We start from the raw sequence: 144,179 nt of genomic DNA, 5'->3' as shown, positions 1-144,179 counted from the left end.
CAAAAACTGCATTTTTGATGTCTTTTCACACTGCAGTCTTTCAAACATAATCGTATACCAGTGGTAAGATTTGAACCCACGCCTCCGAAGAGACTGGTGGCTAACACCAGTGCCTTAGACCACTCGGCCAGGTTGCCTCTCATAATTTGGGTTTCAGCAGTAGCTAGCAACCTAGCAAGAGACGATCAGTCCAATGCTAAGAAATATAAAAAACCCAAAACTCCTAAAAATACAGTCAGATCAAAACAAAAGTACATCATTAGAACTACCTTGTCTGAAAACCTACTAGATAAATTAGAGCTATGACGTGATTAGAAATACACGAAATTATATTGTTGTTTCTGAAGACGTCATGAAATAATACCATTGCGCCATGACGTCATGAAATAAAATCATTACGCCGTGACGTCATAATTACTATATAAGAAGCGTCAGAACTGTAAATGTTCTCATTCATAATTAGATAATGGTTAGATCAAAGCAAGATATACACAAGTTAAAAAAACAGTACTACACAAACAACAGAGATAGTATCTCGAAAAGAAAAAAGCAAAGGTATTCAACCAACCAGGCATACCGAGAAGTAATAATTGAGAGAGCAAAACAAAACAACGAGATGTGTTATCACAATGATGAAGATTATAGACATGCAAAAATTGAGACAGCCAAAAAAAAGATCAAGGAACGGTATGGTAATGATGAAGATTACAGAGAAGCAACAATTGAGCAGGCTAGACAAAAGAGCAAGGAGCGTTATCACAATGATGAAGATTACAGAGAAGCAAGAATTGAGCAGGCTAGACAAAAGATCAAGGAGCGTTATCACAATGATGAAGATTACCGAAAAATATATAAGAAAAAAGTTGCTACAAGAATAATGGGTAGATACTGGGGTGACAAAAGCTATAATGAAAAAATTAAATTCTCTGCGAGGTTGTACCGAAGAACGCATAAGGACACAGGGAAAAATTACATTCAGAAATACAAGAAGATGGCAAAAATGCAGGCTGATCTTCGTAAATTGAGAAACATTTTACCCATGTTTTACCAGGATCACGAAAAGTATTCGAAATTACAGATTAAAATTCTCTTTGAAAGAGCGGATGCTGTTGAAAAGTCGGCTAGAAATGCTTTGGCAAAGCTTCATAGTAATATCCAAAAGAAATGTTGTCAGTTTAATGAAAATCTTCCAAGGTCTGGATTGGCAACTGCGGAACAGTTTATAGATGCAATGGAATTATAATAAAGAACGAATATTCTACCGATTGTCTACTAATAACCATATATGCCGTAATGAGTGACATGACGTAATATCTAACAAATATTGTGTACTAATGACCATATATGACGTAATGAGTAACGTGACGTAAAAATTGAAAAAACACTTTTTATTTTATTTTAGTTTTTCCGAGTTGCAGCGGTAGCTAGCAACCTAGTAAGAGACGATCACGTCCAGTGTTAAGAAATATCAAAACCCATAGTTCCTAAACAAGGAGTCAGATCAAAACAAAAAGTACACCATTAGAACCGCCTTGTCCGAAATCCCTGTATAGGAAACTTTGTGTCCCTTGGCTTGAACAGCAAGGGAAATATACTGGCTTGAAAATCAAGAAAGTGGCAGCTACTACAACATTCCGCCTAAACAGGATATTTTTTTCTTTTTTCTTGTTTTCCACAGATAGCTTGGCACTGCAACATCGTAGAGAGTTGTTCAATGGCTCATTTTAAAGGAATTTAATTGGGTTAAAAAAATGTTGTAACTAAAATAAATTATTTCTAAGAGAGAATAAATTTTTCAATTTTACAATAAAGAACGACACCTAGCCCATGTTAACTTTGATTATGTAATTTCCATAAGTATCATGGCTGCAGAGATGGCTGAAACCTAGTAAAGAACAGTACATAAAAGATCAATGTCAGTCAAGAGAATCTAATGTAGTGCTAATTAATATAAGTTTTATTTAGTTACAGTAATCCGGGTTGCAGCGGTAGCTTGTAACCTAGTAAGAAACGATCAAGTCCAATGTTAAGAAATATAAAAACACATAGCTCCAAAAATAGGAGTCAGATCAAAACAACAAGTACACCATTAGAGCCGCTATGTCCGAAACCACTGTATAGGAAACTTTCTGTCATTTGGCTTGAACAGCAATGTTAATCAAGGATCAGTATAGTTCAATGCATCAAACTATGGAAGCTTTTAATTTTTCAGTTCAAAACTCTCTATTTGCAGCTCTTGTAGAGAAAATTTTCCTTAAAGACCTTAGTCCAGTAATAACAGCTGACGAAGATATTTTATGTAGATCAACGAGGTGCGTCGGATCTTCAAGCAAAGCGGAACAATGCACTTGTGGAATCAGGGTCTTAGTAAAGAGCAATGAAAGTGGACCTGACCAACCTAACTCAGCTAATTTAAACACTGTTAGCTTATCAAACTATGCTGATCAGACAGTTCTGGCAAAAACTGCAGCCATCGCATCAACAGGTTCTCAAAAAAAGGAGGATTATGAAGCAGATATTAGAAAACGTATTGAAATGGTGTCGCCACCTTTGCAACATTCTAGTACTGTTTTGCCACATGTTAACGGGGAGACAAAAGAGGGCAGGATCAAGTGCGAAGTGGAACAAAAACCGAAACTGTTGAGTTTTAGGCGGCTAATAACCACTCAAAAATTAATAAGCAATGGCAGTGTACCTAACCGACCTAATTCAGCTAATTTAAACTGTGTGAGCTTATCAAACTATGCACATCAGACAGTTCTGGCAAAAACTACGGCTTTCACATCAAAACGTTCTCGAAAAGAGGAGGACTATGAAGAACCTTTTAGGAAACGTATTAAAAAAGTGTCGTCACGTTTGCAGTGTACTAGTGTTGTTTGGTCACGCGTTAGTGGGAAGTCAAAAGAGGCCAAAGTCAAGTACGAAGCGAAACGAAATCCAAAAATGTTGAGTTTTATCTGGTCCAAAGCCGCTCAACAATTAATAGACAGTAGTGGAAATGTACCTGACCGACCTAACTCAGTTAATTTAAATTCGGTGAGCTTATCAAACTATGCACATCAGACAGTTCTGGCAAAAACTACGGTCATCATATCAAAACGTTCTCGAAAAGAGACGGATTATGAAAAACCTTTTAGCAAACGTATTAAAATGGTGTCACCACGTTTGCAGTGTACTACTGCTGTTTTTCCACAAGTTAATAGAGACAAAAGAGGCCAAATTCAAGCACGAAGTGAAACGAAAACCAAAAATGTCAAGTTTTAGGCGGTTAAAAACCGCTCAACAATAGATAAAGAGCAGTGGAAATGGACCTGACCAACCGAACTCAGTTAATATAAATTCTGTGAGCTTATCACACTATGCACATCAGACAGATCTGGCCAAAACTACGGCTACCATATCAAAGGATTCTCAAAAAGAGGAGGATTATAAAGCGCCTTTTAGCAAACGTGTTATAGATTACTAGTATAGTTTATCTTTTTATTAATTTTTTTTATAAATAAGAAAACTATTAAAATTCTAGAAATGGCTAATACCCTATGAGCTAAATTGAATATTTGCATGCTAGTACTTTGAAATCCTCCTAAGTAGTCTCTATGATTAGAAAATATTAGGCTTTTTCCTATCATTATGAAAAAAAACCCACGAAGTTACCAACAAAAATTGGCACTTGTCAACGATACTAGAGTCTAGTAGAAGATGCTAAAGGACGTCACAATCTACTCCCGCAGTAATTGTTTAAACATCCACAAATCAGCTGTACCGCAAGACTCCATTTAAGAAAGCTTATTCATTACTCAGTTACAAAACAACCTTACTGCCAAAGCAACTCGTTAGTTTAAATTTGTGGGAATTGAACAGTGAAATGGCTAGTGCGCTTCAACTTGTTCAGAATTTCATCGAACGTTATAATACACGAGCATCAAATAGGTTGTTGAATTTAGTTTGAATATGACTTTGACATATATGCAGCCTGTGAAACTGAAGAGGGTGCTTTAAGAAGATGCGGCTATGAGTTTTCTTACTTTGAATACTCACATGATGAATGGTAAATGCCAATAGAAATTTCTGAATATGAGATAAAAGACAGGAAGAGGAGTCGGATTCTATTGGAAAAAGTGAAATTTCAATTGCGTCGGCCCATAGGTATCACACTGCGAAAAGGGGGAGAGCAGTACTGTGGCAAGAAATAGCCGAAGAGGAAAACCAGAGGACAATGACGGAAAAGCACCACGCATCAAAAGAAACCGTAGTATTTGCAGCAGTAGGGCTACTAAAGCTGGGCAGATTACCAAAAATTACAGAGAAAAAAAACAAGGTGCAAACGCTTAGAAATAGAATTGAAGCACTTGAAATAGAAAAACGAATGACTATGGAGGAGATAGTCCGCTTTAAATTCCTAATTCAAATTTGAATCAGCATATTGAGCATTTATTTGGAATTTCGTTGCCATGGTGGCCTTAGTTCCTTCAACTTCGAGGAAATTTACAATATTTCGGTTTGAAAAGGAGGAGCAAGATTTCACCCAGATATGAAAATTCAATTCTTTTGATGCATGTATTGGTATCAAAATTCCGTTTTTTTTAGTCTCGGTTACTATTGAGCCGGGTAAGATGTAAGTAATAACCCTGATTACAAACAGGAAAAACTATACGGCTTTTTCTTACTTGGAATAGTATGAGACGAACCTCAAAGAATCAGGCAGAAGAGTTGAATACTAAACTTGAGAGTTTAAAATTGGATAATGTGGAAGATGGTTGGAATAATTTTAGAAAAATAATATGTGAAGTTGCTGAAGGTGTCGTAGGGAAGAAATCTAGGACTGCAGCTAAGAATATTAGTGAAAAATCTTTATCCGGATTGCAGCGGTAGCTAGCAACCTAGTAAGAGACGATTACGTCCAATGTTAAGAAATATCAAAACCCATAACTCCTAAAAAAAGAGTCAGATCAAAACAAAAAGTACATCGTTAGAACCGCCTTGTCCGAAACCCTATAGGAAACTTTCTGTCCTCTAGGTTGAACAGCAAGGACAAATATATTGGCTTGGAAATCAAGAAAAGTGGCAGCTACTACAGCATTCTGCCTAAACGGCATCTTTTTTTTCTTTTTTTCTTCCACAGATAGTTTGGCACTGAAACATCGTAGAGAGTTAAAGGAAATTTTTGGGGTTAAAAACCTTTTTGTAATTAAAATAAATTATTTTTGAAATAGAATCAATGTTTGTACGAAAAACTGCATATTTCATGTTAAAGATTGATTAATGACGTCTAAATCGTAGGTTGTAGCCAGATCGTCTCTTATCCGGGTTGCAGCGGTAGCTAGAAACCTCCGGGTTGCAGCGGTAGCTAGCAACCTAGTAAGAGACGATCACGTCCAATGTTAAGAAATATAAAAACCCATAGCTCCTAAAAAAGGAGTCAGATCAAAACAAAAAGTACACCATTAGAACCGCCTTGTCCGAAACCCCTGTATAGTAAACTTTCTGTCCCTTGGCTTGAACAGCAAGGAAAATATATTGGCTTGAAAATCGAGAAAAGTGGCAGCTACTACAACATTCTGCCTAAACGGGATATTTTTTTTCATTTTCTTGTTTTCCAGAGATAGCTTGGCACTGGAACATCGCAGAAAGTTGTTCAATGGCTCATTTTAAAGGAAATTAATTGGGTTAAAAATCTTTTGTAACTAAAATAAATTATTTCTAAGAGAGAATAAACTTTTAATTAAAAACTGTATTTTTGATGTCTTTTCATACTGCAGTATTTCAAAGATATTTTATTTTTGTACATAAATCATAATCGTATACCAGCAGTAAGATTTGAACCCACGCATCCGAAGAGACTGGTGGCTAAAACCAGCGCCTTGGACCACTCGGCCAATCTGCCTCTCATAACTAAATATATGTGAATTTTTTTATAATTAAGTATACTAAATTTTATACGCCACTTAATTATAGTATAGGTTAGTAATTCAACAGATAGCATGGCACTGGAACATTGTAGAGAGTTGTTCAATGGCTCATTTTGAAGGAAATTAATGGAATTAAAAACCTTTTGTAATTAAAACAATTATTTTTATTACATTAAGAATTTTTATATGTTCCTTAAGAAATCATCATAAGTAAAAATTTCCCATACAGAAATTGAACTCAAGCCTACTGGGTGAGAGCTATCCCAACCTCTAGACCATATAGGATATATTAAAATATCCGATTAATGAAGTTTATGTTAAAGATTACATTAAAAGACGATCACTGAAATAACAAACCATTCCATATATTGGACTTAATTAGCTACTTGATTGTTTGAGTTTCGTCTCTTACTATCTAAACAAAGAAAAAGCCGTAGGCATTTTCCTGTTTGTATTTTTTATAGTAAAGAACGACCTCTTGCCTATACTAAATTTTTTACGCCGCTTTATTATAGTATAGGTTAGTAATTCCGTAAATAGCTTGGCACTGGAACATAGCAGAGAGTTGTTCAATGGCTCATTTTAAAGAAAATTAACGGGGTTAAAAATCCGGGTTGCAGCGGTAGCTAGCAACCTAGTAAGAGACGATCACGTCCAATGTTAAGAAATATAAAACCCCTAACTCCTAAAAAAAGAGTCAGGTCAAAACAAAAAGTACACCATTAGAACCGCCTTGTCCGAAACCCCTGTATAGGAAAATTCTGTCCCTTGGCTTGAACAGCAAGGGAAATATATTGGCTTGAAAATCAAGAAAAGTGGCAGCTACTACAACATTCTGCCTAAACGGTATATATTTTTTTCTTCTTCTTTTCCACAGATAGCTTGGCACTGGAACATCGTAGAAAGTTGTTCAATGGCTCATTTTAAAGGAAATTAATTGGGTTAAAATTCTTTTGTAACTAAAATAAGTTATTTCCAAGAGAGAATAAATTTTTCAATTAAAAACTGCATTTTTGATATCTTTTCATACTGCAGTCTTTTTAAAGATATTTTATTTTTGTACATAAATCTTAATCGTATACCAGCGGTAAGATTTGAACCCATGCCTCCGAAGAGACTGGTGGCTAACACCAGCGCCTTGGACCACTCGGCCAATCTTCCTCTCATAACTATATATGTGAATTTGGGTTGCAGCAGTAGCTAGCAACCTAGTAAGAGACGATCAGTCCACTGCTAAGAAATATAAAAACAATAAACTCCTAAAAATAGAGTCAGATCAAAACAAAAGTACATCATTAGAACTACCTTGTCTGAAACCCTACTAGATAAATAATGAATGTCGTCATAGTTTTATATTAGAGCTATGACGTGAATAGAAAACACGATATTATGTTGTGGTTTCTGAAGACGTCATGACATGACGTCATGAAATAAAATCATTACGCCGTGACGTCATAATTACTATATAAGAAACCTCAAAAGTGTAAATGGTCTCATTCATGATAACATAATGGTTAGATCAAAGCAAGCTACACGCAAGTTAAAAAAACAGTACTAATAAAAAAAAACAGAGATAGCATCTTGAAAAGAGAAAAGTAAAGGTATTCAACGGACCAGGCGTATCGAGATGTAAAAATTGATAGTGACAAACAGCGTTATTACATTGATTTAGATTATAGACATGCGAAAATTGAGACAGCCAAACAAAAGATCAAGGGGCGTTATCACAATGATGAAGATTATAGACATGCGAAAATTGAGACAGCCAAACAAAACATCAAGGAGCGCTATCACATACGGGTTGCAGCGGTAGCTAGCAACCTAGTAAAATACGATCACGTCCAATGTTAAGAAATATAAAAACCCATAGTTCCTAAAAAAAGGAGTCAGATCAAATTCAAAAGTAAACCATTAGAACCGCCTTGTCCGAAACCCCTGTATAGTAAACTTTTTGTCTCTTGGCTTGAATTATAATAAAGATTGAACTCTTCCCTATACTAACTTGCATAGGCAACTTCACTATAGTTAAGATTACAGTATTTATATTATGCATCATTATAAATTATAAAAGGTTCAAATGTTCGAAGATTATAGAGTTAAAAATTTTCCCACACCTGGACTCAAACCCGAGCCTGTTCAGTGAAAGTTAACTATCCTAGCCACTAGACCATATGGAACCATAAAGAAGTATGATTTAAGAGCCATTTGCATATTATTATTTCACCATATCAATTATAATAAGGCCAAAACAAAATCGTCGACTTTTACTACTTAAGAACGACAGAGATGTAAATGGTCTCATTCGTGAATTACATAATGGTTAGATCAAAGCAAGCTGCACGCAAGTTAAAAAAAACAGTACTACACAGACAACAGAGATAGTATCTTGAAAAGAGAAAAGCAAAGGTATTCAACCGACCAGGCGTATCGAGATACGAAAATTGATATTGACAAACAGCGTTATTATAATGATGTAGTTTATAGACATGCGAAAATTGAGACAGCCAAACAAAAGATCAAGGAGCGTTATCACAATGATGAAGATTACCGAATCAAATATAAGAAAAAAGAAAAGCAAAGGTATTCAACCGACCAGGTGTATCGAGAAGTAAAATTGAGACAGCCAAACAAAACATCAAGGAGCGTTACTGGGGTGACAAAAGCTATAATGAAAAAATTAAATTCTCTGCGAGGTTGTACCGAAGAACGCATAAGGACAAAGGGAAAAATTACATTCAGAAATACAAGAAGATGGCAAAAATGCAGGCTTATCTTTGTAAATTGAGAAACATTTTACGCATGTTTTATCGGGATCACGAAAAGTATTCAAAATTACATATTAAAATTCTCTTTGAAAGAGCGGATGCTGTTGAAAAATCGGCTAGAAATGCTTTGGCAAAGCTTCATAGTTTACATTAAAAGACGATCACTGAAATAACAAACCATTCCATACATTAGACTTAGTTAGCTACTTGATTGTTTGAGTTTCGTCTCTTACTATTTAAAAGAAGAAAAAGCCGTAGGCTTTTTCCTGTTTGTATTTATAGTTAAAAAACGAACTCAAGTCCAAAGAAACTGAACACTGTGGTTCATTCATATTATCTTCATTATTTTAGTTAGAATGTAAATTACATTTTAAAAGACGATCATTATCCGGGTTGCAGCGGTAGCTAGCAACCTAGTAAGAGACGATCACGTCCATCCGGGTTGCAGCGGTAGCTAGCAACCTAGTAAGAGACGATCACGTCCAATGTTAAGAAATATAAAAACCCCTAACTCCTAGAAAAATTATAATAAAGAACGAATATAAAGTTATTATAATCACATAGATAAGGTTACTGTTTATCCGGGTTGCAGCGGTAGCTAGCAACCAAGTAAGAGACGATCACGTCCAATGTTAAGAAATATAAAAACCCCTAACTCCTAAAAAAAGAGTCAGGTCAAAACAAAAAATACACCATTAGAACCGCCTTGTCCGAAACCCCAGTATAGGAACCTTTCTGTCCCTTGGCTTGATTATAATAAAGAACGACCTCTTGCCTATACTAAATTTTATACGCCACTTTCCGGGTTGCAGCGGTAGCTAGCAACCTAGTAAGAGACAATCACGTCCAATGTTAAGAAATATAAAAACCCATAGTTCCTAAAAAAGGAGTCAGATCAAAACAAAAAGTACACCAGTAGAACCGCCTTGTCCGAAACCCCTGTATAGTAAACTTTCTGTCCCTTGGCTTGAACAGTAAGGGAAATATATTGGCTTGAAAATCAAGAAAAGTGGCAGCTACTACAACATTCTGCCTAAACGGGATATTTTTTTTGTTTACATAAGGGATCAATAACGTTCATGATAAATGAGGCTTAAGTTACTTTCAGCAGATATAGCTGAAACCGAGTAAAGAACAAACCATGGCACATTGTAACTATAAGTTAAGATAGTAAAATTAACTTTTAAATGGATCACGTCCGATGTTAAGAAATATAAAACCCATAGCTCCTAAAAAAGGAGTCAGGTCAAAACACAAAAAGTACACCATTAGAACCACCTTGTCCGAAACCCCTGTACAGGAAACTTTCTGTCATTTGGCTTGAACAGCAAGGGAAAAATATTGACTTGAAAATCAAGAAAATTGACTTTAACCACGTTATTCTCCACTAACGGCATATTTTTTCTTTCTCTTTTTTTTCTTTTCCAAAGATAGCTTGGCACTGGAATATCGTAGAGATTTGTTCAATGGCTCATTTTAAAGGAAATTAATTGGTTTAAAAAATTTTTTAAACAAAAATAAATTATTTCTAAGATAGAATGAGGTCAAAGTTGACGTTCTGCTAACTTTTTTCTTATGCATTTTTAACTCTTAATTTGAGCCTCTATATTGAAAATTGGGGGGTGTCCTCAAAAAAAGTTGGAAAGGTGGGAAGGGGGTCTTTTGGGTTGGGAAGAGGTAGCCCCTGGAGGTTGAGGTCCTTTGTAGTTAGATTCATTGATGGTTCATGCTCATAATTATCTCACTAATCCAATATTGTGTACTTGTCTAATATAGTGACCACAGAGTTTAACCCCAAATCATCTTCTAAAATTTCTCAAACTGTTTCACCAAAAAAAAATCCCTAAAATGTTGATTAATTTGTTTCGCCAAAATAATACCCTAAAAGTAATTTCTGAGTGTTCCTTTGTTTCGGCATCCTTTTGCGATGTCACATTTAAAATTCCCAAGAGACAATTCCCGCGTTGAATACATTCATTCTGTCTTGTATCTCGTTTGAATTTCTGAAAATATCTAAGGTGTTCCTAGTTACACTATTAAGGCTTCGAAAGAATATTAAAATTTATCCCTCAGCCTAAAGACCAAAGAAGCCATATTATTTCTTAATTCCCCTCATGATACATTAGAATTCCCTGTCAGATAAACAAGTTGACCAAAAACAGAACTAAGTAACAACATCAAACCACGTAACCAACAATCAGGCCTAAAACGAGGCACTTTTAAAGTACTAAATAGTACCTTTCTTATCTGGCAATGATGTAAATTTCGTCCCGGAGTAATAGGCTTACAAACATCAAACAAGTTGACCAACAAACAGAACCATGAAACAAAATCAAACCATATAACCAACAAACAGGCCTAGAAAGAGGTACTTTTAAAGCACTAAATAGTACCTTTCTTATCTGGTAATGATGTAAATCTGGTCCAACGTCAATAGATGCATCGCTGCTATTATTGGGGATGTTAAACTAAATCAAAAGACTCTATGTCCATCGAAGTTTGTCATAAGGGCATATTACGACATCTTAGGAACAGATAAAGGTATTTAGTTGAAACTTTGGGACCTGTTGAGGGGATTTATAACTAAAAATATGGATGTTGAAATGGTCTATCTGCAATATATATATGATGGCTAAGCACATTAAGGCAAAACTATCAAGGGATATTGCAAAGTATATTGAACGAATCAATATGTACTCTATGCATGCAGGTCGTCAAAAGGGCATATGAACAATATCTGAAAAACAGCTGAAAGCAATAAATTGAACCTTTCAGGGCTGGTACAACTACTACTTATGCAGTTAGCTACTTTTATTGTGACTTTTTCAATATGTGGCTGCTTTCAACTGTTTGAACTTGTGGCTACTTGCAACTGCAAATGCGTGTCAATGTGACTGATTGCGACTGCGACCTCAACTAATTGTAACTACAATTGCCAGTGCATATGACTTTGACTGCATCAACTACTTTACTATAGCAAACAACAAGACAATCCCTCAGAACTGGAGCAATACCAGAAAGACATGGATAGACTGGCTGAAAGGTTTCGAGCTCAAAATCCACAAATATTACTACGCAAGCCTGAACCCACAAGCTCTGGTCATGCAAAGAGCCTTAACAGAGTAAACATTGAACAGTTTTTCTCAAACCCGAAATGAGTTCTAAAAAAGCTTTCTTTAAATGTAAGTGACATATACAGCTGTGACTAAAATTCTATGACCACAGTTCATGTTCGTCTTAAAGTGTATAGGGAGAGGGGTCAGATGATATTGTGCAAGGCAAAATTATCAGAGAGAGGCGTCCTTGTGACCTCGGTCGGGACTGTTTATGAAAGCTGTCAGTATTTACCACCCTAATTTATATTTCCAAGGAAAAATTTTCCGCCTCATCTACTAACTGGTGCTCCAACAAATTCAGCAGATGGAGTTTCATCATCCAGCTGGATCATTCAAGATCTATTTTTGAAATATATTCATCACCTCAAGGATATATTCACATCAACCATTTTCCAGATGGCAAGAAAGCAGTAGAAAAAGCTTGTATAAATTTTGTTTGGCAAAATACTAAAATTAAAAGTGCATTAATACACCATCAAACTGAGTTTGAACACCGGGTTCCTGATTTCACAAAGATCTCACGTAAGATGAATATTTTCTAAAACCCCTTCACAGTCGATATCAGTAATTTACCAAGTGATTTGCAAATCAAGGTGATAGATTTGCAAAATGATACCAAACTTAAGATAGCTTTTAAGGAAAAAAAATAACTTGGTGGATTTCTATGGAAGTTTGCCTTCTGAAATTTACAAGGAATTAAAAACGTTTGCTGAGCAATTAATTACTATGTTTGGTAGTACATATATTTGTGAGCAAACTTTTTCAATTCTGAATTATCGAAAAAACAAACACTGTTCTCGGTTATCGGACATACATTTAGACGCAATATTGCACGTCTCTACTACAAAAATGCAAGCTAATGTAAAAAAAAAAAATTTGCAAGTCAAATGTATCTACGAAAATCTTATTGATTGTATTAACTGCAATAAACGTATTGTATTTAATGCGCCCCTATTACCATTTGTTTCACGCTGTTATCTGTTTTAGGCTACTGAATATCCGTAAAGCTTTAGATTCGTTATCTCCAACAGTTCTTAGTGGAAGTTAACATTTACTTGTACAAGAGGGACAGTGGCGTCAATTTACGAAGATTCGAAGGTGGGAGGAATCTTTTTTTAAAGCGTAGAAGAAGGCCAAATTTGTCTCTTTTTTTTACAATTCTCCCAGTGGAAATTTCAAAACAGGAATTTGTCAATGGACCCCTCCCCCCCTAAAAAAAATAGAAAATGTAAGAGGGGCGACAAGAAAGTCTAGGGGGAAGCACGTGCCTCTTCCTTATTGAAAACAGTAAAGAGGGATTGTACCCTTTTGGTTGAATCTTAGTTCGTCAGGTAGGTTAATACCTGTTCATTCATTTTCTCATTTATCCTCGGATGTTGAATATGGTGTTGCTCAAGGCTCAATTCAAAGACTTGTGCACCTAAAAATTGTTATGCCTGTGACTTGGGATTTTTTTTTTTTTAAACTTATGTTTTGAAAACTGTTTTGTTAAAACTAAAAAATATACCAGAGTCTAGGTAATCTAATGAAACTTAGGTAACATGATCTTGAGTCAATAGAGAATTTACTTAAGTTTAATCTTATGTCTCTTAGTGCCCTATATGGGTAATACCATCAAATTTTGAATTTGATGGTAATACTATTTTATGAACGTAAACAGTGGCTGCTTTTCTAAATCTACCAAAATTTATGGCAAAATTGATTCAGCATTGCTGCTCAAAAAGAATACCAGAGCTTCCAATTTCCTTTCTAATGAAATTCTTTCTTCCGCCAAGATTCTAAGACCATTGACAGGGCCAGAATTAAAGGTTTGACGCTCCTAGGCGCTCGCGTTTTTGCCGCTCGTTTTTGCAAGATTTTTGGGGAAGGCTTCGAAAATTCGGGAATAGTGGAAGTACTGAACAGAACACAACTGGTGAGCCAAAATTAATGAAAAAGAGAAGTGATACTGAACTCTCAGCTGCCATTCTTGCGGGAAATATGACAGTGTATAAGTTGCCAAGGAATTCCTGTGTTGTTTCAAAATCCCTTTTCTGTGAATAGGCTGCACGACAGCGGAGTGCATTTGGCACTTTGACCATAAATAGTATTGGCCGAGTTTTCGCTAAGAAAAAAATCAATCAATGATAGTTTATTGCGCCCCCTGGCATTGTGCGTCCCTAGGTCCGGGCCTCATAGGCTTATTGGTAAATCCAGGCCTAACCATTGGTTCGAAACGATCGTCTAGGGGGAGGGTAGAAATAAATAAATAACACGCACCCATGATTATCCTTCTGAAAAATATAAACATTTCATATTTCTGTAGATAGGGGCTTGAAACATCTAAAACAGCGGAGTGCATTTGGCACTTTGACCATAAATAGCATTGGCCGAGTTTTCGCTAAGAAAAAAATCAATCAATGATAGTTTATTGCGCCCCCTGGCATTGTGCGTCCCTAGGCCCGGGCCTCATGGGCTTATTGGTAAATCCAGGCCTGACCATTGGTTCAATAGGATCGTCCAGGGGGAGGCTAGAAATAAATAAATACCACGCATCCATGATCACTAGATTATTGACTAGAAATCACTAGAATTATAATAGTCTTTATCGTTGTAATTAATAATTGTTTTGCTTCTTTGTTATGTTCTACGCAGGCGCTCCTACAGGGAGAGGGCAAAATTAACCCCTTAGATGTGGAAAAATACATTTAGAATGATGTTTTGTTTTTCTCAAGTGAAAATTACCCTTGATATTTTGAAAAATGCCTTTTTCCATCTTTATGCAGAGTATAGAACAAAATCCTTGCTTCCTCCCTGTATTTTTCCAAATAGGTACCCTTGGGTTATACCGCGATCACTGAAAGTTGCCTATAGGTGATCTAATTAAAATATTTGCTTTTCTTTTTAACATTTTTTCCTTGTCGATCCAAAACTCCAGTTTTTTCCCCCAAATACTACAGAAACTATTTTCTTTCTACTCTAGTAGTGCTAGTATAATTTATTTGACACGAGCGACTATTTTGAAAATGGCCTTTTTATATTTCCATGGAAAAAATGTGTCCCTTTCTTTCACAAATTTCGATAAGCATCAATCTTATTCCTTTTTTAATAAAAAAAGGAGGTTCTTGTTAATTATACGGAACGCACCCAAGAAGTAAAGTTATGTTAATACTAATGATATATGCAAAATATGATGAAAACATAATACTTTAGTTTGTATAATAATATATTTTGGGCTATATATTTGTACATTAGGGTAGGTTGGGGGTAAAGTAACTTAGCCTAACCTTAACCCCACCCTTCTAATGTGCAAATACATAGCCCAAGTTATACAAGTCCAATGCAATCTGTCACCCGTTATTTGTCTTTGTAGCCATCACACTGGTTTTCATAGATCGTACATTGTCTTTATTATCCTCAACAAATATCCTTAGCATCCTTTCATCCCCTGACCTATCCTCGGGGGCTGCGTGGGTCATGTTAAATCTAAAGGTATAGTTTTGGATCCTTTCAACTATGCTAAGCAAAATGGTTACCACAAACTTTTGATCGAACAATTTTTGGGAAAAAAGTGACGTGGGAGGGGGCCTAGTAGCCACCCGATCTTTTTGGTCAAATAAAACGGGCGCCAGAAATTTTAATTTTCGTTCAAATCAGCACTTTCCCGGTGTTCTAGGACCGTTGATTCGATACGATCGCCCCTGGAAAAAAAGCAACAAATTAATTTGCATCCGTGATTTTTCTTCTGGAAAATAATACAAAATTCAACACATTTGCAGATAGGGCTTGAAACCTCTACAATAAGATTCTCTGATACGCTGAATCTAATGGTTTGATTTTAATTAAAATTCTTTGACTTTTAGTGGGTGTTCCTTCCTCTTTCAAAAATCAGGCAAGTTTTCACATTTTCTTAGCCTTTTATGGGTAAAACTAACTTAATGACTATTAAAAATTTGGAATCAATACAAAAAGCCGATGATATATCGATTGATATCAAAATTTCGTTTCTAGAGTTTCGGTTACTATTCAGCCTTGTTGCTTCATTCTTACAGTTCGTTATCACAAACTGTTTGATATATTAATGTTAGCACATAAATCCAAAAACTTAAAGAATAGGATGTTATCTGCGCTTATTAGATGTTTCAATTACAAATAAGAGAATTTGGAGAATTATTGGAGTTTTGATTAGATATTAGAAATAGAAATTAAAATCATTAGACAATTCCCAGAGTTGACAACCCCCCTTACTCCCTACCGACTTCAATATTCAAACTGCAATCGCTTTAATATATCTACTTATATTGCAAATCCTATTATAAAAAGCACTAAGCCTTATTTTCTTTTTTTCAAATATTTCTCTTTTCATTTAGAAAATTATATTTAATGCATACCTACCTTTTATTTTTCAATGACTCCATGTGTATTTACAAATGTAGAGGGAGTATTCATATACACCATTCACTCCACTTGCAAAGGTTTCAACACAAGAAAATCTGATTTAGAACTGATAGATTACAGAGGAAAAAAACCATGAATATGGAGACAAAAATTTGACCTGAGCAAATGTGGTGAAATAGGAGAAAATTTTTATATTTTTGAGATTAACTAGATTCGCCTATTATCTTGATGATATCGCTCTGGGGTTTACATCTGATATCGACATATGGTGGTAAATCGGAAGTTCCAAAGGTGGTATTTGTGCATAAATGATAATCTGGAACATATGAGGAGCTCTAGTGAATCACTATTTTGCGTTTTTTTTAATAATTAGCTTCTTGTTTTATTATTCGATTGAATCATGAATCTACAAGCTATATCGTGAAATATCACTAGATTGAGGAAAAATCACTAGTTTTAGAACGAAAATCACTATAAATCACTAGCTAGAAAAAAATCACTAGGCAATATAAAAAATTACTAGAAATAGAAGTTTCAAGCTCTTGACTCGATTGGGGTGAAGGGTTCAAGTCTGGAGTGGTTTTCATCGTATATACAAAAACGGTATCAGATAGTTCAGAATGGGTAATTTTTATCTTCAAAAAAGAAAATAGAGTGTGGGGTCCCACAAGGGTCAATCTTGGGACCTCTACTTTTCATTATTTTCATTGATCGAGTGAAACACTACCTGTCAGAGGCTGGTGTCATCCTGTTTGCAGATGAAACTTTGCTCTTTCTGGCAGCGCCTTCATTCAATGTTTTATATAATAAAATTCATAATGCAGTTTCTGAATTGCTAACTTTTTCTCGGAAAAATATGATAACCCTTAGCTTTTCTATAACTTTTTTCAGAATATTTTCTAGACTTTCGTCTAGTGCGGCGAATGACCATTTCACGGTTCAAGAAAATGTGATAAAGGGAGTAGTAACAACAAAGTATTTGGGGTTATTAATTGATGAAAACCTGTCGTGGAAAAACCATTCAAGTGCAATAGCTGAAAAATTAAGCAGAGGCCTTGGGGTGATGCGAAGAATTAAAAATCTACTCCCAAAAAAGATCCTGAAAATGATTTATTTTTCTATATTTTACCCATATATTAGCTACGGATGCTTTATATGGGCAAGTAATTTTGTAACATGTTTCAAAAGAGTACAAAAACTTCAGAATAGAGCTGTAAAATTATTATCTGAATTTAATGATTCTGATGAGGTTCCTGCTAATGAGCATTTTAAAAAGAATAAGTTAATGGATGTATCCCAAATTCGAGATTACCAAGTCGCGATTTTCTCGTATAAATATTTGGATCAGCTGTTCACCCCTGGTGTTGATAATCTTTTTACTTTTAATAGAGACCGTCATGACCATAATACAAGAAAAACTGAGAACTTAACTCGAGAGTTTAAGAGCCTCATTCGGATATCTGTTGTGGTTAGCCAGTATGGTCACCATGTTTGGAATATTTTGCCCGAGTCTGTGAAAAGTGGCCCTAGTCTTCCGGCTTTCAAGTCACGGGCAAAGAAGTTTCTTTTATCTCGTGAGTGAATTTGGTGGTAAGCCCACTCCAGGTTGTCATTCTATTTAAGGTATTTCCCCGATTTACTTTGCTTTTTTTTTCTATCTACTTCTTGTGTTTTCCTCTTTCTCTCTTTTTTCCTTTATTCATTCATCAGATAAGTTTCTTGTGTGTTAAGTAGCAAGGTATGAATGTTGTTTTAATTAGATGAGAGTGATAACCTCGCTTGCCCTTTCAAGCTTATTGGCTTTCTTGGCAGGCGAAAGGCGAATAGTGTTTGTTTTCTTTTTTAATAAATGTATATCTCATCTGGAAAAATGGGGAATTTTGTATTTTTGCCAGAAGAAAGATCATGGATTCGTGTTTATTTGTTGTTTTGTTGTTTTTTTCCCCTGGGGTGATCTTATCAATCCAGTAGTCCTAGAATATCGCGAGAGGGCTCATTCGAACGAAAATTAAAAGTTCTAGTGCCCTTTTATGTGACCAAAAAATTAGAGGCCAATTTAGCCCCTCCCACGCTCATTTGCTTCCCGAAGTCATCCAATCAAAATTTTGAGATAGCCATATTTTTCAGCATAGTCAAAAATCTGATAAATATGTCTTTGGGGATGACTTAATCCCCACAGTTCCCGTGATAAGGGCTGCAAGCTATGAACTTTGCCCATTGTTTACTATAGTTTTGGTTATTGGGAATTATGCAGGTGTTTTCAAGAGTAATTTTTTTCTGGTGGGGGGGTGGGGGGTTGGAGTAGGGGTTACGGGGAGAATTTTTCCATGGAGGATGTTTCCTTGGGGGAAGGGACATTCCTATGAAGGGATGCCGGATTTCCTAGCAGTATTTGAAAAATTATCAGAAATTAAATAAAAAAAACAATTTTTTTTCGAATGAAAGTAAGGAGCAACACTAAAACTTAAAAAGAACAGAAATGATGACGTATATTAGAGGGTTCGCCCCCTAGTCAATACCTCGCTCTTTACGATAATTTTTTTTTAGTACTTTCAAAAGAGCTATCTATTCTAATTAACCGGCCTTTGTGATTCAGGGGTATGTGATTCAAAAAAAATTTGAACTTTAGTGTAAAGAGCGAGATACTGACTAGGGGGTGAACTCCCTAATATACGTAATAAAAACATACGAATATAGAAATTCGTTACGTAAGTTAATTCGTAAGTTACGTCATAACAAAATTTTGAGAAATCCATTAAGCCAAAAAAAGGAAAATTATTATGCGAATTTCGTTTTAATTATTCATGTAAGGTGAGCCAAAATCAAAGCTGAATTAGTTCAAAAACGTTCAGAAGTTAAATAAAAAAATTAATTTTTTTAATTGAAAGTAAGGAGCGACATTAAAACTTAAAACGAACATAAATTATTCCGTATATGAAAGGGGATCTCCACTCCTCAACGCCTTGCTCTTTACGCTAAAGTTTGACTCTGTCTTACAACTTTATTTTTAAAACAATAAAAAACTTTAGCGTAAAGAGCGAGGCATTGAGGAGGGGACAACTCTTTTCATATACGGAATAATTTCTGTTCGTTTTAAATTTTAATATCGCTCCTTACTTTCAGTCACAAAAACTTGTTTTTTTTTTATTTAATTGCTGGCATAAGGCCATGGTTTAAGAGTAGAAAAAGCCAAGAGACATAGTCCGAGTAAGTGGGAGGCAAATCTGGCATAAGCTGGCTCAAAAGCAGTGTTCGCTTGGGACCTTTAATTATAGTTTTGACTGTAGTTTGTTTTTGTGTAAAGTTTTTCGTCTTTTCTCTTCCTATTCGTTATGTTTTTTTCTGTGTTTCTCTTTTTTATATTATTATTTTATTTTCATGAAGATGATTCCTTATTAATTGTGTGTCAAACTGTTTGGATATCCAATGTATGTCGACTCAAAGACATCGTTCGTTTGGTACCGTCCAAAAAATAATGGAATATTTTTTTACGCACTATTTTTTGTTGTGTCCATTATTTTTATGGCGGCCAGATTTCTGACATTCACAGTAACATGTGGAAAAAGTATTCAATAGACAATACCTTAAGAACAAATTTTTTAAACTGCTTTCTTGTAAACTCTGATTTCTCTTCTGAAGACAAAGTTTGAGAAAAAACATTAAATTTCAGCTAATCGTAGCTGTTCCATACACAAGTTTCACTATGACGTCGCTCGGGTATACGATAAACCTTAACTTAAGGCTTCGTAAAGTAATAGGCGTAATTGTGATAAAGGCAACAATAAGTAATAGTAAATTCACACGTGTTGTTATATTTTCGTTATATTTATTTTGTTATATTTTTGTTGTTATATTACACGTGTTGTTATATTCACACGTGTTGTTATATATATTTTTTCCACGATAAAATTTGCCATTCAATTAAGTAAATTCGACTTTAGTTGACAATCAGAAGTAAATATGGGTTTTCATTGACAGTGTCGCAAACAGACTGCTCTTTCGATTCTCATGTCAACTGTTTTTTCTAGTAAATTAATTATTATTTTTTAATGTCAAATTGGATAGAAAAATTTTTTTGGCCTTTTTAAAATATATAGTCTATATTCATAAAGTTTAAAAACAGAAACATAAAGTTAAAAATTCCAAGACAAAGTTTAATGTTTGTGTGGAGAGACATTGTGAAAATTGAATCACGCAAACACAGTGTAAACACTTATAAAATCATAAACGAAATTTGCTATATTTGAACAACGTGGAAGAAATGGATAGGACGAATTGGTAGAAAGCGTTTCAAAAAAGTCAGTCCTAGGTTTAAAAAAACTGGAGAGGAGTCAAAAAAGTTTTCACTTTTTTTGAAGACATCAAAAATTACTACCTTGATACTTTAGAGTTGGATTGGGCATCAGGTTCTTTGTAATTAGACATGGTGTCACAGCCATGTAAAAATGATTAAGGAGTGGTAATTATTATTATGATTAGTCTTTAGAGTAAAATATTATTTTAAGAACAAATTAATGGAAATTTTTGAATAATTTTCAAAAGAAAGAACCTTTTCAAGTCTCGTTTTAGGTATACGATGAATCTAATAATGAATATGACAACTTTACGACAAAGTGCCTAAATTTGCAAGAACAAAAATAAAATCCTCCATAATATTCTTTCTTGAAATTTCCCACTGAATTTAAAAAAAATTATGACCAACAATTATTTTAATTGTTAATTGTTTTTATCCACAATATTTGTAGCTGGGACACGGTTGTTAGTCCACAGTTTCTTGTTACAATGGATTGTTAATAAAAACAAGAACAAAAAAATGTTGATAACACAAGAACAATGTTGATACAATGGATGATGATACCTTGGATGTGAAAGAAGATATGTTTTGTGAGGAAGAATTAGCAACGGTACTAAAAGGATTAAGAAATAATAAGGCCGCAGGTGCTGATAGGGTGATAAATGGGTTTCTTAAATATGGTGGCTCTGAGGTAAGAAATAAGTTCCTGAAGATTATGAATATGACTTTTGAGAAAGGGGAAGTACCTAACGATTTTAGGAAAACCTTAATTAAGCCACTCAATAAGAAAGGTGATAAAAGTGAGTGTGGTAATTATCGAGGCATTAGTCTGGTCTCTGTAGGTAGTAAATTACTTAGTAATATGATACTTTTTAAACTGAGAGATGCCATAGACAAAGTTTTAAGAGAAGAACAATGCAGTTTTAGAAAAGGTAGAGGATGTGTTGACCAAATTTTCACTCTTAGGCTAATAATTGAGAAGTGCCTGTGTTTTCAAACACCTTTGGTCCTCAGTTTCATAGATAATGAGCAAGCGTTCGATTCTGTTGGCAGAAGAGCTTTGGTAAAGGTTTTATCCTTGTATGGTATACCAGACAAATACATTAAAGTGATTAGTGTACGAGAATAACACCGCTGCGGTTAAGATAGGAAATGAGGTTAGCAGCTGGTTTTGTATTAAATCAGGAGTTAAGCAGGGTTGTGTTCTATCCCCCTTTATATGGATTATTTTGATGGACTTAGTTTTAATCAGCACAGGAAAAGCAATGGGAGACCACGGAATCAAATGGGGAGGAAAAAATCTCCTGGAATTAGATTATGTTGATGATTTAAGCATCTTAGATGAAAGTGTGAACAAAATGAAAGAAGTTTGAGAGGTTTTGTGAGTTCAGGGTGCTAGAATTGGTTTGAAAATTAATGTTAGGAAGACCAAGTCACTAAGGCTAGGAATAAGTGAAGATGAAAGGTGACGTTGGGTAACGAAAAGATTGATCAAGTGGGCAGCTTCACTTACCTTGGTAGCATTATTAGTAAAGATGGTGGGAGCAGTGAAGATGTTAAAAGTAGAATAGCCAAGGCTCAGGGTGTTTTTCACAGTTAAAAAAAAGTTTGGAAGGATAGGAAAATAAGGCTGCTAACCAAGATTAGAATATTAGAAGCTACAGTGATGATAGGTGGTCAAATATGGCTCTGAAGCATGGACGCTCCGAAAAAAGGATGAAGATTTGCTAGATGTTTTCCAGAGAAATTGCTTAAGGATTGTTATGGGTACCCGGCTGACTAACCGTATTTCAAACAATACGCTATACGAAAAATGTGGTTGAATACCGCTCTCTTGGGCTATAATGAAAGAAAGGTTGAGGTGGCTAGGGCACGTTGTACGGATGAAGGATGACAGATTGCCGAAGATTGTTCTTTTCAGCCAACCGTCTAGGGCTAAACGGAAAGCAGGTCGTCCCCGTCTGGGGTGGGAGGACGTCATAAAGAAAAATTTAGAGGAAATGGGAACTTCGTAGGCGGGTGTAAAAAGGGAGACTTTGAATAGATTGGAGTGGAGGAGGAGCGTGCGTAGCTGTGTTGGCCTCAGGCGGCTTGGTGCTACGGTGAGTTGTTAGTAGTAGTAGTAGTAATTGATAACAAGGTCGACAGAAAGAGGCTACATAAATAGGCTTATTTTTTCCTGCCATCTATATATTTATGCTTGTGAGATTTTTCTACTTTGTTACTCAAACATAAAATTGTCAACAGAAGGAAACCTTCCAACGGATCTTTTTTTTTTACATAACAAAATAGGCCTACATTCAGCAAAACACAGGACTCACGTAAAGTAATTTACCTGGATTATTTTTTTCTATTTATCAATGTTCTAGTTTGTTTTCTTCAGAGTAGACTTGGCCTAGAAAGGCTCAAATAGAAAATTTGCCAAAAAAGACATCCCTCCTCCTCATATGGCCAGATATAACCTATATAATATTCAAAAGCTGTCCTTTCTTTCAACTTAATTAAAAAAAACTTCCACAAAACTAGTTTTTCAAAGAAAAGTAAAGAATTCCACTAAGCCAAAAAAATGAGCAAAAATAAAATCAAATACTCTACCAAGCATGAAACTACTGCAAATCAGCATCAATAAATGCCTTCCCAAGGCCAGAACATAATTTGCACTTTACAGAAAAAAATATTAATGTTCTTACTTTTATAACTTTAATAAATCAAATAATATTAACATTTTGATTACTTAATATTCATTGCACATTCATTTGTATTTTTTTCAGTAAAAGGCAAATTATGTCCTGGCCTTGGGAAGGCATAGGGGTTTTGAGCCCAAGTGATGTTAATTTTTGCTTGTTTGATTTGGTTATTTATTGTAATTTCTGTTTGTTTTGGGTTTCATTTATTTATAGATGCTAATTTGCAGTAGTTTTGCACTTGGTAGATTATTTGATTTTTATTTTTGCTCATTTTTTGTTTAACGGAGTTCTTCACTTTTCTTTGAAAAACTTATTTTGTGGAAAAAGTTTTTTAATTAATTTCTGTTCGTTTTATATTGACATAGTCTTTTCAGGGAAAAAGAAAATAATACTTTAAATCTTTTGTTTTTTTTTAAGAATTTATAGTTTGGCCTGCTATTTGTATGCTGGAGAAAAATTTTCAGCAATTTTTAACAATGTACAACCTTTTAAAAATCTGGACACAAATAGTAGTGTTTAATTTTGTTTTATACCTCCTCTAGTTGACCTGAAATGGAAAAATAGATACCATTCACAAAAAAATCTGGTTACTTTCTTTGATGGCTTGGATACACTTACACTAATTTGACTTGGTTAAATTTTAAGAGCAGAAGTAGCCCCAAAAGTTTGAACATTATACACTCAGTCATTCTTGGGATACTGCTGAGATGTCTTATTGGGAATTATCATTAACACAGTGCATTTTGATTTAATCTTGAGGCAACATTTAGTTTTTAAACCTAAAGGCAAATGGGAGGGTGGGTGTGGAAGGGGGATTAGTTGCCCTCCAATCATTTTTGACTATTAAAAAGGGCATCAGCTATTCCTATTTTCAATCAAATGAGCCCTTTTTGGAATTTCTATGACAACTCCTTTGATACAAAGTGCCCTGGTCTAAACAACAACAACAAAAAATCACACATTATACCCATATCAATCTTTGCTGTAAAAATTTCAAGCCTTCCAATCGCTTTTGACTATTAAAAAGGGCACTAGGCCTTTCGATTTCCAAGCAAATGAACCCTTTTCGAGTTTCTGTGACAATGCTTTGTATAAACACCTTTTATGCCCCCAGGGCATAAATTAAAGCCCTTACCCTAAGAGCTGTGAGGGCGGTTGTCATCCTCTAAAACATAATTTCCAGAACTTTCAACTATGTTGAACAAAATGGCTATCTGAAAATTTTGATTGGATGAGTTTGGGGAAATGGTGTGTGTAAGAGGGTGGTTAATTATCCTTCAATCACTTTTGACTATTAAAAAGGACACTAGCCCTCTCAATTTCCAATTGAATGAGCCCCTTTTGAAGTTTTTACAACAACTTTATCTATAAAAACCTTATATGCCCCCAGGGCATAACTTACAACCATTACCCTGGGGGTTTGTCATCTTTAAATACATAATTTCCAGAACTATCAAATACGTTGAACAAAATGGCTATCTCTAAACTTTGATTGAATGTGTTTGGGGAAATGGTGGATGTGAGAGGGGGGTCAATTAGGCCTACTCTCCACTCACTTTTGACTATTAAAAAGGGCAATTTCAATTTCCAAACAAATGAGCCCTTTTTGAAATTCCTACAACAACTTTCTATATAAACCTTATATGCCCCCAGGGCATAACTTACAACCCTTGCACTGAGGGCTCTGATGGGGTTATCATCCTAAAAGGCCTAATTTCCAGAACTTTCGACTACGTTGAACAAAAGGGATATCTCAAAATTTTGATTGGATATGTTTGGGGAAATGGTGGGCGTGAGAGGGGAGTTAGTTGCCCTTCAATCAGTTTTGACTATTACAAAGGCAGTAGCCCTTTCAATTTCCAATTGAATGAGCCTTTTGATGTTTTTACAACATTGCTTTCTATAAAAACCTTACATGCCCCCAGGGCATAACTTACAACCCTTGCCCTGAGGGTTGTGGGGGGGGGGGAAGGTTTGTCTGCCTTAAAGACCTAATTTCCAAAACTTCCAACTATGTTGAATAAAATGGCTATCTAAAAATTTTGATTGGATGTGTTTGGTGAAAAGGTGGGCATGAGAGGGGGGTTAGTTGCCCTCAAATCACTTTCATCTATCAAAAAGCGCACTAGCCCTTGGAATTTCCAATCAAAAGAGCTCTTTTTCAAGTTTCTACAACAAAGATTTCAATAAAACCTTACATGCTCCCAGGGCATAACTTTTAACCCTTGCCCTGAAGACTGTGGGGGGGAGGGTCCTGCTCAAAGGTATAATTTCCTGAACTTTAAACTGCATGAAACAAAATGGCTATCTAAAAATTTTGATTGGATGTGTTTAGGGAAAAGGTGGGCATGAGAGGGGGGTTAGTTGCCCTCAAATCACTTTTAACTATTGAAAAAGGGCACTAGCCCTTTGAATTTCCAATCAAATGAGCCCTTTTTCAAGTCTCTATAACAAAAATTTCAATATAAAACCTTATATGCCCCTTGGGATAACTTATAACCCTTGCCTTGAAGACTGTGGGGGAGTGTCCTGCTCAAAGGTATAATTTCATGAACTTTTAACTGTGTGGAATAAAATGGCTATCTCAAAACTTTGATTGGATGTGTTTGGGGAAATGGTGGGTGTGGAAGGGGTATTAGTTGCCTTCCAATCACTTTTGCCTATCAAAAAAGGCACTAGCCATTTCAATTTCCAATTGAGTGAGCCCTTTTTGAAGTTTTTGTGACAATGCATTCTATAAAAACCTTATATGCCCCCAGGGCATAACTTGCAACCCTTGCCCTGAGGGCTGTGGGGGAGTGTCCTCCTCAAAAACATAATTTCCATCTGGAAATCAACTATGCTGAAGAAAATGGCTGTCTAAAAATTTTTATTGGATGTGTTTGGGGAAAAGGTGGGCAAGAGAGGGGGTTAGTTGCCCTCAAATCACTTTCGACTATTAAAAGGACACTAGACCTTTCAATTTCCAATTGAATGAACCCTTTTTCAAGTTTCTACAGCAAAGATTTCAATAAAAACTTATTTGTCCCCAGGGCATAACTTATAACCCTTGCCCTGAAGACTGTGGGGGGAGTGTCCTGCTCAAAGGTGTAATTTCCTGAACTTTAAACTGCATGGAACAAAATGGCTATCTGAAAATTTTGATTGGATGTGTTTGGGGAAATGGTGGGCATGGAAGGGATGTTAGTTGCCTTCCAATTACTTTCGACTATTGAAAAGAGCACTAGTCATTTCAATTTCTAATCGAATGAGCAATTTTTGAAGTTACTGTGACAAGATGTTCTATAAAAACCTTATATGCCCCAGGGCATAATTTACAATCCTTGCCCTGAGGGCTTTGGGGTGGTGGTTCATCCTCAAAGACCTCATTTCCAGAACTTAAAACTGCATTGAATAAAATGGCTATCTCAAAATGTTGGTTGGATGTGTTTGGGGAAAAGGTGGGCATGAGAGGGGTGTTAGCTGCCCTCCAATCACTTTTGACTATTAAAAAGAGCACTAGCCTTTTGAATTTCCAATTGAATGAGCTTTTTTGAAGTTTTTATGATAACACCTTCTTTAAAAAACCTTATATGCCCCTAGGGCATAACTTACAACCCTTGCCTTGAAGGCTTTGGGAAATGGTGGGTGTGGAAGGGGTATTAGGTGCTGTCCAATCACTTTTGACTATTAAAAAGGGCACAAGCCACTTCAATTCCCAATTGAATGAGCCCTTTTCAAAGTTTCTGCAACAAGTTCTTCAATATGAAGTGCCCTGCTCTAAAGAAAAAAAAAATAATACAACGTGCAAACATTGTTCTTATATGCCCCCAGGGCGTATTTTAAAACCCTTGCCCTGAGGGTTGGGGGGAGTGTCCTCCTCAAAAATATATTTTCTATTTAGAAATCAACTATGCTGAACAAAATGGCTATCTCAAAATTTTGATTGGATGTATTTGGGGGAATGATGACCATGGGGAGGGCTAGTTGCCTTTCAATCACTTTCAACTATTAAAAGGGCACTAGAATCTCCAATTTCCATTTGAATGAGTGCTTTTTGAAGTTTCTACAACAAATCCTTTGATACAAAGTGCCCTGGTCTAAGACTACAAAAAAAGTACATTGTGCCCACATCATTCTTTACTTAGGCAGCACTATTGCACTGCCTATGATTAGTTATATTTAACACTAAAAACCAGCTTGTGGCATAAGCCTAGGGTTAAAAGAATAATTTTAGCTAACACATTTTGCATGTAGCCTTGCTATACTTCAAAACCCCCTCTCCCCCCCCCCCCTCAATGTGCAAATATATAGCAGAAACTAGAAATTTTCAAAATATTCTCCCAATTACCTTAATTTGCACTTTGGAGCAAAATAAAGCTCATGCTGGATCTGTTCTGCTCCATGTCAATAATGGTAATTTGAAATGTCACTGTGATATTGGCCCAGTGATGTTGCATTAGTTGGCAGTTGAGATGAATGAACTGTCCCACTTATATTTCCATGGCTTGTTGTTCTATTCTTTGTCAAGTCTTGAATTGAAGGAGGCACTATTGGGTGCAGTCACTGTTTTTGTCTTGAAGGTTGTTCCAGTAGTTGGAAGTTTTGGCACATTCTGGTCTTCACTCTTTGCTTTGCTAGCTTCTGTGACTCCTCTAGTGTTGTGTTGACCTGTATGTTTTGTGACGAGGCTGTTGTTTGGTTGACTATTGTATTTGTAGGTCAGTATCATATCACATCTGCAACATCTAAAGACCAGTGTTAGTTGTTTTAGGCGCTCCTGTCTCTTATCATACAGCATATTTTGCAGACCTAAGATGCATTTGGTGGCACATCTTTGAACTCCTTTAGTTTTTCTGGTCTCATCCTTGTAGGAGGGGGAGGTCAGACATGTTCTGAAGTCCAAGAATGGCCTAACAATAGCCTTGTAAAATCTCAGGAAGACAGTACATGAGCAGCTGGTGATAGTGCATTTCAGCAGGTCTAGACTTGAATTAGCTTTTGACACCACTTGTTGCCAATGCCTGTGGAACTTCAGTTGCTCATCAACAAGTACTCCCAAGTCTCATTCTTCACAACTGGTTTGTAGCTGAATATCAGACTGCAACTTCTGATCATGCATGGTATAATGGTGATGAGGATTGTTATTGCCGAATTGGAGGACACTGCATTTATTAATGTTGAACTCAAGTAGTCATTCACTGGTTCACTTCTGGATTCTCTGGAGGTCTGATTGCAGGGTTTATTGAATGGTTGGTCCAAAAAGCTTGGAGTCATCAGTGTAAAGTGTGATGTTATTTGTGGTTTCCTTTGTCCTATCATTTATGTAAATGAGGAAGAGGGTGGGGCCTAGGACAGTACCCTGAGGAACTCCATTGACAATGTCACATGGTTTGGAGAATACTTTATCACCATTATTGGTGAAAAGTTGGACCTGCTGCTCTTGGTCTTTCAGGAAATTCATCACCCATTCTACTACATCAGTGTGGATGCCAACTGCCAGTAATTTGGTCCTAAGGTGTCTGTGGGGCACCTTGTTGAATGCTTTGGCAAGGTCAAGCAAAATAGGGTGAACAGATAGGCTACTCCCCTCTCCAGAAGGTCTGTGATGATATTTTAGGTTTCAAGTAAGGCAGTCTCAACTGACTTCCCCAGAAGGAAGCTGTGCTGGTCTGGTGACAGTATACTGTTGGACAAAAGATGTGTCAGAATTTTGGCGTTAAAAATGTGTTCCAGCGTTTTTGCTACAGCTGAGGTAAAGCTGGTTGGCCGATAATTCTCTGCATTTGTCTTGTCACCTTTCTTGAATATTTGTGTAATGTGAGAATTCTTCTAATCCAAAGGCACAGTCTTTGAGTCAAGGGACTTCTGAAATATTTGGCATAATGGAGTTGATATCTCATTAGCCAGTTCTTTTAGGAGCCTTGGGTGAATGTTATCTGGCCCTGCTGAATTATTGACATCTAGCACTTCAAGTTGCTTTTTGACAGACCTCAGAGAAATCATGATAGGTGGCATAAGGTTTGGTACACTGTAGGCTATGCTGGACTGTAGGGGAGAGGACAGTCAGGTTCATTGGTAAACACTTATGCAAATTGCTTGTTGAGTAATTCAGCAATATCTCACTGGTCAGTAATTTCAATGCCATCAGATTTCTTCAGTTTCTTTATTGAATGCCCACTATGATCTTTGCTGGATATGCAGTTCCAGAACCTTTTGGGGTCTCTCTTGCTATCATCTGTAAGCTTGGACTCAAAGTTTGAATACAGTTGTTTAGTGAGATTTCGTCGTTTATTTTGAGCCTTTGCAGACTTTTCATAGTGATAATCCTTCCCCATTTCACAGTACTTGTTCCAGTATTGGCTTTTTCAGTTTTGTTCTCTATGTATCTGAGGGTTCATGTATGGGAGTGTCTTGGGTGTTATCACAAGTTCGGTAGATGTGTGCTTTTTCTGGAGCATTGTAAGCTCCTCTTGGAATCTGATCTATTGTTGATCTACCTAGCCTTGAAGCAAAGACCCCCATCCATGCCACTCAACTTTCCTTTGATTTCTGCATAGTCAGTGTAAGTCTTCTTGATATAATTGTTTGTTATCTTGTTGAAGGCTAAGTTGACTTTCATGACAAGGTGGTCATTTTTGCCTAAAGGGGTAGTAACCTATGCTTTTTAGCTGTTTTTTTCTAAGGAATACCAAATCAAGGAGGGTGGGTCTCTGGGAAAGTTGATGCCTTGTTGGCTTTTCTACTATCTGAGGTAGGATCAGATCATGAAGGCACTCAGAGATAGGGTTAGAGGAGCTTTTATCCAGCTGGAAAGGGTCAAATGGGAAGCCTTCTTTCCAGTGAAGGGTGGGGAAGTTGAAGTCACCAGCTATCAGCAAATTCCTTTTGAAGCATGCAGTTGCATTAAAAACATCTTTTAATGACTCTCTCTGTTTTAAGCTGATCTGGGGCAGAGGGGTTCCAATATATGCAGCCTACTTGAGTTACCACCATGTTGTTTTGATCAGTGAAATCAAACCATATTGCTTCCACATAATCTCAGTTGCAGGGTACACAAACTTGTTGGGCACTGTACTAATACTCTGACAAGTGCCAATGTACCATGTCTAGAATTTGGTGACTGTAAATTTGAAATAACAAAATACTCAGGGAACTTATTATGGCATTCAGCCAACTCAATACTACTAGACTTTGGGCAAAATTTGGTCAAAAGAACCAGATAATAATTTTGAGTAAACAACAGTTTTCTGCTCATTCAGTTTGTTAGTAAGCTGGTCAACATTTGTAATAAAAGCAGAAAAAGTTGGACTTACTCTTTTTTGGTGTTTCTTTCTTTGGTGGTTGATCTGGCAATTGGGCTTGTCCATGTGGTCGTCTAGTCAGGCAAAGGTTGTTGCAGCCATTGATGAATTTGCAGTTCAAAAACTTTCAGATTTGGATAAATCAGCACTAGAAACAGTTGATCGTCTTTCAATAGATATAACATTAGTATTTACACTATGTACATTGTTTGATTTTTGGGTTTCTACATCTGCATTGGGGCCAGCCCAGAAGGTGGACTGTTTTTTTGTCATGATTTTGTTTGCCTGCAACTGTGCATTCTTTCAGTTTTTCAGCAAGCTGCTTGTACTTTTCACAGTCCTGCTTTGAGCACTCTTGGCAGAACTGGATATCCTCCTTTTTAGTAAACAATTAAATAAAAAAAACAAGTTTTTTTTTTAACTGGAAGTAAGGAACGACGTTAAAACTTAAAACGAACAGAAATTATTCCGTATATGAAAGGGGCTGTCCCCTCCTCAACGCCTCGCTCTTTATGCTAAAGTTTTTCATTGTTAAAAAAAAGAGTTGTGAGAAAGTCAAACTTTAGCGTAAAGGACAAGGCGTTGAGGACCGGACAGCCCCTTTCATATACGGAATAATTTCTGTTCGTTTTAAGTTTTAACGTCGTTCCTTACTTTCAGTTAAAAAAACTTGTTTTTTTTTATTTAATTTTTGAACGTTTTTGAATTAATGCAGGTTTTGATTTTGGCTCACCATACATGAATAAATAAAACAAAATTTGAATATTGATTTTACTTTTATTTGGTTAAATGGCTTTCTCGAAACCTTTTTAATTTTATTTACGAACGTTTTTATTAGTAATAAATATACGTAACTTACGAATTAACTTACGTAACGAACTTCTATATTCATATATTTTTAATACGTATATTAGAGGGTTCGCCCCCTAGTCAATACCTTGCTCTTTAAGCTAAAGTTCGAATTTTGTTCCAATTCTTTAAAAATGACCCCTTAATCACAAATGCTGTTAATTAGAATAAATAACTCTTATGAAAGTACTAAATAATCTTTGGCTTAAAGAGCGAGGTATTGACTAGGGAGTGAACCCAATCATATAAATAATGTTTTCTATCGTTTTAATTTTAGATGTTGTTCCTTACTTTCAGTTGAAAAACTTGTTTTTTTATATATAATATCTGATCTTTTTTTTAATAATGCTGGGAAATCTGGGGCCCCCTTCATAGCAATGTCCCTTCCCCCATGAAAACTTCCCTCATGAAAAGATCCTCCCACTTAACCCCGGACCCACTCCCCATCCCCCCCTACTACCAGAAAAAATCCCCCCTGAAAACGTCTGTATACTTCCCAATAACCAATACTATATGTTAACATTGGGTAAAGTTTATAACTTTCTGCCCTCCCCCCGGGGACTCCGGGGGATTAAGTCATCCAAAAAGACATATTTATCATATTTTTGACCATGCCGAACAAAATGGTTATCTCAAAATTTTGATCAGGTGACTGGGAAAAAAATGAGCGTGGGAGGAGGCCTAGTTGTCCTCCATTTTTTTGGTCACTTAAAAAGGGCACTAGACCTTTTAATTTCCGTTCGAATGAGCCCTCCCATGGTATTCTAGGACCACTGGGTCGATATGATCACCCCTGGAAAAAAAAAAAAAATAAACACATATCTGTGATCTTTCTTCTGGCAAAAAATGCAAAATTCCACATTTTTGTAGATAGGAGATTGAAAACTCTGCAGTGGGGTTCTCTGATACGCTGAATATGATGGTGTGATTTTCATTGAGGTTCTATAAATTTTAGGGGGTCTTTCCCCCTTTTTTCAAAAATGAGCCAAATTTTCTCAGGCGTGTAACTTTTGATAGGTAGGACTAAACTTGATGAAACTTATATATTTGAAATCAGCATTAAAATCCGATACTTTTGATGTATCTATTGGTATCGAAATTCCGTTTTCTATAGTTTTGGTTACCATTGAGCCGGGTTGCTCCTTACTTACAGTTTGTTACCACAAACTGTTTGATACTTTAATAATTTGCTTCTTGATTTGGAAGGAGGACACAGTGAACAACAGCAGCAGAGGAGTGTTAGGTGCCATGGTTCTGTCACTGCCCATTTAGATGTCAAACGTTAAACAGTTCATGGTAATGAACTGTAAGTAAGGAGTTACTTAAGGGACCACATGCAATTCCATACTTGCTCAACAGTAAGTTTTGGAAAGTACTTGCATCATCTTTTGTGCTGGACACTGGAATTCTGTAGGCAACTCTGTTGTTCTAATGCATGTCCTGATCTTTTTTGGCACAGATTATTTCACATACTTCTGTCTCAATGGACTGCTGGAGGTTGACACTCAGAGCCTGGACCTCTGCCTGAACAATCTGTTTAGTTTTGGCAATGTTACACTTGGATGATAAAGCTGCCTCAGCACTGTTCACTTTGTCCCTAATAGCACTAAGTTCTGCTCTAAGTGTGGTCTCAGGTTGCACAATCATGTTTGAAAGACTTGTCTGGAGGCTTGACATAGCTGTGAGATCCACCCGTGTAATGTCTTCAATAGTAGCTGCAGAATGCATAGGAGTTATGACTGCAGGAGCAGCCACCTTGTACTGTGGACATTTCTATTTAAAATCTCTTATATCTTCCATTTTATTTAGCACAGATTACTCATTGACAGATATGTTCAGGCAAACACAACACATCCATTTATCACAATCGTTGCAATTCAGCACACTTGAGTATTCATTAAGGTCCAGGCTACAGAGCACACACTTGTCCACATTCGTTTTTGGGCTTTCTCTCAGGTGCTTTGCACTGCATGGTGGTATCATTTTTTGGCTGGATTTTAAAATTTGACGAAAAGAAAATTATATAGGCAACACCAACAAGGAAAATTCAAAATATGGAAATGTAGGAATCTCCAGTGAATTAAACTTATATGTTATCAGTTAGAAAACACATAAACAGAATAGAACATCAATGTGAGTAACTATAATTTAACACTTTAGGGTCTATTAATTAGGAAAATAACACACTAGAATTGGAAAAATGTCCTTGACACTCATTTTGAGGCAATAATCCACAATTAAAATTTCACAACATCACATGGGTTTGTTAATGTCTCTCTCTTGCTTCTACCTGTGCACCTGTAAATTGAATCAACTGTGACAAAATAGGAAAAAGGGCTAGGGATTTGAAAAAGGGCTAGGGAAAAAGAACTAGGGCTAGGGATTAGGGGCCATTGAAAAAGAAACATGTTAAGAAAATAGTATTATAAATTTGCAGTTTACAACACAATTTAGCTATGATGAAAGTAAATATATCACTTGCTACATTTTTTATGTTATTTTCTAATTAAAAAAGAAAAAAAGCTATTGAGAAAGAATTGCCAATTGTAGCTGATTCAGAAATGGTAATTATTATTTTTTAGTCCTAATAGTAAAATATTATTATAAAAACAAATTTGCCGAAATTTTAAAAAGAGCCAGAAACCCTTCAAAATGATATCAGTTTTGCTATGACATCATTTTTGAATGACTCTTGACTCTTTTTGAAAATTACCATAAACTTGAATTCAAATAACATTTTAGCCCTCTATGATTCAGTATTCTATGACTTGCTAAGCTAGGACTTTGTAGAGCTTTAGCATATTCTGTGGAGCTGTGGAGAAGATTGTTCTTTTTGGGATGTTTTATCAACAACAATGCTTGCATAGGTTGTGAAATTCAGCTTATTATCAAACAGTTCATGGTAACAAACTGTAAGTAAGGAGCAACCCTGCTCAATAGTTACTGCAACTTTAAAAAAAAAACAGAATTTTGATACCCATAGATACATCGAAAGAATTGGAATTTTATCCTGATTTCAAATATATAAGTTTCACCAAGTTTAGTCTTAGCCATCAAAAGTTACAAGCCTGAGAAAATTTGCCTTATTTTCACAAAAAAGGGAACAACACCCCCTAAAAGTCATCGAATCTTAATGAAAATCACACCATCAGTTTCAGCGTATCAAAGAACCCTACTGTAGAGGTTTCAAGCTCATATCTGCACAAATGTGGAATTTTATATTTTTTGCCAGAAGAAAGACCATTGATGCCTGTTTATTTTATTTATTTTTTGTTTGTTATTTTTTTTTTCAGGGGTGATTGTATCAACCCAGTGGTCCTAGAATATTGTGAGAGGGCTCACTCAAACAAAAATTAAAAGTCCTAGTGCTCTTTTTAAGTGACCGAAAAAATTGGAGGGCAACTTGGCCATCTCCCATGCTCATTTTCCCCCTAAGCCCTCCAACCAAACTTTTGAGATAGCCAATCTGTTCAACATAATTGAAAAATATAATAACTATGTCTTTGAGGATGACTTAATCCCCCACAGTCCCCAGGGGAAGGGCTGCAAGTCATGGGTGCCCGTAAGCTGAATTCCCGGGGGAGGGGGGGTGGGCTTACCTGGTCTAATTGGCACTTTTAATGCTATATAATAGAAATTTGAAAACAAAAATATAAAAATAAGGCTGTATCATTCAGCCAGGACGGGGCTCGCGCCCTCCTGCCCCCCTAATGGGCGTCTGAAAGGCAGAGCTATTCATTATTAAAAAAAAACATCAAATTTAAGAAAGTTAAAAAGGTAAAAACTAAAATAAAACCAAAAATTTAGATAAAAATAGCTTTTAAAAGGTTTAAAAGAGAACACAGAAACAAGGGGGAAGGAACAAAAGAACCAAATGGACACAAACATGGTATCACCAGTACCAAAAAAAACTAGGGGTTTATTTGATCAGTAAAGAAGGGGACAAAGGTTTTTTCATACCTGGAATGCTATTTTAATGCTATATAATAGAAATCTGAAAACAAAAATATAAAAAATAAAGCAGTATCATTCAGCCAGGAGGGGGCTGGCGCCCCTCCTGCCCCCTTTTGGGCATCAGAAAGGCAAAGCCATTCATCAGTAAAAAAAAAGTATCAAATTTAAGAAAGTTTAAAATGTAGAAACTAAAACAAAACCAAACAAAGATTGAGATAAAAATAGCGTTAAAAAGGTTTAAAAGAGAACATATAAACAAGGGGGAGGGAACAAAAGAACCAAACGGACACAAACTTGGTATCACTGAAACTTCCCAGGGACAGTTGAATACTAAACTTGAGAGTTTAAAATTTGATAATGTGGAAGATGGTTGGAATAATTTTAGAAAAATTATTTGTGAAGTTGCTGAAGGTGTCTTAGGGAATAAAGCTAGAACTGCAGCTAAGAATATTTGTGAAAAAGCTTTATGTTTAATTGAAAGGGGAAAGGGCTTGAACAAGAATTATCTGAGTTATAGATCATAATAAAACAAAAGGAATGTAAAGAAAGTGCAGAAAGCATTAAAATATGAACTAAGGAGGTGTGAATTGGAGGCCATGGATAAAATTGCCGAGGATCTGGAAGATGCAGCTAGGCGGCATAATAGTAAAGTATTGTACTGGCATGTTAATAAATTGAGAGGGAGTAGTCAATGCAGACTTGGCCCAGTTAAAGATGTGGCTGCATGTGGCTGGAATGTGGCTGCAATTAGCGATAAGGAAAAAACTAAAGAGAGATGGGCTGAACATTTTGAAAATTTGCTTAACCAAGATAGAGTTGCAGGAAGAGATATAGAGGAAAATAAAAAATTTTGTGATACCTTGGATGTGAAGGAAGATTTGTTTTGTGAGAAGGAATTAGCGACAGTACTAAAAGGACTGAAAAATAATAAGGCTCCAAGTGCTGATAGGGTGGTAAATGAGTTTTTTAAATATGGTGGCTCTGAGGTTAGAAATAAGCTACTGAAGATTATGAAATTGTATTTTTGAAAAAGGGGAAGTACCTAACGATTTTAGGAAAACCTTAATTGAGCCACTTTATAAGAATGGGGATAAAAGTGAGTGTGGTAATTATCGAGGCATTAGTCTGGTCTCTGTAGGTAGTAAATTACTTAGTAATATGATACTTTTTAGACTGAGAGATGTCGTAGACAAAGTTTTAAGAAAAGAACAGTGCGGCTTTAGAAAAGATAGAGGATGTGTTGACCAAATTTTCACTCTTAGGCTAATAATTAAGAAGTGCCTGAGTTTTCAAACACCTTTGGTCCTCAGTTTTATAGATTATGAGCAAGCGTTCGGTTCTGTTGATAAAAAAGCTTTAGTAAAGGTTTTATCCTTGTATGGTATACCCACAGTTCATATATTATCCAGTATGATCATTCTCTATCTCACCCATTATAAAAACCCGGACCGGGGTGCGAGTGCTCCGGAGAACGTTTTGGCAGATATAAACATGTTAGACATGCTAGACAGGTTAGTCTGTTTCCGACTGTTTCCATCAAAGTGTATTGAAACAAACGGAAATAAAGCTAATGCAGAAACAGGCTAAACAAGCTAAGGCAGAAATAAGTGGGAGGAGCTTTTTGTTCACGAAGACCAGAAATGATCTGCGATAAGCTTACTGGTATATTCTGTCTACTGTGGGTATACCAGACAAATACATTGAAGTGATTAGTGCTATGTACGAGAATAACACTGCTGCGGTTAAGGTAGGAAATGAGGCTAGCAGCTGGTTTTGTATCAAATCAGGAGTTAAGCAGGGTTGTGTTCTATCCCCCTTTATATGGATTATTTTGATAGATTTTGTCTTAAGGAGCACAGGAAAGGCAATGGGAGACCACTGAATCAAATGGGGAGGGAAAAGTCCCCTGGACTTAGATTATGCTTATGACTTAAGCACCCTAGATTAAGGTTCGTGAAAAATGAATGAATATTTAGTATCTTTGCAAGTAAGAGTGCTATATTTGGTTTGAAAATAAATGTGGAAGATACTAAGTGAGTAAGACTGGAGATAAGTGAGGGCGAAATGGGTGAATCTAACGGCAACAACATAGATTAAAAAGGCAGTTTCGTTTAACTTAACAGTTTTATTAGCTATGATGGTTGGAACAGTGAAGATGTTAAAAGTAGAATAACCAAGGCTCAGGGTGTTTTTTCCCAGTTAAAAAAGTTTGGAAGAATAGGAAGATAAGTCTGCAAACCAAGATTACAATATTACAAACTACAGTGATGACAGTGGTCAAATATGGCTCTGAAGCATGGGTGCTTCGAAAAGCGGATGAAGATTTGCTTTATGTTTTCCAGAGAAATTGCTTAAGGATTGTTCTGGGTACCTGGCTGACTGACCGTATTTCAAACAATAGGCTATACGAAAAATGTGATTCAATACCGCTCTCTACGGCTATAATGAAAGAAAGGTTGAGGTAGCTAGGGCACGTTGTGCGGATGAAGGGTGACAGATTGCCAAAGATTGTTCTTTTTGGCCAACCGTCTAGGGCTAAACGGAAAGCAGATCGTGCTCGTCTGGGGTGGGAGGACGTCATAAAGAAAGATTTAAAGGAAATTGGAACTTCGTGGGCGGGTGTAAAAAGGGAGGCTTTGAATAGATTGGGATGGAGGAGGTGTGCTCAAGAGTTTCCAGATTGGCCTTTTTTAGAAGGAGTGAATATCGTACCATAGCTTCTTTAAAAATCATTCTTAGGGCTCTTTTTTGAATAGATTCAATTTTTTCTAATTCGTCACGGGAGATGCCAAACTGGACAAGCATATTCAAGATGTGGGTGGACAAAGGAAGTATAGATCATTAAAGAATGGAATGGGAGGACATTAAATTTATTCAAGAGCTTAAGGAGAGGCATGGGCACATTAGCTCTATGGATAATATCTTTCATGTGGATATCCCACTTTAAATTAGACGAAATTGTAACCCCAAGTAATTTAAAGGAAGGCACAGAAATATCTGGGGGATAAGGTTGAGGAAAAGGGGTGAGGTTTTAAGGAAACAAATTGGCATTATATTAGATTTAGAGGGGTGTACTGTCAGGTCTAACTCTGCAGCATCATCCGCCATATCACTGAGAATGCTCTTTGGGTTACTTACTAAGTTTTGGTAGCAGGTTTCAACAACTGTTAGGTCATCCACAGATTTCCATCTGTCGGGAAATTCCATGGTGATACTATTTATCATGACAGAAAAAAGGAGGGGGACCTAGGAGATTACTTTGGGGTACTCCATTGTGTACAGGGAGGGGGCTGGAATAATGATTCTGATATTTGACTACCTGTGATCTATCTGATAAAAAAGAGACAACCAATTTACCCAGTAAAGAATCTATATTGAAATCAGTTACAAGTTTCTCAACTAAAATATTGTGGTTAACAAGGTCAATTGCTTTTTGAAGGTCAATGTAAATTAAATTTTGCCAGTAATTAGGTTTTTCGAGAATTTTCCCAACTCAGTTAATAAGAAAACAAGGTAATGGGAAGTAGAGGTGGATTTGATGTCCCCGAATTGTCTCAGGTCAGTAAGAGGTAGGATTTTCTCCTTTAGCCAATCTGTGAGGAATCCTTCATATAGCTTAGAGAAAATGGAAGTGAGTGAAATAGGACAAACACCTTCAAAGCCAGGTTTTCTGTCTTTCTTTTTCAAAGGGGTTATGAAACCCTGTTTCCAATTCTGTGGATATTGGCCAGACTCAGTAATCTCATTGAAAATAACAGGCAAGGGCTTTGAGAGACAGTCACTGAAAGCGCTAATAAGAGAAAACGGGATATCTAAAGGGCAGATACTTGTTTTTCGTAGTTTTCCAATTCTTCTTTTGATCTCAGACAGAGATATGAAGGGAAACAGGGGGGAGAACATCTGTAGGTAATTGATAAGACAATGCTGGAAAGCTCTGGACAATGGAAGCAAGGAACTTGTTAAGATTATTAGCAGTAACTTCTTGGGACTCAGGTAGGTTGAAGTCAAGCTGGTCTAGACTCCTACCACACAACGTTTTTACCTCAGAATACCATTTTTATGGTTTATTGGTAAACAATTCTGCAAGTTATGAACTTTGCCCATTGTTTACATATAGTATTGGTTATTGGGAAGTGTACAGACGTTTTCAGGGAGGCTTTTTTTGGTGGGGGGGGGGGTCGGGGAGGGGTTACTTGGGAGGATCGATCCATGGAGGAAGTTTTCATGGCGGAAGGGACATTTCTATAAAGGCGGCAACGGATTTCCCAGCATTAATTAAAAACAATCAAATTAAATATAAAAATAATAATTTTTTTCAACTGAAAGTAAGGAGCAACATTAAAACTTAAAACAACAGAAATTATTACGTATATGAGGGGGTTTACCCCCTAGTCAATACCTTGCTTTTTGCGCCGAAGTTTTTTAGCACTTTCAAAAGAGTTATTTTTTCTAATTAAATGGTCTTTGTTATTTAGGGGTCATTCTTAAAGAATTTGAACAAAATTTGAACTTTAGTGGAAAGCGTGAGGCATTGACTAGGGAGCTGACCCCCTCATATACGTAATAATTTCTGTTTGTTTTAAGCTTGAATGTTGCTCCTTACTTTCAGTTGAAAAAACTTGTTTTTTTATTTAATATATAATAAGCCCAAAATCACTTTATATAGTGATTGCAGAATAAGTCGTGGTTGTGTATTATTTGATTCTGTATTATATACATGACTACAATTTGTTAGGCTATTTCCAATGGGAGGATCTTTCCATGGAGGAAGTGACATTGCTTTGAAGGGGGCGCCGGATTTCTCAGCATTGTTTAAAAAAACGATCAGAAATTTAAAATAAAAACAAGTTTTTCGACTGTAAGTAAGGAGCAACATCAAAGCTGAAAACGAACAGAAATTGTTACATATATGATCTGGGCAGAACTTTATAGTTCTGCACTTTTTGTTGTTTAGTTTGAGGTGTCAACTTTTCACGATTTAATACAATCTTGTAAGGTAGTTTCTGCATTTACTGGGCCAATGATTTTACAAGTGTCAGCATAAAGGCTTAGTTTATTTCTGACTACATATGGGGCATCAATAGTGTAGGTATTTGATAATGTTGGCCTGAATACAGTACCTTGTAGGACTCCTACTTATGACTGTTGTAGTCATAGGCAGCGCGCTAGCGCTGTTTAAGTAAAGAACGATGTGGGCACAATGTGTGGGTTTTTTTTTCTCCATACCTGGGCACTTCGTAGCGAAGGAGTTGTTTTAGAAACCTCGAAAAGGGCTCATTCGATTGGAAATTCTAGTGGCTAGTGCCCTTTTTAATAGTCGAAAGTGATTGGAGGGCAACTAGCACCCCCCTCCACGCCCATCATTCCCCCAAACACATCCAATCAAAATTTTGAGATAACCATTTTGTTCAGCGTAGTTTTTTTCCAGATAGAAAATAGGTTTTTGAGGAGGACACTCCCCCACAACCCTCGGGGCAAGGGTTTTAAGTTATGCCTTGAGGGCATATAAGAACGATGTTGGCACAATGTACTATCTATTATTTTTCCTTTAGAGCAGGGCATTTCATATGGAAGGGGTCGTCGTAGAAACTTCAAAAGGGGCTCATTCGACTGGAAATTGAGAGTTCTAGTGCCCTTTTTAATATTCGAAAGTGATTGGAGGGCCCCTCGCGCCCCCCCCACGCCCATCCTTCCCCCAAATAGAATTTCCAGATAGAAAAAATGTTTTTGAGGAGGACACTCCTCCACAACCCTCGGGACAAAGGTTGTAAGTTATGCCCAGGGGGCATAAAAGGTTTTTATAGAAAGTGTTGTTGTAAAAACTTCAAAAAAAGTTCATTCGATTGGAAATTCAAAGGGCTAGTAACCCTTTTAATACTCGAAAGTGTTTGGAGGGCAACTAGCCCCCCCCCCCCCACGCCCATCATTTCCCCAAACACATCCAATCAAAATTTTGAGATGGCCATTTTGTTCAGCGTAGTTGATTTCCAGATAAAAAATATGTTTTTGAGGAGGACACTCCCCCAGAGCCCTCAGGGCAAGGGTTTTAAGTTATGCCCTGGTGGCATATAAGGTTTTCATATAATACGTTTTCGAAGAAAAATCAAAAAAAGCTAATTCGATGAAAATTTAAATTGAAAATTTCCGTTTTCATTTTTCAAATGTGACTGTTGGGTCACTAGCCCCCCCCCACGCCCATCCTTCCCCCAAACACATCCAATAAAATTTTTAGATAGCCATTTTGTTCAGCGTAGTTGATTTCCAAATCGAAAATATATTTTTGAGGAGGACAATCCCCCACAACCCTCAGGGCAAGGGTTACAAGTTATGCCCTAGGGGCGTATAAGATTTTTATTGAAATCTTTTTCGTAGAAACTTGAAAAAGGGCTCATTCGGTTTGAAATTCAAAGGGCTAGTACCCTTTTTAATAGTCGAAAGTGATTTGAGGGCACCTTTTCCCCAAACACATCCAATCAAAATTTTTAGATATCCATTTTGTTCAACGTAGCTGAAAGTTCTGAAAATTGGGTCTTTTAGGATGACAACCCCCTCAGAGCCCTCAGTGCAATGGTTGTAAGTTATGCCCTGGTGGCATATAAGGTTTATATAGAAAGTTGTTGTTTAAATCATAGGCAGCACGAAAGTAAAGAACGGGGACACTCGAGAACGAGACAAGAAACGGGGACCAAGTAAAGAGGAGGACACTCCCCCACAACCCTCAGGGCAAGGGTTTTAAGTTATGCCCTGGGGGCATAAAAGAACGATGTTGGCACGATGCATTTAGTTTTTTTCCTTTAGAGCAGGGCACTTCGTATCGAAGAAGTTGTCGTAGAAACTTCGAAAAGCACTCATCTAATTGGAAATTGGAGTGGCTTGTGCCCTTTTTAATAGTCGAAAGTGATTGGACGGCGCCCCTCCACGCACACTATTTCCCAAAACACATCCAATCAAAATTTTGAGATAGCCATTTTGTTCAGCGTAGTTGTTTTCCAGGTAGAAATTATGTTCTTGAGTACAGTCCCCCACAGCCCTTAGGGCAAGGGTTGTAAGTTATGCCCTGGGGGCATATAAGTTTTTTTTTTATAGAAGTCATTGTGGTAGAAACTTTAAAAAAGGCTCATTCGATTGGAAAATCAAAGGGCTAGTGCCCTTTTTAATAGTCGAAAGTGATTAGAGGCAACTAACCCGCTGCCCACGCCCACCTTTTTCCCAAACACATCCAATCAAAACTTTGATATGACCATTTCATTTAACGTAGTCTTAAGTTCTCGAAATTAGGTATTTGAGGATGACACCCCCCCCCCCCCCCATAGCCCTCAGGGCAAGGGTTGTAAATTATGCCCAGGGGCTATATAAGATTTTTATATAACGCGTTGTCGTAGATACTTCAAAAAGGGCTCATTCGATTGGAAATTGAAATGGCTAGTGCCCTTTTTAATAGTTGAAAGTACTTGTATAATAACTAACACCCTTTCCACGCTCACCATTTCCCCAAACACATCCAATAAAGATTTTGAGATAGCCATTTTGTTCCACGCAGTTCAAAGCTCAGGAAATTATACCTTTGAGCAGGACACTCCCCCCCCAGTCTTCAGGGCAAGGTTTATAAGTTATGCCCTGGGGGCATATAAGGTTTTTATTGAAATCTTTGTCGTAGAAACTTGAAAAAGGGCTCATTCGATTGGAAATTCAAAGGGCTAGTGCCCTTTTCAGTTGTCGAAAGTGATTTGAAGGCAACTAACCCCCCTCTCACACTCCCTTCATTCCCTCAAACACATCCAATCAAAATTTTGAGATAGCTATTTTGTTCAACGTAGTTGATAGTTTTGGAAATTAGGTTTTAAAGGATGACAACCCCCTCCCCCCACTGCCCTCAGGGCAAGGGTTGTAAGTTATGCCCTGGGGGCTTATAAGGTTTTTATTGAAAGCGTAGAAACTTCAAAAGGGCTCATTCAATTGGAAATTGAAAGTGCTAGTGCCTTTTTTAATAGTTGGAAGTGATTGGAGAGCGATTAATGCCCCTCTCACGCCCACCATTTTCCCAAACACATCCTATCAATATTTTGAGATATCCATTTTGTTCAACGCAGTTGAAAGTTCTTGAAATAAGGTCTTTTAGTATGATAACCCCCCTCAGTCCCCTCATTGCAAGGGTTGTAAGTTATGCCCTGGGGGCATATAAAGTTCATATACAAAGTTATTATTGAAATTTCAAAAAGGGCTCATTTGATTGGAAATTGAAATTGCCCTTTTTAATAGTCGAAAGTGATTGGAGAGTAATTAACCCCTCTTACGCCCACCATTTCCCCAAAAACATTCAATCAAAGTTTAGAGATAGCCATTTTGGTTAACGTAGTTGAAAGTTCTGGAACTTAGGAATTTAAGGATGACAAACCCCCCAGAGCCCCAAGGGCAAAGGTTGTAAGTTCTGCCCTGGGGGTATATAAGGTTTTTATAGATAGAGTTGTCTTAAAACTTCAAAAGGGGCTTATTCAATTCGAAATTGAGAGGGCTAGTAGCCTACCCTTTGTAATAGTCAAAAGGGATTGGAGGGTAACTAAGCCCCTCTCACGCCCACCATTCCTCCAAACATATCCAATCAAAATTTTCAGATAACCATTTCGTTCAACGTAGTAGAAAGTTCTGGAAATTAGGTCTTTGAGAATGAACCCCCCCCCCCTCCCCACCCCCAGCACTCAGGGCAATGGTTGTAAGTTATGCCCTGGGGGCAAATAAGATTTTTATTGAAAGTTTTGTTGTAGAAACTTCAAAAGGGCTCTTTTGATTGGAAATTGGAAGGGCTGAGGCCATTTTCAATAGTTGAAAGTGATTGGAGAGCCACTACCGCCCCTCTCACACCCACCATTTCCCCAAACACATCCAATCAAAATTTTGAGATAGCGATGTTGTTTAACGTAGTTGAAAGTTCTGGACATTCGGTCTTAGAGGATGACAACCACCCTAACAGACCTTTGGGTAAGGGTTGTAATTTATGCCCTGGGGGCATATAAGGTGTTTAAAGAAAGCGTTGTTGTTTCCAAAAGGGCTCATTCGATTGGAAATGGAAAGGCCTAGTGCCCTTTTAATAGTCGAAAGTGATTGGAAGGCTTGACATTTTTATAGTAAAGATTGAAGTGGGTATAATGTATTATTTTTTGTTGTTGTTTAGACCAGGGCACTTCGTATCGAAGGAGTTGCCGTGGGAACTTCAAAAGAGCTCATACGATTGAAAATAGAAAGGGCTGATGACCTATTTAACAGTCGAAAGTTATTTGAGGGCAACTAATCCCCCTTTCACTCCCACCCTCCCACGCCCACCCTTACAAGCCAACCCTCCTATTTCTGCTCTTAAAATTTAACCACACCAAAATAGCGTAAGTGTATCCAAGCTATCAAAGAAAGTAAACAGATTTTTTTGCGAATGGTATCAAGTTTTCCATTTCAGGTCAACTAGAGGAAGTATGAAACTAAATTAAACCGTACTATTTGTGTCCAGATTTTTAAAAGGGTGTATGTTGTTAAAAATTGCTGAAAATTTTTCTCTAGCATACAAATAGCAGGCCAAACTATAAAGTCTTAAAAAATGAAAAGATTTAAAGTATTATTTTCTTTGTCCCTGAAAAGACTATCTCAATATAAGATGAACAGAAATTAATGAAAAAAAAATTTTCCACAAAATATGTTTTTCAAAGAAAAGTAAAGAACTCGATTAAACAAAAAATGAGCAAAAATAAAATCAAATAATCTACCAAGCGTGAAACTACCACAAATCAGCATCGATAAATAAATGAAACCCAAAACGAACATAAATTACACTAATTAATCGAGTTAATCTCAAAAGGAGCAGAAATCAACATAAATTGGGCGCAAAACCCCTATGCTTTCGCAAGGCCAGAACGAAATTTGTACTTTACTGAAAAAATACAAATGAATGTGCATTGTCAGTTTAATGTACATATACTGATATTTAGTAATCAAAATGTTAATGTTATTTGATTTATTGAAGTTTTAAAAGTAAAAACATTTATATTTTTTGAGTAAAGTGCAAACTATTTTCTGGCTTGGTGAAGGCATAGGACTTTTGCGCCCAACTTATGTTAATTTTTGCTCGTTTTGAGTTTGACTCAGTTTTTTATTGTAATTCTTGTTCGTTTCGGGTTTCATTTATTTATCGATGCTGATTTTTTGTAGTTTCACGCTTGGTATATTATTTTATTTTATTTTTGCTCATTTTTTGTTTAATGGAGTTCTTTACTTTTCTTTCAAAAATTTATTTTGTGGAAAAAGTTTTTTTTTAAATTAATTTCAGAAAAGAAGGATTGACTTCCATCACCATGAACCTTGACCACTTACTTCCTATTTCCCAAGAAGGTCATCCAGCTAGTTGCAACCGAATCAACAACAATAGCATGTCGCTTTATTTTCAGTCTTCTGTGACACACTTTATCAAAGGCCTTGGCAAAGTCAAGAAGCACGACATCTACACCCACTCCTTTATTGATAAGTTCAGTTATATATTTGTGAGCATCTATGAGGTTTGCTTCAGTTACCTTAAAATACATGTCCAGCAAGATAAGGTGGTGTTGAACCTCCTGTAAAAAATCTAGCTGATGGTGTTTTGAGGCTTTGATCTGACATCTCAGTTTAGCCTCCATTCAGCATTGACACAGTCTTGATCAACTCCTTTGTTGAAGGCTTCTAGGGTTTGAGACTGGACAGTGACTTTGGACACGCCTTTCCTGAGTGTGACAGAAAAGACTGAGAAGAAGTGTTGCTACCCTTGCCTGGCAAAACAGGGGACCTGCACCTTCCTGGTTTGTCCTTTTGATGTAATTGAGAGGGGTGAGGAAAAGAATGACTCGATAGGTCACATTCCAGCAACTTACAAGTTGCTATTGTTTCTCCTCCATTCCTACAGTATAATAAAGTAGGGAGTTTGTGTGAGGTGAGATTTTTCTTGTAGGTTTAATGTTGCAATATTGGGATGAGATTTTTGTGTTTCTTTGAACATTCTTCAATACCTTCACATCCATCTTAAAGCTGGGAGAAGCTATGGTCAGGCCAAATTTCAGGTGAGGGACATAGATTCCTGATGGTGAAAGTTTATTTTACTCGTATGAAGCTAAGGGCTTGGTTCACCTTTGCAACCTGAGCTTGTATGGGACAACAAAACTTCAACTCATAATCAACAATGAATCCCAGGTCCTTTTCTTCACCAACTGCCTCAAGTTGGGTATCTCTTAAACAATATGGACATTTTGGATTGTTATGTCTAAGATGAAGGACTTATCATTTTGAGGCATTGCACTAGAGATACTAATCAGATTACCAGTTAGGGGTCGGCACCGTTTCTGTTTTTGGCCAAAACAGAAATGGTAAAAAACGGCAATGAAAAAACGGAACAGAAACGAAAACAGTGAAAAAAAAACGGAAATCCTTTTATTTTTTTCGTTTTTTTTACCGAAAAACAGAAACGACCTTTTTTTACTTAAAAAACGACCGTTTTAACATATATTTCGTGTTTTTATTTCAGTTTCTTTAGATTTACGAGAGTAAAGTGAATATTTATTAATATAGATTAATAAAAAAGACCAAATATAAAAAAACACCAAACATATTAAAAGCCCACATAGATTATAATTTATCACTTAAAAACATTCGGAGTTCAAGTGACTTTGCAGTCATTCGTGAGCACTGCTTTCACATAAAGTACCCAGCAATACTGAATACATTCTCACTTGGTACTGAAGTTTCAGGGATTGATAGATGAATGCAAGCAATTTCACGTAACTCTGATTAAGTGTAAAAGTAATCAGACCAAAATTCTAGTGGATCAGAATTATTTTGTCCTGATCTTTGTTTCTCGCTCAAAATCACAGGAACTCTCTCCTCATATGCCCTGATAATATTTGCTGCCACTCGGTCAATGCTCATACTGTTGGCATTTTGCCTCGTAGAGTTCATCCGTAACCCAGTCGTGTCGAGAAACTTAGACAACAAGCTGTGTTCTTGATCAAGAGTCTCTGGTGACCCTTTTCGGTTAGTCCCTGCCTTAGTAGGAGTGACGTCAATAGGGAAAGATTTTGAGTTCACTTGGATTGGATCGAGTTCTTCTGTGCTTCTCTGCTCGGAGATGAATTGCTGGGGAAGCGAGGAGATGGACTGACGATCTGACTCTGTCTACAAGTGTCATTTTTTCATAAATTGCAGGGTCTAAAAAGCCAGCTCTTGTGAAGAGCATCATATCGAACTTAGGTCTGGCTGAAAAGTGTCTCCTGAGCTTAACAACTTGAAGTTCCTTCTGCACATTGATTGACTCAGCCATAATACTAGTATCTAGAGTCTGACAGAACCACAGTAATCACTAAATCATCAGCACAACTTTGCTTGCCAAAACATAATTGCATCCAATAGCTGTCACTGTTGCCTGTTTGAACGGGCGAAGAACCTCAATGGCAGCTTACATGATGGACCACTCATTGCTGCGAAGTTCGAGCTCTCTAATATTAACTTCACGTAGTTTTTGGTTGAAGAAGTCGCGCAGTGGCTCTTTTCGGGCACAATACATTTCTATCATGGTAAGTGTGCTGTTCCATCGAACATTCATGTCTTTTGTGATGGATGGACTAAGATTATATGTCTTGCAAATAGCTTCAAAAAGATCGTGGGATTTGGAAGATACTTTCAGGATTCTAACCAGCTTTCTTATTTTTACCAGTGCTGGTCCCAGCGTCAATACTTCACTAGAGACGCCTCTTTGTCTAGGTATTGAGCTCTCACAATCGCTGTCAAGGTCTGGATCATTTAATTCTGAGCTACTATCATCATCATTACTGCAGTCGGTATACCCAATTTCTTCAATGTCATCATCTCCTACAATCACGTCAGGAAAGTTATCTTGTTCAGCAGTATCAACGTTGTCATCAGATTCTGAACTGGATCCTGAATCATTTAGGAGGGAAACACTCACTAAATCTGCCTGGTTTCTGCATTCCCACAGCTTAAGGGCATTAGTCACCACATTATGCAGGTTGTGTGCAAAGCATGAGCTTCGCATAATTTCACCGTCTCTGAGAGCCTTACTATATTAGCTCCCGAATCAGTAATTATAAAGTAGACTTTCCGTAGAATTCTGAACTTCTGGAGGCTACTACGGATTGCACGAAGAATGTTGGTGCTAGTGTGAGCAACTTTTAGTCTCTTAAACTCAAGGATTCTATGCACCAAAGTTAGCTTGCCATCAGTGCTTTTCATCACATAATGAGCTGTAATACCTAGAAAGCCAGACCTCGTTCTTGAAGACCAGCAGTCTTGGGTCAAATTCACTTTCCGGGCTTTCTGGAGTTCAGCTTTGAGCTGCTTGACCTTCCTTTTCTTTGCTGTAACTAGATGTCTTGCAACAGTACGAGCTGATGGGCCAGTAAGACCTTCTGTAAGTTTAGAGATTAGAGCCTTTACTCCTGGTTTTTCAAATATTGAAATAGGAAGCTTGTCAATGCAAACTGTTTTTCCACACAACTTTTTCAGCTTCAGCTGCTGCTGCTTTGTTGACTTCAAAAAATTTCTTATATCCCTTTTTTTTTCCAGTGCCTTCAAATCGAGTTGGGTTAGTTTCACATGAGGTGCTCGGCATGCTGAGCTGAGATAAGACTGTAGAATGTGACTTCTTTGGAACAGTACTTGGTTTAGGTTGTTCAGCAATTTTGTGTTTAGCCATAAGGTGATTTTAAACGATGTTGCAGACCCCTTTGTTGACTTCACATCTTTTTTGCAGTTATTGCAGGTAATTACAGCTGCTCCCTTATTTCTGGTCCCATGTTGCTCCCAGAACTTGACTTTCTTTGATGGAGGGCCCTCTCCAAGTCATGAGTCTGAACTGGATGAAATATTTCACGTCAGATTTCATGCCATTTATGACAGCATGTGTATTGGTTCATGCAAAGCTTACCATTACTAAGTGTATGGAGCAGTGTAGGTCTAGTCACTCCTCTGAATGCAAAAAAGAGCATGAAAGAAGAACAATTCAAGGAAAAAAGACACTTCTCTGTAGGACAGAGCATTATTTTATGCCATAAGCAAGTATCTTTTTACTGTATTTGTGAATACTCCTCAAATGTTATATTAAGGGAAATAAAAGTATAATATTAATAATAGCAGGAAATGGTAAAGCGTTGGCCCAGGACTCTCTGATGTAGCTAGAAGATTTTATAATGCAGATAATAGATTGACTAATTAGACCATTGGAAATAAGGTGCTCCAAATATTTACTAAAGTATATGACATGTGAAGGGTAAAGAATATCAAGGCTATTCACATTTCCTTCCTGGGTGCTGCAAGTGAACATGCCTAAAATCCACATGTCATTGGGAAATTTTATACCCTCATGCTGGAGGGTTGATCATCAACATGTTCAGCCTACTCCTTTGTTTAACAGTCCCTTGATTATAAATTTCAATCAACTAATTCAATTATGTTGATGTGAGAAACCAGGGGTAAAGGTGCAGATTAGTTCCTCCTGATAAAACAACTTATTTCTTTCTGTATATTATTCAGTCAATTGGGCTGTAAAGTTGCACATATACTGTCCAGTAGGAACAGGATAAAAACAAATCTCTTACTGTGGCTGGGTTCCAACCTTTTACTTTTCGTAAGCCTAGTAAGCCCTGCAGCACTAGCAGAGGCAAAATCAGCAAGATTCGTTGAGTAGCTCCTATATCTGACCATTGGATATCAAAGATTTTCTGTAGTTCCGCTTCTGCTAGTGCTACAGGGCTTACTTGGGTAATGAAAATAAATTGGTTGGAACTCACCCTGTATATCCTGGTTCTGTTGGTAGGGCCTCTGTGCCCTACACTACAGGGGGAACTAATCTGGGTGAAGGTGCAGTTTAGCAACCCCTGATAAATACAAATTATTACTTACTGTATATTATTCAGTCAATTGGGGTGTAAATTTGCACAGATAGGGTTCAGTAGAAGCTGGATGTAAACTAATCACTTTTTAGTGTATATCCTGGTTCTATTTACAGGGCCTCTGCACCCTACGCTACTGGGGTAGCTAATCTGCACCTTACCCAACCAGGTAACCATCTACTTTCAAAGACTAACCAAAGGTTTAAATCCAAGTAGACTGCTTTAGATTAATTTTTACTATGGCGAATGTTTTCTTCACTAGCAAATATTTTCTCCGGAAGACGTAAAAACAGCGCTTTTCGATAAATGACAAGTATCGATAATCCACTTAAAGTCGCTTGGCTGCGCTATGTTTCGATTCTTAATCAAAACACGTAAAATTAATTAAAACGATTTTAAAAAAACAGAAACGGAAAAAACGGCCCGAAAAAAACGAAACAGAAACAGGAACGGTACTAAAAAACGGCTACATTTTTTATGTTTTTTCCGTTTTCAAAAAAAAAAAACACAACACAAACCGGTATAAAAAAAAAACAGAAACAGAAACAGAAACGGCGCCGACCCCTATTACCAGTTGGATTGCTTGTTTAAATCTTCTTAAATATTTGACGAGTTCATATTAACTTTGGCCTTGTCTATTATTCACTAGGAGCATAGTGAATAATCATTATTATTATTTATTGAAAACCTGTCTTCACACAAAAGGAAAATGATAGAGCACTACAAAGAGAAATAAACAAAAGCAAAATATCACTGCATAACTATGACAATGTAACTAGAATTGAAGAAGTTGGCTCCACGCATGTCTTGAAATCTTTTGGTTGTGTTTTTCCATAAGTTTAGCAACGTCTATAGTAGGATCTGTTATGTGAAGACTATTGATGAGCTATTGAAACGCATGCCCAAATTGGATATCCCAGTAGGTATTTAGCGAAATGGAAGAAAGTGGAATGGATTGGATTTTTAATTTATCAGCATTTGTGAGAATCTTCCAAAAGGGTGCAATGTAGAGGATGCGGGGGTGAGAAAAAGTATTGTATAGTGTTGCAAAATTATGGCAATTGAAACAAAGCTTAGCAGAGACTGTAAGCATATGAAGCTGATATGCAGCATTTGATGCCTTCTGTTAGGAAATGACGAGTATGAGAAACAGTATTTCCAATCGGAAAGGTAAACAATTTGGTCAGAAGGGCAGATCATTGATTCTTAAGTACAATTTCACAAGGAAGTGAGCCTTTCCAGTTAAAAAGTACTACGTCAGACTTTTCAGCATAAGGTTCAAGACCAGATTTTAAGTATTCTGCTTGCAGTTTTTGGAAATCTCACACGGCTGATGTTGCTGATGTACATGCTGGATAATGTAGGGCCCAGGATAGTCTCCTAAGGCACTCCACTCTTGACTGGTTGTAATTCAGAAAAGAACGCTTAGTCATTGCACTTTTATACCAACACCCTCTGAGTCCTGCCAGTTAGAATGGCTGCTATCCAAGCTACTATCATTGTAGGCTTCATATGTCTTTAATTTCAAAATTAGTAGTTGATGTTGAACTTTGTTGTAGGCTTTGGCTTGATCAATCAATATCATATCCACCAGTAGACTAATATATAAGGGTATACTCACAAAGTCATGACTCAATTAGGTTGGTACCACTTGAACATCTGTTTTAAAAACTGGTGGGTTTTTCTAAACAGTTGGGTTTTTTTTAGGTGGGAGACACCACCTGAACTCACAAGACTTTCCAACACTACCCAGAGCTGCTGTTATACGTTTGGTCTATGGTTCTCAACCACATCTTTATTTCCCCTTCGGGACAGGAGTGGATCTAGAGCAAAATCTTGGGGGAGGCACAATTTCACAAAGGCGCCAATGAGCAAAATCTTGGGAGGGGGCAAAGTGACAAAGGTGCCAATAATCGAGCAAATTGACAAATTTATTCTTAAAAAGGAGTAAAAAAAAGAAAAAAAAACACAAGGAATGAGGGCGCCAGGAAAATCTTTGGAGGGGGTCAAGGTTCCCCCCGCCCCTTGGATCTACCACTGCTGTGGGATTAGGTGTAACATGTGCCAGTCTCCAGTTCTCTGGCAGTACTGGGATGTCTAGTGAACTTTGGAATACTGTACCCTAGTTAATGACTCAGCTAAAACTGTCATACTTCCTTTAAAACTGTAAGGGAAATATCCTCAGGACCAGTTGACTTGTTATGATCCAGACTTTTCAACTATTCACACACTAACTTAATAGGAAGACAAAGGGTTTACATAGGACTATGAATTTAGTAATTTGGCTCTTCTGGTAGGGTTGCATCATCTGCGGATGTGTTCACTTAACAGATTTGCTGTATCTTCAGGGCTAGTAATTGACTGGCCTTGTGATACTAAATGGGTCTTTGAATGTCAACCTCGTCTTATCTGTGATACCCATTTCTAGAATGTTTTTATTTACGTTTTTTCTTGGTTGCCGAATATTCTTCACATTCTGCAGTCACTTTTCTTGTCAAATTTGTGAGATGATTCCTACCTTGTTTAAACTTTTCTAGTGTATCTGGGGATAAAGAATTTGTGTAAGCTGTCCATGTTCTCTCTTTTTTGTTAATAGCTTTTGTCCAGTTTTTCTTATTTTATGTTAATAAATTTTTGTATCTGTTTGAGAATCAGTGGAAGTGTTCTGGGTCTTTTCACAATCTTCACTGTTTTATGTTTTTCAACTATTTCTTGAAAAAATTATCATTTTAGTCCATGTTCTTTTAAGATCTTGTTCTTCAACAAAAAACCAACTGGATTATGTTAGTTCTTTACTTACCTCTCTATAATTCAAAAAGACATGTCTTACAAATTTATCTTTTCTTGGTGGAAACTAATGATGTGTACTAAGACATGATCACTACACCCAAGTCGTGGCAGCGCATCCAAGTCGTGGCAGCGCATTTACTGATCCAATATCATCTATATCAAAGGTGGATCTTGAACAAAATCTTGGGAGGGTGGCAATGTGACAAGGGTGTCAAAAATAGACCAAATGGATAAGTTTATTTTTTTAAATAAAAAGATAGAATGAGGACACCAGAAAAATCTTGGGAAGGGGGCAGGCCCCCTGATCTCTATCATCCACTATAAGCAAATTTAAGAGGGATCGTTCTTTCTCTTGTATCTTGTATTGAAGTTAATACCTGATACAGATCATTATCATGTAAATAACTCATGAGAGAATTTTCACTATAATGTCCTGTCTTAGATTAGGGAAATCTCCACCATTCAACCAATTAGTATCCAGTAAGTTAAAGCCTCCAATCACTATCATATGGTTTGAAGAATTAATTAGTAAGCTTTTTGATTTTGTAATGGCAATTAAGGAGTCATCTCTACTAGGTGAGCTTTGGCTGCAATTAATTATATTCAACATTCTCGGAGTGGATTCACAGAGAGTCTCACAACCTGATCATAGTTGATTTTATGGATGAGCGTTTGGGTTCTACTTGATAAATTACAGTAATGTCAACTGTCTTTATTGCAAGAGTATGTAGTTCTGCCATTTTGTCAGGAAGAGAATCACTGTTTGTAAACAAGATGGAGAGACACCCACCAGGCCCCACAGGACATTCAGGTTTACTACATGTTGCTGATACAGAGTTTGCACTGTAAAAATTTATCTCTCAAGTAAACTCTCCTGTTGTAAACTCATCTACAGATGTAAACTGATCTGTCCCCTGTCTTTTTTTCTTTTTTTTCAGCAGGCCTAGCGGGCTACCAGAACATCATAGAGAGATGCTTAATGGCTCGTTCGAATACTATTTTGCATATCTACGTACTTTTTATAAATTCCGCCATCTGCAAGTGCCAATATGGCACTAAAATGTCACTTTTTGTGTCACTCCTCAAGCGGTGGCACTAGCAGGCTTCCAGAAAATTGCAGACAGAATTTTTATAGATCATATAAAAGACATTCCCTATATCTACGTTCCTTTTGATGTTATGTCTCAAGTGGAAAATTTGGGGCTATTGGGCTAGCAGAACTTATAAGACTGATGTTTAATGGCTCACTATTGCTCATATGTTTTCGTGCCTTTTTTTTTTCAATTTTACCATTCGTAAGTGTGATATAGCACTGAAAACAACATTTTCGTGCCACTTCTTAAGTGGAAAAGCTCTGAAGCACAAAAAATTACTATTGTAATAGTTATATACCATAACCCTTAACTGAAGATTTACAAGAACCCCTCCCGTACGTCATGTTTGCCACATACCTCTATCCTCGTTTCTAGAAATTGTATTTTACCCCTGACAATCACCTCCAATTTCAGAGAAAAATAGCAAGAGACACGGATTAGGCTTTACTGGAATTTGTATTAACAGATATAAGTGCCTTCACAGTCCCTGTGATTCAGTCACTACAGAATCAAGCTGGTTTGTGGGGATTACATGACAAAGTATCAGTAGTCAATGTAAGGCAAGCTTCGTCAGTAACCTCATCTGTCACGGCTCTATATTTTCAGTAGGGAGTTTTTAGTTCCAAGAAAAACTGATCCGCTCAAGTCGTGGAAGTCTTGTAATATGAGTCTCAGAAATACCTATTCGAATTTGTCATAAAATAATGTCCATGCCCGCCACCAATGTCCTTTCTGAAAGTGGATTCCAAACCGAATCAGATAATCAAGTGTTTTGTGGTAACAAACAGTCACTCAGGAGCAACTCCTCCGAGTAACCCAGGAGCAACTCCTCCCGGCCCAATAACAACCGAAACTCTATAACACGAAATTTTGATAACAATAGATACGGTAAATCAAATGAACAGGCTTTTCATGTTGACTCCAGGTATGTAAAATTCATCAAGTTTCATGCATCAATCAAAAGCTTCAAGCCCGAGAAAATTTGTGCATAATTTGTTTTTAGACAGGGTGGGAATGTCCCTAAAAAGTCAAAGCATCTTAATTAAAATTGTACCGACAGTTTCGGTATATCAGAAAACCATACTGTAAGGGTTTCTAGCTTCTATCTGCAAAAAAGTGAAATTTCGCAATTTAAGAAAGATCACGGATGCGTGTTTATTATTTCAGTTTTTTTTTTTCGCCAGGGTGATCGTATCGAGCCAATGGCCAATAAGATCGGAAGAGGGGCAGAGGGCTTGCTCGAACAGAAATTAAAGCTGTAATTCCTTCTTTTGTGACCAAAAGGATCTGAGGGCAACTAGATTCCCCCTCTCTCCCATGCTCCGTTTTTCACAAAGTTATCTGATCAAAATTTTTAGGTAGCCTTTTTGATCAGCATAGTTGAAAGGTCAAGTAATCATGCCTTTGGGGATGACCTGACCTTGCCAATCCCCAGGGAAAGGGCTGTAAATTATGAAATTTGTCCAGTGTTTACATACAGTATTTGTCATTAGGAAGTAAACAGATATTTTTGGGGGAAGGTGATTTTTCTGCGGGGGAGGGATTGTCCAAAGGGAGAATTTTCCGTGGGAAGGGGAGTTTCCGGGGATGAATTTTCAAAGGGAAACTATACACAGGAGAATTGACCAGATTTTATATATGAAATTCATTGTATATGACCTACATTCTCCTTGCCAATTCAATTTACATTTGAAGATATTCTTGGAAAATAGCCCATGAAAAATTTTCAAAGGAGCTGAAGTTGTCTGAGGGATATTTCCATGGGGGGGGGGGTGATTTTACACAGGAGAGATTCTCCATGGAGGAATTTTGCGTGGGAGAAACCTTCCATTGAGATATTGGGAGGGGAGAATTTCCAGGAAACATTTTCCACGGACGGAGGATTTTCGGAATGATTTGAAAAATGATTAAAAATTAAAAGAAAAACAAGTCAGGTTTTTCAAACGAAAGTAGATTAAAAATAATTTTCCAGGCGGAATTGTCAGCTAGAAGTTTTTTTTTATGGGAAATTTTCAGCAGGAATAAAATCGTGGGGTGGAAGGGGGATCGATCCTACGTGGGAGAAACTTTCCAAAGAGGAATTTTCTTGGGGGAACTTACTATGGAGAGAAAAGGAGTATTCTCCGGCATTATTTGAAAAACGATTATAAATTAAATAAAAAACTAATTTTTTTCAACTAAAAGTAAGGAGCAGCATTAAAACGAACAGAAGTTATCCCGTATATGAGGTTGGATTCCCCTCCTCAATACCTCACTTTTTACGCTAACTTTAACTTTTGTCACAATTATTTAAGAACAACTCGTGAAACACAAGAGCTGTTTAGTTAAAGTTAGGAGACTTTTAAAATACAAAAAGAAACTTTTTTTTAAGTGGAAAATCTTGGAAGTATAAAACGCTATTATTGTAATAATTATGGTCCAAAACCCTTAGCTAGAGGTTTGCAAGAACACCTCTCGCAGGTTCCTCTTCCAGGCCCTCTTAATAAGCTAATTTTTCTCTGGTCTTTTGCCATTGATAGTTATATGAATAAATTTCATATTTGGGTTGGATGAAATCGATTTGCATTTTTATAGGACTCCTGCATTAAATGAATGCAAAGTGGGATTTTAAATACATTATATTAAAAGGCACCGAGAATAGAATTTTCATATGGAAATCCAGAACAATCCCTAGAAATCATGTAGTGAGGGGGTTTTGGATTTGACGACGCCCATAGTGGGTATGGAATCCAGAAAAAAACAGAACAATCCAGAACAAACCTTAGAAATCCAGAACGATCCGGAGAAATCAAGGAGTGATGGGGTTATGGATTTGACGAACTAATACAATCGTATACATTTTAGGCAATGATATAACAGGCTCTTAGTCAGCCATGCCCCAACCCCCAAGGGCACCAATGCCCCTCCCCCCTCCAACTTTTTGTCCCCTTTTTTGTACTTAGTTTTAGTGGTACTCTATGGCTGGTCATCGACACCGTCAAGACTATAATTTCAATATAGAAATCCAGAACAAACAATAGAAATCCAGAACGATCCTGAGAAATCGAGTATTAATGGGGTTATGGATTTGACGAACTATTAGAGTCGTATAAATTTTAGGCAATGATACAACAGGCTCTTAGTCAGCCACACCCTAACTCCTAAGGGCCGAAATGCCCCCCCCCCCTTTCCAACTTTTTTCCATGTCTTAAAATCGCATTAAATATACTTATAACAAAAACAAACACCTGTGAAGTTTTAAAAATACAAAATGAGGATGATACAAAAGTCAATCGTTATTTGTTCTATTAGAAAAATAATGTTTGTAGTTAAGTTTTTTTTAATAGAATTTTTGAACATTGCATTGTACAAAATACCAAACCTATTATTTGAAATACTTTATTGCTTGAAATAAGATGATGAAATATTCAATAGTGTTACTCAAAATGTATTGACTCTTTGAACAAGATGGAAATAAGCAATTGCATTATTCAAAATACTAAATGTATTATTCAAAATATTTAATTACTTGAAATAAGATGAGGAAATATGCAATGATGTTACTCAAATTGTATTGTTTCTTGAACAAAGATGAGGAAACATGTAATGGTGTTGCTCAAAATGTATTGATACTTGAAATAAGATGGAAATAAGCAACTGCATTATTCTAAATACCAAATATATTATTCAAAATACTTTGTTGCTTGAAATAAGATGAGGAAATATGCAATGGTGTTACTCAAACTGTATTTTCTACCAACACCCAGGTACCTACAGCCAACCTAAAATCCCCACTTTTTTTCAAATAACCATTTGAATCAATGAACCAATTCATTTTGAGCATGACCATTGTATATTTCCTCATCTTATTTCAAGAAACAATACAATTTGAGTAGCAGCATTGCATATTTCCTTACCTTGTTTCAAGCAATAAAGTATTTTAAATAATATATTTGGTATTTTGAATAATGTAATTGCTTATTTCCATATAATTTCAAGAATCAATACATTTTGAACAACAATTTTGCAGGTTTCCTCATCTTATTCCAAATAAACAATACAATTTGAGTAGCACCATTGCATATTTCCTCATCTTATTTCAAGCAATAAAGTATTTTAAATAATATATTTGGTATTTTGGCTTTTTTTTAATATATTTGGCTTTTTCCACTCTGAGAAAATGAACTACAACTTTTCCATTCTGATTGAACTACAAATTTCCATTCAAATGAACCCTCTCTGAAGTTTATACGAGCATCTCTTTCATAAGAACCTTATACGGCCCCAGGACATAGCTTACAATGCCTGCCCCCCGGGTCCTGGGGGGATGTGTTGACACCATAGTTTTTGTTATCTGACATTTAAACTATTTTGAAAAAATGGCTCTCTCAAAGTTCTTATCAGATGGATTTAAGAAAAATAGGGCGTGGAGAGGGGGGCTAGTTACCCTCCGATCTCTTTTGACTCTTAAAAAGTGAACTAGAACTTTCAATTTTCAATCAAATGAGCCTTCTCATAAGTTTATACGAGTATCCCTTTCATTAGATCCATATACGCCCCAGGACAACACTTACAACGCCTATCCCTCCGGCCCTGGAGGGAGTTTTTCTTATGTTATCTAATTTTAGATAACATAAATAATTTTAGATAACACAGTTATCTAATTTATGGCTACCTCAAATTTTTATCAGATGTGTTTGGGGAAAAAGGGTTTGGGGGAGCCAGTTGCCCTGGGAAAAACATAAATGGAGTGTGGGGGGAGGATAGCTTGCCTTCAATCACTTTTGACTCTTAAAAAACGAATTACAACTTTCAATTTCCAATAAAATGAGCCCTCTAGGAAGTTTATCCGAGCATCCCTTCCATATAAGCCCCCAGGGCATAACTTACAACGCCTACCCCTGGGCCCTGGGGGGCTGTGTCGACACCGGAGTTATCAAAACTTTGAACTATTTTTAACAAAATGTATATCTCAAAATTTTTATCTGATACATTTAGAGCGTGGAAGAAGGGGGGGGGGCTAGTTGCCCTCCGATCTCTTTTAACTCTTAAAAAGTGAACAAGAACTTTCAATTTCCAATCAAATGAGCCCTCTCCGAAGTTTATACAAGTATCCCTTCCATAAGAACTATATATGCCCCCAGAGCATTACTCATAACGCCTGCCTCCGGGCCCTGACGGGTTGCGTCGACACAGGAGTTTTTCTTATCTGACCTTTGAACTACTTTTAATGAAATGGCTATTATAAAAGTTTTATCAGATGGGCTTGGGGGAAAAGGGTGTGTTTGTGGGGGGGGGGCTAGTTGCGGGGGCTAGTTGCCCTCGGATATCTTTTGGCTCTTAAAAACTGAACTAGAACTTTCAATTTCCAATCAAATGAGCCCTCTGAAGTTTATACGAGCATTTATACGAGCATGAAGTGACGACACCTGAGTTTTCTTATCCGACTTTTGAGCAATTTTTAACTTACTGGCTATCTAAAATTTTTTATTGGATTCATTTGGGGAAAAAGGGGCGTGGGGGGCTAGTTGCCCTCCAACATCTTTTGACTCTAAAAAAACTCAACTAAAACTTCTAATTTCCAATCAAATTAGCCATCTCTGAAGTTTTACGAGCATCCCTTCAATAAGAACCATATATTCCCCCAGGGCAAAACTTACAACACCTGCCTTCGGGCCCGGGGGGCTGCGTCGACCCCGGCGTTTTCATTATATGGTGTTTGTACTATTTAAAAAAAAATCTATCTAGAGGTTCTAATCGGGTGGGTTTGAAGAAAAAAGGGTATAGAGGGGGAGCTAGATGCCCTCCAATCTCTTTTGACTCTTAAAAGTGAACAAGAACTTTCAATTTCCAATCAAATGAACCCTCTTTGAAGTTAATACGAGTATCCCTTCCATACGAACCATATATGCCCCCAGGGCACAACTTACAATGCCTGCCCCCCTGGGGGGTTGTGTTGACACCGGAATTTTTGTTATATGATCTTTGAACTATTTTTATCAAAATGGCTATCTCAAAATTTTTATTGGATGCATGTGGGAAAAAAGGTTTGGGGGGGGGAGGTGGTTACCCAACAATATGTTTTGACTCTTAAAATGTTAACTAAAATTTTCAGTTTTCGGCCAAATGAGCCCTATTTGAAGTTTGTTGGAGCATTCCTTCCATAAGAACCATATATGTCTCCAGGGTATAACTTTTAACCCTTGTCCCTGAAGACTGTGGGGGAGTGTCCTGCTCAAATATATAATTTCCAGAACTTTCAACAACGTTGAACAAAATGGCTATATCAAAATTTTAATTGGATGTGTTTGGGGAAATGATGGAATTTCCGATCGAATGAGCCTTTTTTGAAGGTTCTACGACAACGCCCTCTATAAAAACCTTATATGTCCCCGGGGCATAGCTTAAAACCCTTGCCCTGAGAGTTGTGTGGGAGTGTCCCCCTAAAACATATATTTTCTGTCTGGAAATCAACTACGCTGAACAAAATGGCTATCTCAAAATTTTGATTGGATGTGTTTGGGGGAATGATGGGCGTGGGGGGGGGGCTAGTTGCCTTCCAATTGACTTTCGACTATTAAAGGGCACTAGAACTCTTGATTTCCAATTGAATGAGCCCCCTTTGAAGTTTCTACGACCGACCCCTTCCATATGAAGTTCCTGTGGGAAAAAAATAATAATAATAAAACATTGGAGCCGTATGGCCTTTACTACAGGCAACGCTATAGCGTTGGCTCTGATTGGTGAATGTCGAAGTAGCCCATGATGATCATAGTAATTTAGGAGTTCTTATCATAGGCAGCGCTAAGCCTAAGTAAGGAACGATGTGGGCACAATTTTTTTTTCTCCATACTTGGGTACCTCGTATCGAAGGAGTTGTCGTAGAATCTTCGAAAAGGGCTCATTCGATATTAAATTGAAGCGGCTAGTGCCCTTTTTAATAGTCGAAAGTGATTGGAGGGCAACTACCCCCCCCCCCCCCGCCACGCCCATCCTTCCCCAAACACATCCAATAAAAATTTTGAGATAGCCATTTTGTTCAGCGTAGTTGATTTCCAGATAGAAAATATGTTTTTGAGGAGGACACTTCCCCACAACCCTCGAGGCAGGGGTTTTAAGTTATGCCCTGGGGGTACATAGGAACAATATTGGCACAATGTATCATTTAATAAGTTCTTCCTTTAGAGCAGGGCACTTCCTATCGAAGAAGTTGTCGTAAAAACTTCGAAAAGGGCTCATTCAAGTAGAAATCGGAGTGTCTTGTGCCCTTTTTAATGGTCGAAAGTGATTGTAAAGCAACTAACACCCCTTCCACGCCCACCATTTCCCGAAATACATCCAATCAAAATTTCAAGATAGCCATTTTGTTCAGTGTAGTTGATTTCCAGATAGAACTTATGTTTTTGAAGAGGACACTCCCCCACAGCCTTCAGGGCAAGAGTTGTAAGTTATGCCTTGGGGGAATATAAGGTTTTTATAGAAGGCGTTGTCGTAGAAACTTCAAAAAAGCTCATTCGATTGGAAATTCAAAGGGCTAGTGCCCTTTTTAATAGTCGAAAGTGATTGGCGGTCCACTAGCCCCCCCCCCCCACTCCCCACGCCTATCATTCCTCCAAACACATCCAATCAAAATTTTTAGATTAGCCATTTCTTCAGCGTAGTTGATTTCCAGATAGAAAATATGTTTTTAGAGGAGGACACTCCCCCACAACCCTCGGGGCAAGCGTTTTAAGTTATGTCCAGAGGGCATATAAGAACGATGTTGGCATGATGTATCATTTATTATTTTGTTTCCTTTAGAGCAGGGCACTTCGTATCGAAGAAGTTGTCGTAGAAACTTCGAAAAGGGCTCATTCGATAGGAAATTGGAGTTGCTTACGCGCTTTTTAATAGTCAAGAGTGATTGGAAGGCAACTAACAACCCTTCCACTCCCACCATTTCCCCAAACACATCCAATCAAAATTTTTGGATATCCATTTTGTTAAGCGTAGTTGATTTACCGATAGAAATTATGTTTTTGAGGAGAAATCTCCCCCACAGCCCTCAGGGCAAGGGTTTTAAGTTATGCCCTGGGATCATATAAGGTTTTTATAGAAGGCGTTGTCGTAGAAACTTCAAAAAAAGCTCATTCGATTTGAAATTTAATGGGCTGGTGCCTTCTCTAATAGTCGAAAGGGATTGTAGGGCAACTAGCCCCCCTCCCACGTCCATCATTTCCCCAAACACATCCAATCAAAAATTTGAGATAGCCATTTTTTTAGTGTAGTTGATTTCCAGATAGAAATTATTTTTTTTTTTAGGAGGACACTCCCCCCACAGTCTTCAGGGCAAGGGTTATAAGTTATGCCCTGGGGACATATAAGTTTTTATTGAAATCTCTGTCGTAGAAACTTGAAAAAGGGCTCATTCGATTAGAAATTGAAATGGCTTGTGCCCTTTTTAATAGTCGTAAGTGATTTGAGAGCAATTAGCCCCCCTCTCTCGCCCATTATTCCCCAAATACATCCAATCAAAATTTATAGATCTCCATATTGTTCAGTGGTTTGGATTCCCAGATAGAAATTATGTTTTTGAGGAGAACACTCCCCCACAGTCTTCAGGGCAAGGGTTGTAAGTTATGCCCTGGGGGCATATAAGGTTTTTATAGAACGGGCCGTCGTAGAAACTTCAAAAAGGGCTCATTCGATTGAAAATTGAAATGGCTAGTGCCCTTTTTAATAGTCAAAAGTGATTGGAAGGCAACTAACACCCCTTCCACGCCCACCATTTCCCCAAACATATCCAATCAAAATTTTTAGATAGCCATTTTTTCCCACGCAGTTTAAAGTTAAGGAAATTGAACCTTTGAGCTGGTCACTCCCCCCACAGTCTTCAGGGAAAGGGTTATAAGTTAAGGCATGGGGCTATATAACGTGCTTCTTAAAATCTTTGTCGTAAAAACTTCAAAAAGAGTACATTTGACGGGTAGTTCAAAGAACTACTGCCCTTTTTAATAGTTGAAAGTCATTGGAAGGCAGCTAACCTCCCTCTTATGCCCATCTTTTCTCCAAACACATCCCACAAATCAGCATCGATAGCGCGAAACTACCACAAATCAGCATCGATAAATAAATGAAACCCAAAAAGAACAGAAATTAAATAATTAACCGAGTCAAACTAAAAACAAGCAGAAATTAACCTAAGTAGAGTTCACAAACCCCTATGCCTTCTCAAGGCCAAAACATAATTTGCACTTTACTGAAAAAAATACAAATGAATGTGCATTGTCAGTTAAATATGCATATACATATATTTAGTAATCAAAATTTTAATATTATTTGATTTATTAAAGTTATAAAAGTAAAAACATTTATATTTTTTTCAGTAAAGTGCAAATTATGTTCTGGCCTTTGGAAGGCATTGGAGTTTTGAGCTCAACTTATGTTGATTTCTACTCGTTTTGAGTTTGACTCGGTTATTTGTTGTAATTTCTGTTCGTTTTGGGTTTCATTTATTTATCGATGCTGATTTGTGGTAGTTTCAAGCTTGGTAGATTATTTGATCTAATTTTTTTTTATTTTTGTTTAATTGAGTTCTTTGCTTTTCGTTGAAAAACTCATTTTGTGGAAAACGTTCTTTTTTAATTAATTTATAAGAAGGGTTGATATTCTTTATCCTTATTTTTTGTCTTACTGCTTGTTAATTTAAATTCGTCATCTTTTTCGTTGATAAGGTATCCGGCAACCATGTATATTTTGTAAAATCGAGATCATCAAATAATTGGAGAAATTCTTTAGCAAAGTAGCCCCACATTCAGTAAATGGATTTTTGTTTACTTCTATGTTATCTTAGATGCATAAATTTAAAAGTTGAAATTTGTCAATTTTTTTCTTCCAATTTCGCCTTCCATAGCTGTATTTTTTATGAATGCTTTCACATTATCTTTTTAAATCAACAGATATATTTTTGGCCCTTATATTGATTTATTTTAAAAGCATGATTTTCATAAAATATTCACAAAACATGTCAGTAATAATTAAGTTACCGCCCCTAAACATATTTGTGTCCTCATTTTGATTCTCTTTGATAAAATTGCAATTTCCTCTTTGATTTCATGTATTCATTAAAAACGTATGGTCATTAAAAACGAAATTTTTGTGTTAAATAAGTAGTTTTTGTATCTTTTAAAAGAGCTTTAAGGGGTTTGAGAGACTCAGTTGCTTTAAAAGCATGATTTTCATAAAATATTCACAAAACATGTCAGTAATAATTAAGTTACCGCCCCTAAACATATTTGTGTCCTCATTTTGATTCTCTTTGATAAAATTGCAATTTCCTCTTTGATTTCATGTATTCATTAAAAACGTTATTAAAAACGTTATTCACATTATCTTTTTAAATCAACAGATATATTTTTGGCCCTTATATTGATTTATTTTAAAAGCATGATTTTCATAAAATATTCACAAAACATGTCAGTAATAATTAAGTTACCGCATATAATTAAGTTACCGTAATAACTAAACATATTTGTGTCCTCATTTTGATTCTCTTTGATAAAATTGCAATTTCCTCTTTGATTTCATGTATCCTCTGAATTACTTTGGCACAAGATAGCCAGTGTTTTTCGCAATAGTACAGAAGGGAGGTGTAACTAGCTCCCATATTGTCACACAGCTTTGTAAATAATCTTACTTATACTCCCCTCTCCCTGCAATTCAACCTTCATGTAACTCAGTTCCTACTCAATTCCTATTCAGCTCAACCCACTTACAATTCAATTTTCATTTAACTCAACCCTCATGCAACCAAACTAACCTTCATTTTAATTGGATTAAAATGGATTAACTTGGATTGATGGAATAAATAGATTATGGATTAAAATGGATTAACTTGGAGATAATGGAATAAATTGCATTAACCTTCATTTTAATTGGATTTTAGCTCCCATATTGTCACACAGATTTGTAAATAATCTTACTTATACTCCCCCCTCCTCCCTGCAATTCAACCTTCATGTAACTCAATTCCTATTCAGCTCAACCCACTTACAATTCAATTTTCATTTAACTCAACCCTCATGCAACCAAACTAACCTTCATTTTAATTGGATTAAAATGGATTAACTTGGATTGATGGAATAAATAGATTATGGATTAAAATGGATTAACCTGGAGATAATGGAATAAATTGCATTAACCTTCATTTTAATTGGATTTTAGCTCCCATATTGTCACACAGCTTTGTAAATAATCTTACTTATACTCCCCTCTCCTCCCTGCAATTCAACCTTCATGTAGCTCAGTTCCTACTCAATTCCTATTCAGCTCAACCCACTTACAATTCAATTTTCATTTAAGTCAACCCTCGTGCAACCAAACTAACCTTCATTTTAATGGTCTTTATTCATTGGTTAATTGGTTAATGCAATTATTTGTTTTATGCTGATTAATTGCAAAACTATTCTCCTCCCTCTATAAACAACAATTTATCCTTCTGTCGTCTTATACATTTGAAATTAACGAAAATTTGCATGTCCAGTGCTCGAATATATTTTAATTTCTTGATGGCAGCAATGGGTTTGAATGGGGTTTGAGTTAAGCAGGGGGTTCAGTAGCATGGTATTTGAGTTGAAACGGAGGTTGAGTTGCATGGAAGTCGAGTTAAATGAGGTTGAATAGCATGGGGGCTAATTTCAATTGGGTTTCGTTAATTGAGGGTTAAATTGTACGGGGGTTGAGTTAATTGGGGTGAAGTTCAACGGGGGTTGAGCTAAAGGGGATTTTCGGAGTTGAGCAAGGTTCAGTTTAACGGATGTTCAGTTATACAAACACTAAACACCACAGATTTCAATGCAGGTAGGGTCCAATTTATTAACACCAACCAAACAAAAGAAAGTGAATAAACCGTCATGGCTCTTGACACATTGGAACGACTTTTAAACTGAAAGCATTTATAATAAGTTTTCTTATCAGTTGCCTAATCCGTTTCACAAGTAGCTTGAAAATTGCAGGTATTATTATTTGTTCAGTTAAAGATGGGACAGCATGTATCAAGGGCAGATTTTGAGTGGACGGAAGATCAAGAGCCTCATGCACCTAGAAGAAAAGAAATCCTTGGTAAGCTATATTTGAACAATTTTACACCTTTTACTGCCTAACCACTTACGTCAGACGAAAAGAGTTAATGGTAGGGTAGTTCTTGATGTCTTTAGGTGGCGATGGATAGGAGGCGAGTGTGAGAGGGTCATGGTCTAGGGGGGAGAGGATAGAGAAGGTCTTCTTTTTGTCATAAATTTCTGAAGGAATAAAATAATTTTACTGAAACCTTTGAATCTGTGATTCTCTCGCAGGAGAAGGGTGGGGAATAAAGGAAATGGCAGAGTGATATTCCAGTCGGAGCATGTGCTAGTAATCTGGTAGAGATGGATAGGAGTAGGGTTTGAATTGGCAATCTTGGCTAATGTTTTCCCTTCTAAACTGGCTATAATAACAGTAAAAGAATAATACAGTTCTATTCCCAATTCAAGACTGCCTCTATATATGATATTTGCTATGGTGACAATTGCCCCCCCCCCCCTTGGTGCTTGGAAATAAACAACAACAATGTAAACCAACAAAATTAGTGAATTTCTGTATATAGGCTAGGGATATATCTAAGGATAACGGGGAGAGGGTGCTAGACCACAATATTCATTGTAACGAATAGTATATTATGTAAGTGTTGAATGGGAAATAGAATGGTATTACTTGACTGCTGTTATTGTAGCTAGTCTAGAACGATAATGATAGCACGAGATTGCCGATCACGGTCGAAAAAAAAGTAAGGGATATGCTGGGAAGAGGGGGGGGGGTTGTTTTTTGTTTGCTATGCATTCCTAAACGATTGGATCAATTGGACTTAAACTTGGCCCGTTTGACCCTTTATAGCAGGAAAAAATCAGAAGGGAGATGAGGGTTTGAGGGAGGGCGTTTGAGTGATTTTAAGGTCAGGGGGTGGAGTGTTTAAGAACGGGGAAGAGGAGGGAGAGGGTTAGTGATTTATGAAGAGTATGTTCTATCAGTAAGCACCGAATTGTTTCCGATGTATACATATTATAAACTATTATAAAGACTCTATTAAACCGAGTAGATGGGGCTTGTTATTATTTTATTCCCTGGGCTCGTCATATACAACGGATGGTCATAGAAACACAGAGGAAGGGCTTGTTCAATCGCTAGTATCTGCTCGTTTTGAGTTTTAAATTTGCTCATTGCTTTTCGGGGAAAAATCTTATTTTTTAAATTTATTTACTTAAAATGGCTAAATTTAAAAAGGTAAGACCTCCTATTATAGACTATTATAGACTCTGAATTCTTTAATATTTTTTTTCTAAATTAAAAAAAAAGTTAAGCAGTTTAAAATGTTTGGTTTCATGTATAGGAAGCCAGTGGATCAGCTGAGGGTGGGCAAGGGGGTACACTCGTCCCCATGTGTAGCAACTATGCGAATTATCTAAACGCATTTTTTGTTGTTTGTTTTTTAATCCTTGGGGTATTTGAATGCAGAAAAGCCGGCAGCAGTTCTCACCGTGGGAGTGGGCTAGCTCTTCTTGGCACTTTTTTCTCAGTGATCTGTAAACTCCAGATCTTTTACAGTTGTGTCTGGTAAGCAAACGATAAATTTTAATATTCTTTTGTTATTACAAAATCTGTTTCACTCTATAGCCACGTTTCCAAAGTGGCACTTTTAGCGTCATTTAGACTCACCTAAAATTGTAATATGCAATTGCTTAAAATTTACAATTTGGAGCTACGTTCGTGAAACCACCTCACAAAAGTAACTGGATTAGACATTTTAAAATAACAAATGAACAAGGAATAAGTTGTAGCAACATAGTTTTATGCAAAGCTTTTGATGCTGCTATTTACTTAGATTTATTATTTCAATTAACCCCTGGGACATTTTGCAATACTTTATTTTTATTTTTAAATATTGGTTCATTTTTAAAATAGTATCATAAAGAGGTTCAACATTTATATTCCCAGTATCTCTATTAATTGATAAACCTACAAAAATATGTTTTTTAATTTCTAATGCTTCAAGAGTCCATTGCGTGAAACCTTTATCATTAGAAATGGATGTTGCCTCCTCGAACTGCACAAAATGGTCCGAGTTAAAAGATATATGTTCTGCTAAGGCTGAAGTGAAACTGTCTGGAGGTTTTGTAAATTTTAGAGCATTATCTATTGAATTCCGGTGCTCAATAAATCTTTCTACAAATTGCTGGTGTGTTCGACCGATGTAAAATTTCCCGCAAGAGCAAGGGACGCTATCAACTCCACTTGACAAAATATTTCGTGTTGTATCTTTTCCAGAATTTAAAAAGTTACTCAGTGGTCTGATTGATTTAAAACAAGTTGAAATATTATGTTTGAGTAAAGTTCGTTTGATTTTACATCGGTCGAACACACCAGCAATTTGTAGAAAGATTTATTGAGCACCGTAATTCAATAGATAAATACTTATGCCTTAAAGACTTAGGCATAAAAATAATATGTTAAACTTCATTAAACAGCATACAAAATAATGGATTGATTTATCAGGTAACATCTTGGTATCGCCTAGTATTATTCGAAATGAAGAACATATCAACCGTAATATGAGCTCTGGAATACTAGTTATTTCTCTCTAAAAAACGGAGAATTTCAAGTTGTGATTCAAATTCTAAAGCGAGTCTGTAGTCTTAGTACTAACAAGATTCCTTCACTTCGAACTTGTCTACAAAAAAATTATGAAATGTCCTTTTCAGATCCACACCGACAGTCGATCACTAAACTGAGCTCATTGTGCAGAAGTGATGCCAAATTAAAAAAAAAATAAAGCAACAATATAAATTTTTTTTTTACCTTTATACTGATGAAAGTGTCCTTAAATGATTAGCATTTACCGTACCAGAACTCCTATGCTGTTTCGTGTTTTCAGTAAAGCGCTAGTTTCTGTAATCCTACAAACATAGCGAAATATCACCAGTAGATATATTTACACTAGTTTTATTGAAATATGTTAGATAGGCTGGGAAGTAATAATTTTTGTTCGTTTTAAGTTTCAACTTCGCTCTTTACTTCCCTCGGAAAAACTTAGTTTTTTTAAACTAATCTTTCCTCGTTTTTGATTAATATTTAATTTAGAAATAACATTGCCATATTTTTTTTTATTTATACGGAATAATTCGTGTTCGTTTTAAGTTTTAATGTTGCTCCTTAGTTTCAGTTGAAAACTTATTCTTTTATATAATTTCTAATCACCTCTAATGTAGGGAAGATAAGACACCTCAGCCTGTATTAAAGAGCTGAAAGACGAAGCCGTACAAGAATTGAAGGAAAAAATAAGTTTAGAGTGAAAAGAAAAATCAAAACATAGTGTCATTTCTTTTTGTAAAAATATTTTAAAAAAGAATAAATTCATCTTTAATTCTTTGTTTGAAAAAAATAAATTTAGTAGCGCTTAAGAAATATAGCTCAAGGCGTGTAGCTTCGACAAAAAAAGTTAACTAAGCGGACGGGTTTGCATATCGATATGTTTGTGGAAAATTTTGATAGCTCAACAGAAATATTCCTTTAGGCTTAGAGAGTTATTTGACCTGTCCTTATATAAAAAAGCGACTCATTACTTAGAAATGGATTGAAATTTCAAAAAAAGATAATTTCTGGTGTAGGTAGGCCTACGATAAAGGGTACTATAAACTAAGTTTGTTTTCATTTCAAAAAATTTGAGAAGAATCACCTAAATTCTTCTCAATACTGAGAAGAAGGGGCAACTACCTCTCCCAGACTTCATTGTTCCCCCAGACCCCAGTTTATCCCCTCCCCTGCTGAAATTTAGTTTCTCCGAAAATGTTGTCAAAACTAAGATAAGCCTGCATAATTCAAGTATCAACTGAAACAGATCAGTTTTCTTTAGTACTTCGTCAGTAGTCTCTGTCATTTTCACTTGATTTGAGAAAATTGGCTCCAACATTGACCCCTACCCCCTCCACAGGATGTTGGATTTAGTGATCTACTAAGAATGTTGTTGCAAACCATGAACTAGATGATCTCTTTTCCCTTTTGAACCAAAATGTTTGACAAAATACCTTCCCGGGACATGCTTTAAAAAATGAGCGCATCACATTTACAAAAACTGAAATTATCTGAAAATGATTATATAGAAGAGACAAAACTGTGATTGAAAAAAACAAGCCGGAGTCGAGCGCAAGACACTCTAATTTGAAGTCCAACGATGTACTAACAGAACCACGCCTCTAATAATCTAATTTGTTTTATTGGTGTTTGTACCCTAATTGCATAGTTTATTAAGGGTCCTTGGAGGTGGAACATACGGGAGGTGCTCTTGCAAACCTCCAATTAGGGGTTTTGGACTATAATATTGCAATGATGATATTGTTTTATACTTCCAAGCTTTTCTACTTCAGAAGTGACACCAGAAGTGTTGTTTTAGTGCTATATCACACTTACGGATAGTAGAATTGATAAAAATCACGTAGATATGAGCAATAACTTTCAAAGGAGCCATTAAACGTCACTCTAAAAAGTTCTGGTAGGCCCCAAGCACCAGATTTTCCGCTTGAGACATGGCACCAAAAGTGCCGTTTTTAGTGCCATCTGGAACTTGCTGATGGTGGAATTTATAGGAAGGACGTAGATATGAGCAATATCTTCTAAATGAGCTATTAAAAACCTGTCTAAAATACCTGCGATACCAATACGCCCAATAACAATATGCCCATACCGATACGCGCGATATCGTTACGTCCGATACCTATACAGTGTACAGCCCTTTCCCCAGGAACTATGGAGGGTCGTATCATCACCAAAACCATAGATTGTTGACCTTTGCACTATGTTGAATAAAATAGCTATCTCAAAATTTTGATTGGGTAACTTTGGGGGGGGGGAGGAGGGCTAGTTGCCATCCATGCAAAAAAGTGATTTTCCTTGGTCTTCAAGGTGGAGGACTGTAATTGTCCTATTAAAGGTTTTCGACCATGCTGATTCCAATGGTGCACTTTTTATTTTAATCTGATGTCATTTTCAAGGGATTTCAGGGTCTTTTTTTAAATCACCATAAATTTCTTTTCGCAATAAACCTTCATTTTTAAGACTAACCGAAACAATAGTTACCTTTCCTTATTCAGTGTCAGATGACAATTTTCACTAGGCAGTATTGGTGTCACCGGTATCTTAGACAGATTTTCAGTAGCTCATATAAAAGATATTGCTCATATTTACGTCCTTCCCATAAATTCTACCATAAAAAAGTTCCAAATGGCACTAGAAACGGCACTTTTGGTGCCAAACGAATGAGGTAATTTTTTCAAAATCCTGTGGGGGGGGTCAAATCTGGAGCCAATTCCCAAATAAAGTGAAAATGATAGAGAAAACTGAAAAACGAACCATATAGTAATGAAAAAGGTAAAAATGTACTAAAAGAACTGACCTGTTTCAGTGGATGCTTGAATTATGTAGGCTTATCTTAGTTTTGACAACATTTTTGGAGAAACTAAAAATCGTGGTTGCAGCGACAGTTGCAACCTTGTAAGAGCGAACCACAGCCCATAGTAACCAAAAATTAAAAACCGCGTATAGAAAAAAGCTATCTAGTGAAAAAAATTTCCATCTGAAACTGATTGAGGAATGATGACTATTATTTCCGTTTGTCTTAAAAGTACAAGTTTATTCCAAAAAGAAATTTAGGGTTTTAGTAACTAGGGTTGTGGTTCGCTCTTTACTAGGTTGCAGCTACTGCTGCAACCATGATACCAAAAATAAAGCATATCTACTAATAAATTTGCAATCTGGAGATATCCAAACTAGACACCTGGATATTCAAAACTGGATACTAGCATCGGTTGTACCCTGAACCAAAGCCAAAAATGCAAAATTACAAAAAGATGCAACGCCGATTTTGATTTTAGGCAAAATAAAGATATAGTTCGATGTTTTTCCGCAAATTTTATCCTTTCTATAAAAGCCTTTGTATTTCAATAAAGTTTATCTGATTTTCGCATTCCTAAAGTCATGTTTACTGACTCACGTGTTGGAGTCATGGAGTCTTCTGTTTTCCATAGTAGCTTGGGCGCCAGACCTCTATAATGTGACAACTAGGTGATCAAAAAGACACAGTCAGTTTGACAATAGTTTCCGACTATATCGACCACGCTGAATCTGAATATGGGTGGTGGCAAAGCTGGAGGTGACGGCTTACCCTTCTAAAATCCAAAAAACACCCTTTTTTGGCCTATAAAATGTGTACATACTGTTTATTTTTTTTTTAAGGTTGTACCTCTCCAATTTAATTGCATGGCATCTCCTATTATTTCTAATATGGTCGTCTCTTAGAAAATGTTTGTTTTTTTCCGATACCTTGTATAGTCCCGGAGCTATAGGCTAATATTTAATAATTTTCCCTGAAAATCTCAAAATTCAAATATTTATTTCAAGGTAAAGCACGTATCTCGTAACTTAATATATTTTTAGGATTTTTCATCTTTTACCAGAATTTACCTTGGATATTGAGCTTCACATTGCCGAACATTTCCAAGCTCCAGCTGTTTGCTGAAGCTGCACAGAATTTTTTTTAAGTATAAGCCAAAAATGTATGCGAAAATGTATCTTTGCCAAATAGTCATATGACACAATATTCTACGCTAGAATTTAGCGGAGATTCCAAATATCAACGTTAATTTTCAACCCAATATTAAGTTCGTTTGTTATAGGATAATTAATTATTTGTAGGCCTATTTTTTTTTAAATGGTACAGCGAGACATGTTTATATTCTAAATTGTGACGCCGAGTCTAACGGTAGTGTTGAATTGGTCATCTTGTTTCAACTTTAGTTGCTATATAATATTTAATTTGCTATAAGCTCTGATTTTCTTGAAGTACTGTACATCTATATAAAAATACTTGTATTTTTATTAAAATACTTGTATAAAAATACTATTGGGTTGAAATTAATTGAGTAAAAATACAAGTAAAGCCTGTCAAAATACAGTTCCCGCACATCCCAACGGTTTTCCCCCAACGTACGAAAAAACTCCCGCTAATCCTCGTCTGAATCGTCGCTGTCGGCACCACATCGCCCACCACATTCGCAAAGAATGTCGCATGGCCTTATCCCCACACCCGGACACTGTTTACTGCAAACAGTTTTACAGTAACGAAAGGTCGTAGCCTTGTTGATAGTTAGAGGCCCGGGGGCAGCGCTGAAGTCGTTGGACTGACTCCTAGAATGACGTGATGGGTCCGGCCAAACTCAAGTGGGTTGAAGACATAGGGCTTAGGAATCACAGCCTGAAGAATAATGCTCCACTGAATTATAGCTCGCTTGACGTTATATACGAAAGAACCATCTGCTGGGGGCAAGCTGTTCAAGTTCTTTTTTTCTTGGAAATAAATGAATTCGGAGGTCATTGAGAGAATCAAATTCGGACTGTTTTTTGCTATATACCGATACAGCCAATTTCGTACAGATACGCATGATTTCGGGCTCGTACATAATGATGTTTCGGATATCACTCCTCACTTTCAGTGTAAGATCAGCAATTTCTTGAATGAGCTGTGATTTAACAGCAGATGTAGCAAATGTTTTTTTGCCCTTCGAGAAGAAAAAACTGACCGTATCAAATCCACTAATGCAATGTAGCAGCCCTATTGACTCTACAACAGCCCACGATGTTCTGTTCACAATTGTATGGATCGGAAAGACTTTTTACACGGACCTGAACGTAGAGCTCGGGTTTATAGCCCGGGTCACACCTGCAGGTGAATATTTCGCAAGAATTCTGTAATAGAATGACCACAATGTCTGTATCATTCGCTTCAACAATTACTTGGGAACATCCATTTCTGTAGCATTCGGCAACATGGAGAGCCACACGCGTGTCGGCTTCTTCATGTGTGCTGCATAAGGTAGCTTCGTAGTCCGGGTTCGGATCTAATGTCGTTTTGGATGGGACCAGTTTTAGGACCTTAATTCTGTCACTGAATCCGCCAGAGAGGTAAATGGTAAATCTTAATTCAGAAAGACAGACATGGCTCCACAATTCAAAAATACATTCGATAAGTCTTGCCTTACTCTCTGACTGCATAAGCAAGATATCCCAGTTTTCTAGTAACGATAATAGTTCTCTTCGTAACGATAAAACTCTTCGTCACTGTATTTCCTCTCCGCTCATGACATCCACTACTGTCTTTTAGAACAATAGGATGCCCGGACATGTTTGCAGGGCCAAACACTCCGTCATACCGATCAGCTACAATATGCAGCTCGGTTGTAGATTTTGGGAGTCGATTTAATAGCCTTGCAAGGATTCGTTTCGAAAATGCCTCAACGGGTTCGGTTTGTCTGGCACTTGCGACCAGATTAACGGCATGAAATCTACCACCACACCAGTTCTCGTGACCGTGTTAATCGGTACTTCACTAGGCCAACTTTCTAAACTTGCAGAGGTACGAATGACCTCGAGAAAACTTGACTTCGTACCCGATCGAAGTTTAATACGTTCACCAGCTCCTGCTTCAAAATATTGCTGGGGCGTAGGGCAAAAGTTCATGCGGCATGATCCTGCTTAGCATCTCAAGCGTAGATTCTTGACTAGTGCCAACAGTAACCAAAATCCTTTTAACAGCTTCCAATTCAGCATGAACGCTGCTACCGGTCTTGGTTGTCGAGCGTTTGGCCTGTTTTGTTTCGCAATCCATAGTCTTTACTTTAACCTTGGAAAAGGGGTTGGGTTTTCCATCGAAGTATGCTTCCAATGCTTTTAAACCACTAGCACGTGCACCCAGGAGACTCTTTGCCACTGCCTCATCAGCGACTTGATTTGAAATGATATTCACCAATGATTCCTCATCACATGTAAACGGATCAATATGGTCTTCAACAACAGAGACCACACTACTGACAAGGTTTTCTTGGCGCTTCTCAAAGGCTCCATTTTTGCTTCCTTCACCGTCAAATTCACTCATGCTCTCAATTCCAGTAAGTCGACAAAGGGCAGAGGAAACATCAGCACAGAATGGTATGGTGGTAGTCCACTTGGCAACTGCCATTGAGCTCAGTGTGATTCCCTTTATTCGTCCCTTTTGTTTTGATTCAAAGTTGAGTGTGGATTCCAGTGCATGATCTGGGGAAACACAATTCATCTTGCAGTTTTTCCGCTTCACGTTGAATAGTCCTTTGACAAAGATATCATGCAAGCTAGGTGGCAAGGTTTTCATGTCACTCAAATACTGGAGTGACAGATGTCTTCCAACATCTCACTGCAAATGGCAGCTCTAATACGGAATGCCCCATCACTGTCTGGTTTACTACTCAGAAATTTTAACATACACCGTTGGTGGTATTTGGCTTCAAGAGCAATAAGGTCTTTATCTTTACACCTGGCAAGAAATTCAGGATTTTGTTGCCATAGTTCTTCTGCTTGTCGACGCACTTTGTTCTGTCTATCAAGAGTCAGAATTTGATACACATTCAGTTTCTTATTTTTAGTACTTCCCTTCATACTACAGAATAAGCAGCAGGTTCTATAGTCAAATTCAACATCCCCAGCTTGGGATTGAGTCCTGCCTGACAATGCTGGTGGAATTTGAATGTTTTTTTCAGTAGCTGATGCTTGATCAGCAGTTTTATTGCGGTGCTTACAACGGAGGAACTTTTTGCAACAGGCTTTGTGCCACTTGTGCTCTTTCTCATGAAAATCTGGTTCATAAGATTTTTTTTTAATGCTCTGTAAGCTAAATTGCACTTGCACCTGACTTGAAGGACACTCACAACTCGACGTATGTCTGTAAGCTTATACAATTTCTCATTCTTTGTCTTGTTCTGGCAAATAATGCACAAAGAGAAATTAATCGTTGTTTTATTTTGGGGGCGAAGCATGAAGCGCAGATGTTTTCCCTTCAACTTTTCCATTGTTGACCTAGAAAGAAAAACATCAGAAATTGTCTTTAAAGTCCACTTTTTACAAACTTTACACAAAAATCATTTCATATTGCTTTTTTTTCATTGCTGACCATGCCAGTAGTCTTCATATTTACCAAATTGAGCAGAATATCATTGCAGTTTAACTAAGCTAAGTACAGGAGGCTTACTTTAGTGTCCCAGTTCACTTTCAAGCCATGCTCACTCAACTGGCAAACAATTTATTGTAAATATTTTAAGTTGTTGATAGGCATCGACTAGATTAGGCATAGGCTAGCAGTCAGGGATATTAATTATTTTATGTATAACCATCAATATAATGTACTACTTCAACACTGTAGTAGTACACCACTGGATCTGTACCTCAAAATTTGAGACCTATGTCTAACCAACAGTGTACTACTCCAGGTATAGCATAATAGGACCTACACCATGTTTAATGTAGTACTGATGGTGGGGTGTAGTACTCAAATTCTGAGGTAAAGATCCCATGGTGTACTACTGCAGGGGTGAAGTAGTACATTATGTTGATGGTAGTACATAAGACAAGTAATATCCCTAACTGTAGGCTAGGGTAGGCTGCACCAAATGTTAGATATACCCAGCATTTGGCGTAGGGTATCCAAAATATTGGATTTGTGGTAGATTGGTTTAAGGTGGTCTGAGCAACATCAAGACTAACATACCCTAAAAAATGTCTGATCTAACTGGTCTTGAGTTTTCATCTTGAAGCCTAATACTCAGTTTCTGTTACTCCAGGTATAGCATAATAGGACCTACACCATGTTTAATGTAGTACTGATGTTGGGGTGTAGTACTCAAATTCTGAGGTACAGATCCCATGGTATACTACTGCAGGGGTGAAGTAGTACATTATGTTGATGGTAGTACATAAGACAAGTAATATCCCTAACTGTAGGCTAGGGTAGGCTGCGCCAAATGTTAGATATACCCAGCATTTGGCGTAGGGTATCCAAAATATTGGATTTGTGGTAGATTTGTTTAAGGTGGTCTCAGCAACATCAAGACTAACATACCCTAAAAAATGTCTGATCTAACTTAGCCTAATTACAGTATAGGCCAAGTCTACATAGAAATTTCACAAAATGTCTATCAAACAGTTTGAGATAAAAACTCATTCTTAATTCCAACCTGGTCTTGAGTTTTCATCTTGAAGCCTAATACTCAGTTTCTGTTTACTCATTTCCAGCAATCTGAAAGTCATTTAGCCTACCTATCCATGACATTACAGAGTTCCATAAGGCAGGCATTAGGCGTCGTTCAGTTCCTATTCTTAGCTCTAACCACTAACAGTACAGCTTCTCAATCATACTACCAACCTTAAGTTTAATCAGCAACAGAGTTCACAAGATTGTTTCTTTCACGAAAGCTCTTTTTATCATTTTCGTCTTCTTCTTCCTACGAAATGCGTACCTGCGAAATTTGACCTCAAGGTGGAGTAGTAAAACAATTAGCCTATAACAACTGAAGTTGACATTTGGTTGAAAAATAAAGCTCAAATTCGGATTTGGCGTTAAATTCTAGCATAAAAGATGTGTTACATCATCATTTTGGAAAAATGTATTTTTGCATATACATTTTGACGTATACTTTTTCAAAAAATTCTAGACGGCTTCACCGAACAGTTGAAGCTTTGAACTTTACGGCAATGTGAAGCTAAATACTCAAAGTAAATTCTGGAAAAGGATGAAATATCCAAAAATTATAGAAAGGTCCAAGATACGTGGTTTAGCGGAAAATGAACCTTTGAATTTTGAGATTTTCGGGGAAAATCAATAAATATTAGCCTATAGCTCCTGGGCTATACGAGATATCGGAAAAAATTGAACATCTTCTATGAGAGGACTATGTCAGGAACAAAATGAGATGTCACGCCACTACATCGGAGTGGTACAACCTTAGAAAAAAAATAAACAGTTTGTACACGTTTTATAGGCCTAAAAAGAGTGTTTTTTTGCTTTTAACAGGTCAAGCCGTGACCTCCAGCTTTGCCACCACCCATATTCAGATTCAGCGTGGTCGATATAGTTGGAAACTGTTGTCAAACCGACTGTGTTTTTCTGATCACATCAACTCAGAAATAAGCGAGATACGCTTTAGTGGCGCCCGGACTATAGGCACATTCAATGTTCAGTCACGATTTCTACTTATTTTGCGTGACTAATCACGTTTTACTAATGTTTGTATTCTTTATCTTAAGACAAATATTAAACATGGAAAGGGAAGTTTGTTCGAGAAGTGATTGAGATTGCCAAAAAATAAATATCGGTACTGAAACATTAAAGGCTTTTGTATTTTGAAGGAATATAGGAAATATCATATCTTTAATAAAGAAAGGAAGGAAGAAAAATATCATTTTTAATAAAAAGAAGATTTCTGGTTAGGCATGCCATTAGGACGCTTTTCGAGCTCAGATTTTTCCGTCGATAGGTTGTGATCACATGCCAAGTCCACTTTCATACGTGAAATGGTTACGATTTTACTAGCGGGACATTTTCATGAAAAATTTAAATATATGAATAGGGATCTGTCAAATAAGACTATATTATTGATTCCAACAATAATAGCAATGCTTTTTTTTAGCAAGTAGTCATTTTTTATTCGTGGCATATTTCTTGTGTTGATCAGAAACAATTATGGGACATTTAGAACGATTAATTTACTATCTTTTTTCCTAATTGGTAAGTGTCCGTAACACCTAGCCAATCACGTGAAGCTATTCGACGGGCACTTGAAGCCAATATTTCTCCAGAGTACTTATAATCAAGACCTATTTTTTCATCACGACTTGGGGGTCGATTTAGAACTTCAGGGGATAGTTTTTTTTAGGATGGGACTAAATGGGCTTTTATTTCTGGGTTTGAGGGAACAAGGAAAAATATTTTTTTCTTTGGTAAGGGTGGGTAGGGGCTAAGGTAAGGCTGGACGGGCAGAGTGGGGGAGGGGAGAGGGAGTTGAGTATTGAAGAGTGATGAAGAATGGATTTGTTATTTTTCTTTTATATTTTATTTATCTATAATTATTTTTGATTCAGTTGTTTATTTATTTATCTATTTTATATATATATATATATATATATATATATATATATATATATATATATATATATATATATATATATATATATATATATATATATATATATATATATATATATATATATATATATATATATATATATATATAGGTTATAGTTTATCTATTTTTGGTTTATTTATAATAATTTTAATTAAATAGTGGAGGTTTAAGTAAATAGTGAGATAATAGGTAAGTAGTTACGTGGACTTTCGCGCGGTCGCAAACCTTCATAGGTTTTCTCCAGTACGAAAGTGTTGTTTAATTTATATATTTGTTTGTGAATGTGGATTAATAAACTTATGAACTAAGCTTATGAAATTTGGTCGTAACAAAAGACGATATGGTACGTTTTCTTTCTTTTTATGCCATTTTTCCAACTGGCTCTCGGGCTAGTTGATGCAAAAATAATATACAGACGTCTCAACGATATACCAATATACAGACCTAATTCTGGGACTAATAAAGGAAAGGTTTTGTAAAAAAAAAAAAAAAAAAAAAAAAAAAAAAATGGAAATTTTTCTTCATTTTTTGCTAGGTTTGGTAGATTTTTGTAATTTTCGGTTGGTATTGGGACACTTTCTTCTGTAAATTTAGTGGCAACTCTGTTCGTTATGTCAACGATGATGGTGATGTACTTCTTGGGCCCATTTTCACGCGAATATGAGCTGAATGGAAGTCATCCATCCCCATGAATCTTTTTTTTTATGCGCTGGATTTACTCAACGAAAGTATGTTTTTTCCGTCCTCCACTAATCCATCTGTTGTTGAACTTGACGAAGAGCTCGAGTTCAACTCTGACTTGAGACCGGAGTTGAACAAGGTGATAGAACAAAGGTGGATGTGGATATCCACCTTTTTTTTTGAACAAATGTTTTTTTTTGTCGAAGATGAGTGGCGAACATGAGTTCAACTCCCATCCTCGTGAAAATTGACCCCCTAGTGTGAGAGGTCGATCATGTTTCCTAAGTCCTTGTCCGCCTAAACGTGTATGGCTGGCTATTGGAGGGCTGTAGTGTGTAGTGTGAGAGGTCGATCATGTTTCCTAAGTCCTTGTCCATGTCTAGACGTGTAGGACTGGCCATTGGAGGGTTGAATTTTAACTTAATGCAGCCAAGCACCGAATTCTAGGTGTGAAACGGGACTTGCCTGTGCTTTGGTGTGTTGCCATACGCGCGTCTAGACATGTAAGTCTAAGAAGATGCGTATGTGAGCGCTACTAAAGAATTTGTGTCATAATTCTGCATGAGATGCAAGTGGACAAGCAGTTGCCAACATCTGTCGATTTGTTAGAACGAACATCAAAAGGCAAACGTTTAAGCTTTCAATTCTGTTATAATGGTCAGTAAATTTTGGCTGTTTGATGGGGAAATTAAAAAATAACCAGCCATGAAATAGCTCCTTGCATTCATAATTGTTTAAAATAACGACAACATGGAGAATTTAAATCTCTCCTATATCTGGTTGCACTGAAAAAAAATAATCTAAATGAACATAGAACTGTAGAGTTCTACCAGACTTTTTTATTTGTACATGTTTTGATTAAATTTTACGAATAAGAGATATAATTATAAAAGGAATGGATAGTAAAACGAAACAAATTTAAACACTTCGGTTCATTTAGTTACAAAAATATACAAAGACACAAATATAAATAGACCTAGTTGTACAATAAGTCAGATGGTACTACTTGGTCACATGACCCTCCCCCCTCTAAATCAAGAAATTCCCATATAAATGTGCTAATTTTGGTTGTATAACGGTAAAATATATTGGTAATTATTTCAGGACGGATAAAATTTGTAAGGAACTAAGGAAGAAAAACTCAAAATCAGACAAGGAGACAGGGTATGGTGGTCCACCTGTGTATTTACTTTTTGAAGTCAGTCTTTTAAGTTATTTTTGGATACAGTCGCCCAGAAAGCGAACAATTGTATTCTCAGCGTCCAAGTATTGAGTGAAATAGTATTAGTAAACTTTAATGGAGGCCATTTTGGCCGCCATACTGGATTAAGTCTCGGCACTCTTTCTGTTTTTCAGAAAACAGAAACGGAAAAAAAAACAAATAAAAAAAAAACAGAACAGAACAGAAACAAAAACAAAATCAGATTTTTCAAAAACAGCTTACCTGTTTCTGCTCTGTTTTTTTTTAACAGAAGACGGCTGTTTAACAGCTGGTTTTTGTTTTCGTTATTTTCCTCTTTATGATGTCGAACCCTGTCATCTATACTGGGCAACATTATACGCTACAGTTCCCAAGTTAGCGTAAAGAAAATCTGCCTTGAAACCATCCCAAATCCACTAATCCATCTCTTTTTAATTGACCTCAAGTACATCCGAGACGACCCTGACTGTACAGGTGATTCTAAATCCTATTAGAGGACCTGATCACAGCATGATTTCGTTCTTGCCACCTCGAGATGTCGAACAACGGAGTATAGAATAAAACGAACTAACTTTTCTTTCAAATGCAAAAGCATATCAGCTCGAATAAAATGGACAACGAACTGCACTGATTGACTACTAACTTCCATTCTGCACTATGATCAATACATTTTTGTCCAACCAGTTTTGAGGTTCAAACTTTGAACTTGTCACTTAGAAACATTCTTGTTTTAATGGTTCTGTCAGTTGTACTCGCACGCTGCTTGCTAACAAAGCAGCAAGCCATACTAAATGCATGCTCACTGGGTAAACTCGTGGCAGGGACCACGAGATGATCGAGAGCTCATGAGCTCTGGGATGGGATTCTGACCCTAAAAGTCAAAAGTTAATTAAAAGTACAACAAGTCTTGTATGTGACACAGCGGAAGGTTGTAAAAACAGTTTAAACTGGCGCTATTAATCTCAATTTACAAAAAGGGGCACTAACTGTAAGCGAAATTTTTCGAAATAGCCCTCAATTATCTCTCAACGACCATCCAGTGACCTATGGGCGTTTGGGGGGGGAAAGAAGCAGAAAATAAAGATAAAGGAGACACATCAGTGCTACCCACGCTAAAAATACGATCTTCTTTGGTTTTAGGGTGGGGGACTGTATTCCTCTGGTTAGGTGTTTTGACCAGGGCAATCTCAATGGTGTACTTTTTATTTCGGTCCAACGCTATTATAGGTTTCGGGCTTTTTCTCAAAAGCAAGGGAAATATGTTTTCGTGCTCAAGAATTACGTTGAAGTTTAACGTGGATAATAGTAAGCATTCCTGAATCAGCATAAATAAAATTTTTGCATAGAAAAGTTTTTCTACAAACAGGTTTTTTTAATTCGGTTACTATGGGCCGAGATACGTAGTCATCAAATTCACTCAGACCCTCTTTTCCTTCATATTCCTATTTTCACCTAAGAAAGCGAGCTCACGTGAACTGCTAAGTAGGCTTCTGAGAGACTGTCTGACCGTCACTCTCCACTAAAGTCATTCATAGGCAAATGGATTCAAGCAAGCTGCACGTTGGTAAAGCTCCAAGTCGAATTTAGGGTTGTGAACGAAGTGCATCTTCAACTTGAATGAGAGCTGATCTTTGAGAGAATTTCCGAGCTGGTTCATCGATCTCACCTCGGAGATGCCTACCAACCCCTTCACCAGCATTTACGCTTTGCTCGATGTTGTGTACGTAGGTCTACTGGCAATTTGAGGTACCTCTTCAAAAGATCACAACAACTAGATGTGCTCTTAAGAATCAACCATTCCTGCTCGGACAGTTCCATTTCTCTTATCTTATTATCTCGAATATCAAGATCATAAAATTTCTGAAGGGTAGATTTTCTTTGGAGGGAGGAATTAATCATGATTTGTGTTCTGTTCCAGCGAACTTTCATGTCATGAAGTGTATGACCATTCAGCCCTATGTCTTTGCAAAGACCTTCAAATATGTGTCGTTGGTCATTTGATTTTTTATGTAGCTTCAGGGTTTTACACAACTTCTGCAGCGCAGCATTTATAGACACTGGCACTATGTCTCTAGTACTGCCTCCAGAATCAGATGTAGTTTCGGCCTAATTGTCAGACGCACTTTCTTCATCCGACTCGTCAGGGTCATCCATTTCAGATGCGGTGTTAGCAATATCTTTATCTATGACATCGGGTAGGTCATCTTCGGCTCCACCAATCTCTTGCTCTACTAGTGTCATCATTGCCTTATGGTACTATATCGCTCATTTTTATTTTTCACTTTTTTGGGGAAATTTGGCTCCAACTTTGCCCCCCCCCCCATGATTTTGACGAAATTACGCCACTGCTCTTCAGACTACAAAGATTTGGTATTGACAATGTTTTGGTCCTTATTATCCCTTATTGAATGATTAGACCCGTATTTAGCCATTATATCGTCAGGGTCTTCTATGCGGATATGCAAAGCTAAGAGTCAATCAAGGGCTTTCATGGTGAAACCTAAAATAAAAGACAGTTAATGGATTTGTAATTGAGGCAGCTCATATCTTTTTTCTTTTTTTGTCATACTTAGTTTTATTGATGTTGACTAATAAAGTCCTAAATTACTTTATTAGAGCTATGTGCAATGGCCATTATGTTGTTAAAATAATCATTATACCGGAGTAATGATTTGGGATAAGTATAATTATCGTACTTATTAGTAGCAAATTAAGAAAGCTAGAATTCAACAATCTTCAGAAAATGGAACAGAATTGTTCTTTTTTTGTTCACTATTAATTTCTTTTTTGTCATTTCTTTTCCTTTAGAGAACACTGTAAAGGAATGGGGTCATAAAAATAAAGTTTAAAATTTACTTTAGTTTTAATTCCGTCATTTTCAACCACGAGGTATCCAATGAGGGGTGCAGCTTTACAGCCTGCCAGTTCGACCCACACTGCTAAAAAGCAAAATGTATTTTTTTTAACCTGAAAAATATGAAATGAGGAAGAAGCTAAAATTAATTCAAATTCACAGAGTAAATTAAGAGCAGAGTAAATTAACCTAAATGGTCACATAGATCTTAGATTACCAAAGCTAAATAAAAAAAATTAGTTAATATTTTAATTGCTTCATGGTTTTATGAATATGCCACTTATACTTACCTGTCGTGATTGACACACGACTTTGAATTTTTTTTTTTTTTTTGAAGCGAGCAGGAATTAATTTTATTAGCTCCTAATTAATTTTATCATCAGTTAATTTTATTAATAAAGAGAATGGTATTATTCCCTGGCTTCACTCACTTGCTCTCCGGCCCTTGCACGTTTTTATCATGATGTCAAGTGCTTCGCTCGGTGAGGTTTGCACAGTTGTCATTTTCTTTCAGCATTATCTTCTGCTTTTAATTTTGTTGTTTTTGGATGTTTCAACTCTGGGGAGCTGCAAAGCCAGCGCTTGGTTTTTGGCCTATATCTCCCGCACAATTTAATAAAACAACGTTGTTTTTAATTTGCAGAATTATCTAAGTCCCAAACGCTCCTTAATTACTCTTATTGTAACTACAAACATATATCGGATTTTTTTCTAACATACGTCACAATTTTAATGGAAAATACTGTATAATAAGACAGGCAAAGACTAATTTAGCACTGTTGCTTCAAATACCCGTTGTATGAGATCAAAGAATTGTAACAGAGCTAAAGTTTATAGACCTAACCGTTTATTAATTGTTGAGACCATTCATCGGTCGTCCATCTATTTTCTTTATTTTTGAAAATTTACCATTGATTTACTGTTTTTTTTTGTTTTTTTTTAGCGAAATATCCTCAAATCAAACGGCTGTTTGGATATGACCCCAAATTCAAATGGATAGTTACGGCCATGGTGCTGACACAGTTGCTTATGCTATATCTCGTCAAAAATTGGAGCTGGTATACTGTATTGGGTCTGGCATATTGTTTTGGTGGTGTGATCAACCACTCTCTGATGTTAGGTAAATTTTTCCTTCGTCACTTTATTTTCTTTCATTACAGATCTTCTATTACTGGCCTATACTGATTGTTTTCCCCGCGTCTCATTCCTTAAGGGAACGAGGGAATTCCCTAACGGAATAAGGGAATTTTCAGATTCCTTATAATTCTCTGTGGTCTAGTTTTTGGAAAATTCTCTATTTTTAATATCTACTATTGTTTTGAAACGGCCCTGAGCTACAAAAGTGTTATATAAAAAAAGTAATTTTAATACCGTTCAAAAAACTAAGAGTTAAACGTTATTATAATATTTTTTTAAGAACTCTTATGGATCCCGGTACGGAAAAAATTCTGTTGAGAGCTCCCAAAGCTGCCACATTGCTGAAACGATTTAATGTGCCAAAAGTTAGAAAAGCTAACAAGAGGTTAGTTTAAAAGCTGCCAAATCGCTCAAATTATATTTTATTGCTAGATAGCATTTATCGAGCAGGTATACTAGAGCATTTTTATGGACTGCCCTTTAATGAACTTTAAAAATGAAATACTGTTCTGTGTGATCGAACAAATCTCACACTTTCTAATATGCAAGTTTCGCTGAAACTGAATATCTCTATCTACGACACAAAACGGAAGAAGCTAATCGTTTTCCGAAGAAGCTTGACGGTGTCGGCTTTTACTTTTCTGTCCTTTATTCGGATCTCGTGTCTAAGCTCTAGAGGTTATGGCAACACCGCCCAATCAATTCTAAATAGTTTGCCCACACAAACTAAAAAAGTGTATTTTTAGATTTCGAATCCCCTTAATAAAAAAAGAGAAAGCAAGAACCACATAGATAAGATAACTGCTATTTAAAACTTCCATTTTTTCTATTTTCACAAAATTATTTCTTAAATGTTTGTTCTGATTGACCAGTCATCACAAATTGCCTTTGACAGTTGAACACTACAGAACTCGCCATATTATTCGAGAGATAAATTATTGGTGCTGATGTTGTGCATGTTCTTTTATCCTTAATTTTTACCATAGTGTGATTCTGACGTAGAGCCACCCGTAGAGTGGGTTAGACGACGTAGAGACGTAGCATATAGAGTTGTCAGTAAAGGTCTATATTAGGAGCTATTGAGAAGGAAACATTTTAAGAAAACCATTCTTACTTCATAACATTCAGAATAATTTTAGCTAACACATTTTGCGTGCAGCCCTGCTATACTTTACCCTCCACCCCCCCCCTCTAATGTCCAAATATTTAGCCTGAAGTTCATATTTTCCATGTATTCTACCAATGTGTCTCTCTTGTTTTAACCTGTGTACCCGTAAATTGAATCAACTGTGACGAAACAAGAAACGGAAAAAAAAGAGTGACAGGTGGTGGACTGCACGAAAAATATCTAATTTGGGATATATATTTTTGCAAATTAGGAGGGGGGGGGGGTTAAAGTATAGCAAGTCTGCATGCAAAATGTGTTCGCTACAATTATTCTTCAAATTATGAAGCAAGATTTTTTTCGGGGGAGGGGCTGTTGGGTGATGTAAGGCATCTAATTATTTATTAGGTAAATGCCACTTCCACTTTCTTTTCCTTTAATAAAATTCTTCTGTTTTTCTTAAACATTAGAATTTGTTAAACTCGCCGCTGGCCTTGACTTACGGACTGCGGTGAGTTCCCCCTGTCCAGATGGTTGACTATATAGCTAAAAGGTCCAATTTCAAGTGATTCGTTTACTTTCATCCAATCAACGTCTTTTTGGATCATGTAGAAAGGTGGTGCTCACTCCTAATGGGTCACTTGCCCCCCCCCTCCTGCTACGGCTAGCGGGTAGTTTTGAGTTAGTGTTATAACAGATGACGAGAAAAAAACGGAGTCTTTTCATTGGTATTCACCGTCCCCTTTTACCCTATTTTCTGACCAGGGTGGTAAGCGCTATAAGATTATAATTGGTATAATTCGGGAATGTTGAACTCAAATATTGACGAAGACCACACTGCCTTTCCATATCAAACAAACACAACTTAAAAACAATAGGGAAATTTTTTCCAAGACAGTGTAATTTAAACATAGACTAAAAAGACATTTTCGTAAAATCAACGATATTTCACAATGTGAGGCTCCGGAAAAACCCTCTAATATAATCTATCCTCCGTACATCCCAAGAATCACCACAAAAATAAAAAATATTTGCACAAAAAACAATCTGTATTTAGTTTTCACCAATAATTTTAAAATCACAAATTTCGTAAACTCCGGTAAAGATAAAACCCCAGTTACTCGCCAAAGAGGGGTTTCTCAAATACCATGCGATAGTGGCAATTACTACGTTGGCAGAACTCATCAGAATCTAGAAAAACGGATACACCAGCATAAAGAAGACAGAGACAAAGCAGTAATTGCAAATAATTCTAATAACTCCTTTGATTCTGCTTTAGCTAGCCATATATTTGATAATTCCAGCCACACAATACTTTTTGAAAAATCTTCTCTCATTAGTAGTGATTGGGGGATAAAACAGGTGGTCCGGGAATCAATCGAAATTAGGCTCAAAATAAATAAAAATATTTCCTTAAATAGGGACTTAGGAGAATATTCACTGACTTCTTTATACTCAAATTTAATTAAAAATGATCTAACAAAATATTTTATTAAAACAATTGACAATAGTATTAAACCCGTTACAAAAAGTCCTGTAAGACTAGCTGCTAAAAAGCAAGATTAGCTTTGAAAACTTGCAGTTAATAATTTCATTTTATTTTGTTTGAATGTATTCATCTTCTCTCATCATTTTATTTGTCAGTCATGGTTGAACTTGGTTGAAGTAAGGATACTGGGGCTGTTTTAAAGGTTTTTTAAAAGCGTTTTTTTAAAAAGCATTTTTAGTTTTAAACTTCTCATTTTAATGTAAGGTTGTTTATATATATATTTTTTCTTGAATGGTGGGTTGAAGACGGCCCTTCGACTTAAGATTAATAGATTCACAAATTTAGATTGCTCTGTATTGGAAAATATTTCCCTCTTGCGCTGAATTAGTGTCTGTTGGATGTTAAAGGTCAGCGTGTTCATCGTCAATATTTACGTCTAGCTTATGGGAAGCAATTGACCTATGATATTTTCTATTTTATTAGTTTAGGTAAAAAACATGCAAATATTATTAATCAACAAAAATTTTTAGAATCCTGCAGAAACGAAAATCTTATTCCAAAGTTTTTAAGATATAAACTACATCTAAATACCCGGAAAGAAGGGAAATTTGCTCATACACTACAATCAAAAACCTTAGTCCATATTATTAAGGACCAAAAGCAAAAAAGACATATCATTTCTGCAGAAAGAAAATCTCTCGAAAATTTTTTGTTTGAAAACCTGTCCACTGTTGATTTTTCTCAAGTTGTTAGATTAGAAAGGAATTTGTATTGCCATAATTTTTGCTTGTCAAAGGAACGACTTTATACAAAATTGGAAAAATTGAGAGAGGAATCTTCAATGAGAAACCGTATTTATTCTCCAAGATTCACTCCTGGACCGGTATGGTTAACCTCTCTTCTAGAACATTTGAAACCCAGGAAATCGAAACACTGGAAAAAGGTCCAAAATTCTCTTTTCTTCCGAAACAAGTTCCCGTGGTGGATATAGTCTCCTCTTTAGAGTCCACTTTGCATAATTACTACCCATCTGTTTCAAACCCTGATGAAGTTAGGTCTTATCTCATAAATACCCTTTATAATAGCCAAAAAAAGGCCAAGTCTTCTACCACTTTCACACGAAAAAATTTGAACGATATAAAAATATTATCTAACCACCGCAAAGACCCATATATTATAATAACCAAAGAAGACAAAACCAACTCACTCATTGTCAGGGATACGGTAGACTATGATAACAAAATCTTTTCACTTTTAAATGACATAAGTACACATAAACCGATCACCCATGATCCTACTGATCAATTTACTAATAATATTATAAATGAATTAAAACAGCTAAAACAGAATGGTAAAATCACACCACAATTATACAACAAATTTTACCCCCGTGGTAGTTTCTGTCCAAAATTTTACGGCTTATCAAAACTGCATAAACAATGCATTCCCCTAAGACCTATCGTAGCATATATTAAAGTCCCCACTTCCAATATGGGAAAAAGGCTTTGCACAGCTTTCAAAACTTTACTGTGTACACAAAATTTCTGTATTAGTAATCCAGCAGAATTGGCTCAAAAACTTAATAACACAAGTATTTCAGAAAACACAATAATTAGTAGTTTTGATATTGTTTCCATGTACACGAATATAGATGTGGCTACTTCTGAGCAATTATTAAAAACCAAAATAGAAGAAAATTATCACTTAATCGAAGACTCAGCGACAGGGATTGATGGTGAAGTTTTATTTAATCTTGTTAAAATCTGTAATAAGTTTTCACTGATTTTCAGTTTCTTGATTCTTTTTATCAATAAATAAATGGGTTACGAATGGGAGCAGCTCTATCCGGCCTACTGGCTATTATTTATGTCGAGAACCTTGAAAATTGGGCATTAAATTCTTTTTTTTAAAACATGTCTATTGGGGTCGTTACATGGATGACGTAATTCAACTTTGGAATTATGGGGAAACTGAACTTCGGAGTTTCCTAGATCATCTTAATACTTATGATATAAATTTGCAATTTACCCTTGAAATTGAATTTGAAAATAAACTACCATTTTTAGATGTCCTAACTATCCGTAATGCTAATAATTTTGACTTCACTATCTATAGAAAACCAACACAAAACAATAGATATCTTCATTTTAATTCAAATCACCCCCCACAAGTTAAAAGAGCAGTTGTAACTTCTCTCATTGACCGTGCCCTGAACATTTGCTCCGATTCATACATAAAAGCAGAAATAAATTTTATCAGAGATATTCTTTTTGGCAACGGATACCCCATTCCTTTTATCAATAATACAATTAACCATAGACTAAAAATACATTTTCGTAAAATCAACAATATTTCACAATGTGAGGCTCTAGAAAAACCCTCTAATATAATTTATCTTCCGTGCATCCCAAGAATCACCACAAAAATAAAAAATATTTGCACAAAAAACAATCTGTATTTAGTTTTCACCAATAATTTTAAAATCACGAATTTCTTAAACTCCGGTAAAGATAAAACCCCAGTTACTCGCCAAAGAGGGGTTTATCAAATACCATGCAATAGTGGCAATTACTGCGTTGGCAGAACTCATCAGAATCTAGAAAAACGGATACACCAGCATAAAGAAGACATAGACAAAGCATTAATTGCTAATAATTCTAATAACTCCTTTGATTCTGCTTTAGCTAGCCATATATTTGATAATTCCAGCCACACAATACTTTTTGAAAAATCTTCTCTCATTAGTAGTGATTGGGGGATAAAACAGGTGGTCCGGGAATCAATCGAAATTAGGCTCAAAATAAATAAAAATATTTCCTTAAATAGGGACCTAGGAGAATACTCACTGAATTATTTATACTCAAATTTAATCTAAAATTATCTAACAAAATATTTTATTGAACCAACTGACAATAGCATTAAACCCTTTACAAAAAGGCCTTTAAAACTAGCGACTTAAAAAAACGGATTGGCTTTGAGATCTTGCATTTAATAATTTCATTTTTTTTTCGTTTGAATGAATTCATCCTCTCTCATCATTTTATTTGTCAGTCCTGGTTGAATTTCGTTGAAGTAAGGATACTGGGGCTGTTTTAAAGGTTTTTTAAAAGTGTTTTTTTAAAAAGCATTTTTAGTTTTAAACTTCGTATTTTAATGTAAGTTGGTTTTTATATATATATTTTTTTTTTAATGTTGTGCTGAAGACGGCATAGGGCCGTAATATTCACCGATTTAAATTGCACTGTCTTGGAAAAAATTTCCCTATTGTTTTTAAGTTGTGTTTGTTTGGAATGTTGAACTCCCAGTTTTAGTTTAGTATTCCTCGTTAAGGAGGATACCAAGGAACTACCGTATCAGAGTTTAAGGTTTTTTCCTCCAGGCATTATTTCCGCAAGGTTTGCTCACGTCCTTCTACCCTTGCTCTGACCCGACTCCCTGGTGTGGTAGTCAGATGTACCCACCAGTTTTTGCATTGGGTTGCTACTAGGCTTGTTTATTTAACCAATAGGGGTCAATAATAATTTTGTTTAATTATTTCAAAAAGAACTTGCCCAGGAATTTGAAAAAAATTTTAATTTCAAGGGGGGACGCCCTCGCCCTGCTTAAAACCCTTCAGTCAGGGATATGAGATACTCAATCGGACTAATCTATCTTTTTCATTACAGCAATTCATGAGATTTCGCACAATTTGGCGTTTGGCCATGCTAGACCAATGGCTAACAAAATTCTTGGAATTTTTGCCAATTTGCCAATTGGCTTGCCTTTTGCTTGCGCCTTTAAGAAGTACCATTTGGAGCATCACAGAGTAAGCATTTCTAAAATATAATAACTAAATTGTTCCAAAGAATGATCCTAAAATTTCGTATATATTTGCTTTCTTATTTCCCTACCCCTCCCGATGGCAAATGCATTCGGTTACACACGCTTAACCTCTATGAGTGAGGGGGTTCATCTAAAAAACCGTGCCGAAACTTGGGCCTACATTTTATGCCAAAATTTGCTGATATCCTTTGGACTGAATTTACTAAAAATATTTTTAATAGTTTTTGTACTTTTTATTGGCAAACAGTACCCTTTTCGGCTTTTTGATAATTTCTTACATATGAGGAATATCGGAAATTTGACTTTTTTTTTAATATGCCAGTAGGCATAAGGTAAGCAATATTTTTCTGGGTAAACTTTCTTTAATATTTTCAGGAAAGTAATTGAGTTAGGTGAATGAAATCTCTGTCGAATTTCAAGAATTGATATCTGAGCGGGTAATCTGCTCAGATATCAATTCAGATTTACTGCTACTATCAACCCACTGCAGCACCCTGAGGCCAACACAGCTACTTGAAGCCAACACAGCCGCCTGAGGCCAACACAGCTACTTGCCCTCCTCCTCCATCCAAATCTATTAAAATACTCGCTCTTTGCACCCACCCAAGAAGTTCAAGTTCTCTTAAATTCTTTTTTATGACCATCCCATTCGGGGACGGCCTGCTTGTCCTTTGGCTCTAGATGGTTGGTTGAAAAGGACGATGTTTGGCAACCTCTCATCCTTTATCTTCAGAACATTTCCTAGCCATTTCAACCTTTCTCTCTTTTAAACCCCAATTGAAAGGGGGATAGAACCACGTTTTTGGTACAGCTTACTGTTTGGAACACAGTCAGTCTGACGGGTACCCAAAAGAATTTGTAGATAATTTCTGAAAGTTTTATCCTCCGGTCTCTGCTAATTTCTTTAATATATTCATAGTTTTTTCTACCTGCTCCCAGGGGGTAGGATTCTTCCCTGAGGTTGCTTCGGATCTAACATTGTATTTTGGTGTTTGAATTTTGACCACCCATAGGGTAATCTGAACCCCCTCCCTCCGTAACGCTCGGGACGCGGGGAATCCTTATTAGCTGGATTTCTGAAGGAAGTACTTTATTACTGTTTGTAGTTGTTCGTGGTTGTAGAAATTGTTTCACTCGTAAAGAATTTTCTTCAAATTTGATTTTGTTTACAAAAGCTACAAATTAAATAATATATTATATTGGTTAAAAGCTTTAATAATAATTCATATAAATGATATAATATATGCTATTGAGAGGCAAATTTGACCAGAGCCACGCACAGACCAATAAAGACAATGTAAAAATAAATAAATCACAGTTAGTCTTAAATGCTAATGGTTTATTGGCGATAATTTCCAGTATTTTTGGTGTTTGCTTATATGCTTATATTCTAGAGATATATTGCTTATATGCTTATTTTACTTATATTTTTATAGTCACGAAGTACATTGCTTATATGCTCATTGCCTATATGATTATATTACTTGTATGCTTATTGCCTTATAGTCTCAAGATATATATTGCTTTTACTCACGAGAACGTTCTTTGGGGCATTTTGGGCTAAGTCAGGTTTCGCTTCTTTGAAAGTTACTGGGTATTTACGGATGGAACCCATTTCTAAGTCTATAATTGAGAAATTTTAGAATGGACTTAATCAAATTAGCTCCTAAAAAGCTATAATATTCATTGGCAAAAATTCTTTGAAGTATCTTTGTTTTAAGTCTTAGATTATTGTATTATCTTTGTAAAATTATATTCTGATTTTAATTAACAACGGAGTAATAATAAAAGGAGGTTTATTGGGAGGTTCATTTTATGAAAATCCTAAAACTATAAAGACATTCATGCTGGACATTAGGCAAGCGTAACTTAATTCAATGAATTTGGATAGATTTCGCAGGCAAAAGCATATATCAGTTTTTGACTTATTCGTGTCTGCTCATGTTAAGAATAAATATAGATAGTTATCATTTTATATTAAATTATTAGCAGTTATAAAAAATTTTGATTTTAAGAAAATAATTTACAATTTTAGAAGCTTGTGCAGTCATTCCTTATTTATTTACAAATCTGTTATCTATTAGAAGAAATTTCGCATAAACTCAGCTTAAATTTAAGAAACCATCTCAGAAATAAGCATTAGAACTCCGAACTGACCAACAAAAGTCAAGTTTTAGGAAATAGTCTTGCGACGGTTCATCTTAAGCGTAGATCGAGTGTTTTGATGCGAAAACCTCAAAAAAATAAAATGTGGGCTTGGTCAAATTTGTTCTAAATGGCTCATAGTGTGAGATTATTGCCTCCTGTTTTAAGAGGTTTCAAAGCCGAAGAGAACAACCTTATCTTGTTGTAGTCTCCTATGGCCTCCTCTTAGAATGTGGCCTCCTGTCAACAAGAAATTTTGGGTAACCCTACTCACCGCATAGAGAATTTTTTATCGGGTTACATGGCGCTGTCGCCTGACTTTTTGCCGCTAGCAGGAGCGTCAGTTCACGGAAATGAAGGGCATTTTGTAGATTTGACGCAAAGAGTCAAAAATAAATAATGATAAAGTAAAAATACAGTAGTAAGGGGTGTTTCTGTTATTATGTTATAATGTAACATTGACTGACTTGAACAATAAATGTGACGACTCTTTTTAATTAATATGTCCTTTAATAAATGTGTCTCTTCCTGTACTTCTTTGCACCTACTTTTACTACTGCTATTGGTGCTGCAGTGGGTTGTTAGTAGCAGTAGTAAAAACCCCTAACTCCCCTCCCCTTGGATACTCCCTTGGGTGTTACATAGCCCAAAAGTAGTTCTACAATTAGCAATATAGTGCTACACGTGGCAACCCTGGCCCTACCCAGATATTAAATGTTTGAAACTAGGGATGTATGCGCAGTCCGGATCCTATGAGCCTGATTTTTGAGTGCTGGGAAACCGACAAGAGGGAAAACTAGTAGCTGTGTGAGAAATGCAAAACCGTAAACGCCATCTAGCATTTCTAGTTTCTTCTATTTCTTTTAGGAAAGTGAGATCAGCCCTGACACTAAATGGACTCTATTCTTTTATTTGCTATAAAATGTTTTTGGTTTTCTGTTCTTGTAATAAAATTAAATACTTTTTAATGAAAACAGGGAAAATATTGTTCCTTTTTAAAGTGGAAAATATTTGTTTAGACAGAATACCTTCCTTTTTATTATTATTAATACTGTTCTTCTCTTTTTTGAAAATGAAAATTAGAGGGTGGTAGAACTCTAATAAAAAGGTGTAAAAACCAAAGGGAATGAAAAGTCACATATTCTCAAACCGTAAAAAAGAAGATAAAACCTTTCGGTGAAGGGGGACCGAAAAAGTAAAGAAAATAGCTGAAAATCATCCTGAAATGAAAAAAAAATTACTCAGAGCGTAAAACTTACATGACTTTAAACTTTCGTAAAAATTACTTCCCCGCCCTTCCCCCTCTGAGATTGGTTCGATGCACCCCCCCCCCCTAACTCAATGTATATTTAAAATATGTGGTTGGAAAATGAATTTTTTCCGCTGTTGACCCACCCCCTTCCCCTAATCCCGAACTGTTGGACCTGAGTACATCTATACCCTTCTATATAATATATATATAATAATTAGTTATAATCATATATATAATTAATAATCATATATAATTATTAATAATATTAATATTTTTATTTTAAAATATATAATATTAATAATAATATATTAATATTATTATATGTATATATATATATATTATTAATAATATATATAATTAATTATATCATATATAATAATTTTTTAATGCTCCCTTTTTATTATTTTAGTACCAGGGTGACGACGAACTCGACAGTGACATACCAACATCACTTGAAGCCAAACTGTTTTGTACCACTGGCGGTAAACTACTCTGGCTCTTCCTCCAGCCCCTCTTCTATGCCCTCCGACCCGTATTCACCCGTCCTCGCTCGCCTACCAGTCTAGAAGTTTTCAACACTGTCTTGCAACTGTCATTCAATTTTGCAGTCTACTATTTCCTTGGAGCAAAGAGCTTGGTCTACATGCTTGGTGGTTCTCTGCTTGCTATGGGAGTTCACCCAGTGGCCGGGCACTTTATTAGTGAGCATTACATGTTTAAGAAGGGCTTTGAAACGTATTCTTATTACGGTCCGTTAAACTGGATTACGTTCAACGTTGGGTATCATAATGAGCATCATGATTTTCCTGCTGTTCCAGGGTCGAAGCTTCCTCAGGTAATCAATTAATTTATTAATAGGTAATCAATCAATAAGGTAATCAATTGTATTGAAAGCAGTTTCGGTTAATCAGTGAATGATCTCTTAGGCCAGCCTGACTGTTGAACTTAATTGGGAGATGTTTCAGCTGACAGCAAGTGTATCAAGTATCAACTGGAGAATCAAGCAATATTTTTACTGGTGCCTTGCGCCTTGTCTCCACCAGGCTTCTTTATATATCTTCAAAAATTGAGCTAAAAGATTGAAATCAATAAGTATGAATTCAAGAAATTTCAAAATCACTATGGGTCTAGAAAGATAATAGCTGAAAATGAAGAACCATAGAGAAGAAATACAAAACACTAGATGAAGATGGGTTGGCTTATCCAATCTGTGACGCTAGGCTTAATCCTCCCCTCCCCCTGAAAATTTTTCCAAAGAAAATTTCCCCTGACAATTCCCCATCCTCCCGTGGAAAATCTCCCCATTCAAAATTGAGCAGCCACAGAGTAAATGTATGACATATAAAAATAATGAGGAAAAGAACGAATTTTAGAATATTCCAAAATATATGCAGAATGTTTTATAGTATTTAATTTTACATTTTATTTTATTTGAATTCTGTTTTCGTGTCTCTGGGGTTGAGTTATCATAGGAGGGTAAGATAAAGTTTAACATTGGGTCTGTGGAGATGATAACAACTCTGAGGGGAAAATAGACATTTGGAAGCTTTTGAATAAAGCAGATACCTTAAAATTTGTCTCGGTTATCATAGGATTTGGAGGAGGGTTGGATGGCAGAAAAAGAACAGAGAGGGAGGCTGATTGCCCTCCAGTAGAATTTGACCTAAAAAAAGATAAAAGAGCTTTCAATTTTTTTATTGAATGATCCCCCTCACAAGTTTCTAAAATGACCCCTTCCATTTGAAGTGAGTAGGAAGAAAGTTTTGTCACTTTTCTAGCCCTTGTTTGGACTGTATTTTAAGAGGAAGCAATATTTTTTTCTCTTCTGTATTTGGATCTCCTTATCCCAAAGTTTCCTGCCAATGTGAAAAATTTGGCACTTTTTTCAGCCCCCTTTGTTAGAGGACGGACCAATTTCAGAGGGACTAAAACTTTGAATTATTTTTTTTTTTGCACATCAGTCCACTTGGCCCAAGGACTTATGGTTGTAATTTTCAAATTGATCAAGAAAAAAGTTTTCCTTGCTCTTTTTTGGACCCCCAACCCATCTCCCTTCCGAAGGCAAAATGTCGATGATCTTTTTGAACTAGAAAATAATCCCTGAAGGTTTCACGCCGCTGGACTACAAAGATTAAACATATATCTCCCTCAAAGGTGGTCGAGGAGGGGGTAACCCCCCTTCCACATGGAATAAATTCTGCTTGTTTAGGGATTTAATGTTACTCTTACTTTAATAATGGAGGCGTGTTCTAGAAATATTCCCGGAAATCAAGAGGGATTAAGTATCAAGTCTACCCCTTCCCTAGAAGTAATTCCATATTTGTGTGAAGGCTCAGTGAAAGTTAGGGTGTTTCAGGGTTTAAATGCACTCTTTGAGTTATCTGGCCCCCCCCCCCCCACCTATAAAATGATCCACCCTCCAGGTTATCACCCTGCAGAACATAACACAAGTAGGTCTGTTAAAGCAAGGGACTCGTCTATTTCGATTTAAAAAGTCCTGGCTATGGCCTTGCATATATGTAAATATTTTTTGGATGCAAATAAAACCACTACGGATACGTAAAGCAGTTTGAATACTTGGAAGTTTCTTGCATTGACCGATCAAGCCATAAGTATTGCAAAATGGTGAATTTAAAATACAAAAGCCAAGTAAAAAAAAAGGTAAAGAATACGGCATTGGACTTTACAGTCCCTACAGGCGGTGCTGATCTCCGTTTCTTGGCCCATACAGCATGGAAGTTCAATGGGGGGGGGCAACCATCCTGTGCTTTCGCACACACTTCCTGTTTACCTTCCCAGGATTTCTCCAGCTACCCATTTAAAGCTAGGTAGACTCTGGCTGAGCTTACTGGGTCACGCCACTGACACCCGTCCCAAATCAAATAATTGAGTACACTAGGATTTGAACCCCCGTCCTCTCGGACAAAGGCTTCTAAATCCATCGCACCAATCCACTTGGCTAGGACAAAAGCCAAGTAATGCCAGAATAATTATACCATTTGTTGGCAGTAATGCCAACAAAAGCCAAGCAGATACGTCTCGTTTCTACGAAACGTATCCATTTTTTTTACCTTTTTAGGTTCTTAAACATTGTAGTGGGTATAGACTTCCTATTAATTCCAAAAGATTCTCAATTAGATATCGCAAAGCCTTAATCCTAAGTAAATATAGATTGAGAGGCTTTCAGAATAATATGAAAATGAGTAATAAGGATTTTTAATGAGCTTTGTTGATGAAGGGTACTGTATATTTTTTTATGTATTTTGTCTGGGTGACCGTTTTGGCGTTACCTTCTATGCACTGCTTGCCCAGGATCTCTTTTCCTGTCCAGTATTTTCTTTTTTAGTTTTCAGTTTTGTGCTTTTTATTTATTCATCTACTTTTTTTGTTCGTGATGAAGCGTTAACTTCTTATGTTCGTTACAGTCAACAATTATCAGTTCTGCTATCCGTTTGGGGCTAATTATTTTCTTACTATGTTTTATTGTATTGAGTTGAGTAAATAATTTGTTTCATTACTTTTGTTATTCATTAATACCATTTTCAGGCGAAAATTACATCCGGGTGCGAAACCATATATTTGAATTCTTATTTTGGTATTGTCTAGTTCCTAGGACAACTGAAAAACTGATAAGACGTAAGAAAAGGAATTTTCAGAGACATAGATACTATTCGCAGACTCATAACACCATTAATTGTTGACTAAGTATAAAAAATTAAAAAAAAAAAGTACTTTTGCATAGAACAAATTCAACTACACATATATTTCTTAGCATCAAAAGGATCTTACAACATTTCACAGAATCGAGAGACTACTATTTCCATCTTCATACCTATAGCTATGAAAATTCCAAAACGGCTGAAGCACAAAAACAAGTTTTGGAATCAACGCCATCTGCTGTCGCCCAGTAAAATCCAAAATCTAATTACAAAAATCTTTGTCGCTGTGTCGAATCTAGATGCTAAATGTTTAATTAGTTATTATTTAATCTTTTATTAAGTTAACTTTAATCAATTCATTTATCAATTTAATTGTTCTTTTAAAATTTATTAAATTAATTAATTTAACTTTAACTAACTTAATTTAAGTAAATTATTTTATTAATGAATTATTTAGAGGCTGTTGACAAGATGAATTCCGTGTAAACTAGTTCAAGTTCAACCATTATATTATTCGTATATACATGTATATATTTGACATAGGCCCATGGTGAGACAAGATCGAAAAATTAGGCATAGCAAAAAGATAAATACTAAATAACACTACAGTACCAAGATAAACACGACGGCAAAGATAAAATAACCCAACAATAATATGAAAGTAGCAGTTAGCCCAGGATTCATAAAGCAGTTAGGTCAAACTATTCAAAATAAAAATAATTAATTGTTTCTAGTAAGTTAACATTTTAGTTTTACTTTGGCCATGTCGGTATTTCTTTTTAGGTACGAGCAATAGCACCAGAATACTATGATACACTACTGCATCACGATTCCTTTGTAAAGGTTCTATTTGATTTTGTCATTTAGGTATTTCTTTTAAGGTACAAGCAATAGCACCAGAATACTATGATACACTACCGCATCACGATTCCTGGGTAAAGGTTCTATTTGATTTTGTCATTTAGGTATTTCTTTTTAGGTACGAGCAATAGCACCAGAATACTATGATACACTACCGCATCACGATTCCTGGGTAAAGGTTCTGTTTGATTTTGTCATTTAGGTATTTCTTTTTAGGTACGAGCAATAGCACCAGAATACTATGATACACTACCGCATCACGATTCCTGGGTAAAGGTTCTATTTGATTTTGTCATTTAGGTATTTCTTTTAAGGTACAAGCAATAGCACCAGAATACTATGATACACTACCGCATCACGATTCCTGGGTAAAGGTTCTGTTTGATTTTGTCATTTAGGTATTTCTTTTTAGGTACGAGCAATAGCACCAGAATACTATGATACACTACCGCATCACGATTCCTGGGTAAAGGTTCTATTTGATTTTGTCATGGATCCGGATGTTGGCCCCTACGCTCGTGTCAAGAGGCAGGCCCGTGGACTAAATGTGGATAACTCTAAAAAGAGTTTGTGATTTAGACAGATACTAGTCTAGTGATACCAATGGACCACTTTTATGATTTATTTTCTTGTATTTATTTTTCTCCACTGCCATAGTTTCATATATATTTGAGCAAAACTGTGAAGTTCGTTAGAGTTTTTATGCCCAGGCTATATTGCAGGCTATATTTTATGCCCAGGTTAGGCTATATTGCAGGCTATATTTTATGCCCAGGTTAGGCTATATTGCAGGCTATATTTTATGCCCAGGCTATATTGCAGTCGTACTTCTCGATAAAATCAAATTTGCGCTTGATTACAGCGCCAACTATTCATGCTGTTCCTAATTTCTCGGTTTAAATTCGGGTCGACTCTCAAGCATAAAATCTGTGACTGACCAATCAGGTTCAAGAGTTAAGGCAGAATTTTTTGAAATTAGGAAAAAAAGGAAATTTAAACAGCAGTTTCTGTATCTGTATCAGGAGTTAATCAGAAGTTACGAAGACATAGTTTTGGTAGAGAATAATTGTAGAAAAATTAATATTGATTATTAATAATTAGTTAACATTAATTAATTCTATTAATGCTTTTCAAATCAGTTTCTTGCCGTTTGAGTTTGTCGATTCTGAAATCCAACTATAATGTTAAAATAAAGAGAAAGCCCTTGTCATTTATAAAACTTGGCTTTCTATTCGACAGGTTCAACTATGATATAGCTTGTGCATTACTCTTTAATGCATCTATATTATCCTTTAAATTCCAGCTAGGACTTCTAAATTAGAAATAAGGAATCTAAATGGGATTTCTGAAAGGATGATATAGAGATATTTTTTTTGTGAGGATAAAACTACCTCTGTTCTAAAAAATTCAATTCTTATTTTCATTTCTTATTTATTATCGTATCGCCAATTGAAAGAGTTCCTAGAAATATTTTCATCCTTCAAGGAAAATTATTATTTTTTACTTGCAGCCTCTTCTCTCCTCCTTGCCCATCTCCTCCTTTCACTTGCTCCCCTCCGCCCTTTTTTGCAATCACTTTTTCATTTAGAGATGTTTATTTTCTTAGCACATTTAGTAATTTATAAGTGGGATATGACTTATATACTAAAAAACAAGGTGGACTTTCACCACAGCATTCCCAATAGGTAAGAACTTGAGGAGTGAACAATCCAAGTTGAAAATGTTGATTAAATATGAATAATTCTAAAACGACTTTACAGTGAAAATAAACGTTAACCTAGTGGTGTCAAACGGACCACTTGTAGCCTTTATTTGTACTATTTATTTTTACATTTATCAAGTTTTACTGTTATTCAATTAACATTGTTTTTGCAAATATTGGAGTTAGAATAAGGTTGTCCACCATTTGTCACTTTCCAAGCCAGTGGCGGTTCTGACCTCTCTTGTGTTCAGGCCAAAATCTTGATTAGCACCCCCTGCCCACCCCTGTCTCCCACAAAATCTTCAGGCCAAATTTTAACAAAAATAATTTTCAATTCATTAATTAATAATTTGTTTCTTAATTTATTATTTGAATTAACTAATTATTTAATTATTATTAATAATTCTAATTCAATTATTATTATTTAATTTTTTCGTTTTTTAATTTATTTTATTAATTAATAATTAATTAAATATTTTATTTGTTACCTGCAACCTCTACTCAATTAATGCATTTTAAAAATTATCACGGTTAGATTATTTGTTTGAAATTTTGCCCCCTAAAGTTTCTGTGCCCTTTGCAAGTGCCTCCCCTGTCCCTCCCCGAAAACTGCCTCTGTTTCAAGCATAATTTTGTCTATCAATCCCTTAATACGTAATTTCTTACCATTTCTTATATCAAAAACTGCTGTGCTCAGCAGAGGCGTCCTGAGGCTCAAGTTATTGGGGGGGGGGATCTTCGTAAATTTTACCGAATCGCTACCTGATTTATGCCGAGTTTTCTGCAGAAATCAAGAAATTGCTAAATTTCGGCCGATTTTGCAAAATTTCTGCCGAATGCTAAAAAAATTGGGGGGGGGGGGGATCTTGATTTATGCCGAATTTTCTGCAGAAATCAAGATTTTGCTAAATTTCGGCCGATTTTGCTAAATTTCGGCCGAATGCCAAAAACGTTGGGGGAGGAGGTCCCTCTCCCTCCTCGGGACGCCCCTGGTGCTCTGACGAGTTCAGATATTGCTTACATATTGATCTGTAGATTGGTCCAATAGGGGATGTTAAAACGAAGTTGGTTTCTGATATTTTTTAAATTTTTTTTCCTACATTTTTTTAGTTCTATCTTTATTATTTTTCTAAACTTACACCCACGTTTCTTTATCTAGCTATTTTTATAATTGTTTTTTTAACCCAAATATTGGCTCTCGTGTTTGTGTTGACTATAAAATGCAAGCTATGAGTCTATTAGCTAAGAATAACAAAGCAACACAGACAAATTTCCGCTTATTTATCTCTGAAAATAGACTTTTGTACTTGCTTTTGATTTACGTCAAAGATATTGATCCCAGGGGGGGGGGAGTGAAGGGTAGACTAAGGTACATATATAGGTTTGCATGGGATTTCCTGGCCGGTCCCCCATCCTATCAAATCTCAAGTTTTTTATGGCTCTTCTATATAATTTCTTATTCTTTCATATGACATAATAATGCGATATTTATTAACACTAAAAGCTTTTATGGGCCATAGTTAATGGAAAAATCACAACAGCATTAAATTTAAAAACAAAAACACGGTATAAGTTCGAGCTGAATGAACAAATTAAAGACAATGGTCCCTATGCCATACCCATTAACCACCAACCTTCCCAATTTCTTTATAACCATGAACCGTCACTTATCATAGTATTCACCCAACCCTCCCTTTCAAACAACCCCAGAAAAATTATTCGACAATTTTTTTTAAGTCTTGACCTGCAATACTGAATAATCTCGTCGGAACCTGTCTGAACTGAACCTTTTCGGCGTGGATTGGAAATATATCAATGGAAATGAGCAATTCGACGTCTTATGTTAAGTTGCGTTGGGGCTAAAAAGAATGCATTAATTTTTACATTGTACCTATGGGTACAAGTTTTCTATATTACTAACGTTGAATTCAATGTATATCCAGGTGATATCTATGATTTTTATTTGAAGAGGGGATAAAAAATATCTTCGCAATCTTAACTTAAAGGTCTTTAGTATATTAGAGCCAGGATGGATTAAAAACCTTGTCTGGCTTTTATTGTTCTTTTTTGGAAGGGTAACAAATACCGGACTTTTTTGAATTTTTTTAAACTAATTGAAGAACTCTTTTTTGGGGGGAGGAGGAGCTAAACCTGGTAACTTCTCTCCTTTCCTTTGGTTCAGACTGTGGTCGTTGCTTGCTTCGGATTTATTCCGTATTTTGGATTCCTATCATGTATGGATTTCCTCAACAACTAACTGGGTCAACAACTCTCTCAGTATGGTTTATAAGAACTGAGTATGTATATAATTATTGTTAATGAAAATATTTCCCGTGAGGTCGTTTTCTTTCAATCATTGCCACTTTTTCCCAATTTTTTCGTCATTACTTCATTTGTTATACGGTACACTTTTTTAATATATGTTAGTAAGATCCATTTTAATGAACTGAAAGTTAAGTTCTCGTCAGACCACCCTCGGGGATTCTTTTTTGGATGATTCAGGCATGGGTGTTTAGGGACTTTTACAAAAGAAAATCAACTTTAGTAGGTCTACAATGCATTTTTCATGTGCTTAGAAGAAGGTAGTCCTATCTTTCAATAATTACTCCTTAAAGTGCTAAAATCAAACGGTGCTCCACTTTAGTGCTAATTAGTGCTATTTGCCATATTCACGATAATGCTCGTAAATTAACGTATCTTATCACTATTACTTGCCAATATGACAAGCCACTGTACCGAAGAGCAAGAATTCATACGAAGGAGTGTTTTACGTGTGATGTCCTTCACGTGTGGAAGCCCTTCACGCATATACGTGGAAAATTAAGACTGAACCAAATCAAATTATTTTCAGCTGCTCAGAGTGCGCTTGTTCTTCTTAAAAATTGACATTTTTATCATGCATCTCTTAGTATGTAATTTATCTTCTTTTTTTTTATTTTGCTTAACTTACAGACCAAATTTTGCATGAAAAAATTAGTATTTAAGGGGACTGAAACGTTCCTAAACCCTTTCCCTGTGCTTGATTTTAATAAAACAAAAGTTTTTTTTTTACAAATTAATTATGTACTCATTTTCACTAATGCGTCAATCAAATGCGTCGCGTTTCTAATTTATCTTTATAGAAGACTAAGTAACCAGGGTTGCCAACATATCTCGCAAGCAGTGTCCTTAAGTCATCTAAAAAAAATGCTGCTCCAGTTTTTACATTCAGAGTGAAATTAATATCTTACCACAGCTTAGGTTTCTACGAGTATATTTATCTAATTTGTAATGCTGAAGTCTTTCTTAACTCTGATTTATACTTACATTAATGTAATATTATAAACCTATATATGTACAAAATTACCTACTATTTTTGATAGGCAAATGTACAGTTGGCAACACTGCTGGCACTTCAATACTTATTTTATTTTTTTTATTTTTTGATAAATGTAGAATAAAAATGTATTTTATTTTTCTTCATTTAAATATCTTGGCTGATATTGAGGAGCACTGAATTTGTAATTTTGGTCATTTCTTTTCTGCAGTGTTGGATCAGTTTCAATGTTGTGTTTATGCTAGATGGTGTTGCTTATAGTTATGCTAGATGGTGTTGCTTACTAGCATGTCTACTTGTTTAATTGATCTGACGACTTAATATATTCAATCTAAATGTCTTTACTATCTTGTGCTAATTAATGTTGAGAAATTGTCTGTTTTTAGAAACAATAGAGATTGATTCTGAATTAGCTTAATTAGCTTGTTAATTAGAAGTTAGCATTTTGCTAATTAGCCTGATTGCTTAATAAACTTGCTGCACAAAATTTGATTTATTGTTGTTTATTTGGGTCAAGAGCTAGGTTCTTTTTTTCTTCTTTTTTTATGTAAACTAAACTATTTTTGCGCAACGAAAAAAATTAGGAATCTAATTAAAAAAAAGGTAAAGAATACGGCATTGGACTTTACAGTCCCTACCGACGATGCTGATCTCCTTTTCTTGGCCTTTCAGCCAGGATGTGCAATGGGGGGTTGGGGGTCAACCATCCTGCGCTTTCGCACACCCTTCCTGTTTACCTTCCCCAGATTTCTCCAGGTACCCATTTAGAGCTGGGTCGACTCTGGCTGAGCTTACAGAGTCACGCCACTGACCCTCGTCCCAAACCAAATAATTGGGTACACTAGGACTCGAACCCTCGCCCTCTCGGACAAAGAATCCTAAATCCAGCGCCATCTGGACATTTCAGTATACTATGTCTGCAAAGAAACAGTGACATATCCTAAATGACATAGGCCTACTAACGCTGCATCTCGAACAGTGATATATGCTAAAGAAGAAGAAAATATAGGGGAAATAGGGCGAAACTATTTTCTCTATTTAAAAGGGAAAAAGTATTCATAGGGGAAAACTACCAATATGTGCAGTATTTAGGCCAGTATTTATCAAAAATGCTTTTCTGATTAAGGATTTTTCAGGGGATAGGAAGAAAAAAGCCCTGTATTTACATTCCTTACTGGAGGTTTAGGATGTGAGAATAGGTTTGAAAATTAAAGATGATAAGACAAAGACATTTAAGTTAGCAATAAGTAAGGATAAAGGGATGATGTTCAGTGATAAGACGATTTAACGTGTCGATATGTTAATATGTTACCGTATGCTTGTATGCTCATATGCCGATTTGTTAGTATGTCCACAGACAAATGTAACGTTATCAGTAAGGATGAGGAATGTAAAAAGTAGAATAGCTAAGGCTCTTGAGTTTTTTTGTTTCTTTTTTTTGCAAACAGTTTTGAAGAATAAATAATACACATACAGTTCTGTTAAATGAAAAAAGGTGAAAAAGGCCTTGCTCCACTCCTTAAACGGCTATCACGCCATATACGTAATTTTCTTTACCAATTGATTAAGTTACGTTACTTTATTTATAACTTTGAATATTTAAACAGATCCTTTAACACTAAAAATACGTAAAATTCATAAAACAACAATTTCGACCGTCTATAATATATTCACAGCCATCACAAGCAAACTAGTAAAAAATTATAAACATGGAATGGAGATTCAAGTTCTGATCAATGGTCCAAGGGTTTCGAGGAAAATTTTATTAAATTGCTGAAGTAGAGTTTTTTCTAATCGGCGCTGTTTACGTTATGAACAAAGTTTGCTCCATAAGATTACATAACAGAAAGGTTTTATTTTGTGCTAATTTGAAAGTTTTACATCGTATTGTGAAGGAACTAATAATGTTGGTTAATCAACAATAGATAAATGAGATAGCGTATGATATTACGCTTTGCTTTTTCTTGATCTCTCCGTGTACCCGATAGCCTATGCGCCCTGTAGCCTATTCACCCGATAGCCGTGCATCCGATAGCCTATGCACCCGATAACCGTGCACCCGATAGCCTATGCACTCGATAGCCGTGCACCTGATAGCCTATGCACCCGATAGCCGTGCACCCGATAGCCTATGGACCCGATAGCCGTGCACCCGATAGCTTATGCATCCGATAGCCGTGCACCCGATAGCCTATGCACCCGATAGCCGTGCACCTGATAGCCTATGCACCCGATAGCCTATGCATTCGATAGCCGTGCACCCGATAGCCTATGCACCCGATAGCCGTGCATCCGATAGCCTATGCACCCGATAGCCGTGCACCTGATAGCCCATGCACCCGATAGCCGTGCACCCGATAGCCGTGCACCCGATAGCCTATGCACCCGACAGCTGTGCACCTGATAGCCTATGCACCCGATAGCCATGCACCCGATAGCCATGCACCCGATAGCCTATGCACCCGATAGCCTATGCACCCGATAGCCGTGCACCTGATAGCCTATGCACCCGATAGCCTATGCACCCGATAGCCGTACACCAGATAGCCTATGCACCCGATAGCCGTGCACCCGATAGCCTATGCACCCGATAGCCGTGCACCTGATAGCCTATGCACCCGATAGCCGTGCACCCCATAGCCGTGCACCCAATACCCTATGCACCCGATAGCTGTGCACCCTCTAGCCGCATCCAATAGCCCATGCTTTCTTGATCGACTAGCCTAACCAAATCGATAAACCACTTCATTAAGTGTAATTGAACCCAAGATTCAAGCCCGACCTTGAGAAGAAAAAAACCAACGGAGATTTACTAACTAGAATTGAACTTAAGATTCAAGTTCAATCTTGTAAATGCGATGGCTAAATAAAATAAAGTGTATTTTGTGCGTTTTCTTCAATATAAAAGTAATGTACTCTCTAATATAAAAGTTTGTATTATATAGTATGACAGTAACATATGAAAAACGTAATAACTGACCAACACTTTTGACCGTATTGGTTACAGGACTTGAACCGCTATTTTTCGGAGGTATCATCCCCCTATTAAGGCAGGAACTTTGCATTCTAAAGTTGAAGTTTCGATCCTTCTATAAATTATTTGAAAAAAACTACGTTTTCTAAAGAGTTAAAGAGGCTGAGTTACAAGGTCGAACCTTAAAACGTACAGGGATTAGGAGGCACAGTTGGGGCTGCCGCCCCCAAACCCCCGCTTTCGCAGCCTTTAAATAAAAAAAAAAATTTTAAACTGAAAGTAAGGAGCGACATTAAATCTTAAAACGAACAGAAATTATTCCGTATATGAAAGAGGCTGTGCCCTCCTCAACGCCTCGCTCTTTACGCTAAAGTTTGACTTTCTCACAACTCTTTTTTTAAACAATAAAAACTTTAGCGTAAAGAGCGAGGCGTTGAGGAGGGCACAGCCTCTTTCATATACGGAATAATTTCTGTTCGTTTTAAGATTTAATGTCGCTCCTTACTTTCAGTTGAAATTTTTTTTTTTTTATTTAAAGGCTGCGAAAGCGGGGTTTGGGGGCGGCAGCCCCCCAACTGTGCCTCCTAATCCCTGTACGTTTTAAGGTTCGACCTTGTAACTCAGCCTCTTTAACTCTTTAGAAAACGTAGTTTTTTTCAAATAATTTCTGCACGTTTTTGTACAGTTTATTACTTATTATTGCTTGACTAACTGTTAGCTGATCGTGTCAGGAATTGAAGTTGGGGGCTGCCGCCCCCAAACCCCCCGCTCTTGAACATTCTTGTGTTAAGGCTTTTAATTCCTGAATACTCAAATCACGTCGTACAGGGTGCCTCCTAATCCCTGTACGTTTTAAGGTTCGAACTTGTGACTCAGCCTCTTTAACAGCCCCCCCAACTGTGCCTCCTAATCCCTGTACGTTTTAAGGGTTGACCTTGTAACTCAGCCTCTTTAACTCTTTAGAAAACGTAGTTTTTTTCAAATAATACACATAAACAGGTTAGACATGCTTTGTTATGAAAATTGACGCGCAGATATTTCCATAACAAAGCATGTCTAACCTGTTTATCTGTATTATTTGAAACAAACTAAGGTTTTTCGTAAATGTAAATTCGGGGGATAATTTTTTCGGTCTGAAAATATCAAAAGGCCCTAACAGGTCGAATTCTGCTTCGAATGAGTCCTCATTCAACCGGATCCGTTGCCAACTGTGGCCTGTAGGCGTGGCTAAGAAAAAAAAAGAAATGATGATGAATTTTATGGTGCTATATTTGTTTTTTTGAAAACAGGTTTGTTTTGCTCTGATTTTGCTTAATTTTCGAGTTTACGGTCCCGGGTCCTAGTAACGCTTAACCTCTAAATTTCAGCCCAATCGGACAACTTTACCGGGGGGCTGTGGTGGGAGGGTCCAAACTTCCGGCCCAGTTTACCCCATGAAGATAAAGTCGGAGGAGGATGAAATTTTACAAGTTTCTTAGTTTGAGCTTGGGCTACAAAATGCGATTACCGCCGTCTCTCTGCGACCTCTAGAACCTGAAATCGCTTAACATTGTGGTGGGTCGCCTCTTTATAGAGGCACAAGTGTGCCTCCTGGATATTTTTTTTTGTCCCTACTTTAAAGGGTGACAGGTATACAGAAGACTATCGGATATATTTTAAGCCAAGTCACGCATGCAAATGGAAAGGGCCTTCGGTACCGACCTTCCGAATCCTCCATATGTTAAAAATTTATCCTGTATTTTTTTTTTTAATACAGTTTCGGCTGCTGTTTAGCGTTTTTTTTTCACGCTCCCTCCAAATTACGCTTTTGCGTCCGTGTGTTCATATATTTTGATCTAACATCATTATGAAATTAGCAAACACGTGTATTTTAAGTTTTTTCTTCAAGTTTTCTATATTATTTTATGACAAGATTGTCAGCCTTCAAATTGTGCAACAGCATAATCCATAAATAACGACAAAGACCACGCTGTCTTTCCATCATAAAAACAACACTAGGTCAAACAATGGGAAATTTATTTAAGACAATGAAATATTTTAAACCTTAAGTGAATATTTCTGGTGACTTATTGCATTTGAGTAAAAGACAAAAACAGCACGAGGAGCGTTGCGGACTCTTTCGTTGGAGGAAGAATTAATCATGAATTTTAGCTCTAATGTCGATCGAATTCGAAACTAACAGCAAAAACGAAGAACAGCCTGCTTAACGGCTACGTGAGATTAGCAGGATAATACATCAAGTAGGAATTGACCCCAGTTTTCTTCAATCGCTGTTTGAAATCCTATCATGGTTTGCACAGTAAAGGGCTAAGCACACGTAGCTGATTTCGGGAACCGATTTCAGCAAGGGTATATTCCACGTCGAGTGATTATAATTAATGATGCTAAGAGGCGGGGCTTAGTGACTGTTTTTGGGTGATTAATCATCATTAATTACGTTCTAGACAAGGAATAAACTAGGGTTTTTGAGCTTTAGGCATGTAATTAATCGTATTTAATGATTACCGTATATTAATCGTAATTAATGATTATTAATCACCGAAAAATGACACTAAGCCCCACCTCTTAGCATTATTAATTATAATCACTCGACGTGGAATATACCCTTGCTGAAATCGGTTCCCGAAATCAGCTACGTGTTCCTAGCCTTTAAAGGTAAATATTGAGTTTTAAACACTACTTTGATGGATACAAGGCACATCATTCGATGCATCTGTTTATGCTCTTTCCAAATGTACTAATTGCTGAATTACAAAGTTTTACTTTGAGCCCTTAAAGTGACCTTCATAGTGACACCGTGTACCTCATCAGAAAATGAGCTAAGAATTGGAGGGCGGACCCTTAAAACTGGAATTAATCAGAGTGGGAACGGAAATATTATTGCAACACTTGAATTTGCATTACAACACAACCCTGGATAATGATTGTCAACCGACTGCCCGCGTCTCGACGGCTTGTTTTATTTCTAAAATATTTCTATGATATATTAACATTTTTATATATAGCATCTAATTCCAAGCAAACTTTATTCTCAGGGTTGATGAGCTTTTTAGTTAAATCTATAAGGCTACTTTTGGAGCATGAAACTTAAAAGTCACAACAATTAAGCATATAAGTCATTTATCTAAGGATTTTTCTGGCTGCTGATTACGAATCTGAGGCTAACACAACTCTGATTACAATAGAGGAGTCAGAAACAAAAACCTAATGAGCACATATTTTCGGAATAGCGCTAGATTTTCGTCAAAGTGGGTATTTGAGGTACTCTAAGCTTATTGGTCGAATAGCACTAGTTTTATCCAATTATTCCTCATTTCACTCATTCCGTTTTCCTCCGAAATTACTCAAACTACCCCAAAGAAAAGAGTACCATATATAACTAACCAATTCATTATCAATTTGTTCATATTTTTAATCTGTTTCCCCCAAATCCCTGAAGTGCTGTTCATGCTTTGCTGAAAACGGGATATTTAAACTAGTATATTTCGAACATTTATTTCATTGTAGCATATAAAAAAAATAATACGATGCCAAAACTTACACCCAGGTCATTCAAAAACTCAAGTCATTCTTTATTTTGTCGAAGAGATTTGCTTTTCAAATTTAAGTTTCATAAAGGAACCATATTTTTAACAAAACTTTTGTAGTCTAATTCAGCAGTTTGTCCATCTAGCCCAGCAGCTATCATTTCTTCCACTTCTTCGGTAGCAAAAGGCTCTCCGCACCCAGTTAAGTACCCTTCCAACTCCTCGCGGGTTAAAGAGCCTCGGCCGGTTTTATCCAGGACTTGAAAAGCCTTGATCAGCTGATCCTCACTTGCTGGTTGAAACCTATAAAAAAAAGGAAATGAATACAGACAATATGTAGAATTTCTTGGTTGAAACACCATATTCCTCCTTTTAAAATCCAAAGCATTGAAGCACTGGACCCTTGAGGTCTGAATTTTGGCTCAGTTTGGCGAGTCCACCCGGAATATTTTAAAGCTAGAGGCATACAATTGAAAGGAGGGGGGTCAAAAGAATTTTAATGGTTGAGGCCTATGAAAGAGTTTTGTAGAATCGTTGCTCTTAAATTTTTAGTCAATAAAATACAGGAATTATCCCTTTTTATTAAATTTATTTAATTTGTTATTTGACATGTAAAAGGAATTCACCTCTTTATAGCAGTTGGAGGTGAATGAAGATTTATTTTACGAAGAGGAGTTAGGGATTAAAATAAAAGGATTAAAAGGATTAAAAGGGATAAAAAATAAAAGGATTAAAAAAAGATCTAGCTTACAACTGTCGAATAAACGAGTTGTGAAATATGATTATGATGGCTGCAGAAATAGAGAAAAAATTACTGAAGATTATGGGTTTTTGAAAAAAGGTTAAGTACCTAGTAATTTCTGGGAAACTTTATTTCAATCCCTTTATAAGAAATGGGATATGAGTGATTGTGGTAATTACAGAAGCATTAGCAGCAGGAAGCAAATTACTTAGCATGCTGATGCTTATTTGGACTGAGAGGTGCTGGGGCTACGTTTTAAGAGACGAACGGTTTGGTTTTAGGAAGGGAAAAGCATGCGTCGATCAATTCTATTCTTAAATTAGTATTCGACAAGTGTCCGAGTCATTAATCATTTGGTTTTAGTTTAATAGATTGTGAACATGTATTCGCTGTATACCAAATATGCACATTAAAGGGGTTAAGACTATATTTGAGAATAAAATTTCTATGGTCAAGGTAAGAAGTGAATTTGCGTGGAATCAAGAGCAAGGCAGAGATGTATCCTACTCCCGACTATGTAGGTTTATTTTGGTGGACTTAATTTTAAGAAACACGTTAAAGAACTTTGGGAGGGACTTTGCATCAAACGATAAGGTAAAAACCTCTTAGAATTTGATCATGCAATGTAGGAGAACTTTGTATCAAACAATAAGGTAAAAATCTCCTAGAATTTGATCATGCAAATGACTTGTAGGAGAACTTTGCATCAAACGATAAGGTAAAAACCTCCGTGAATTTGATCATGCAGATGACTTGTGGGAGAACTTTGTATCAAACGATAAGGCAAAAACCTCCTAGAATTTGATCATGCAAATGACTTGTAGGAGAACTTTGTATCAAACGATAAGGTAAAAACCTCCTAGAATTTGATCATACGAATGACTTGTAGGAGAACTTTGCATCAAACGATAAGGTAAAAACCTCCTAGAATTTGATCATGCAAATGACTTGTAGGAGAACTTTGTATCGAACGATAAGGTAAAAACCTCCTAGAATTTGATCATACAAATGACTTGTAGTAGAACTTTGTATCAAACGATAAGGTAAAAACCTCCTAGAATTTGATCATACAAATGACTTGTAGGAGAACTTTGTATCAAACGATAAGGTAAAATCCTCCTAGAATTTGATCATGCAAATGACTTGTGGGAGAACTTTGCATCAAACGATAAGGTGAAAACCTCCTAGAATTTGATCATACAAATGACTTGTAGGAGAACTTTGTATCAAACGATAAGGTAAAAACCTCCTAGAATTTGATCATGCAAATGACTTGTGGGAGAACTTTGCATCAAACAATAAGGTAAAAACCTCTTAGAATTTGATCATGCAGATGACTTGAGTATGCAAGGTGAAAATGCTAGAGAAATGAATGCATTTTTATTTTTATTTGGTTTTGAAACTTGAGGGAACAAGGACCGGTTCGAAAACTGATGTCACAAGACTAGGTCGCTTAGGTTAGGAATAAATGAGGGTGAATGGGTCAAGGCCGAGGGGGTTTTACTCAAAGATTTTTTCAGAGGGGGGGGGGTTACACAAAAAAACTAAAAACGCATGTAAAATTTGTTTATATCCATTTTTGTTACGTTTTTACGAGTCAACAAACATTTCAGGGGGAGGGTTCAAGCCCCCCCTGAACCTCCCCCCCCCTCCTCTGAGTACGGCCTTGGAATGGGTGGTGTTTGGTATCCAGAAAACCGATCCAGTGGATAGCTTCATTTACCCTGGTAGTATCTTTAGTAAAGATGCCGAATGCAGTGAAGACGTAAAGAGGGGAACACCCAAGGGTGCAGGGTGTTTTTTTCACAGTTGGAGAAACTTGGAAGAATGGGATACAATGGAGAATAGGATAAGATAAAGACTAATATAAGTGTGTGAACTGGAATTTGAATATCCGAAGCCACGGTCACTACACTGGTCAAGTATGGTTCAGAAACGTAGGCACTTCGAAAGGCTAAGGATGATCTATTAAATGTTTTTCAGAGAAATTGCCTAAAGATAGTGACACCCATTTGGCTGACCGTATGCCAAACAACAAGCTGTACAAAAAAAATGAGAGCTATGATTGAAATGAAATAAAGGGCTATAATTGAGGGCTATAAAATGCAAGGGTTTAATTCTACGGTAAAAGAAATAAAAAAAATGAAAGGGCTATAATTGGGATGAAATAAAGAGCTATAATTGAGGGTTACAAATGAAAGGGCTACAAAATGAAAAGGTCTGATTCTATAATAAAATGAATGAAAAAAAATGAAAGGGCTATGATTGAAATGAAATAAAGGGTTATAATGGAGGGCTATAAAATGCAACGGTTTGATTCTACAATAAAAGAAATAAAAAAAAATGAAAGGACTATGATTGAAATGAAATAATGGGCTATAATTGAGGGCTACAAATGAAAGGCTATAAATTGAAAGGTTTGGAATAAATAATAAAATAAATCAAAAAATGAAAGGGCTATAATTGACATAAATAAAGGACTATAATAAGAATAGAAATATGTGCATGCAGACAGATGCTCGGTTTGCTTTTGTTTCAGGTTGGAGTCTAAAAGTTCATATTTTAGCGACAAAATATTGAACCAAAGCAGATGAGGGTTAATTCGATTTTGCTTCACATCGTTCAAATTTTTTTTAGCTTTTAATTCTAAGTTAACTCTTGGGGCCTAGAGATCTACTGGATTCTGTTGGAGGTAACATTATAACCCAAAAGATCTATCCTATCTCGTGACAGGAATTGATGATTATTTGATAAATTAGCGCAAGTGAAATACTTACTTTTTTTGAATGAGCATATCATACACAGGTGGCAGAAACTTCTCAAATGTGACTGTCCCCTCACTCATTTCAGCAGTATCTTCCATTTCTGATACGACGTGCAGCAGATCAGCTTCTGAGGGGAATAGCCCTGCAATGATAGGATCGACAACGATTATGGTGTGATTGATAGCTTTACATCCCTGGTAATGGAATGGGAAGACATCACCGTTGCGGCAAAACTTCTAAACGAGTTGAAAGGCTTCGCCGACGTCCTCTGTGCCATCAATACCTCTGGAGGATCTAAGGCCCAAGTCTTTTAAAACTAACGTGATTCTTCTGGGTACAAAACTCGTCTGGGTATAAAATCACTTCAATAAAAAGTTCATTAGCTATCTGCTAATGTCTTTTTCTTCCTTTTAACAGAAAAAATTAGATGTAAACGTTAAAAATACAACAAGCCGATCATTCAAGTCCCTCTGTAAAGCATAAAAGCGAATATAATATTCTAGCATAAGCATTTGGGGAGTAAAATCAGATCAGCAAAAATTTCACCCCTCCCACTTTCTTCCCCAATTCCTTTATTTGCCCCTTACCCATTGTTCTAATTTTGTTTATGAAGCCAGCAGTAAAAACGATGGTGCACAAACATGAGCCAATGGCTACGCAAAAAGAGATTTATTGGAAGGAAAGCCGCATTATGGGAGAAGAATACAAAGGAAAAAAAGCCCCTCTCACCTCTCCCGCCCGTCAAGCAAAGAAAACATCAAAGTTCCAGCCTCTTAGTATGTCAGCAAAAAAACATCAAAAATCCAGCAATCCACCCCCTTCACCCTCCATACCAAAGTCCAAGGTCTGCTCCCAAAAATATACAGGATTTTTGTTAGGGGTCGGGGGTGGGGGGTTAAAAGATATGTCAGACAATAATTTTAGGAGAAAGCACCGTAGCCCCTCCCCCTGGATACGGCTTTGTCTGTTTTGATCAATGTTCTACTCGCGGATGTGACATCGTCAGTAAAAACGGTGATCCATAGGCGTGAGCCAATGGTTAAATAAGAAGAAAGTTAAATGAAGCAATGGAAGATACAATGGAAGAAAAACAAAATACAATGAAAGAAGAGATGCGAGAAAAGCAAACCAGTACTCTGTGTTTCAAAAATATTAAAAATGAACAATCCAATTTTTACCTAGAGATCTTATTATTGTTCCCACTTCTCGTATATCAACTGTCTTTGAACCATTAACTTCAAATATTTCAAATGCTTCAGTGATTTTTTTAACTAGTCTCTGGTTACGTTTAGTAGGCTTCACCATTTTGGTTTATTCAAAATCAACAAATAGCGGCTTCCGTTGCTAAGGAAACAGTTTAAAGCAATAAGCAAGCAGTGAATGTTTCACACTGATACGCAAGAAATCAGATTTGAGCAAGAAATTAGATAGGCTGTGGCAGCAGACTTTTGGTCAGGGGCGTAATTTGTTATTGGTACGGGGGGTCTTTACCCCCCGTTCCAATATTCCCCCCTTACCATACCCCAGTTTGTCTCTCCCCTAACTGAAATTTAGTTTCTTCAAAAATCTTGTCAAAACTAGGATAAGCCTGCATAATTCCAGCCTCCACAGAAACGGGTCAGTTTTCTTTAGTACATCTTTGCCTTTATCCATATTTTTTTTAGTACAATCTTGCCCCCCCCCCTCTCTCAGACTTTTGACGAAATTTTGCCACTGCTTTTGGTCTGTTTTCATGCCGACGAATGTGTCATGATGTTGAATAGTTTGCCGATGAATAATAGTTTGATGTTTTTTATTCTTTTCGAGGAAAACTTTTGGTACTTGTGCACAATGTGGTACACAACGCTATAGACTGTATTAAGGAAACCAGACACGAAACCCGTCAAACGGCTATTTGTAAGAGAAACTATTTGCAAGAGGGTGGTTTCTCAATGAGTTTACAATATTTAAACAATTGTGTTTTGGGGTTTAGGGGGGAGGTACCTAGGTTAGTTTAGGTTACGTATTTAATACATGCTATGCTTTATCCCCCCTCCCACCCCTAATATGCAAATATATAGCCAAATTTGTTTCTAACTATTATATATTCATCTTATATTATTATATTTCATTAGCATTAACCAAACTTGACTTCTTTCGTGTGTACCATATAGTGCACAAGTACCAAATTTTTTTTGAGATTTGCTTGTTTTAAAGTTTCGAGGGGTTAACAATATATGGCTCATTTTTTAGTTTTCATTGTTATTTTCACTTGATTTGGGAAAAATGGCTCTAACTTTGCCCCCACCCCTCTCTGAGACTTTTGACGAACTTACGCTACTGCCTTTGATCTGTTTACATGCCGACGAATGTGACATGTGAATAATAGTTTGATGTTTTAACCTTGAGTCGATGACCTTGAATCGGTCATCGATTCAAGGCCGTAGTTGTTAACCCCTCGAAACGTTAAAACCAGCAAATCTCAAGAAAAAAATTCCTCGAAAAGAAAAAAACGTCATGGTCCTTAAATATAGTCTCAAAATGTGCTCTTTGCTTAAAATCAAGTTTATCTTTATCCTTCATCCCCATTCAATGTTTGTTAGTTTTCGCATGTATTTTTTTTTCTAAAATTGCAGCATAAGGTTTGCTTACTTTGCCGTAAAAATAGTGCCCATCAATTTTTTCTATGTGAATGATGGTTAAAATCAGTTTGATCCTATATCTAGCATTGATTAATTCTCACATTAAGAATTTTAGTAATAATTTCAGAACTACACCCTTGCATTCAGTTATTATATATATCATTGTGTAACCACTTGCTTTAAGACAAACTTTCCTATCTTAGAATGTATTGAAAGCGATTAAAACAGGTTTATTAGCACAAGCATTTAACCACTTGTCCCCAGAAGCGTAATTTGCTATAGGGCAACTGCCCCCTCCAGACCCGAGTTTGATGCCCCCAGATGCCAGGTTGCCATCCTCCCAGCTGAAATTTGGTTTCTTCAAATATCTTGTCAAAACCATGATCAGCCTGTATAATTTAAGGATCCTGAGAAACGGATCAGTTTTCTTTAGTATATCTTTGCCTTTATGGTACCATATGGCTCATTTTTCACTGTCATTTTCACTTGAATTGGAAAATTGTCTCCAACTTTGTCCCTCCCCCACCCCCAGGTTTGACGAAATTACGCCACTGCTCGTCCCCGAGGATGAGCATGCCTTACGATTCTTGCTTTCAAGTAACTCTGTAATCAAGGAAAATTCCCCAAACAATGAATCTTTGAAGCCTATTAGTGTCTGGGCTCCTAAGTTTAACTTTAGAAATTTAGCTCCTGTAGGTTTTTGGCTGCAGGTATCCTTACATCAAATTTCCATCGAATGCGGAAACTTTAGTGTGGAACCAGCAGGATTTTTATAGTCATCCCTGAAATAGACTATAAACCTCCACTTCAGCTCATATACTGTGGGCTCGAGCTCAAGGACCAGCAACAAAAAAAAAATTGGCCCCCTCAGGGATAGTACGCAGCTTTCCAAAATGTAATCAACCAATCAATTAATCTGGCTAGAGTATATACTCTCCGACAAAACCTCAGAAGAGCAATCCTCATCAGTATTTCTTGATAAATTGTATTCGCTGGAATATGGAAAAAAGATCGACAAACAAGAAAAAAACCGAAGTGCTGCTCCCGCACCACTGCTGCTTCTGAACCACTTTGGTTGCGGGAGCAATCAAAGATGCGGTACGAGTTGTTTGGAGGCGGGAACAACCGAAAAGAAAATTGTGTGTCTTCCATGCCTTATTTACTTTTTCTCCCGGTTTGTTTGTATATAAGGCGTGGTCAATGAAAATTTTAGAGGAGGTTCATTGGATTGGAACTGAATTTCTAGATACTTTTTTAAGAGTAAAAAGGCACATGATTAAATTTCGAGGCAATTTTCTATAAAAACCATTTTTTTTTTAGTAGATAACGCAATTTATATAACAAGTATGAAACGCAGCCCTGCTTAACTCCTGACTCAATACCAAACCATCTACATGCCTCATGGTTCGTTTACACATTGCGGAAATCAATGCGGAAATCCGTCCGTATCTGTTCGAACTATGGCTAAAATAAAGCTGCGTTTTTACGCATAGATTTCAAATTATTGCAACAGCAAGACCTATGTTCTTACCCTATTCTGAAAGCTGTTGAACAATAGAGAGCCAAATGACACCGTTTTTCTTAGTTTTTTTATAGCTTGGGTGCGCAGGATCATAGAAGCTGGGGGTAGCCTTGAACCAAAGTTATCAGATCTCGTAGTTTTTGATAATCCATACTTATGATTTTATTCATTTAAAAATCTTGGCAAGATTTCGTCCTGATTTTACCAAAACGTTGCGGAAAGCTAGAGATTTTTTCTAGCACAAAAACGGACGGAATTTCCGTACGGATTGCTAAATCCGGATGAATTTCCGCAATGTGTAAACGAACCATCATTTCCTATCTTAACCGCGGCAAATTTGTGATCGTACATAGTAAATACGGGGAGGGGGTCATGGGTGCAGATTGGGTCATGGTCTCCTTAATATTGTACATGAAGGAATATTCAATTTATATGTGTGTTTATTATTATCTTATTTCGGGGGGGGGGGGTGCACCTATCTTTCTGTTTTGTTTTGTACGATGCTTGCATCTTATTTGTTTCTTATTCAGTCAGGGGCGAATCTCCAGCATTATTATTGAGGAGGGGGGGGCAAGAGAGGTCCATATCCGGATAGTCAAGGGGCATAGGATATACAATAATTTTTTCCACATTATTGGGGAAGGGGGCAGTAGTCCCCTTGCCCCCTCCCCCCAAACGAGGCCCTTGTGTCCAGTAACATAAATTAAGAGAACGGTTGGAAAGCTATGAAGTAATAATAATAAATTTATTATTCCTAACATCAGTAGGTTTTTTGGGGGAAAGGGGGATGGACAGCATTTGATTTTGTAACATATTCAGTAGATCTACTGATTCTAATAAAATCTACAAAAAAAAAAAAAATGACCAATAGAAATTTATGCATTATGCAGAAAAATCCTTGGCTGAAAAGTCCCGACTACTGTTTGTTGACTTTGCATTTTCTGATTGCCGCACTGCCAGATTTATGCAGACAAGGAATTTGCGCTAAGCATGGTAGTAGAGGAATTGGGTGTGGATTTACCGATGGTTCAAGGTTATTGACAAGTTTGCACTAACCTCAGTGGAATTTCAGTACCTTCATCACCTGACTTGTACTCACTGGCCAAAGAAGTGGGTTTGGTATGCCGAAATTTCCTGTTTTTCCAATTTATTATTGTTTTATAACATTTACTTGATTCTATTGTTTTTAGCTAATTTATAATTCACTGTCAAAGATTTCATCTTTCTAGGCCACTCTAACATGACGCACTTACGCTGAGTGGAACAAAACCCGTTCATAAACGGTTGGTTTCGAAACAAAACTTTAAAAAGGATTTTATACCTTAAAAATCATTTTTTGTGTCTCAATGTTGGTTGACCGTCTCAAAGATAAAGAGTCGATTAGCAAATTCACCCATGGGACTAGTTATCATTGAGAGCTATTGGGAATTTGTGGTTTAACTATGAAATTTCATTAAAAAGGTAGTAAAATTGTATTTTATGTGTCGGCAAGTTTCTGAATTGAAGCGGTTAGCACCACATGGATCTCCCAAAGCTGCCACATTATCAAATGACACTCCTTTTGAGGTAATTTTTGGCACTTTCCCGGCAGGATTGCTAGAAAATTTTTAGGAACTCCCCTCTCCTGAACATTAGAAAGTAAATTCAGTTCCTTTTAATCGAAAAAACAAAATTCATACTTGCTAATGAAATATGTATGTTAAAACTGAATATCCCTATCTCCGGCATAAAACAAAAGAAGCTAAACGGCTTTTCTAAGATTTCTGGGAAAGTTGATGTTTATTTGGATTTCTTATTCAATAAATTGAAAAATGCTGTATGTACCCAGGTTACAAAATCAGGATATCTGCAGCACAACAAGAACGACTTGAGAGGTCGAAATGGAGTTTTTAGGGGGAGGGGGGGGAACTTAGGAGAGCTCAAATTTCGTCTTGAGGGAGGAGGCAGAGGCAAATTTAAAAACGCTATCCGTATATAGGCTATTAAAATAGCATATCTGCAATAACTCAGGAACAGCTAAAAATGTCGTATGCACATACGACTACCTGGACGCTTCTGCACTCTAGGCCGCTATGGGAATTGGAATTTTGTCACGGCTAAGGAGTGAAGTAAATCAAAAGACACTATGTGGCAGGGCCGTATCCAGGGGGGGGATTACCCGGTTTGACCCCCCCCCCCCCGAAATTTTCGTCTGACTCGTAAAAACGTAACAAAAATGGATATAAACAAATTTTGTATGTGTTTTTTGAGGTTTTTTGTGTAACCCCCCCCCCCCCAAACTTTTTCGAGTAAAACCCCCTCCGACAAAAATCCTGTGTACGGCCTTGCTATGTGGGACTGCGTTATCAAAATGTTTTATGTGTAGTATCTTGGAAATAGCTTGGGATACGAAGTTATACCTCTCAGGGAGTGTTCGGGCGGCAAGTGGACCTTGTATCTTGACTTATAGAGAGGGGACAAAGAGGAAGGGTATAAATATTTTGGTCTCCACTCTATTTAAAATTTTGTCACTTTATAATTAAATTAAAAAAAGTACCAAATTTTTAACACTTTATTCATTAAGTAAGCCATAAAAAAATGAATAAGAAAATATCAAAAGTTTTTATGGAAGTCGCTTGACTAGGCAGACAAATAATTATCCGCTTTACACACCTTCCTAAAAGTCAGCTTCAGATTCCACCCCCTTCCCCAGGGAGTCTCAGTTCTTACACATTGCTTGCTTTGGATTCGATCCAACTTTTTACTTGGTATTTGTTACCCCCAGGATGAATTTTCTTTTTAGTACGAAATATTTAAAATGAAATTCAAGGAATAAAAATAATATCTCATTGGACGAAAACAATTGTTTCTCTCTTTTCAAAATAAAGAGAAGAACAGGAATCTGCAGGACTGAACAGGAATCACTTCAAAAATTATTTTTTTAGAAGCATCTATTATATGTTTGTGTCTTATGGGGCTGCTAATGCATGCTAACAGAAAAAGAACTTGCGTTTACGGTGCCTGTTGGATTGGGACATCATTTGGAGGAGGGTAAATAGAGAATTGTATTCACTCTTGCTGCCCCTTAAGGGGAATCTTGAATCCCAGTCACCCTAAGCAAAATTGACATGACGTATCTACTTCTGGGGAATTTTCCTTTAAATTAGAAAAAAATAATTGTTTTTTCTTATGTTTTTTGTTTCACTTGTAAATTGAAAGACAGTGTGGTCTAAGAAATTATCTTAACTTTTCGATTCATAGTTTTGTGATTCCATAACGGAATTTCAATTATTTATTCCATGAACATAGTTACTAACCTATTCAACTTTTCGGGGGAAAATAGGTCAATAAGAAGCTGGCATATCACGAAAGGAGAAGTTTTTAATTGGATTTTTGTTGATAGTATCTGTTTCAAGAAAAAATAAAATAAAGAATAAAATGCTAATCTTACTCGGATTTTTGAAGAATTATTATATTTGTTTGTTTGTAATTTTAAGCATTTGGACCTTTCTGAAAATGCTTTCACCCAATTTTTTTTAATTTTTCTTCTTACAAGGACTTGAACGTACATATTTTTTTTACCGCTTAGAATGGCTTAGCAGAGGTCCAAAATGTCTTTTTTTGTTATATATATATATATATATATATATATATATATATATATATATATATATATATATATATATATATATATATATATATATATATATATATATATATATATATATATATATATATATATATATATATATATTATGCATATATATACATTCAGATGTGAATGGCGATCCCATGACTTTGTAATTTGATTCAGAATTTGCGAGGTAAAGTGTCAAAAAGAAAAATCAGAAAAAACTGAAAACAAAACACTTCAATGCATACCTTTCGTCTGTTTCTTCCATCCTCGTCACTCAGCATCCTCTTCTTCCTCTTAAAGGAGTCTGTCGGCATCATTACCTGACAGTATTAGACCATCAATCATACTCCAACGCTGTCTGGTAAGATGACGACAGGTTTGATATAATAATAATCGTCGGAAGTTAATGAGGGAATTGTTCGGTTATCAGAAACAGGATGTGCAACCCCCTTGATAAGACGCTGTATATCCAAAACTATAATACCCGTAATTCTAAGAATTAATACGGGACAATGTAAGAACTCATTGTTTCTTGGACATGGAGGTCATGCCAATTCAATTTTTTTTTCTGACAATTTTATTTCATTTTTTTTCTTTCGGACTTGCCTTTCAATTCCAGAGGCGAGATACATGTCAAAGCTTCAAAAAGATAAATGGAGACTGAAGTGAAAATCAAAGAATTGTCGAAAACTTCCAATAATATTAAAGTTTTTCTAGGGAGGGTGAGAAGTTGGGTCTGTATACTCCCTAAGCGTTTGTACCTGAACACGGATAAAATTTAAATTCCATTGAAAACAATATAGTGCAGTCAACAGAAAGATCTTAAGCCGAACTGGCCAGCCATGACAAAAAACCAACAGAGAGAAAAAACTCAATGAAAAAAAAAACAACACACGAAACTGAGGCCAGTGGAGAGAAAAGACGAAAAATGCAGAACAACGCGGATATTTCGCCTGTATCAAAACAAGGCGTCTTCAGCACAAGAGAAACATAAGAACAATAAGATAAAAAAAAAAACCAAACTAAAACTAAAAATAAAGAAAACCAACACCAATAAAATACAAATGGCGCAACTAATCCACGTAGGGAGAAGAAGCTAATAGAGTTACTTCAGTGAGAACACCAAAGTAACCGTTTCTTTGGTGTGTTAATCGTAGAAATACGATTAGGGGTATGGAGTTCGTGATTGTCGTGTTTAGACTTGGAAGAGTCACTTAATCATTTCTGACCACTCTATAAATAATAACAATTATATTTGCGCATTATCAACATATATCCAAAGATCAATAGAGGATTAAAATATAAAACCTGTCAACACACTCATATCTACAGGCAGGGTTGCCAACAAATATAAATCTGACGCTTTAACGTTGGTTGATACTGATAGGTGCAATAAGTACAATAGTACCAAATTCTTTCAATGCCTGATTTTTTTAAGGATATGCTCAAATACTTCCACATCGAGGGGGATCCATCACACACAAAATATGCCAGGTTTTGATTAATCGATTTACTCAGATGCACATTTGAGAAAATGTCGGAGACATTTGAAAAAGAACACAAACTAATGGTGTGGTCATAACATACCGAAATTTTCAAGAAGAAATTAATTTTGAGAGTTTTGTTTGTGTCAACCAAGCTTAAGTCCCTATCAGCTACGTTTAGGAATGTAGACAGGATGGTTTTAAATCAAAAAGATATTTCTTTATGCAAGGATTATACAACCAAATACAATTGCTACCTTTTTTTTGCACATTGCTAATAAATCTGACAGAAGTCAAAATCAGTGGCGGATCCAGGGGAGGGGTGAGGGGGCGCGCCCTCTAAAATAGTCTGACTGGTGTAATTTACTTAATTAACGCAATTTTGCGTTAATTCAACTTGATCCTAACGCAAGTTTGTTGGACCAAACTATTTTGCCCCCCCCCCCCCCCCATAAAAATCCTGGATCTGCCACTGGTAAAAATAGATCCCTGAACTTAAAAAAGAAAAATAAACAATGGTGTGGTTTACACTCAGACAACTGTACTTTAAATATTCGACAATGATAACTTGAAAAAATTGGAGGAAGCCCCAGATTACCTCGGAAAAAATTTCTTTGAAAACAGTGTGTTCGATCTGTCTCTTATTTGTCAATCATATGACAACCCTAGTTTGATAACAAACCAGCAAATCTTTAATAATTTCAGGGATATTGATCTGGACTTATATTTCCGAAATAACAGCAGTTTTATTATAATACTAAATAAAAAAAACAAGTTTTTTTAACTAAAAGTAAGGAGCGACACTAAACCTTAAAACGAACAGAAATTATTCCGTATATGAAAGGGGCTGTCCCCTCCTCAACACCTCGCTCTTTACGCTAAATTTTGACTTTGTCTCACAACTTTCTTTCTTAAAAAAAAAAAAAAAAACTTTAGCATAATAATTTTGCAGCTTTGATTTTGGTTCACCGTACATGAATAATTAAAACGAAATTTGCATATTAATTTTACTTTTTTTTTGGCTAAATGGCTTTCTTGAAATTTTGATCTGACGTAGCTAAAGAATTAACTTACACAACGAACTTCTATATTCGTATATTTTTATTACGTAAATTAGAGGGTTCATCCCCCTAGTCAATACCTCGCTGTCTACGCTAAATTTCAAATTTTTTCCAATTCTTTAAGAATGACCCCTTAATCACAAAAGTCGTTAATTAGAATAAACAGCTCTGATAGAAGTAAAAAAAAACTTTAGCGTAAAGACTGAGGTAATGACTAGGGGCGAACCAAATCATGACGTAATAGTTTGTGTTCGTTTTAAGTTTTGATGTTGCTCCTTACTTTCAGTTGAATAAAATGTTTGTTTTTATTTAATTTCTGATAGTTTTTTTAAATAATGTTGGGAATTCCGGCACCCCCTTCATAGAAATGTCCCTTCCCCCATGAAAACTTCCTGCGTGGAAAGATCCTCGCACGTAGCCCCCGACCCCCTCCCAACTACCATAAAAAATCCCCCCTGAAAACTTCTGTATACTTTCCAATAACCGTTGGGACACTGGGCAAAGCTCATAACTTGCACACCTTCCTCCAGGGACTGTGGGGGATTAAGTCATCCTCAAAGACATATTTATTGTATTTTTCGACCATGCTTAACAAAATGGCTAACTCAAAATTTCGATCGAGTGACTTTGGGGAAAAATGAGCGTGAGAGGGGACCTAGTTGCCCTCCATTTTTTCGGTCACTTAAAAAGAACACTAGAACTTTCGTTCGAATGAGCCCTCCCGCGATATTTTAGGACCACTGAGTCGATACCATCACCCCAGGAAAAAAAATTAAACACGCATATGTGATCTTTCTTCTGGCAAAAATACACAATTCCATATTTTTGCAGATAGGAGCTTGAAACTTCTATAGTATGGTTCTCTGATGCGCTGATGTCATTAAAGTTCTATGACGTTTAAGGGGTGTTTCTACCTTTTTTCGAAAATAAGGCAAATTTTCTCAGGCGCATAACTTTTGATGGGTAAGACTAAATTTTTGATGGGTAAGTTGATGACACTTATATACTTGAAATCAGCATAAAAATCTGATTTCTTTATGTATATACTGGTACCAAAATTCTGTTTTTTTAGAGTTTCGGTTACTATTGAGCAGGGTCGCTCCTTACTTACAGTTCGTTACCACGAACTGTTTGATAAAATCCGCCCCATCGCAAGTGCTTTTTTGTATCTTTTTAGAGGTGGTTATTAGTAACTTATTTCTTAAGTTTTCGCTTGTAAATAAAAAAATTGAATTGAATAGATTTTTCCGGGGTGGGTGGGTGCTAGGTTAAGGTCTCCTCTCGGCCTCTAAAAGTTTTCTAAGGGACAATTGGGATCCCTCTAGGACAAAAATATTTTCTCTTAATTTGTTATTCTTACCACATCATTAAAAAATTGCTTTTCCTTCATATGCAGCTATTCATAAAAAAAGTATAGACACGCTAACTGTGATACAGTTTTATGATAATCACAATCCTCAGTAATTCCAACTCCCATAAGACTGTTCCGGAGCACACACAATTTTACAATGCCTTCCCGAATGTTATCCAGTCTCTTGAATCATTTATGGGCACTTTAAGTGGCTTGTCATCTCTCAGAAACCATATCTAGAAAATTTGTTTCCAACTACAGATTTCAGGTCTTGAAATTTAAGAAGATAAAACAAAAAGAAATATGTAATGGGAATTTATATTATCACTGGGTAAAATTGAATGAATATGAATCATAGAAACAATAGACAATAGAAAGTATGAAGTCTTGAAGGAATTAACTACAGCTGTTTTCTTTATTCAGCCCTCTGTCCAACCCCCCAAAAGATTAAGAAACAATCTTTGGTCCTAATAAGTCTTTTGCTATCAGAACCTTTTAAATAACCTACTCATTCAAATATTTCTCAAAATACCTAGAAATAAGGAGGGTAGTGTATCGCTCCTAAAAAAAAGTCGGAAAAATTCTCTAACCTGAATTCGACTATTTCAGATACCTGATCTCCCCCCCCCAAAAAAATTTGTTCTGAGAATAAAAGGGAGCCCCCCCCCCCTGATTATGGCCCAAACAGCAATGCCCCCTCAAAGAAAATGCAAACACTGGACTAAAAATGCATCAATTTTCAATTTGACCCCTATTCTCTCCTCCGTTTCATCCAAAAAAATACTCTGAATGAAAAATACATTCAGAGCATTTCTACACTGGATAGTACGGGCGCCAAGACATACAAATGTGACACCTCCATGACACATCTATTTCACGCAATCTGATAGCAGTGCCTAGTCATATCAAACCCGCTGATTATGATTATACCCGGGAATAGGTACCTCCGAGAGGTGCTTGACCCTCAAAAATGGCGTAAGATATTAAATAGTACTATCTAGCGAGTTTCACTTCCAGCCCATTACATTTTGGTCCTTTTCTTCCAAAATGCTATTTGAAAATGGAAGCAATTCGTGCGATAAGAGTTTTCCCAGAACATCCACTGGAGATCCTTGACCACCTTGGCATGCCAACATGACCTTTTTAATAAGATCAAGTTTCTGTAATGCTGTCACAGGTACCCTTTTGACTGCAGTAACCAGTTTTTTGGTGTGTCCATGGTTTTAATTTTTATCTTTGGGAAATTAGACAATTTTCCACTAAGAAATCCTTTAACTTCGAGGCAGATGTCTTAAGCAGCTAGAAGTTCCTTTCCGGCTGCTTCCTCAGCCACTTCACATATCATTATGCTAGTCAAGGTCTCTTCATCTAATCTGAATGGATTTAAATTGTTGTCAATGACAGTCGCAGTCTTCTCAATTAGAAATTCTACTTTCTCAGCCCTCACCGGTTTATTGTCAAATGCACTTAGCCCTTCCATTCCGGCCAGTTGGCACAAAGCCCTTGAAACTTTTGCACAAAATGGCACTGTAGTTGTCCAGTTTGAAACGGCTAACGGGCTTAGAGTTGTACCTTTAATGCCAATTTTTTGCTTAGCTTCTAGATTTAGGCAGGATTCAAGGGCATGATCAGGGGGCACAAAGTTCATTGATCCTTACTTGCGCTTGACATTAAAAAAGCTGGATCAAAAACCTTGCACGTATTCCTTCTGGAATGTCTAGCATTTCTTTCAAGTATATCATCAAACACTCATCATACTTATAATGGCCGGAAGATGCCATGTACGGGGCTATTAGCCTCACTGGGTTCAGATACTCTTTCCAATCACCAGCACGCTCACGCAGAAGAAACTTTATGAGTATAAGCCCCATTCTTATATACTGAAACCACAGTTTTGAGGTACAATACTTTTCTTGTAGCTTTTCGTAACTATTCATCACGGGAAAACTGGTCAATACACAGTGAGACTTTTGTGTGACTTTCCGGAGTCGTATCCATCTCGGAGAAACACGATGACAGTTCATCGAAAAGACTGGTGTCCTCTTCTTCTTCAAAGGCATCCCAATATAATTTGCATCAGCTTTTAACACGACACAGTGAGTTCTCAGACATCGATAGTAGGGTTTGCCAGTCATGATCTTTTTTGCAGTTCCCAGGAGAAGGATGCCTGCTTGGCTGATCAGCTCTTCAAGTCCTGATCCTTTCATCATATTAATTAAAAACAATTTTTCACAAAATAAGTTTTTCAAAGAAAAGTAAAGAACTCCATTAAACAAAAAAATATAAATGTTTTTACTTTTATAACTTTAATAAATCAAATAATATTAACATTTTGTTTCCTAAATATCAGTATATGTATATTAAACTGATAACACATGTATATTAAACTGGCACATTCATTTGTATTTTTTTCAGTAAAGTGCAAATTATGTTGTGGACTTGGGAAGGCACAGGGGTTTTTAGCCCAACTTATGTTAATTTCTGCTCGTTTTGAGTTTGACTCTGTTATTTATTGTAATTTCTGTTCGTTTTGGGTTTCATTTATTTATCGATGCTGATTTGTGGTAGTTTCACGCTGTACATTATTTAATTTTATTTTTGCTCATTTTTTGTGGGGGGGGGGGGTTGGGGTTAAAACCCCCTAACCCCCCCCCCCCCCTGAATACGACCTTGGAGTCAAGTAAATATGACGAAGTAGGAAAAGCTGATTAATCGAAGAGTGTTTCTGCCGTCCTAAAGAAAATTGTTTGCTGAAATTGTTAGCAAAAAATTGTGTTTTTGTAAGCTAGCACAAAATTGAGAGCTAACTAGACTCCGGCGCCGCGCCGGTGGATCGACCGAACGCCACCGACGAGAAGCCCGGTCGAACGCTGCCGAAGTGTCGTAATGCCACCGGCGCGTCGCCGGCACGCCGCCGCCGGCAGAGGCGGCGGAGTTCGGTTGACTTTAAATTATTTTTGCGGCAATTCTTTATTGCGTCAACTGTAAAGTTGGAGCTTTTCCTTCTCGTGTGGTTTAGTATTTCAATTTTCCAGATTAGAAATCAAGGGGGGCTTGCACTATCCCCGAATTTTGGGGTATTTCCCCGAAAATCTGTGCGTCAAGCCGAAAAAAAATTTGGTTCCCCGAATCCATGAAAATCACGCAATCACGGTGCCACCCCTAACAATTTATCACCAGTGATTTTCCCTGCCAAATATTACTTTGCATATCATAATTCTTCACTACTCTCTTGTTCATTAATTTTCATCTCTTTTGTTACTTTGCATAAAAACCAGACAGATGCAATATGCTATTGCAAATTTTGCAATATACACAGTTCTCCATATGTTGACAAAAAAAAGTATCGTCTTTATGAAATGAGTTTAAATCATTTTGAATGCAGTTTCCCAGTCGCTATTTCTTACATCATTCGTAGTCAAGAATTTTATTTTCAAGTTGAATATAATTATAGAACTGATTCACTACTATACAGTTCAGCCGTTTGTTGGATTTTGAAATTGACAGCCAACAGATTGTTTCTACAGCTGAATTGTAAGTTTGCAGATTTTTTTTTGGGCTGTTTTTAGATAAGATTTTCTTAATGTTTAATGCTCAATTATTGAACGCCTGATAGAAAATACAATCTTCTATCTGGAACATTTTTACCCCCCCCCTAAAAAAACCTTCGATTGAGATAAAATTTAGCTATAGACTAAGCTATGTACTTGGTTGGGGAATTAAAGATTGAACCGGAAGTTACCCCAAAAATATGATTCATAAATAAATTGTAAATTATTGCCTACAGGGGGGGATAGGGGGCTATAATTTTTAAATGATAATACCTCATTTTTTTTATTGAAATCAGGGACGCCAAAAAGATAATTATTTTTTTCATTTGAAGTGGAGACGGAAGAAAATGATATTAAATTCCCTGGGAAACCATTTAAATATTTTGATAGACCCAGGGCCCCCCATTGGGACTTGTTCATTGTCTTCGGTATCTTGCGATTTCTCATAGGCTACTGGCTTTATTTGGCTTTTGTGTGTGATTCCTTTTAATTAGATTCTTTGGATCTTATGGAATGCCACGGCGAATCTATCACTCAGTTTTCCAGTAATTTGAGGTATATCTGAATAATTTTGACATTTCCGTTGTTGTCTTTGTACCCCTTTACTCATACCCTCAATTTTTTTTCTGGGAACACTAAGCTGTTTAACGTTATTTTGCGTGTTTGTTTGAAACATATAGTGACCTAGTTAATTATTAAGTAAATTATTTTTCTAATGAAAACTGAGACGGTATCCTATCAAGGTGGTATCCAGAGAGAGGGGGGTAGGGAGGTATTACACGTAAATGATGATAGCTCGAAATTTTATTTATTGAAAGCAGGGATCCCAAAAAGTTGATTTTTTTTTATTTAAAGCAGAGACGGCATCCTATCAAGGTGGTATCCAGAAGGGGGGGGAGGGGGGTATTGAGCTATCATATTTAAATGATAATACCTCGATTTTTTAAAGCAGGGGTACCAATAAGTTAATTATTTTTTTTGTATTTAAAGCAGAGACGGTATCCTATCAAGACAGTATCCATAGGGGGGTGGGCATAGGGAGCTATTATATTTAAGTGATAGTACCTTGATTTTTTCATTGAAAGCATGGATGCCAAAAAGTTCAAAAGTTGACAAAATTAAAAAGATTTTCGTGAGTTATACTTGATACAGCACTTGCATGGTTTTATCGTCCAAAGGGAAAGGGACATATGCGTCCAACCCGTTTTTTTTTTCTTATTGATGAAGCGGGATTACTTTGAAAACATTCATTCATATGTACCAGGCAGATAAACACAAAAACGAATTGGTGTGACGAAAGCGATATCGACTTCCCCACCTAACGTTGCGCTTGAATAACAATGACGCCCTTGGTCCATTGCCCAAGTTACATTAAAAGGCCAGGTCATAATAAAAACCTTCAATTTGGGAGGTTCAAGGAGGAGTCTTTGACAGTCTTATGACTTCAGGGTACTAGATGTTGCAACGTTCTTACGTATTTACAGTGGTTTAAAAAATTCAATCACCCCACAAATGATTACCAAAAATATGCACAAATGTAACATTTGGAATATTATAACACTTTTTTCAAAGCTTTGAAGAAAAGCAAAAAAGGCTAAATGCCCCTAACTACGCTTGAAAGCTATTTTAAAAAGAAACTTTTTGGATATTTCCATGGAAATGACCATAGCAGAAGCTTTGAGCCTGGTTGGGGATCAAAGAAGAGTCTTTGAGTATTTTGATCACAGGTGACTTATTGTTGCGACTTTCTTAAATTTGGTAATTCTTGTGAGCACTTGGAAATCAAAGCTTAAACTCAATAACTGATACTGAGTGTCCTAACATTTTGCTTGGATTAAAAGTAACGAACTAGGATGAAAATTTCAGCATCTTCCTGGAGCTACTTCAATCTACATATTATTTCATTTAATTACACTTAAACGGATGAGATTTTCATTTTTTACCTAAGAAAACAGCTGGCACTTCATTTTTCTTCATAGCGAATAAACTATTAAGTATTTTTTGTGTCATTGTAATTGAAGTGTTCTCATGTGAAGTGTTCATCATATATTTTTCAATTTGATAAATTTACTCCTTTTAGATGCAGTTTATAATTTGACTGATATTAGGTATTTATCAGTTTATAATTTGGAATGAATCCCAAAAAGAAAAAATGAATCATATCCAAAAGAGCAGCCAAAAGCAATAGAAAAGCAGCAGTTCAGCCTTAGCCTACATGACACATATTATATAAAGAAGCCAAAAAAAACTTTAAAATGCATTTTTTTAAAATTGTTATTAAAAACCAGTTTTTGATACAAGAAGGTTTCTTAGGAATCCAAAAGAGCAAAAAAAAAAAAAAATCAATATCAAAGTCGCCCATTTCAACTGTTTTAAAGTTGACAGAACAGACATAGGCAAAAGGCATTATGAAAAAATTAAGCTTCTAAGTTCAAAGTTATATTCAAAGTTTTTACCCAGATAACTGACGAATTTTGTGATACGGTATTTGAAATTTTATATGCAGTAAGGCTCGATGAAAAAAACTACTAATTTTGATAATTATTTATGTTAAGAATACATAGCTAATAGATACTTCAACTACTCGTATTATGCAAGGGTTCTGAAACGCCAGAGCCATTTCGTTTCTACCAGATTTCTACTTCTCTTGATGAATAACGAAGAAGACCAGTTTCCAGCCAGCGACTTGTGCATTTTTGAACTCATGAATTAAGCTGTGATTTGAGAAAGACTGATGAAAACATTAATGTTTGCAATCAACATTGATCGAGCCAGCGGCACGCAGCCGACGTCTTACCGGCGGCACGGCGCAGAGCGCTGTTTTTGGCCCCGCCACCGCCGGTCTTCCCTCATCCGCGCGGCGCCGGGGTCTAGAGCTAACATTATTCGATAATTTTTTTATCGAAACATTGTTGGAGAAAATTATTGGAAAATTTGAAGCGTAGAAATTCAAAAATTGATAATGTGGAAAAGTAGGATGACTAGATTCTACGCTATAAACATTGATAGAGAATGCATGACTGCTAATATTTTTTACAGACTGTAAATTCCTTTTTTACGCTTGCCAGAAATATCTTCAGAAATCGTCACGGATGCTGATTTTTTTAATCAAGTTTGTATTGTTTTGAATTTCCCGTCCAAACAATATGTTTCTGAGAATTTTTGTGACAAATTTTTGTCAGCTAAAACTTTTGACTCCACGAACTAGCCGAAAATTCTTGATGAGAACTACAAATCTGTCCCTTGTTTTCAGAACACTACTCTTTATTCTCTCCCACGAAGTTCCTACTTTCTTTTAAGCTTTTGTTACTACACCCCCACCCCCCTAGTACAGATTCTTTTATTTTCGGGCTTGAAGTATAAAGTTCGTGTCATACCCTCATAACTATTCAAGGTCATTTCACTTGCCTTTGGATACGTAAAAAAAAACTGACTTTGGAAAAGAAGGCTCCGGAGCTCGTTTTTTTTCAAACCTTTTGGAAAATTAGATTGTTGAAAAGTACTCATAGCACCAAATATTATAATGGAATCAATCCGAGCAAGATGCAATCAGGAGCACCAGAATACCTTGGCACCCAGAAAGGGGGGAACAGACCAAAAACTTACATTTCCCTCCCTCCCATAGGTTTGAAAAAAAGTTTCCTCTAGTAGATAATGAAAAATAAATTGCTCAGAACTACTGAAAAAATATTGTATTTTTTAGTTCTTTCAATAAATCCATTCACCCAGAAGTACCTGGAATTTAATTAACCGTAGGAAATTTGATGAAGATGGTGCAAGTGTAAGGTAGCTTAATCTGCAAAAGTTCAGTATTTGGTATGTATAATCCAAATACACTATACATATATACTCTTTCTCAGAAAAAAACTTTTTATTAAATGTTTATGAGCAAAAACAAGCTCCATTATTATTCCTCCATGTATAGGCTGATGAATTTTGTTCCATTTGAAGTATTTGGCCAATTACAAATTTGTAGGAGAGCGACAATAGATTTTTTTTATAGTTATACACAAGTAATTGCTTGAGCAAGATGGCGTTATTAATTCCTGCATATGGTGGGGGTGCAACTATAGAAAATGACCGTTGATGTTGAGAAGATTTGCCACCCCCCCCCTACGAGGGGGTCATTCCTGTCTATTAAAAGAGGGTAAAATCAGAGGCACTAATTCAAAGGTGGTATATTGCTGAGCATGCATTTACAAGAGGACGAAAATACTTTTTTGGTTATTAATGACAAACAGTTGTTGTACAAATTGGATTTATGTTATTCTTGTACCATATTAAATAAAAAAATATTTTCTTCAAATGAAAGTAAGGAGCAACATTAAAGCTTAAAACAAACATAAATTATTACGTATATGAGGGGGATTACCCCCTCCTCAACAGCTCACTCTTTACGCTAAAGTTTATAGCACTTTTAAAAAGCTTCTTATTGTTCCAATTAAAAAAGCCTTGTGTTTCAGGAGTGGTTCTTAAAGAATTGGGACACATTTAAACTTTAGCGTAAGGAGCGAGGTATTGAGGAAGGGGCAACCCCCCTCATATACGTAATAATTTTTTTTAGTTTTCTGTTTTAATATTACTCCTTAATTTCAGTTCTAATAAATTTTTTTTTATTTAATTTCTGATTGTTTTTAAATAATGTCAGGAAATCTGGCTCCGCCTCCAAGGTAAAATCTCCCCTACCGATGGACATATAATCTTGGCAATTCAATCGTGGTGAAAATTTACCCCGGAGCATTTCCTTCAATATCTCCAAGTATAAAATTGAGTCGGCAAAGAGAAAGCAAGATATATAAAAAGAATTTCTTAAAGGAATTCTGGAAAATTCCCCAGTGTAAAATTTCCCCTGAAAAGTTCACCATCGGGAAACTTCCCTCCCCATGGAAAATTCTCCATGTGGAAAATCCCCCCGTAGAAAATTTGTCTCCCCCACCCGAAAAATGTATGCATACTTACCAATAACAAATACTATACGTAAACAAGGGGCAAATTTTACAATTTGAACACCTACCCCAATGGGCTTTGAGGGATTATGTTATCTCCTAAGGCATAGTTATTGGACCTTTCAACAATGCTGAACAAAACGGCTGTCTTAAAATTTTGAATGGACGATTTTGGGGATAAAGGGGCCTGGGAGGGAGCTTAGTTGCCCTCCAATCTTTTCGGGCACTTAATAAGGGCATTATAACTTTTAATTTCAGTTCGAATGAGCCCTATCCTGATAACCTGGGACCCCTGGGTCGATAAGATCACCCCTGGGAAAAAACGAAAATCAGGCAAATTTTCTCAGGCTCGTTGTCTTTGATGGGTAACACTAGACTTAATGAAGCTTACATATTTGGAATCATAGGCAGCGCACTCACGCTACCTAAGTAAAGAACGATGTGGGCACAATGTGTTTTTTTTTCTTCTTCAACCGGGCACTTCGTATCGAAGGAGTTGTCGTAGAAACTTCGAAAAGGGCTCGTTCAATTGGAAATTCGAGTGGCTAGTGCCCTTTTTAATGGTCAAAAGTGATTGGAGGGCAAATAGCGCCCCCACGCCCATCATTCCCCCTAACGCATTCAATCAAAATTTTGAGACGGCCATTTTGTTCAGTGTAGTTGATTTCCAAACAGAAAATATCTTTTTGAGGAGGACACTCCCCCACAACCCTTAGGGCAAGGGTTTTAAGTAATGCCCTAGGGGCATATAAGGTTTTTATAGAAGGCGTTGTCATAGAAACTTCAAAACAAGCTAATTTGATTGGAAATTCAAAGGGCTAGTGCCCTTTTTAATAGTTGAAAGTGAATGGAGGGCAACAAGCCCCCCCCCCACGCCCATCATTCTTCCCAACACATCCAATAAAAATTATGAGAAAGCCATTTTGTTCAGCGTAGTTGATTTCCCGATAGAAAATATGTTTTTGAAAAAGACACTTGCCCACAACCCTCAGGGCAAGGGTTTTAAGTTATGCCCTGGGGGCACATAAGGTTTTAATAGAAAGCTTTGTCATAGAAACTTCAAAAAGGCTCATTCGATGGGAAATTCAAAGGGCTAGTGCTTTTTTAATAGTCGAAAGTGATTGGAGGGCAACTAGCCCCTCCCCCGTTCCTATCATTCTCCCAAACCCATCCAATCAAAATTTTTAGATAGTCATTTTGATCAGCGTAGTTGAGATCCAGATAGAAAATATGTTTTTGAGGAGGACACTCCCCTACGACCCTCAAGGCAAGGGTTTTAAGTTATGCCCTGGGGGCATATAATGCTCTTATAAAACGCATTGTCATAAAAACTTCGAAAAAGGCTCATTCGATTGGAAATTCAAAGGGCTAGTGCCCTGTTTAAAGGTCAAAAGCGATTTGAGGGCATGTAGCCCCCCCCCACGCCGATCATTCCCCCAAACACATCCAATCAAAATTTTTAGATAACCATTTTGTTCAGCATAGTTGAAATCCAGATTGAAAATATATTTTTGAGGAGGAAACTCCCCCACAACCCCCAGGGCAAGGGTTTTAAGTTATGCAATGGGGGCGTATAAGGTTTTTATAGAAGGCGTTGTCGTAGAAACTTCAAAAAAGGCTCATTTGATTGGAAATTCAAGGGCTAGTGCCGTTTTTACTAGTCGAAAGTGATTTGAGGGCAATTAGCCCCCCTCCACGCACATCATTCCCCCAAATACATCCAATCAAAATTTTGAGGTAGCCATTTTGTTCAGCGTAGTTGATTTTCAGATAGAAATTATGTTTTTGAGGAGGAAAGTCCCCCAGAACCTTCAGGGCAAGGGTTTTAAGTTATGCTCTAGGGGCATATAAGGGTTTTATAGAAGGCGTTGTCGTGGAAACTTCAAAATGGGCTCATTTGATTGGAAATTCAAAAGGCTAGTGCCCTTTTTAATAGTCGAAAGTGATTGGAGGGTAACTAGCCCCCTCCCCGCACCCATCATTCCCCAAAACCCATCGAATCAAAATTTTTAGAGAGCCATTTTGTTCAGCGTAGTTGAGATCCAGATAGAAAATATGTTTTTGAGGAGGAAACTCCCCCACAACCCTCAAGGCAAGGGTTTTAAGTTATGCCCTGGGTGCGTATAAGGTTTTTATAGAAGGCGTTGTCGTAGAAACTTCAAAACAGGCTCATTCGATTGGAAATTCAAAGGACTAGTGCCCTTTTTAATAGTCAAAAGTGATTGGAGGACAACTAGCCCCCCCCCACGCCCATCATTCCCCCCCATACATCCAATCAAAATCGTAAGATAGCCATTTTGTTATGCCTAGTTATTTCAAGATAGAAAATATATTTTTGACGAGGACACTCCCCCACAACCCTCAGGGCAAGGGTTTTAAGTTATGCCCTGGGGGCATATAAGGTTTTTATAGAAGGTGTTGTCGTAGAAACTTCAAAACAGGCTTATTCGATTGGAAATTCAAAGTGCTAGTGCCCTTTTTAATAGTCGAAAGTGATTGGATGGCACCTAACCCCCTCCTCCCACGCCCATCATTCCCCCAAACACATTCAATCAAAATTTTGAGATAGCCATTTTGTTCAGCGTAGGCTAGTTGATTTCCAGATAGAAAATATGTTTTTGAGGTGGACACTCCCCCGCAAAACTCAGGGCAAAGGTTCTAAGTTATGGCCTGGGGGCATATAAGAACGATGTTGTTACAATGTATTATTTATTATTGTTTTTTCCTTTAGACGGAAAGAAGTTAAAAAATTAAAGTACAACAGAAAAACTAGATCTTATCTAGTTAGTATACAGTTTCTATGTACACTTCATGCGATGTCCATAAATGTGAGCAGGCCCTACAAAGAAAATTAGAGGAAAATTCAGCTTGGTCGGAACACAAAACTTTGGAAATTGATACAATACTGACCCTTGTTCGTCTTTGCAACAAGTTCTCCTCGTATTTTAAATTCCGAAAACAAAATTTCCTTGAAATCATGAGTTTATGCATGGGCACTGTCTTGTCTCCTTATTTGGCAAATTTTTACATGGATTTCATAGAACAGTCTGCTTTAGATAGTTTCCACTTAAAACACTCTATCTGGTTACAAATTTCCAATCGAATGAGCCCATTTTCAAGTTTCTACAACATCACTATCTATAAGAACCTTATATTCCCCCGAGGCATAACTTAGAACCCTTGCCCTGAGGGCTCTGAGGGGGTTAAAATCGTCAAAGACCTAATTTCTAAAACTTTTAACTACGGTGAACAAAATGGCTATCGAAAAATTTTGATTGGATGCATTTGGGGAAAAGTTCGGCGTGAGAGGGGGTTAGTTGCCCTCCAATCAATTTCAAATATTAGAAAGGGCACTGGTCCTTTGAATTTCCAATCGAATGAGCCCAATTTCAAGATTCTACGACAAAGCTTTTAATAAAAATCTTATATGCCCCCAGGGCATGACTTATAACCCTTACCCTGACGGCTGTGGGGGGATTGTCATCCTCAAAAATAAAACTTCCGGACCTTTCAACTACTTTGAACACAATGGCTATCTCAAAATTTTGATTGGATGTGTTTGGATAAATGGTGGCGCGAAAGGGGTGTTAGTTGCCTTCCAGTCACTTTTGACAATTAAAAGGGTACTAGCCCTTCGAATTCCAATCGAATGAGCCTGATTTGAAGTTTCTACCTCAACGCCTTCTATAAAAACCTTATATCCCCACAGGGCACAACTTAAAACCCTTGCCCTGAGGGTTGTGGGGGAGTGTCCTCCTCGAAAACATATTTTTTATCTGGAAATAAACTACACTGAACGAAATGACTATATCACAATTTTGATTGGATGTGTTTGGGGGGAATAATGGCCGTGGGGGGGGGGGGCTCGTTTCCTTCCAATCACTTTCGAAATTTAAAAAGGTCACTAGTCATTTCAATTTCCAATAAAATGAGAAGTTTCTACGACAACGCTTTCTATAAGAACCTTAGATCCCCCAGGGCATAACTTACAACCTTTGTCCTGACGACTGTGGGGGGTTGTAATCCTCAAAGACCTAATTTTACGGTTTTTCAACGATGTTGAACAAAATGGCTATCCCAAAATTTTGATTGGATGTGTTTGGGGAAGAGGCTGGTTTTAGAGGAGGGTTAGTTGCCCTACAATCATTTCCGACTATTAAAAAGGGCACTAGCCCTTGGAATGAAGTTTCTATGACAAAGCTTTCTATTAAAACCTTATATGCCCCCAAGGCATCACTTAAAACCCTTGTTCTGAGGGCTGTGAGGGAATGCCGTCCTCAAAAACATAATTTTTATCTGGAAATCAACTACACTGAACAAAATGACTATCTAAAAATTTTGATTGGATGTGTTTGGGGGAATGGTGGGCACGAGGGAGGGGGCTAGTTGCCCTCCAATCACTTTTGACTATTAAAAAAGCACTAGCCCTTTGAATTTCCAATCGAATGAGCCTTTTTGAAGTTTCTATGACAAAGCTTTCTATTAAAACCTTATATGCCCCCAAGGCATCACTTACAACCCTTGTTCTGAGGGCTGTGAGGGAACACCGTCCTCAAAAACATAATTTCTATCTGGAAATCAACTACGTTGAATAAAATCTCAAAAATTTTGATTTGATATATTTGGAGAAATGGTGGGCGTGGAAGGGGTGTTAGTTGCCTTCCCACCACTTTCGACTATTAAAAAGGGTGCAAGCCTTTCCAATTACCAAGCGAATGAGCTCTTTTCCAAGTTTCTACGACATTTTTTTCGATACGAAGTGCCCTGGTCTAAAGGAAGAAAATAACACATTCTGCCAACATTGTTCTTTATTTAGGCAGCATGATTGCGTTGCCTATGAAAAGAGGGCACTAGCCCTGTCAATTTCTAACCGAATGAGCCCTTTTCGTAGTTTCTACAACGACAGAGGGCAATCTTAAAGTTTCTCACAGATACGCATCGGGAAAATACGACTTTTGTGTGTTTGAAGGGGGGGAGGTACTGGCCCTCTGATCACTTTAATTCTTAAAAAGAGCCCTATAACTTCTGATTACTAATCCAATGATCCCTCTCCGATGTTTATATGATTACCATTTCTACAAAAACCTTATATGCCCCCGGGACCTTAATTACAACTCTTGCCCTGAGGGATATGGAGAGGGGGGAGTCATCCTCAAAGACATAATTTCTGGATCTCTCAACTACGCTGAACAAAATGGTTATCTCAAAAAATCTTATTGTATGTGTTTGAGGAAATGATTGGTATAGGGGGGGGGAGCTGGTTGACCTCCAATCACATTTGACTGTTAAAAAGGCCAGTAAAACTTCTGATTACCAATCAAATGAGCCCCATCCGAGGTTTATACGACACCCTTTCTAAAAAAAAATATCCCCCTAGGGCATAACCTACAACCCTCGGGCTGAGGGTTGTGGGGAGGGGGGTTGTCATCCTCAAAGTCATAATCTCCGGGCCTCTAGACTACACTGAACAAAATAGTTGCCTCAAAATTTTGATTCGATGTATTTGGGGAAGTGATTGACGTGGGGGAGGGGGGGGGGGCTGGTTGCCCTCCATGATTTCATTTTGAAGTCTATATGACATTACTTTTTATAAGAAGTGCTCTGGTCTCAAACAATAAAAATAAATACTATATCGTGCCCAAATCACTCTTTACTTAGGCAGCGCTATCGCGCTGCCTAAGATATTTTGTCTTGAAATTTCAATTACACAGTACTGGAAGTGCCGATTAGACCCGGTAAGCCCCCCCTCCTAAAATTCAATGTATGGGCGCCCATGTATCCATGCATTAATAGTGTATAAATACGCATTGAAACCGGGTAAGGACATTAGTTCACATTGACCTATAGATGGTTCCAGATACGTTTGTAGCTTGGGGTGGGTTGTAATTTTCCGTAGCAGAGGTGAAGCAACTTCCCCCTTAAACCCTAGTTTCCTTCCTGTCCCGCTGAAGTTTAGATTCTTCAAAAGTCTTGTCAAAACTACGATACACCCACATAATTCAAGCATCCTGAGAAAAGGGTCTATTTTCTTTAGTACATATTTGCCATTATGGTACTATACGGCTCATTTTTCAGTTTTCACTGTCATTTTCTCTTCATTTAGGAAAATTAACTCCAACTTTGGCTCCCCCCTCCAGTCTTTTGACAAAATCACACCGCCTCTGGTGGCCCACCATTCAAAAGAATTGTTAAAAATACTGTCGCTATTTCAAATCTAAGGAAACTTTCCAGGAGGGAAATTCTGCAGGAGTGGGGGAAAATTGGACCATCGAGTGTTTTTATTGGAAAATATCCGTTTTTGTTATTTTTTATTTTTAAAAATGACAAAACAACCCAAACTGCACTTTTTGGTTGGTATGTGGCCCTTATCTATTGCCTTAATTAAATCAAAATTATAAAGAGCAATTGAAAATAAAGGTTAGTTTATAAATGAGCCCATAATTAGCTCTCTATGAAGTTGATATGTCCGACCCAGCGTTTCCATTCCAAAAATATCAACCCAAATTGCACTTTCAGCGTACAGTGTGGCACTTCATGACGGCCTCATCGAGTCTATATAAAAAAAAAAACCATAAGACATAAGAATTAGCTTTTATAAGTCCTTAAACAGCTCTCTAGGATGTTTAAGTGCCTCAATAGCGACGAAGAAAAATAAGAGGACATATCGCTGCTGGCCATGTAAAAAGTTATTATTTCTTGTTGTTCAATGAGGGGATTTAATATTTTTCCTCTATAAGGTTTGAACAATGGCAATTAAAGGGTGTACTTTTAGATTTGCTAAGACTTCATTTTCAAATCGCATGTAACTAAATGATTATATTGCTCTGGAAGTGTGCGAGTGAAGGGGATTGGCTTAGTTTTTTTCTCTTCTTTTCGTTTTATTTGTTTTTCCTTATTATTTGTTTGTGGAATTGATTTATTAATTTAGGTGATTTAGGAAGAGTTATGCATGTAATCGCTACGCGTTAGCAAAACTTTTTTTTCCTAGCGTAGTGTTTTCTATTTATATTGGCCTTGATTTTTTGTTTGTTTGATGAAATAAAACCTAAACCTGTTGAAATAGTTCAACAGCGAGATCTAGTCTCCTATGGTGGGCGCGGGAGTTGAAATAAGTAAAAGCGGAATATGCACTTTAATATTAACGCTAAAGCTGGCGAAAAAGCCGAGATTGTTAAACTCACCAATACCCACCCGGAAGCTTGTTTAAAGTACACTACGATCGTCTTCAGAAACTCATTGCTGACACTCTGACAGATTTAGCAAAATCTGAGTCCACTACTTGATTTATATTTATTGTATAATTTAATATATATTATATGTATTCTGTAATATTTTTTAACTTAACTGAGTAAAGTCATTGCTAAACAGTAACTTTTCTTTATTATCGCTGGAATAAAATGTCCTATTGAAGACTTAGGGAAGGAACTGGCTATCTTTACTTTTTAACCACTTGGTGCATTCCCTCCCCCTTATCAGATGGAATGATGCATGGACATCTGGTCCCAGGATCAAGACAGCTGGGCTGCTACATGTTCTGTAAAGTATTAATTCAGAATAAGTGTGTCCGTAGGCTCAGCGATGTAAGATGGCCAAACTTACGGTTCCTTAATCAGTTTCATAAAAAACAACTTTTTCCAGTTTTCAACTTTAATGTGTTTTAGAAAATTATTAAACAAACGTAACCAACAAACATAACCAACTATCATAACCAGCAAACCTAACCAACAACCAACAGTAATAAACAACAACCAACAAACATAACCAACAAGCAACAATCACATCCAATATTAATTTCTCTATGGGTGCCGTGACGTCAGAGGGCATGCCCTTGAAATCCTATGGGAAAAGGGAGGGCGTGTGCTTGAATTTTAAATGCCTATACTACTCACAAATATGAACCAAAGCTGGGACTGGAGCATTAATTGGATCAAGTTTGTTAAACAATTTGGTCAAAGTTGAGCTGTTCAGATTGCCTTGAACTTCTTTTTTTTTTTTTTACTATAAGAAAACATAGATGGGAATCAAAATACCTTTTCAATGTCTTCTTCTTGTTGTTCAACTTAATGTTGCTTTTATAAAGTTGGTTCTGAGCCAAAAAAGAAAGTGAGGAGGCCTGCTTCTTATTAATTTTGTTAGCCTACTATAACCAAATAAAATTGATACAAACTATGTTTTAAATAATTTTATAAAACACATTAAAGTTGAGAACTGGAAAAAGTTGTTTTTTATGGAACTGATTAAGGAAGCGAAAGTTTGGCCATCTTACATCGCTGAGCCTATGGACACACTTATTCTGAATGAATACTTTACAGAACATGTAGCAGCCCAGCTGTCCCGATCCTGGGACCAGATGTCCATGCATGATTCCATCTGATAAGGGGAGATGGAATGTACCAAGTTAAAAAGTAAAGATAGCCAGTTCCTTTCCTAAGTCTACAATAGGGCATTTTTATTCCAGCGATAATAAAGAAAAGCTACTATTTAGCAATGACTTTACTCAATTAAATTAAAAAATATTACAGAATACATATAATATATATTAAATTATACAATAAATATAAATTAAGTATGGGACTCAGATTTTGCTAAAGCTGTCAGAGTGTCAGCAATGAGTTTCTGAAGACGACCGTAGTGTATTTTAAACAAGGTTCTGGGTGGGTATTGGTGAGTTTAATAATCTCGATTTTTTCGCCAGCTTTAGCGTTAACATTACAGTGCATATTCCCCTTTTACTTGTTTCAACTCCCGTGCCCATCATAGGAGACAGGATCTCGCTGTTGAACTGTTTCAACAGGTTTAAGTTTTATTTCATCAAACAAACAAAAAATCAAGGCAAATATAAGTAGTAAGCTATATGCTGGTTTCACACCTAAGCCTGAGGCATGAATATACAGTACAGTTTCACACCTACACGCCTTACCACGGCCAGGCACCTATTGATCCGACGAGTGATTCTGTAATATTTTTTACCACGGCCAGGCACTTGTTGATCCGACGAGTTATTGTGTAATATGTATTACCACGGCCAGGCACCTATTGATCCGACGAGCACAAGAATATACAGTGCTGATCCGACGAGCACAAGAATATAAAGTGCTGGGTCCGACGAGCATAAGAATATACAGTGCAGTTTGACGAGTATATTGCATAAAGTGAGCAAACCCTCCATATAATGGACCTATAAAGTGACCAAGCATGTTATGTTTGGATGTAGGGACGAGATTGTATAATGTAGCCAGACTGGTTTCTGAGGTAACACCCATTTTTTGGGGCCAATCAGAGATGTATAGAGGATTACACAAGAATCTGTGTGTAGTTTCACTGGGTTAATGCCCTACCATGGGTATCTATATATTTCACAACTATAGGCCTTCTCAGACACGTTTTTCTAGGTTCAATAGCCAAAACTTGAGATCGTCGAATTGCGTATTCAAAGGTTTATTGAGCCTTCTGTAAAAAAAATATTGGTTTCAGTTGTAGGGTTAGATAATCATGTTTTTTCGTATAAAGAATGTTTTTACTAAGGATATAGCCAAGCCGTGCATGTTTCTGAGTAAAAAATTTTCAAACACTAATAAACTCTAGGATGAAGATACCTTGCATCTTGTCTAGAATTGATGGCATATGGTGTTAAATCATTTACCAAAAAATAACTCTATTAACAAAAAAGGTATAGTATTTGCAAATTGGAGTATATGAATGATTTTAATCGATGATTGAATAGTAGGGGTGAGAATGAT

The 144,179-nt window shown here is 36.6% G+C and overlaps 2 protein-coding genes across 4 annotated transcripts; one reads left to right on the top strand and one right to left on the bottom strand.

Moving 5' to 3' along the window:
- Positions 1-22,677: 22,677 nt before the first annotated feature.
- Positions 22,678-104,766, top strand: ifc (delta4-sphingolipid-FADS-like protein ifc). Of its 3 annotated transcripts, XM_089106205.1 has the most exons (7): positions 22,678-22,787; positions 66,003-66,108; positions 84,735-84,911; positions 91,188-91,327; positions 95,151-95,576; positions 99,674-99,983; positions 100,084-104,766. In XM_089106205.1, the coding sequence occupies exons 2-6, from the start codon at positions 66,027-66,029 to the stop codon at positions 99,833-99,835; spliced, it is 987 nt and encodes a 328-aa protein (XP_088962331.1). In that variant the 5' UTR covers positions 22,678-22,787; positions 66,003-66,026; the 3' UTR covers positions 99,836-99,983; positions 100,084-104,766. The 3 variants fall into 3 exon arrangements, with proteins under 3 accessions (XP_088962331.1, XP_088962333.1, XP_088962334.1); XM_089106207.1 differs by lacking the exons at positions 99,674-99,983; positions 100,084-104,766 and adding an exon at positions 99,478-99,576; XM_089106208.1 differs by lacking the exons at positions 99,674-99,983; positions 100,084-104,766 and adding an exon at positions 99,184-99,282.
- A 5,975-nt stretch (positions 104,767-110,741) lies between these two features.
- On the bottom strand, positions 110,742-117,416 carry LOC148939894 (dynein regulatory complex protein 8-like). The gene is made up of 3 exons (XM_089105809.1): positions 115,466-117,416; positions 114,300-114,429; positions 110,742-111,083 (listed from the first exon to the last, which is right to left on the bottom strand). Exons 1-3 carry the CDS (start codon positions 115,590-115,592, stop codon positions 110,864-110,866), a joined length of 477 nt encoding a protein of 158 aa, XP_088961935.1. The 5' UTR covers positions 115,593-117,416; the 3' UTR covers positions 110,742-110,863.
- Positions 117,417-144,179: the final 26,763 nt, after the last annotated feature.

The sequence above is a fragment of the Artemia sp. Qi Xiang Cuo genome, chromosome 20, assembly GCF_049724085.1.
Source record: "Artemia sp. Qi Xiang Cuo chromosome 20, ASM4972408v1, whole genome shotgun sequence".
In the NCBI taxonomy this organism is placed as follows: Eukaryota; Metazoa; Arthropoda; class Branchiopoda; order Anostraca; family Artemiidae; genus Artemia; species Artemia sp. Qi Xiang Cuo.
This window is presented reverse-complemented; position numbering and strand designations above follow the sequence as displayed.

What these genes read in the sequence shown, in the direction of transcription:
- ifc (XM_089106205.1), top strand. Translation starts at nt 66,027, where the DNA reads ATGGGACAGCATGTATCAAGGGCAGATTTTGAGTGGACGGAAGATCAA. An exon ending in CAACCACTCTCTGATGTTAG is followed by an intron (nt 84,912 to 91,187) that starts GTAAATTTTTCC and finishes TTTTCATTACAG; the next exon opens with CAATTCATGAGATTTCGCAC. An exon ending in ACCATTTGGAGCATCACAGA is followed by an intron (nt 91,328 to 95,150) that starts GTAAGCATTTCT and finishes TTATTATTTTAG; the next exon opens with TACCAGGGTGACGACGAACT.
- LOC148939894 (XM_089105809.1), bottom strand. Translation starts at nt 115,592, where the DNA reads ATGGTGAAGCCTACTAAACGTAACCAGAGACTAGTTAAAAAAATCACT. An exon ending in AACAATAATAAGATCTCTAG is followed by an intron (nt 114,430 to 115,465) that starts GTAAAAATTGGA and finishes CTATCATTGCAG; the next exon opens with GGCTATTCCCCTCAGAAGCT. An exon ending in GATATGCTCATTCAAAAAAA is followed by an intron (nt 111,084 to 114,299) that starts GTAAGTATTTCA and finishes TTTTTTTTATAG; the next exon opens with GTTTCAACCAGCAAGTGAGG.